This window comes from Dryobates pubescens, chromosome 33 (genome assembly GCF_014839835.1).
Source record: "Dryobates pubescens isolate bDryPub1 chromosome 33, bDryPub1.pri, whole genome shotgun sequence".
NCBI lineage: Eukaryota > Metazoa > Chordata > Aves > Piciformes > Picidae > Dryobates > Dryobates pubescens.
Window position 1 is genome coordinate 9099993 of NC_071644.1, and position 133249 is coordinate 9233241.

At 63.4% G+C, this 133249-nt stretch overlaps 6 protein-coding genes across 9 annotated transcripts; 2 read left to right on the forward strand and 4 right to left on the reverse strand.

Annotated features, from left to right (window-relative positions):
• Positions 1–1834: 1834 nt before the first annotated feature.
• Positions 1835–18672, forward strand: TP73 (tumor protein p73). Of its 4 annotated transcripts, none has more exons than XM_054175731.1 (11): positions 1835–2068; positions 11640–11826; positions 11928–12043; positions 12473–12582; positions 13549–13691; positions 14123–14211; positions 14493–14620; positions 15245–15399; positions 15534–15666; positions 17192–17285; positions 18340–18672. In XM_054175731.1, the coding sequence occupies exons 1-11, from the start codon at positions 1850–1852 to the stop codon at positions 18670–18672; spliced, it is 1707 nt and encodes a 568-aa protein (XP_054031706.1). In that variant the 5' UTR covers positions 1835–1849. The 4 variants fall into 4 exon arrangements, with proteins under 4 accessions (XP_054031706.1, XP_054031707.1, XP_054031708.1 ...); XM_054175732.1 differs by having other exon boundaries at positions 15248–15399; XM_054175733.1 differs by lacking the exons at positions 15245–15399; positions 15534–15666.
• Positions 18673–22339: 3667 nt separating this feature from the next.
• Positions 22340–27424, reverse strand: LOC128898824 (rhizopine catabolism protein MocA-like). The gene is made up of 9 exons (XM_054175699.1): positions 27141–27424; positions 26380–26931; positions 25903–25973; positions 25064–25172; positions 24737–24867; positions 24365–24472; positions 23345–23463; positions 22583–22739; positions 22340–22488 (listed from the first exon to the last, which is right to left on the reverse strand). Exons 1-9 carry the CDS (start codon positions 27422–27424, stop codon positions 22340–22342), a joined length of 1680 nt encoding a protein of 559 aa, XP_054031674.1.
• Positions 27425–30445: 3021 nt separating this feature from the next.
• Positions 30446–35549, reverse strand: LRRC47 (leucine rich repeat containing 47). Its single transcript, XM_054175801.1, has 7 exons — positions 34902–35549; positions 34318–34764; positions 33763–33879; positions 33017–33132; positions 32716–32818; positions 32280–32369; positions 30446–31617 (listed from the first exon to the last, which is right to left on the reverse strand). The coding sequence occupies exons 1-7, from the start codon at positions 35547–35549 to the stop codon at positions 31390–31392; spliced, it is 1749 nt and encodes a 582-aa protein (XP_054031776.1). The 3' UTR covers positions 30446–31389.
• A 1866-nt stretch (positions 35550–37415) lies between these two features.
• Positions 37416–50890, reverse strand: CEP104 (centrosomal protein 104). The gene is made up of 21 exons (XM_054175927.1): positions 50233–50890; positions 49459–49632; positions 48764–48902; positions 48116–48181; positions 46447–46523; positions 46179–46347; positions 45494–45652; positions 45213–45409; positions 44211–44442; positions 43532–43699; positions 42894–43067; positions 42642–42818; positions 41765–41971; positions 41414–41530; positions 40668–40704; positions 40512–40590; positions 40110–40218; positions 39472–39610; positions 39071–39138; positions 38872–38962; positions 37416–37960 (listed from the first exon to the last, which is right to left on the reverse strand). The coding sequence occupies exons 1-21, from the start codon at positions 50496–50498 to the stop codon at positions 37833–37835; spliced, it is 2973 nt and encodes a 990-aa protein (XP_054031902.1). The 5' UTR covers positions 50499–50890; the 3' UTR covers positions 37416–37832.
• Positions 50891–51772: 882 nt separating this feature from the next.
• Positions 51773–55197, forward strand: DFFB (DNA fragmentation factor subunit beta). The gene is made up of 7 exons (XM_054175824.1): positions 51773–51904; positions 52064–52190; positions 52306–52494; positions 53048–53127; positions 53281–53448; positions 53636–53736; positions 54775–55197. The coding sequence occupies exons 1-7, from the start codon at positions 51791–51793 to the stop codon at positions 54989–54991; spliced, it is 996 nt and encodes a 331-aa protein (XP_054031799.1). The 5' UTR covers positions 51773–51790; the 3' UTR covers positions 54992–55197.
• Positions 55198–56986: 1789 nt separating this feature from the next.
• Positions 56987–59282, reverse strand: C33H1orf174 (chromosome 33 C1orf174 homolog). Its single transcript, XM_054175700.1, has 3 exons — positions 58725–59282; positions 58151–58630; positions 56987–57256 (listed from the first exon to the last, which is right to left on the reverse strand). The coding sequence occupies exons 1-3, from the start codon at positions 59280–59282 to the stop codon at positions 57140–57142; spliced, it is 1155 nt and encodes a 384-aa protein (XP_054031675.1). The 3' UTR covers positions 56987–57139.
• Positions 59283–133249: the final 73967 nt, after the last annotated feature.

Here is a 133249-nt window from a genome sequence, read left to right on the forward strand (position 1 = left end):
TGGCTTCCCAGGGCTGACTGTGCCACTGGCACCCTGCAGCCCCCCCCCAGCAGTTCCCCAGCTGGCCAAAGGGCTTCCCATGCACCCATCTGGCTGCAGCTTTCTCCTGCAGGTGAAGCCTGGGACCGTGGAAGGCCTGGCCAGGGGTGGGTTGCCTTTACCTGGGCTATTTATAGAGCAGTGAGAAGAAATAGAGGGGTTTGTGCACGTATTTTAGGGAGAAAAGGGCTGTCTGTGTGAAAGCAAGCCAGGTCTTGTCCAGCATTCCTCCAGTTAGTCACAGGCTCCAACGACCTTGTGAGAGATGCAGACAAGAGGAGAACTTCCCTGGAGAAGGCTGATTGCCTCTAAAGCACTGGAGATCGTTTGGGTGAGGTTGGGATCCCAAGTCAAAACACGTCTCTGATTCCTGAGCCGTGAGCCTTGCAGCCCTCCCGAGCAGCAGGCAGATGGCTGAGCCTGCTCCTGTCCCACAGCCACCTTCCAGCACCCCCTGGGGTCCCAGCTGGGGCTGGTGGCCGGAGGGAAGGACCCCGCTGAGGCGTGGGGGAGGCTGGGGCTGGGCAGGGGGGTGGCCCCATCCTGCACCGAGCAGGGTGCTGAGTGACCACCACACGGGCACTGTGTGGCCACCAGGGCCAAGCCACCGGCAGCATCCACCTCTGGGACTGGCAGGGTTGCTGCTGGCTTGCAAAGGGCAAGAGAACAACCCTTGGGCAGCTCGGGGATGGCAGATCCTGGGGCGAACCCCAAGCCTCTCCCTCGGAGGAAGAGCCAGGGCTGGGGAGAGCCAGGGCTGGGAAGAGCCAGGGCTGGGGAGAGCCAGGGCTGGGGAGAGCCAGGGGTGGGCTCCCGGGGGGGTTAGTGTTGGTTTCTTTCTCGACTGTGGGAAAAGAATGGAGGGGGCTGGTCTGGTTTTGAGATGAAAGATTAAGCCTGAGGCTGCTGAGAAGGTCACTTTGCCCAGGCTGTGCCTGCAGGTGGAAGAGCTGCCAGCTCCCACTGGAAGTGCCCAGCAGGAATGGCTCAGAATGAGCAAAAGTGGTGTGAAAAGTCAGGCTTTGGTCCTGGGTTGGACTCCATGTCTGGGACCAGAGCCAGCACCGTGCCCAGAGGTCCCTTTGCCCTGTGACCACCCTGCAGCCTGCTGCACCCCAGCCTCACGCTTTGGAGGTTTGAGGTTTCCCCCAAATTAGCTCTGCCCCGGCTCAGGCTGCTGACAGCTACCAGCCAGGCTGGGAAGAGAATTCCACAAACCACCATTCAGAGCTGGCTCCCCCTGGGGAAACACTTCCAGGAGCGGGGGGGAGTGACTGGAGATGGCTGGAGGAAGGCTCGGACGTTCAGTCAGGCGGTGACAGAGGGCTGTGGTCGCCTCACGCTGGCGCTTTGTGCCAGGGCAGCTTCCCCAAGCCCTCCTCCCGTGGAAGGGCAGAGCCCTGGGCTCAGCAATGGGGCTGTCGCTCCCTGCCCCGCAGTAGGACATGTCCCACACCTGAGCACAGCCTGGGAAATCCCTGCCGGTCCCAGGGGAAGAGCTGTGCGAGCTGGAAGCGCAGGGACGGCAGCGGGGCGCCGGCTGCGGAGCGCAGCGCAGGGACCGCTCCCAGCGCGGGGAGCCGACCCCGGGGCGCAAGCGGTGACCTGCTCCGCACCCCGAGAGCCCCAGACCCGCTCTGCCGGCTGCCGTTCCCGCATGCTGGCCCTTTAAGGAGGCTGTAACAGGACACCTGGAGCCCCGCAGAAGCGTGGCTGAGGTTCCCATGTCTCTAAACGGGCTGGTGTTTTCTTTTTTCCCTCCTCCCCTTTTCCCTTCCTCCAGTCCCAGTTCAATTTGCTGAACAGCAGCATGGATCAGAGCATCGGCAGCAGAGCAGCCTCCACCAGCCCCTACAGCTCCGAGCACACCTCCAATGTCCCCACGCATTCGCCCTACTCTCAGCCCAGCTCTACCTTCGACGCCATGTCCCCGGCCCCTGTCATCCCCTCCAACACCGACTACCCCGGGCCCCACCACTTCGAGGTGACCTTCCAGCAATCCAGCACCGCCAAGTCGGCCACCTGGACAGTAAGTTGCACCTTCTTCTCGCCTTCCCTCCGGGGATGCTTGCTGCTGCTGCTGCCCGGGCTCGGCTGGCTGCCTGCAGCACCTCGACGGTGCTGTGCTGTGGGATGCAGAGGCACCGCATGGGGACCCGCTGGGGACTTTCCCAGGTGGTCCTGGAGAGCAAAACCTGCAGGGGGAGGGGGAAAGGAGGAAAACTCAGTGCTTGCTTTTCAGGGGGTTGCTGCTAGAGCAGGGTGGTTGGGATGTAACTTCTCTCACAACGATTCCTAAGCTGGGGATAAACATCCCCAGAAATCAGGAGGCTGCAGAAAGGTCCTGGGGAGGTGCCTGGCGCCGTGGTGCTGCCCAGCAGCTTCCCAGCCACCGCTGGCAGTGGCTGAGAGACCTCGGCTGGGGCTCTTCTCGTCGTCACCATAAGTCCTTGCCGGTCACTTAGGATCCTACCTCAGCTCCGGATCCTACCTCGGCTCCATCAGCAGGGTGACCGAACCTGTAGAACTCACAGCGGAGTGACAGAGGAGGTTGCAGGGCTCGGGGGGGTGGCTGCACGGCACCACGCCGGCCGCAGCAGCCTGGAGATGCGGCTCCGGTCCCCAGCGGTCTGCCCCTGCGCCTGCAGCCCGGCACAGGAGTCCTCTGCAGCTCAGGGAGCCAGCAGCGGGGCAGGGCGTGCGAGGGCTGCCTTGGCTTTGGTGACAAAAGGTCCGCGGCTCGCAGCCTGGCTCCCGGAGCGCGGCACCGTCTCTGCTTGCGGTGCTCTCGGAGCATTCTGCGGCGGCTCCTCCTGGAGCACCCAGCCGGAGCCAGGCAGGTCGGGGGAACATCAGCAGAGCAGAGGGGCTGGGACAAGAGAGGCGACAGCAGGGCCTCGGTTCACAGCCCGGCTCCTGCCTGAGCGTGGCACTGTCTCTGCTGTGCTTGGTGCTGGAGCATTTTTGCTGCGGGTTCCCCCTGGAGCACCTGGGAGCTGCTCAGCAGCAGGCTGGAGCCAGGCAGGTTTCCTCCTGGGGGAAACATTAGCAGAGCAGAAAGGTTGGGACCAGACAAGCGACACGAGGAGGGAGCAAGGAGATTTCCTCCAGGACTGGAGTTTGACAGCAGCATGGAGCAGGCAGAGGGGTGACAATGACTTGGATGTTTGGAAGGTGATGGTTTCTGCCCAGAGAGTGACAGAGAGCATCGAAGGATGCTTTGGTGCAGGCAGAGCCTGGGCTGTGGCCAGTGGGTGCAGCTCCACTTGCTGTGGACCATGGCCCAGCAGAACGGTGGTGGGAGCAGGCAGGATGGGACAGGCTGTGGCCAGGTCTCCCTCCTGGGCACATGGACTGGGCAGAGCAGCAGCCAAACCCCTGGCTGGGGCAGTGGAGCAGCTCCTGTGTCCTATCATCAGAGCTTCACTGAGGAGCAGAGCTGCTGCAGGGCTTGGACCAGCCCAGACTGTCCCAGCACCACCTCACGGTCCTGTAGCTGCTGTGTCCCACCAGGAGCTGTGCTGACCGGGACAGGGTTGCCTATGCCTTGGTGTTAAGGTTGAGCAGGCAGTGCTGTGGGAGCCCTCCTAGGCCTGGAGGAGCAGCTGGACACAAGAGTTGCCCAGGGCCATGCCAGCACCTGTGGGGGATGCTCCAGCCAGGACTGGGAGCTGAGGCTGCAAAGGAGGCTCCTGGGAAATGGTCCAGAGTGGAGACTGCTGGAACCAGCCTGGACACCTGGCAGGGCTGTGTGTGGAGCTCTGAGCCATGCTGCTGGGGGGATTGTGCATCCTCACCAGCCCTGGTTCCACTGTGCTGGAGCTGAGCCTTGTGGAGAGCAGGGAAGGGTCAGCAGCATCTTCCAGCTTGGGGAGTGTGGAGGATGTGTCAGTCCAAGCACCAAGCTCTGCAGAGCACTGAGCTGGGGGCAGCCAGCCTGGCTGTGGCACTGCCACCTGAGGAGCAGTCCTGCTGCAGCGGCAGCCAGCCTGGCTCCATCTCCTCCTGGCTGGTGGCTGTCACAGCCATGCAGCTGCTTGCTTTGTGCTGGGAGATGGAGCTGCTGCCTCCCTCCTGCTCTGCATTGCCACTGTCACAGCTGAGGGTCTGCCCTGGTTCAGTGGGGACAGGATTCAGCAACCCCCAGCTGGGGGTCAGTCAGTGGACATTGATCCCCACACAGCCTGGGAATGTGGATGTGGGAATGTGGATGAAGCAGCCAACAAGGCAGGCCAGGAAAGCCTGGAGCTGTTCAAGAGGGGATTGGATGTGGCACTTGGTGCCATGGTTTAGTTGTCAGGAGGTTTTGGGTGATAGGTTGGACTTGGTGATCCCTGAGGTCTCTTCCAACCTTATTGACTCTGTGAAGCTCTATGAAGTGCAGGTGCTTGGGAAGGAAAGCTAAAGGTGAGCTCAGCAGGGCTGGGGACAGTGACAGCTGACAGCTCAGAGGTGGTCCAGCCAAGGGCACCTGAGTTAACCACCTGGGTGTGCTGAAGGACACCGCAAGGTTTGATTCAGCACTTGGAAAGAAGCAGCAGCAGAAGGCATCTGCTGCTTCCCCTGCAGCTGGGAAGCCTCACAGCTCCTCAGTGCTTTAGGGTTAACCACAGCAAATGGATGAGGCCAGGACCATGGCAGGCACTGACCAGGGACCTGGTGGAGCCAGGCAGCACTTGGGGCAGCCAGGAGCCCTCAGCCCTTGGGTAAGGCTCTGCTGGACCAGCAGCTCCAGAGGCATCCTGCAGTCTGGGGCTGGATCACGGAGAGCTGGCCAAGGAGGAGCTGACAGCTGGCACTCAGGCAATGCCAAACCAAACAGTTCGGTGCCAGTTGTCCTGTCAAACCACCTGGCATCGCTCCCTGAGCAGGCACAAGCCTTGCCTGGTGGAAGAGTGCAGCCCTGTGGACTGCTGGAACTGCAGGGCTGCTCCCCTGGGAGGATCACCACAGTGTCATCCTTTCTCCCACGGCGTTGTCCCTGCTCCTGTGCTTAGCAAAGGAGGCTCCCACGGAGCCCCTGGCTGCTGGCTGCAGGGAGGGCTGCCTTGCTCTGCAGGGAGTCCATCCCCTGGCCAGGGCAGCAGGGGATCCCCAGGCTCACTGCTCTCCTGTCCACACCTCAAAGCCTCTGTGGCAAAACAGCAAAGGCCTGGGAGGGAGATCCAGAGAAGATGAAAGATGTGAGCAGATGCCTTCTAGGGTGATAGCAGAGGGAAGTTCTGCATGAGAGGTCTCCAGCAGCAGGGGGAGGGTGGCTTGCTTGTACAGGAGATGGTTTCTGATAGCAGTCAGCTCTTTAATCTCACAGAAACAGCCTAATGAGCTCCAGTGCTTGGAAGCTGAAGCCAGGCAAATTCAGACTGGAACCAAGGTGGAAGTTTTTGAAGGGTGAGGATAATTAACCCATAGGAACAATTTCCCAAGGAATGTGGTGGATTCTCCAACTCCTGAAGGATTCAAATGAGGAGGCTGCATATCCCTGGAGAGATGAAGCTGTGCTGCAAGCAGGCAGGGCTGGCTCCACGCAGGGGGAGCAGGCAGAGGTCTTGGTGCCACCAGAGCATCATCACCCCAAAAAGGAGGAATTTCTGCCCCCAGGAAAGGGGTGAATGGAGAAGGGGTGAAGAGCTGGGACAAGGGCTGGGGGCTCATCTTACCAGAACCCAGGCTGTCCCTGCAGAGGGGTGGGTGACATCCCTGGCACCTGGGGACACAGCTTGATGGCCATGGTGCTGTTGGGTTGTGGTTGGACTCGGTGACCTTAGAGGCCTTTTCCAGCCCAAACAATTCTGTGAGTCCATGATTCCAACTCCAGGCTGGGCTCTGAGCACCTTGCCACAAGCTCAGAACCAAAGTGCCCACACTGGGCTGCAGGAAGCCCCTCAGGCTGCCACCACAGGCTCACTGCATGCTGGCTTGGAAGGGACCCCAGGGATCCTCTGGTCCAACCTCTGCATTTTGCATGGGCATCTGGAAGAGGCTGTGGCTGCCTCCTCCCTGGAGGTGTTCCAGGCCAGGCTGGATGAGGCCATTGAGCAGCCCGGGATGGTGGGAGGTGTCCCTGCCCACGGCAGGGGGATGGCACTGGACACTTGAGGGTCCCTTCCAAGCCGTTCCACGGATCCATGAATCTCGGCAGCAGAGAGCCAGGCGCTGCAAATAAGAGCTTTATCCCAGTAGGTTGGAAGCCCCCTCTCTGGTAGGCTGCTCGGCCAGGGCTGGAGGAGGCCCAGGAGCTGTGATGCTGCAAGACAGGGCACGCCAGCAGCCTGCCTGCGCGCCGGGAGCCGCCGGCGCTCCGTGCTCCGCGGCGCTGCCCCAGCACGCCGGAGCCGCGGGCTGCTGGCGCTGCTCTCACCGCAGCCCCTGGCCGCGCCGGCCAGCTGGTAACGGGGGGATAATGAGGATTGTTCTCAGGTCGGGTCTGCCGCAGATCACTGCCTCTTCCCTCCCCCCCCTCCCCAAATGCAGGTGCCGGAGCCAGCGGAAGCGTTAATGTGGTCTTTGGCGTCCCGGGGCCCGGCGGCAGGCGGGGTGGGGGCTGCAGCCCCCGGCGAGGGGCAGCTGCCTGAGCTCACACGGAGCTCCTGAGCTGGGGGGAGACGGAAAACCTCTGAGCTAAGCAGGGGAGGGCGGGGGGGCTAACCCTGCTGAGGGTCATGCCTGCTGCTCCAGGGAGCAAAGAGCCTGAGATGGGAAGGATGGAGAGGTTCAAAGCCAGGTGAGATGCTCCTGCTCTGGCAGACACCATCCAGCAGTGACCCACAGCAAACTGGGCTCAGCCGGTGGCACACTGCCACACTGACCCGGTCCCAGTTGCTCCAGAGACCTCGGAGCATGGGGAGCTGGAATGGTTTGTCTGATGCTGAGTGAGGAGGGTGGAAATAACTGTGGCCGAGGTGGGCTCTGCCTCGCCGGTCACTGTCTGAGGCTGGCTAGGGCAGAGGTGGCTGCAAAGAGGAGGGGAAAACCTTCAGGAGCATCTCTGAAAGAGGAGCCCCTTCTACAAACCCCCCCTGGCACCTCCCCATGCTTCAGGGAGGTAGCTGCCCCCCAGCAGCGGCCTGGGGACGAGCAGGGGACGTGCACAGCCCTGCCTCTGAGCCACAGACACCTTTGTGTTCACCCCAGGAGCTGGGCAGAGCTGGGTACCGTGGTGTGCCAGGAGCAGGAAAGCAACCTCAGCAGAGCCTGCCGCAGAGCCCACTGGAGGCTTTCCTCCAGCTCTGGCAGGGTGTGGAGCAGGCTCCAGGAGCTCCAGACACAATGGAATTAAGGGGGGAAAAGGGAAGGAATTCGGTGTGTGATGTTCCAACACGATCCCACTATCAGCTGCGCTATCTCCAGGGTGCATGGAATGCACGGGTCAGGGAACGACTTCCCGGGAGCTGCTGCTCCCGCGGGCAGGCAGAGCTGTCCCAGCGGGACTGCCGGGGGAGGCGCACAGCCCAGCGGTGGGAGGCTGCTCCGGCCAGCTCCCTGCCTCGGCATCTGGGACACAAAGGGCAAGGGGGGACCGAGGCAGCTCCTGGAGGGGCTCGGGCAACAACCAGGCTGCAGGGGGAAGTGCTGCCCACGCTCTGGCGCAGCAGCCAGCCCAGGAGGTGGCTTCAGCACCCTCGGGTTAGCCAGCAGCATTCCCCCACCTCGGCTGCCCCAGGCACATCCTCTGGGAGTGGGACTGGAGGCTTTTACAGACTGCACCCTGGAGCAGGAGCAGTGTGGCTGAGAGCCCCGCTGGGAGCCCAGCAGCAGGGTGCTGACTGTGCCCTTGGCAAACCCCTGCCCATGCCCACCCCAGGCAGGGGCTGTAGGAAAGCAGGAGGCGGTGAGAGGTGGTCTCCAAATCCAGGCCCTGCTGCTCTGGTTTCTGCATTCCATCCCCAGCAGTGATGCCCAAGACCCAGCTCAGCCTCTTCCTCCTTTCCCTCCCAGCTTCATAGCCAGGCAAGAGTGAAGGGAGGGAGCTCCCCCCTGGCTTGGTCAGGGGCCCTGAGCATCCACACAGGAGGAGTCAGGGTGCCCGGAGCACAGGAGCCCTGGCATGTGCCAGCGTGGTCTGGCCCAGCCTGGCTACGAGCAGCTGCACTCCTGGCTGGCAGCTGTTCAGGGCTAGGGGAAGGAAGGGAGAGGACTCCTCTGGGGGGGAACCAAGGGGGTTTAATTAGCAGTAATGGCACAGTGATGAAGGCAGAGGAATGCAGGCTGCAGCACACTCACCTCTGTGCTGTGTCTGCTGCAGGAGCAGCCCTGGCCCCGAGACATCACCAACGGCCCAGAGCTCATGGAGCCTGCAGCTGCTGCTGGCTGGGATGGGCACTGGGACTGTGCCAAGCACCCTGGGAAGCCTGGGCACAGCTGGCCACCCCCCCAAGGCACCCCCAGCGTGCAGGGGCTGCAGGCACAGCGGGGAGGGCTGTGGCACATCACAACCATCCAGGGTAGGCAAAGGCACCTTGGGAACCTTCCCACCCTGGGCACAGCTGGCCAGCAGCCCAAGGCATCACCACCACGGTGCAGGGGCTGCAGGCACAGGGGGGGAAGGCTTTGGGGCACCACAAACCACCCCCAGGGCAGCACCTCCGCTGCCCAGCTCAGCACCTCCGCTGCCCCAGAGGCTGCTTTCGGCTGGGGCTTGGGCAAACCCAAGCCTGGCTCGGGAGGAAAGGAGCGGCCGAGCGGCTGGGGGAGGGACTGCCAGCCCAGCGAGGAGCTGCAGGGGCTGCTGATTAAAAGAAAAGAGGGAGATTATTAAAAAGAAATTAGAGAGCGAGGCTGCAGCCCTGCTCCGCGCCGGGGAGCGCCGCGCTGCCAGGAGCTGTCCCAACAGATTGGGCCGAGGCGGTTAACGGTATTTGCGGTCGGCAAGATGCTGCACGTCTGAGGCAGATGACAGACACATTATTATCACCTCTCCGCTCAGATCTTGCCCAAACCTGCCCCAGGATGCAGCTCTGCAGCTGCTTGCCGGGGAGCAGAAGGGAATTAGCAGCCGGAGGCAGCGCTTTTCCTTCTCTGCCTCTGCCTCGCCAGCCCTGGTGGCTGTGTGGGGATCCACTGACTGCAGTCCCGGACACGTCTGGAGGAGAGCTAATGAGGAGAGTGGAATGCAGGAGAGGAGGAGGCTGGATGGGAGGATGGGAGGGGGAGGGGGGGGAGAAAGGATTTGTGGAAAAAGTAATTGTTGAGCAAATGATTTCCTCCGAGAGGGAGAGGAGGCCTGGGCCGCGGCGCTGCCCGAGCAGGCAAGCCCGGACGCCGCGGTGTCAACAGCTGAAGATAAATAAGGCTTTATCAGCTCCCAATCTGTTGGGACACATCCTCCTAGCGGTTCTGCTGCCCAGCCAGGGCCGGGGGGGAGCTGGACGCTGCTGCAGGGCCTTCCACAGCCGACATCCAGGCGACTCCTTGCGCCAGGGAAACCCTCTCACCCTCCCGGCGGAGGCTCCGGGCGCTGCGGTGACCTCTGCCACAGCAGGTCCCGGGGGAAGCTGAGGCAGCCCCAGGGCTGCTTCCCAGCTGGGGCTCTGTGGATCACCAGCAGTCGTTGTGGGGCATCAGCTCAGGTGGATCTTGTGCAGAACATCTCCTCGGGTACAGCAGCAATGGCACAGCTCAGCCTGGCACTAGAGGGGCACTGCGCTGTGCCCGGCGCAGAGCCTCCACTGCCTGCACAACCTCCCTGGGCAACCCGCTCCAGTGAGGGCAGGGAGGCACTGGCACAGGTTGCCCAGGGAGGCTGTGGCTGCCTCCTCCCTGGAGTGTTCAAGGCCAGGCTGGATGAGCAAGCTGTGCTGGTGGGAGGTGTCCCTGCCCATGGCAGGGGTTGGCACTGGATGATCTTGAAGGTCCCTTCCAGCCCAACCCATTCCAGGATTCAGTGGGGAAAAAAGTGACTTCTGCTGGCTGAAACCGCAGCTGAGGCTGCTGAGGCTGCTGAGGCTGCTGCTGCTGCTGCTGCTGCTGCTGCTGCTGCTGCTGCTGGCATCCCAAGCACCCAACTCTACTTCACCCCACAGCCAGCACCAGGCTGTGGGACAGCAGCGCCTGGCCCCAGCAGACTGCAGAGGTGGCCCCAGGACGGCTGAGGGCAGCGTGGGCACAAGGGGCACAGCCCTGCCCCTGCTGGGCCAGAGCTGGCAGCAGGGAGGGCGCTCCCGGGGCTGCTCCGCTGCTGTGGCAGCCCTTTGAAGGCAGGGCTGGAGCTGCCGGGACACGCCGGGGCTCTGGGGCAGGCATGCCGGCGTGCAGCAGCCGCTGCGCCCCCCGGGCAAGGGCTCTGCTGCTCGGCAGAGATTTCTCCATGTCCTAACGGGGGGGAAGCAGAGCAGAGCTCACCCCGGAGCCTGCCACCGAGCACCCCGGCCCTGCCACTGCTCCCCTCCTCCCCAGGCATGTCGAGGGCTGCCCGGGAATGTCGACATGAAAGGCTCCTCTGACAGGAGTCGTCAGGGCTTTAGCACCTGGCAAGGAAGAGCCCCCTGCCCCCCTCCAAATAACCCTTCTCTTGCCAGGCTGTCTTCCAAACCAGGGCCGTGGCCACACCAGAGCCTCCTCTGCCGGGCAGGCAGCAGCTGGGTGCCAGGCAGAGCCCCTGCCTCCCGCTGGAGATGCAGGATGGCACCCGGGGAGCTGCCCTGGCCAGAGCCAAGGTGTGGCCAGGGGGGGACCCCGGGGAGGTGTTCCTGAGTGCCCTCCTCTCTCAGGGCAAGGCCAAGTACCTCCAGATCAGATCTTGCTGCCAGCTTCAGCTCCACGCCACACCTCCTGCCCACAGCCTCTGCTGCCCGGAGTGGGGGGAGCCTGGCTGGCCTCTGCCCACCCGTGCTGGGCTGGCTCAGGACAAGCCTGCAGCCCCTGGGGCGCAGCCGCTGGCGCTCGGTTGGCATCGGGCAGGGTGCTGTGGGGAGGATAAGATCTTGGGAGCAGGAACATGCCCTGCCATGCAGGGACTGGCTGCTCTGCACGGCAGGGGTGGGCTCCTGGGGAGCAAACACATTCCTTGGGAGGTGGATAACAGCATGGCACCGCTGGGCTGGCAGGGAGCTGCTCTGCCCACACCTGGGAGCTGGGACACGCTGGAACGGGAAGGCGAGGGCCAGGCTCAGCCACCCACACCTCTCCTGGAGGTGGGCAGCCTCCTCCTGCCCCGTGCCCGCTGCCAGCATGGCCACTTCTGCTCAGCCTGGCCCTGGCAGGGCTGCCCAGCTGGCGTGGCAGCATGGCATGCCGCTGCTTGCATTCTCAGCGTCTCCCAGGAGCTTCCCTCCGGGCTGGGGGCTGTCCACCCATGGTCCTTGCAGGAGGAGTGGCCAGGAGCACCCTGTGGTGCCCACACCAGCAGTGGCCAGGGGCCAGGAACCACTTTCTGTTCACAGGCACACCCAGCGGGTGCCTCCTGGCACGGGCCAAGGGTCGGCCGCGACGGCTCGCGGGTGCGCGGAGCAGGTCGGGTTGGAAGGGACCTCAAAGCTCAGCCAGTTCCAAGCCCCCTGCCGCGGGCAGGGACCCCTCCCACCAGCCCAGCCCGGCCTTGGGCACCTCCAGGGAGGGGGCACCGCCGGCCCGCTCCAGCATCTCCCTCCCTTCCCCCCCAGTACTCCCCGCTGCTGAAGAAGCTCTACTGCCAGATCGCCAAGACCTGCCCCATCCAGGTCAAGGTGTCGGGCCCGCCCCCGCCGGGCACGCTGGTCCGGGCCATGCCGGTCTACAAGAAGGCCGAGCACGTCACCGAGGTGGTCAAGCGCTGCCCCAACCACGAGCTGGGACGAGACTTCAACGACGGTGAGCGCCCGCCCCTGGCACCGCCCCTGGCACCGCCCCGGCACCGCCCCGGCTGCCCCCCGGGCTGCCCCCCGCGCTCACGCCGGGCTCTTGCCTTGCAGGCCAGGCTGCCCCTGCCAGCCACCTCATCAGGGTGGAGGGCAACAACCTCTCCCAGTACGTGGACGACCCCGTGACGGGCAGGCAGAGCGTGATGGTGCCCTACGAGCCCCCGCAGGTACCCGGCGGCTCCTGGGGGCGGGCACGGCCGGGCCCTGCGCCCGGCTGGGCTCCTGGGGGGTCCTGCGCCCGGCTGGGCTCCTGAGGGGGTCCTGCTGGGAGCATCCTGCCCCGCTGGGCACACTGAAGGCCACCCCCTGCTCGTCCCCGCAGCGCTGGCAGCCGCTGGAGCATCTGCAGGGCCTGGCCCCGGGGAGCAGCCCAGAGCATTCCCTTCCCGGGGAGCAGGGTGCAGAGGGAGAACCCCCCCAGGCCTGCCCCAGGGCACCCCAGACCCCCCTAGGTCTCACAGAGTGCCCTCTTCCCAGCGGGAACCATCCCTGCTGCTGCCCAGCTTGTCCTGCCAGGGTGCCAGCCCCATGCCAGGGAGTGCCAGCCCGTGCCCTCCCCCCGGCCCCGCTCAGTGCCTGCTCTCCCTCCCGGGCAGGTGGGGACCGAGTTCACCACCATCCTCTACAACTTCATGTGCAACAGCAGCTGCGTGGGAGGCATGAACAGGAGACCCATCCTCATCATCATCACCCTGGAGACCAGAGAGTGAGTGCCTGTGGGGGCAGGGACTGGCAGCCTCCTGCTGCTGGGTCCCTCGGGAAGGCAGGGTCCCTGCAGGGAGCACTGCCAGGGGAAGGGGAGGTGGCAGCCCCTGCTCCCTGAGCTCCACTCACACGGAGGATGGAGGGCACCTGGCTGGGCCAGGAGGTGCTGGGCTGGAGCAGGGGGTGCTGGGCTGGAGCAGGAGGTGCAGGGCTGGAGCAGGAGGTGCAGGGCTGGAGCAGGGGGTGCTGGGCTGGTTCCTGGGCCAGAGCAGGAGGTGCAGGGCTGGAGCAGGAGGTGCTGGGCTGGAGCAGGGGGTGCAGGGCTGGAGCAGGAGGTGCAGGGCTGGTTCCTGGGCTGGAGCAGGAGGTGCTGGGCTGGTTCCTGGGCCGGAGCAGGAGGTGCTGGGCTGGAGCAGGAGGTGCTGGGCTGGTTCCTGGGCCGGAGCAGGAGGTGCTGGGCCGGAGCAGGGGGTGCTGGGCCGGAGCAGGGGGTGCTGGGCCGGAGCAGGGGGTGCTGGGCTGGTTCCTGGGCCAGAGCAGGAGGTGCTGGGCTGGAGCAGGGGGTGCTGGGCTGGTTTCTGGGCCGGAGCAGGGGGTGCAGGGCTGGTTCCTGGGCCGCAGCAGGGGGTGCAGGGCCAGAGCAGGAGGTGCTGGGCTGGAGCAGGAGGTGCTGGGCTGGAGCAGGAGGTGCTGGGCTGGAGCAGGAGGTGCAGGGCTGGTTCCTGGGCTGGAGCAGGAGGTGCTGGGCTGGTTCCTGGGCTGGAGCAGGGGGTGCAGGGCCAGAGCAGGAGGTGCTGGGCTGGAGCAGGGGGTGCTGGGCTGGAGCAGGAGGTGCTGGGCCGGTTCCTGGGCCGCAGCAGCAGGTGCAGGGCCAGAGCAGGAGGTGCTGGGCCGCAGCAGCAGGTGCTGGGCCGCGCCGTGCTGGCAGCACACCGAGGGGCTCAGCCCGTCTCTCCCCCGCCGGCAGCGGGCAGGTGCTGGGCAGGAGGTCGTTCGAGGGCCGGATCTGCGCCTGCCCGGGCCGGGACCGCAAGGCTGATGAGGATCACTTCCGGGAGCAGCAGGCGCTGAGCGAGAGCGCAGCCAAGAGCGGAGCTGCCAGCAAGAGGGGTGAGCGGCCCTGGGCACCCCCAGCCCCTGCACCCCACCGCTGCCCACGGCCCTGGGGCTCCTTCCCCCGGACCCCTGCACCCAGCCCCCGCCCCGTGCCCAGGCACCACGCTGGGACCCTGCCCAGGCACAGCTGAAGCCTCCTGAGCAGCCTTCCCCTGCAGGGCACAGAGCTGCTGGGCAGGGCACAGAGCTGCTGGGCAGGGCACAGAGCTGCTGGGCAGGGCACAGAGCTGCTGGGCAGGGCCCTCACCCCCTCGCCCCCAGCTGATTTGTTCTCTGCCACCAGCCGAGGGCCAGCAGCCAGGGCAGGCCCCTGGGGAGCAGCCTGCAGCCTGCACAGCTGCAGGTCAAATGGAGCCGAGGTGCCCCTGGCTGTGCCCTGCCCACCCCAGGGCACCATGCCAAGGCTCACCCTCTGTCCTTTGCAGCCTTCAAGCAGAGCCCCCAGGGCATGCCAGCGCTGGGCACGGGGGTGAAGAAGCGGCGGCAGGGCGAGGAGGAGCTCTACTACGTGCCAGTGAGTGTGGCCGAGCTGCTGGCACCGGCCCTGGCACACCGGCGGCACTGTGCCCTCTGCGAGAAGCACCTCGGGGATGGGATGTTTGGGCATCACCTCCTCCTGGCACGGGGGCTGAGCAGAGACCTGGAGAACAGAGCATAAGCAGCTCGGAGGCTGCAGGGGGTCCTGCAGTCGCTGGCCGCAGCGATGCTGCCCCTTGTGCGGCTGGGTGGGGAGGAGGGCGGGCAGCAGGGTGGCACAGGCACGAAGGGAGGCCCTGGGCTCGTTCCCTCCCCCAGGTGCGAGGCCGGGAGAACTTCGAGATCCTGATGAAGATAAAGGAGAGCCTGGAGCTGGTGGAGCTGGTCCCGCAGCAGCTGGTGGACTCCTACCGGCAGCAGCAGCAGCAGCAGCTCCTGCAGAGACAGTGAGTGCCGGCGGCAGGCACGGCCCTGGCTGCAGGGACCCCGGGCAGCGCCAGGCTGGGGCTGCTCAGCTGGCTCACGGCAGGGCACAGCCTCTGCAGTCACTGTGGCTGCACAGGGGCTCTGCTGCAGCATGCCCTGCGCTGGTGCAGGGCCCAGCTCAAATGGGTTTGGCTGGATGAGACCACCCAGGGCACCACCACCCCACGGCCCTCAGCACCACATCTCCACAGCTTTGAAACCCCCTCCAGGGATGGGGACTCCAACACTGCCCTGAGCAGCCCTGGACAACCTTCAGGGGGCAGAAATTGTTCCTCATTGCCAACCTAAACCTCCCCTGTGCAGCTTGAGGCCATTTCCTCTCCTCCTGTCTTCGGTTCCTCTGCAGAAGAGCCAAACCCCGAGCCGGCTCCGGCCTCCTCGCAGGGAGCTCTGGAGAGCCAGGAGGTCTCCCCACAGCCTCCTTTTGCCCAGGCTGAACCCCAGATCCCTCAGCTGCTCCTCACAGCCCTTGTGCTCTGGACCCTTCACCAGCAGGAAACCTGCTGGGCCAGGGGGGGCACCGGGATGGGGCAGGGAAGCTGCCCCCTGGCCGCTGCAGCCTGCCCCCCTGCCCCCTGCTGCAGGAGCCAGCTGCAGACCCCTTCCTCCTACGGCCCTGTGCTGTCACCCATGGGCAAGGCTCACGCTGGAGGGATCAACAAGCTGCCCTCAGTCAACCAGCTGGTGGGACAGGCAGCACAGCACAGCTCCAGCTCCACCCCCGGCCTGGGGCCCATGGGTAAGGTCCTGCCCCCGCCGGGCACTGCGGGCGGGCAGCAGCCCAGGCTCGGGGCCCCTCCTGCCCAGCAGCCCAGGGGTGGGCAGGGGGCACAGCTGGGTGGTGCCCAATGGGTCCCTCTGTCGCACTCCTAGGAGCTGGGATGCTGAACAGCCACCCCCTGCAGCCCAACGGGGAGATGAATGGGGGCCACTCGTCCCAGGCCATGGTCTCGGGGTCACACTGCACCCCCCCTCCACCCTACAACCCTGACCCCAGCCTCCTCAGGTAGGGAAGGTGTCCATGCTCTGTCTGTCTGTCTGTCTGCTGCTCTGACCTCTCTGGCTGCTGTCCCTCACTCTAACCTGCAGAGCTGCCTGGCCACTGGTCCCAGCTGAGAGGTCACTCAGAGCCCCCTGCCCGGGACCCCCAGCTGCCCTGCTCTGCCTCTGCCAGCTGAATCCATCCAGCAAACACTGAGCACATCCCAGCCAGAGCCTGCCCCTGCATGCCCCCCCAGCACGTGGCTTTGTGACCTCCCCCCTTCCCCTTCACCCCCTTCTGGAAGGGGCTCCAGGTGGCTCCTTTCCACCAGGGGTGGATTCACAGCTCCATGGCCACTGCCCAGGCTTTCACGAGCCCCCAGAGAGGTCAGGGAGGGGCTGGAGGGTGCAGCAGGAGAGGTGCATGGCTGCAGCACCTGGGACAGCCCAGCCTCACCACCCAGGCCACAACAGGTCCCCAGCCCCCTGCCCAGCAGCTCAAGCTCCCTCTGAGCGAGTCCCCAGGCTGAGACCGCTGCTGATGAGGAGGCAGAAGGACCTGGTCTGAGTGCTGCACCCCGACAGCAGTGGCCACCAAGGCTCACCCTTGGGACGGCTCCAGCCACAGGCCAAGCACCCCAGAGCTCCCTCCTGCCCCCAGCCCCTCAGTGCTGCCGTGGCCAGGAGCTCACCACAGCCCCCAGGCTCCTCAGTGACCTGAACGTGGCTGGAACCGGTGTGAGCACAGCTCTGCCTGGTGAGAGTTAGCTCTGCCCGCCCGGGGGTCGGCTCTGCACTCTCGGGGTCCGGCTCTGCCCGCCGGGGGTCGGCTCTGCCCGCCCGGGGTCGGCTCTGCCCGCCCGGGGGCCGGCTCTGCACTCTCGGGGGTCGGCTCTGCCCGCCCGGGGGCCGGCTCTGCCCGCCCGGGGGTCGGCTCTGCCCGCCGGGGGTCCGGCTCTGCCCGCCCGGGGGCCGGCTCTGCCCGCCCGGGGGCCGGCTCTGCCCGCCGGGGGTCGGCTCTGCCCGCCCGGGGGCCGGCTCTGCCCGCCCGGGGTCCGGCTCTGCCCGCCGGGGGTCGGCTCTGCCCGCCCGGGGGCCGGCTCTGCCCGCCGGGGGTCGGCTCTGCCCGCCGGGGGTCGGCTCTGCCCGCCCGGGGGTCGGCTCTGCCCGCCCGGGGGCCGGCTCTGCCCGCCCGGGGGCCGGCTCTGCCCGCCCGGGGGTCGGCTCTGCACTTTCGGGGTCCGGCTCTGCCCGCCGGGGGTCGGCTCTGCCCGCCCGGGGTCGGCTCTGCCCGCCCGGGGTCGGCTCTGCACTTTCGGGGTCCGGCTCTGCCCGCCGGGGGTCGGCTCTGCCCGCCCGGGGGTCGGCTCTGCACTTTCGGGGTCCGGCTCTGCCCGCCGGGGGTCGGCTCTGCCCGCCCGGGGTCGGCTCTGCACTTTCGGGGTCCGGCTCTGCCCGCCCGGGGTCAGGCTCTGCCCGCCGGGGGTCGGCTCTGCCCGCCCGGGGGTCGGCTCTGCCTGCTCACCATCTCATCCCAATTCTTTCTGCAGCTTTTTGACAGGGCTGGGCTGTCCCAACTGCATCGACTATTTCACCTCCCAGGGCTTGCAGAACATTTACCACCTGCAGAACCTGTCCATAGAGGTAAATGCTTTGGGAAGAGCTCTTCCTGCCCCCTGCCTGCAGCAGCTCTTGTCCCGAGCAGCAAAGGCCAAGGGGAGGGAGCTCTGCACCGCCCCAGCCGCGGCACAGACGTCCCAGGCTTCAGCCTTCCCCTCCTGCAGCCCTCTGGTCCTGCAGACGCAGCAGCAGCTCAGTCACTGGTGGCCCTGAGCCCCTCAGCTCAGTTACCTGGGCCACAGCAAGCCCTGCAGGGCCAGAGCTGGCGTGGGGCTGGGACACAGCTCCTGTCCTTGTCCCCAGCAGTGTCTGGTGGCTCTCAGGGACCTGGCAGGGTCACCATGCTCGGGGGGGGGGGGCAGCTGCTGGAGCCAGGAGGATTTTCCCTTGGTAGCTGGGGCCAGTTGCAGGACCTGAGCCTGGCTTTGGACCCTCTGCTGAGATAACCCCGTGCCCACCTGGCAGCTGGCAGTGTTTGGTGTGGCCCCAGGTGGCTGAGCTGTGTCCCCCCCTGTCATTACTAACCACATCCTCGCTGTCCCCCCCCCGGTTAATGCTCCCCCAGTCTCTGTTTGCCAGCAGCCAGGATCTCCAGCAGCTCTCCCCCATCACAGTGCTCCTCCTGGTGCAGACCCCCCCCCAGTCCTGAGGTTATTGACCTCACCTGGCTTCAACCCCCAGCCCAAAGCATCCCCACAGCCAGCACCAGGGATCTTCCACGCTCCAAGAAGCCACCCACGGCCCTGGGGGCCCAGGGGAGGTCCAGGTTGGAAAGGACCCTCAAAGGGCATCTTGTCCAAGCCCCCTCACTCAGCAGGGACAGCTCCAGCTGGATCAGGCTGCCCAGGGCCACATGCAGTCTGATCTTGAATGCCTGCAGGGATGGAGCCTCAAGCACCTCCCTGGGCAGCCTGTGCCAGTGCCTCCCCACCCTCACTGTGCACAACCTGCTCCTGGTGCCCAACCTACATCTCCCCTGCTCCAGTTCCAAACCGTTGCCCCTTGCCCTATCCCCCCTCCCCCAGCCTCCCCGCAGCCTCCCCTCCACCTACCGACCCTCTCCGCGTCGTTCCGGCAGGACCTCGGCGCCCTGAAGATCCCGGAGCAGTACCGGATGGTGATCTGGAGAGGCTTGCAGGAGCTGAAGCAGGGCCACGAGTACGGCGCTCAGCCGCTGCTGCGCCCGGGCGGCGGCGCGGCGGGGGGCGGCGGGGGGCTGGGCGCCCCCGGGGAGCTGCAGCGGCAGAGGGTGATGGAGGCTGTGCACTTCCGAGTGCGCCACACCATCACCATCCCCAACCCCGCCCGCGCCGCGCACGACGACTGGGCGGACTTCGGCTTCGACCTGCCCGACTGCAAGTCCCGCAAGCAGTCCATCAAGGAGGAGTTCCCGGAGGGGGAGATCAACTGAGCGGCGCCCGGCTGGCCGCGGCCCGAAGCCAGGGCGGGAGCAGAGCCTCCCGCGGGGAGCTCCGCACGGCTCCCCGCCCCGCCGGGGGACTTCGCTGTCCGGAGGGGACTTCGCTGTCCGGAGGGGACTTCGCTGTCCGGAGGGGACTTCGCTGTCCGGAGGGGACTTCGCTGTCCGGAGGGGACTTCGCTGTCCGGAGGGGACTGCGTGCCACGGCTGACGCCCGGCCCCGGGCCCCGCGGGAGCTGCCTGCCCACCCCCACACCACCTCCCCCGAGAGGAGACTGCGGCGGCCGGGGGGCGGCCGAGGGGGTGAGGGCAGGGTGGGTTTGCTGCCCACCCGCCTCAGGGGAGGCTCCGCCTGGTGCTTCGCGCTGGAGGGTCCCCGCAGCCCACGGAGGTGCTGTGAAGAGCGCCTGGTGAGACCAACCCTGGCTGATGCTGCCCCGCTCCGTGCCCTCCAAAGCCCCGGGGCTGAGGCACTGCCAGGAGGACTCGGCCCGGACCTGTTCCCTTTACCTGCCAGGGACTGAGGCAAAGCCACGCCAGGGGGCTCCGGGGGACTGCCACAGAGCCCGGCCCCCTGCAGAGCAGAAGCTGTCCGTCAGTCCTGCCGTCTGTGTGTCCAGCTCCCCTGCACGGGGGGCAGAGGATTTCTTTTCCCATGAGCTGTCGGCGCCGCTGCTGGGGCAGAGGAGCTCACTGCGTGTCCCAGCCTCTGGCCGTGCCGAAGATCCTGGCTCCAGCCTCAGCTGGCCGAAATTCCACCTTTCCCCTCCGCCGGGGGCAGAGCTCCTGGGGGGCAGAGTCTGGACCCTGCCTCCCTGCTCCGGCAGGGGATGCAGTGAGCAGGAAGCTGGGAGGTGCGAACCGGCTCCGACTCTGGAGCAAGAGGGACTCGGTGCCCAGCGAGGGCTCTGCCCTGCTGCTGCTGCTCCCTGGGCCCCGCTGTGAGCAGCCCAGCAGAAAGCAGGCACAGAAGCAGGGCTGCTGCCTCTGCCCCTCCCTGCACTGCCTGGGCTGAGGCCCACAGCCATCCTCAGAAGCAGAGGGGGTGGGAGGGCAGGGAGCTGTGGATCTGTGCCCTCACCCTTGGGCTGCTGGAGGCTCTGGGCAGCCCGAGGACATCCCTGCAGGAACGCTGCTGCCCAGCCCCTTCCCACTGCTGCACCCCCTCCCTGCCTCCTCTCCGTGCTGGAGGTCTCCAGGAGGGACATCTCCAACACATCACATCAAGGCCAGGCTGGAGGAGCCAGGAGACCCTTCACAAAGCCCTGGGCCCTCCACAGGCTGAGCTGCAGCCTCACCTCACGGGCCAGGGCTGGCCCCAGGGCTGCACCTTCCCCTCCTCCCAGGCCAGGCTGTCCCCACTCAGAGGGGGCTGAGCTCTGCCTGCCCCAGCAGCAGCCACAGCCCTCCCTCCACCACCTTTGTCTTGGCATCCAGCAGCAGCTCTGAGCCTTCAGCTCCTCTCCCTCCCTCCAGAGCTGGGCTCTGCTCTGCTCTCCCACCCAAGGTGAGCTGCTGGTGGCCCTCTGCAGCCAGCAGGACCCTCCTGAGGCCAGGCTGAAAGGGGAAGCTGGTCCCAGGCTCATGGCTCCCTCAAGCACTTTGGTGCTTCCCAGGTTCTGAGACAAGCCCTGGTGGTGTTCCCAGGGCCTGTCCTGGCAGGACTGAGCTGCAGCCAGGCTGCCAGCTGGGGGGCTGCAGGGCTGGCTCTGAGGCCTTCCCACAGCTCTGCTTTCTGCTGCTTTTTGTGGCAACACAATAAAAGCACAGCTGGGAACTGCAGCTCCAGGCAGCCCAAGCCCTGCTTCTGTCTCAGGGCAAGGGTCCTCCAGGGCAGCCTCTCCCTGCTGCCTTCCCTGGCCAGAGCTCTGCTGAAGGGCACAGGGGTCAGATCCCCACCCCACAGAGGTCAAAGCTGCAGCCCACAGGGGTCAGATCCCCACCCCACAGAGGTCAAAGCTGCAGCCCACAGGGGTCAGATCCCAACCCCACAGGGGTCCCACCGCCACCCCCAGCCAAAGCAAACAGGACCCTGCTCACTGTTAATGAACTGCCTACAGAGAGACAAAGGTCACCTCCTGCAGAGGTGAGAGTCTTTGTTTTTCAATAAATGAGTCAAAACCTGAATGAACCTGAGAGCAACCTTCCTGGAGCCTGAACACAGCCCCTGAACAGCAGAGAGCACAACTGCCCTGGCTGCAAGGGCCAGTGCTGGCTCTCCTGGAGTCATACAAATGCCACAGGCAGGAACTGGGCTCCAGGGTGCTGTGGAAGTGCTGCTTGGCAGCTGCCACCCAGGGCTTGGAGGTGCTTTGGGTACAATACAAAAACAAAGCTTTCAAAAGGTCCTGAAACCCAGCAGGAGGATCAGAGCAGAACCAACCCACTGCTCAAGGAGCTGCAGGCAAGGACAGGAAGGGGCAAAGGCCCTGGGGGAGGAGTGCAAGGCACCAGAGCTTCATTCCAGATCTGCTGGGCTGTAAAAATCACCTTTAAAATCCCCTTCCAGATCCCTTCCTGCACTCAGCACAGGCTGCCCAGGGAGGCTGTGGCTGCCTCCTCCCTGGAGGTGCTCAAGGCCAGGCTGGATGAGGCCCTGAGCAGCCTGGGCTGGTGGGAGGGGTCCCTGCCCATGGCCACTCCATGATTCCATGATCTGTGCTCCTCAGCTCAGTTCCTGCACCCTGTGAGCAGCACTGAAGGGAGGAGAGCTGCTGCAGGGGGTGATGCAGCCACACTCTGTCCAGGTACCCAATCACCCCCCAGCAGTCACCAGCCCCTCCTCAACCCCACCTGGAAGCCCTCTGGCAGCACAGAGCTCCTTCCTGAGCTGCCCAAGTGTGCTGCAGCTCCAGGCACAGCCCCAGCTCACAGCCTCCCTGTGGAGCCTCTCCAGCACCAGGGTGGGTGGCCCTCTCCTCCCTTGCTTTGAGCATGGCCTTCTCCCACCCTGAAGAAAGTCAGACCCTGATTTCTGTTCAGAAAGACTCAAACCCCTCAGTAAAAACAGCAAACAACAGAGAGGAGGCCAGAGGCAGCCTCAGGACTGAGGCCTCTCTGCCTGCCCTGAGGGGAAGCTGGCAGGGACCAGGCTGCTCCCACATCTTCCTGGAGCATCAACTCACTGAAGTGCCAGCAAAGGCCTCCACTTGCACTGCTGCTGGTGCCCTGCACCATCCCCCCACAGCCTGAGCAGCAGCAGCCTCTGCCAGGCAAGCAGAGCTGCCAGGCAAGCAGAGCTGCCCAGGCCTCCCTGGGGGGCTCCGGCTCAGCACTGAGTGCTTCTGGTCCCGAGCTGCCTCCCGGCTCCGGGCACCCCAGCAGCAGGGCAGGACTGCAGCGGCGCCGTTGCGGGGTCACAGTGGAGACGCGGCCGGGCGGGCAGGGCTCAGCCTGCCCCTGCCCTCGGGGGGCTGCCACGGCTCAGCCTGCCCCTGCCCTCGGGGGGCTGCCCCGGCTCAGCCTGCCCCTGCCCTCGGGGGGCTGCCACGGCTCAGCCTGCCCCTGCCCTGGGGGGGCTGCCACGGCTCAGCCTGCCCCTGCCCTCGGGGGGCTGTCACACAGCCTGCCCCTGCCCTCGGGGGGCTGCCACGGCTCAGCCGGCCCCTGCCCTCGGGGGGCTGCCACGGCTCAGCCTGCCCCTGCCCTCGGGGGGCTGTCACACAGCCTCGGTCTTGACGGCAGAGGGGGCTCCGGCTCCGGCGCGCAGGTCCACGGCGGCTCCGCTCCTCCAGGACTGCTCAGCAGCTGCAGCCACCTGCAGGGTGCAGAGGAGCTGCTCTTTGGTGACCACGGGGGGCTCCTTGCCTGCGGGGACAGCAGAGCAGCACCGGCTGAAGCCCACCCTGGCCCCCGGGAGCACGCCCAGCGCAGCCCTGGGCAGCGGGGGGCCCGGCCCCACCTGTCAGGGTCCGCAGGAAGTGTCGGAAGAGCTCCCTGTGAGCATCCCTGAAGCGCTCAGCCTGGCCCTGGGCGCAGATGGGGACGGAGGTTCCTCGCTCCCTGATCCCCAGGGGGTTCCAGTTATCCACCTGCAGGGCTCCCTGAGCCCCATGGACCTGCAGGGCACAGGGGAGACGACAGCAGCCTCAGGCCCCCTCGCTCTGCGCCTCAGCACCGAGCCAGCAGCAGCCCTGCCCTGTGCAGCCCAGGGGAAGCCTCACGAGGAGCCAGCCTCAGCCTCCCCTCTCCCAGCTCACAGCCATTGCCCCTGCTCCTGTCACTCCCAGCCCTTGTCAGAAGTCCTTCCCCAGCCTTCCTGTAGCCCCCTGCAGGTACTGGGAGGCCTTAGGCCGGCCTTGGGCATCGCCAATTGGCCTGAGTTTAGGCTTTTCTTCCCCTTTATTCATGGCATGGCTTGGGCTGGAAGGGACCTTAAAGACCTTCCAGTTCACCCACCTTAACTCCTGCCCTAGCCCTGCCAAGAGGGCAGATGAACCATGCAGAGGTGCTGCAGCCCTGGGAGAGCTGCCCCTGGCCCTGGCAGCCACAGGGGGTGGAGAGAGGCAAACTCTGGGTGACAAAGGCAGGAGGAGGCTCTGGATGAACACAGCACAAAGCTGCTGCTGCTGAGCACAGGGCACAGGCTGCTGTGTGCAGGGGCAGGGCTAGGGCTGTGCTGGCTGGTGGGGGGCCCAGGCTGGGCTGGGGGGCAGGGACTGACCTCCAGCCTCTGCTCACAGCTCCTGGTGCAGTGCTGGCTGACGTCCACCGTGGCGATGGCTCCGCTGGGGAACTGCATGCTGACCACCGCCGTGTCTGCATCCTTCACCTGGGCCACCTCTGGGTGACAGGAGGGCAGCCACTGACTGCAGGGACAGCAGCCAGCAAGCTCTGCAGCCCCACACAGCTCTGTGCTGCTGCAGCTCCACATCCCTGCCTGCACAGCGCTCCCTGCCAGGCACCGCTGCCCCTCTGCCTCCACGGCGGCTCTGGCAGAGCAAGAGCCACAGCCCCGGGGCCTCAGCTCCACCTCCCCAGCCCCTGGCTCTCCCCTCAGGCTTCCCCCACTCCTCCCAGGCACCTTCACCTCTGCAGCCTGCTACAGCCAGCAGCAGGCACCTGCCAGCAGGTAGCCACAACAGGCAGGTGGCAGCAAAGCCTCCCTGGGGCACCGTGGCTGTGGCATCGCAGTGCTTCACCAGCGATGGGAACCTTGCACTCTGCACCCTGCAGCAGCAGCTGCAATTACCTTCATTACCCTAACTACAACTCTGCATTCCCATTTGGAAAAGGGCAGCCCCCAGCCCCCTGGCTGGGTGAAGTCAGCCTGAGTGTGCCCAGCAGCCTGGCACAGCCCAGAGGGAATCCCCAGCTGTGCTGAGGCCAGCAGGGAAGCACCAGGGAGATCAGAGCAGGCAGAGCAGCGACCAGGGCAGCTCTGCTGCTTCTGCAAGCACAGAGCCTTGCTCCTCATTTCTGGCACCCAGGACTGCACACAGCAAATCCTCAGAGAGCAGAGCTCAGCCAAGCCTCTGCAGCAACCTTCTCATCAGCATGGGGCTGAGAGAGTTCAGAACTCCTTGCCTGCAGCTTCTGCCTCCTGCTCTCAGCTCAGTTTCAGCTCCAGCTGCTCCGCGACAGGAGGCTGCCACGGCTCCTGTGCTCCCACACTCATCTCCCTCCCACTTTGAGTGCTGAAGCCCAGAGCTGCACAACCAACCACCCAGAGGGGCAGCCTCACCTTCACAGAGGGCATGCCCCAGCGAGAACACCCTGTCTGGTGCCCCCTCTCCCAGCAGCAGACTGGTGATGTCGATGTCGTGCACGGCGGCGTTGTAGAAGATCCCACCTGGGAGAAGCAGAAGCAGGCATTAAGGTGCCCACACCCCCAGCCCAGGCAGGCTGCTGGCCTGCACTCAGCTGCCACAACAACCTCCTTCCAAGCAGCTGACAGGAAAAGCAAAGAGCAAAAAGCAACCCAAACACAGCTGGGGGAGGAAAATGCTCCTGCACAGAGACCCTCCCCCCGCCTCCGAGGGCCTCTGCGAGGCAGAGCGTGGAGCGAGGCAGCTGCAGCCCTCCGGGAGGCTTTCAGGGGGCAGCTGCTCAGTACCTGAGGCCTTCAGGCAGCTGAGGGAGGCCGCTGGGTAGATGCTGCTGGAGGAGCAGACACGGTGGATCCTGCCCAGGGCCTGGCCCTCCCGCACCTTCCTGTGCAGGAACTGCAGCGCCGGGTCGAAGCGCCTGCGGGGGGAGGAGGAGGAGGAGGGAGGAAGTCAGGCTGGGATTCAGCTGAGTGCTGGCCCAAACCTCAGCTGAGCTAACTCCCAGCTCAACCTTCCCAAGCAGCAGTGAAACTAAGGCCCCTGGAGGAGAGCAGCAGCAGGGAGGCCCCAGCTGCCCTCCTCCCCCGGGCAGGTCAGGGGGGAGCTGCTCTTACTTGTAGAAGCCACACACCAGGGGTCTGCCACACCTCTCGGCCTCAGCAAAGCAAGCCTCTGCCCTCTGCCTGTCCACGCTGGGCAGCCTCTCACAGAGCACTCCTTTGCCTGTGCACAAGAGAGCAGGGAGAGGCCTGAGGGCAGGCCCTGGGCCCACTCACTCCTGGCCCCCTCCCAGCCAGCTCAGCTGGGGCTCCTCCTCTGCTGAGGGACCCCGAGAGGGGGGACTGCCCTGTGGGCCCTGCTGGAGGACAAGCCACGCTGGCACCAGCACAGTGCCCTGCTGGTAGGCCACAAGCAGCAGTGCCACCAGTTCCTCACTACCCACAGCCTGGAAGACACCTGCCAGAGGAGGCCACAAGGACGAGCCCAGGGCTGCAGCAGCTCTGCTGTGAGCACAGGCTGAGGGAACTGGGGGAGTTCAGCCTGGAGAAGGCTCCAGGGGGACCTTAGAGCTGATCTACAATAGCTGAAGGGATGCTGCAGGAAGGCTGCAGAGAGACTTTTGCTGAGGGTGTCTGGGGACAGGACAAGGAGGAATGGTTTGGAGCTGAGGCAGAGCAGGACTGGAGCTGAGGAAGAAGTTCTTCAGCAGGAGGGAGCTGAGACTCTGGCACAGGGAGGCTGTGGTTGCCTCCTCCCTGGGGGTGTTCAGGGCCAGGCTGGGTGAGGCCTTGAGTAGCTGAGTCTAGCTGAGAGGTGTCCCTGGCCATGGTGGGGAGGTTGGAGGTGAGCTGAGGTCCCTTCCAACCTGAGCCACTCTGGGGTTCTATGACCCAGGCACTCATCAGGCTCACAGGGTCTGCCTCAGCTGCTGCTGTGCTGCTGCTCCTCTCACCTGCTCGCAAGGCATCGATGACAATCTCAGAGGCTTCTGCAGGGAGTGAGCAAATGATGGCTCCAGAGACTCTGCAGGAGGCAAAAGGCAGAGTCCTCAGTGGAGGCAGAGTCCCTGCTGCAGTAACAAGGCTCAAGAGCTCCTTCCAGCTGCAGGGAGTCAAGTGCAGAGTCTCCTGGGCTGCTGAAGCACCCAAGGGGAGCTGACCACGTGAGGCTCAGCCTCTAACAGCCCCTCGGTCTCACTCTGCTCCTCTCCATGGAACCAAGCAGGGTCTGGGGCTGCCACAGCACAGCAGAGGGGGAAGCCTCCTTCTCCAGAGGCTTTCAAGACCCACCTGGATGTGTCCCTGTGTGACCCTGCTACGGCAGGGGGGATGGACTCAGGGCTACCTCCAGAGGTCCCTTCCAACCCCTACCGCCCTGTGGCTCCTCGATGAGCCCAGCCCCAGGCCCAGGGGCCGGCAGTGCTCAGTACCTCTGGTCGTTGAGGGCCACATCGGCGTCCTGCAGCCGCAGCAGCCTGGTGCCAGCCAGGAACTGCCTGTCGAAGGCACTCTGCACCTCCTCCAGCTGCTCCTCCACGATGTACAGCAGGCAGCAGCCGCTCTCCTCCAGCAGGCTTTGCAAGGAGGCCTTCTGCAGGAGCCCCACGCCGAAGAGGGCCAGGCCGAGGCCGCCGCAGTGCCGCAGGGCCGGCGCCGGGCAGGGGGAGGCCTCGGGGGCGGCCCCCCGGAGGGCAGCCTGCTGCGAGGGAACGGGGACCGTCCTCATGTGGAAGGTGGAGAGCGCCGGGGGGCGGCTGGCCGAGGTGGAGGGCGCGGGGTCCTGCCGGGGGACGGCCGCGGGGGAGCCGGCGGCGCCGAGAGGCTGGGGCGGAACCGGCGGCTTGCGGCAGGAGGGCGGCGAAGGGTCCGGGCCGTAGGCGCCGCTGCTGCTGCCGGCGGCGAGGGGGAAGGAGGGCTGGGGGAACAGCGAGGGGGACTCGAGCTGCAGCGGCAGGCTGGCATCGACCTCCGGACCTGCGGAGCTGAGCGCCAGAGGAGAGGGTTTGGGGTCAGACGCAGACCCCCGCCGCCAGCCCGGCCCGGCACCGGCAGCAGCCGGCACCAGGCTCCGGACATGCAGGGCTCGGGGCGCGACTGCGAAGGGGTTGGGGAGAGACCCCCGCGGGGCCAGGCAGCTCCAGGGGCGGCAGCCGCAGGGCCGAGGGCGCGGCGGGGCCCCGGGGGCACTCACAGCAGCAGCGGGGCGCGCAGGCCGTGCTGCCGCAGCAGGCGGCGGTTGCGGTAGTGGCGGCCGGAGGAGAGGTGCTCGAGGATGCGGTCGCGGCGGACGCGCATGGGCAGCTGGCAGGAGGTGCAGTACAGAGTCTCCACCACCGCCGCCTCGCCGGCCGCGCCGCGCTCCAGCAGGTGCCGCTTCACCGCCAGCTCCGAGAACTCGGCCGCGTAGTCGTGCAGCGTCTTCTTCTTCCGCCCCATGGCGGCGGCCCCGCGGCGCCCCGCCCCGCGGCGCGCCATGCCCCGCGCCCCGCCCCGCGGCGCGCCATGCCCCGCGCCGCGCCCCGCCCCGCCGCCGGAACCGGAAGCGCTGCACAGCGCCGCCGTTGCCTGGCGACCGCCCGCGCCGCGGCCGGAGACCGCTCCCGCAGCGCCGGGGAGCGCTGGCTCCCTGCTCCCGCTCCGCTCCTGCCTCTATCCCAGCTCGCTCCCGCTCCACTCCCAGCTCCCGCTCCACTCCCAGCTCCCGCTCCGCTCCTGCCTCTATCCCAGCTCGCTCCCGCTCCACTCCCAGCTCCCGCTCCGCTCCCTGCTCCCGCTCCGCTCCCTGCTCCCGCTCCGCTCCTGCCTCTATCCCAGCTCGCTCCCGCTCCCCTCCCAGCTCCCGCTCCACTCCCAGCTCCCGCTCCGCTCCTGCCTCTATCCCAGCTCGCTCCTGCTCCGCTCCCGCTCCGCTCCTGCCTCCATCCCACCTCGCTCCCAGCTCCAGCTCCCGCTCCGCTCCTGTCTCCATCCCGCCTCGCTCCCCACCCGCGTCCTGACCGCGCTCCCGTCCTCGGTGCGGTCCCAATCCTCTTCCCGTCCCCGTTCCCCGTCCCCGCCCCGCGCTTGTCTCCGTTTCAGCTCCGGGCTTGCACCGGGACAGGCAGCCCCCAGCCCTGTCCCCTCTGCGGCGCGGGATGGAGGCAGGGGGCGCGGGGGGCGCAGGGGGCGCAGCCGCCCAGGGCCCCTCGCAGGAGCTGCCGGCGGCGGAGCTCGCCCAGAGCCAAGCCAGCGGCCGGGAGCTGCGGGAGCGGCTGCGGAGAGCTGAGCAGGAGTACAGCATGGCCACAGGTACCCGCGGCAGGCTCCCGGGGAATGCCAGCCTGGGATTCTGCTCCCTTTACCTACTCGAATCCCAGCTTAGCCTCTCCTGGGGGCAACAGCTGCTGCTGAATGCCCCTCGGCCTAGAAGCCTGCTCAGAAGGGCAGAGAAAGCCCTGAGCACCGTCCTGGGGGGCATCCAGCAGGGCTTCAGCACCCTGCACGCCCTGCTGGTGGTACAGACCCTCCTGCCCCCCCCAGCAGCACCACAAGCAGCACTCTCCAGCCAGGGGCACTGGGGCTGGAGCATTACCTTCACCCCCAGCCTGTGCTCAGGCGGCTGCAGCAGCAGCTCTGCTCGTGGTTACCTCCAAAGAGGAGCCAGGAAGCTCCTGGGGCTTGCTGAGAGCAGAACTCAACCCTTCCAGGAGCCCTCTCCTCCTTGCACAGGCAGCTGGAGCTGCGAGAATCCCAGCTCCGCAGAGCCACGGCCGAGAGCGAGATGCTGCAGAAGCAGCTCAGAGAGAGGGAGAAGCAGCTCCAAGCCATGTCCAGCAAGGTACCACCCCCAGCCCACGGCACTGCAGGCTCTGTGAGCACCACAAACCCTTCCCCACCTGTGAACTGCGCAGCTGGGAGTGTGAAACCTTCCCTCTCCAGTTCTGCAGCCTGAGGGAAGAGAGGAAGCACCAAGGGATGCTGGTGGCCATGGAGCAGGAGAACTGCAGCCTTCGGCAGGTGAGCTCTGGGCTGAGCTGCTTGGCTTTGGGCTGTGCTTGGCTTGGGGAGTTTGCCACCTGACAACCCCCACTCGATGCAGTAAGTGCAGAGAAAATGCCAAGGAACAGCAGCTGGCAGCGGGGGAAGGCTGCCTGCAGCCTGCAGGCTGTGCCCAGGCACTGGGAAGGGGCAGCCAGCAGCTCACTTCCTGCTCACAGCCACACAGAACTCTCTCTGCTCAGCTTGTTACAGAGCAAGAATCCCAACTGGCTGAGCAGAACAAGCTGCTCAGCGAGCTCCAGGGCACAGTCAGCCAGCTGCAGGCAGAGGTTCTGGCCAGCCAGCACCACCTCCAGAACCAGCAACAGGCCCAAGAGGTGCTGCAGGCCCAGGCCGAGAGGCTGCAGCACAGGGAGCTGCAGACCAGAGTGGCACTGGAGCAGGTCACCAGCAGGGTGAGTGAAGGCTCCCTCAGCTCGGGCTCCCTCCACCCCCAGGGGACACTTAGCAGAGAACACAGAAGCTTAGGGACAGTCTTGGGCAGAAGCACAGCAGGAGGTGCCCCAGGGCACTGCAGCCCTCTGCTCCTGGGGCCTGCCTCCCTTTGCAGCCACGGGGCCAGAGCAGCTCAGCAATTCCCTTCCCAGCTCTTCAGAGGGCAGCTCTCATGTCCCTTGCAAAGCAGGGAGGCCTCAGCAGAAGCCTTGAGAAACTCGAGTGCAGCACAGGCACAGCACCACATTTCCAACACCTCAAAGCCCTCTCCTGCAAGCTCCATGCCGGCACAGAGCCCTGAAGGGCCTCAGCCCACCCAGAAACACAGCAGAGTCCTTGCAGTCACCCAAACCCAGCTTTGCTCTCCTGCCACAAGTTTGACAGGTTCAGAAGCAAAATCCTGCAGGCCACCTTCAGCACAGCAGGCAGCAAAGCTCCCCAGGCAGAGCTCAGCGACCAGGAGCTGCTGGAGGCAATGCAGGTAACAGAGCCCCCCCAGCCCCTGGCTCTGGCAGCCAGCAAGGGGCTGCTGAGGGAACAGCCTGCAGTGCTGCTCCCCACCTCTCCACAGAAGCTCATTAGTGAGTGGGGGGAGCTCCAGCAGCTGGTGACACAGAACGGTGCCAAGGTGCCCTCGCGCCACAGCAGCGACCTCTCCCTGTCCTCACCCAACGCCAGGGGCAGGAGGAAGAGTTCTGTCAAGTAGCAGCTCCCCAGGCCTGCAGAGCAGCCCTGGTGGCTCCACCAGCAGGCTCCTGCGCCCTGGCTCCGAGCTGGGGCCTTGCCAGCCAATTAAACTCCTCTTACTGCAGGTCTGTGGAGTCTCTCTGGCTCATTCCTCACTCACTGCAAGCCACTGATGTGTAGAACTCCACAGGGAAGCCTGAGGCACTACCGAGGGCTGCTTCCAGTGCCTGCACACTCTTCGGTTCCCTTTGCTCTGCAGCGTGCCAGGGCTGCTCTGGCAGGGTGGTAGAGCTACAGAAGTCACCAATGCCCAGGCAAGTGACCTGTGGCCTCCAGAGCTGCTTTATTTTCCATGCACTGTCCAGGCCCCAACAGGAGGATGGATGTGACACAGCACCTGCAAGTTCAGCTTGAGCTTTACAGCACTTTTCACTGCCAAAAATCCATCTCCAGGTCACCTCAGCTCCTGGAGAGCTTTGTGCTCACCCAGGCAGTGCCCAGGGCAATCACCTCAGCTCCTGGAGAGCTTTGTGCTCACCCAGGCAGTGCCCAGGGCAATCACCTCAGCTCCTGGAGAGCTTTGTGCTCACCCAGGCAGTGCCCAGGGCAATCACCTCAGCTCCTGGAGAGCTTTGTGCTCACCCAGGCAGTGCCCAGGGCAATCACCTCAGCTCCTGGAGAGGTTTCTGTTCAGCCAGGCATGGATGCAAAAGTCACCCACAGCCTGCAAAGATCAGGGCCCCTCACACCACCTGTGTGTCAGGGGAGGTGTTCCCAGCACTCATCACCTGGGGATGTGACATGAAGCTCCAGGAGGGTCACTCTGAGCAAGAGCACTTGGGCTCTGAGCAGACAGAGCTCTGGTGGTGCTGGGGTAAGGCAGGAGCAGCCCTCAGGAGGGAGCTGAACTTGAGAAGCAACGATGCATGCTGTGCTCCACCAGGCACACAAGAAGGTCACTGCAGCCAGCACTTCCAGCAGGATGGAGAATGGCTCTGGACCACAGCAGGAGGCACAGAGCCCTGCAGCCAGCTTCACTCCCACACAGGAGCTGTGTTTGTGTCTGAGCACAGAGAGCAGCGCTGCACAACTCCCCCTCCAGTCCTGCCAGCACCTCAGGTCCCACAGCTGCTGCAGGGCCCAGGAGGAGAGGGTGGTGAAGGAGCTTGGCCTGCAGCATGGCCCCTGCTGGGCTCCCCCCTTCTGCTGCCAGGGCCCCCAGAGCAGAGGGGCAGAGGTGGAGAGGCAGAGGGCCGAGCAGAGGGCTGCTCCGGGCGCCGCTAGCGCAGCACAGTCAGCAGGGAGGAGGCCGAGGCCAGGTCAGACTTGGAAGGATAAAGCACCTTCAGGTTTCCATCCCTGTCCACCACTCGGACCTGCTCCACCACCAGGGGGAGGCTCTCTGCCTGGCTGCTCGAACTCCCTGGCCCCTGCAGAGCCTCAGAGTCGTCGTCCGAGCCCGAGTCCTCCTTGCTCTCCAGGGTAGATCTGTTCAGCTCTGCGATTTTCTGTCAGAGCAGAGAAACCAAACTGAGTCCCCAGGCTGCCCCCCAGGCTGCCCCCCAGGTGTGGCTCTGGAGCACCACCTGCATGGAAACGTTCCTCAGGGGGCTGGATCTTTCAGGAAGCCAAAAGGGCTCCTGCTGCACCCCCAGCTGTGCTCCCCAGCAGAGCCTCTTGGGCTGGGTTTATGTTAAACCCAGAGACTTTAGGCTCTGTCAAAGGACTGACCCTAAGCAACAAGAACCTGCTCCATGTCAAACTGGGCTGTGACCTGCCCAGGCCCCTGGGCCTTCACTGGGGCTCCAAAGGTCACATCAGCAGGGCAATTAGAAATACATTCCCCTTCCAAGACCTTTAACCCAGGCTGTGCCCTGCTTGCCCCTCAGTAAGAAAGGTTTAATTAGAGAGCATCTTGAACGGCCCCAAGGTCTCCCCAGAGCCTTCTCCAGGCTGCACAGCCCCAGCTCCCTCAGCCTAGCCTCACAACTGAAGTTCTCCAGCCCTGGGAGCATCTTTATGGCCTCCTCTGGACTCTCTCCAGCAGCTCTGTGTCCTCCTTCTGCTGGGGACAGCAGAGCTGGAGGCAGTGGCACAGCATAAATCTGCCCCTGCCCTTCCCATGAGCTGTGAGCAGCCCAAGCACAGGCAGGATGCTGCTCCCACTCACCAGGATGAGGAGGTCCATCACATCCTTGCAGATCTGCAAGCTGGTGTCACTTGTCACTTCCAGGAACAGGTCCCTGGTTTCCTTCCTGATCTGTAAGAGTTTCCCAGGGGAAGCAAATGAGGAATCAGAGCCCACCCAGCACCCCTCACAGCCTGCATCCAGAGCCACCAGGGGCAGAGCACTGAGAGCCACAAAGCAGGGCCTTGCCCTTCCCCAGAGCTCTGCAGCCTTTGCCACAGCCTGGCAGGGCCTGGCAGATCTACAGAGGCAAGAAGCCAGCTCCAGGACCCATCTCTGTCTGACAGTGCAGCAGAGCAGAGCCAGGCTTGGAAGGCTTCTGTGTGGAACACAAGCACAGGTCCCACAGCACTGTGCACAGCAGCTGCAGGCCTCTCCCTGCAGAGCTCTGCCTAATGCTGAGCACCCAGGCCCTGACCTTGGTTTTCTCACTGTTGGTTATTGGTGGGAAGGAGATGACAGCACCCTCAGCATCCAGCAGGCAGGGGTAGTTGTCTTTGCCATCCAGCAGCTGCAGATACCTGCCAGGAGCAACAGAGAAGCAGCAAGTGAGCAACTGAGAGGGCACCAAAGCCATCAGCGTGCTCCTGCCCTACCCAGCACAGCCTCCAAGCACAGCCAGGCACACTGCCTGCAGCTGAGTGACCCAGAGCCCAGGCACACTGCCTGCAGCTGAGTGACCCAGAGCCCAGGCAGCAGAGCAGAGCTGAGGCAGAGACCTGTGCAGCCCAGAGACGTTCTGACGCTTCCTCTGCTTCCTCTGCTCCTCCGCTTCCAGCTGCAGCTGCCGGAGAAGATCCTTTGCCTTGACCTCCTTTCGCCCCAGGGGGGTTATCTGCACACAGCAGGGGACAGACACAGGGCTGCAGGAGGGACCACACCTGGACACCCCTGCTCCAAGGGGGGACACCCTTCCTGCTGCACTGCTAGGACCACACCGAGCTTAAACCTTGTGTGAGCTGCAGCCACCTGAGCACCAGGCTCAGCCTCCAGCCCAGCGGCGCACAGGGGTCCTCATCCAGGCCCTTCCCTCTCACTGCTGAGCAGCACAGCACCTGCTGCATGGCCTGGCAGAGAGGCACTGCTGCAGCCACAGCAGGCAGCTCTGGGAGGCTCCTTGAAGCAGCTTTTGTTACAGCAGGGCAGGGAGGAAGTCAGGAAGGCTTCCAGGTTAAAGTTCCTGGAGTGAGCTTTCAGGAACTACAGGGCAGGGAAAAGTTCCTTTCGTTCTACACAGTGCCAGAGGACAAAAGAGCCAAGGCCTCCTGGAGCCCTCCCTTCAGCTCCCCAGGAAAGGAAGAGCCAAGGCCTCCTGGAGCCCTCCCTTCAGCTCCCCAGGAAAGGAAGAGCCAAGGCCTCCTGGAGCCCTCCCTTCAGCTCCCCAGGAAAGGAAGAGCCAAGGCCTCCTGGAGCCCTCCCTTCAGCTCCCCAGGAAAGGAAGAGCCAAGGCCTCCTGGAGCCCTACCTTCAGCTGGTCAGGAGGCTGAACATCGTAGGTCAGAGGGGCTTTGACCAGCTGCAGGTCATGGGTGGCAATGGTGGCTGCTGTCCTCTTCCCACAGATGTCTTCATGCAGCTTGGTCTGAAACACAAAGACTCCCTCAGCATCTGCCAAGGCCACCCTGAGCCACTCCTCCCAGGGCTCAGGTTCTGCTCCTGCCTACTGCCTGCAGCACTTTGAGCAGCCCTCCCCTGCACAGGGCTTTCCTCTCAGTTACCACCCAAAGGAGGGGGAGCACAGCTGATGGCATTTCTCAGCCGGGGCACAAAGAGTCTGACAGCAGGAAGCTGCTCAGGAAGCAGCTGGCACCCACCAGAGAGCCGAGCAGTGCGCCAGGGGGGAGCCTGTGCTGGGAGGTCTGGTGGGTGACAGCTCTGGCACAGCTCAGGGCACCTGGAGCCAAGCCAGGGCACTTCTACCACATCCTCAGCAGGTTGCACAGCGCTCAGGAGCTGCTGGGGCAGCACAGCTGTGTGTGCTCAGTGTCCCCCGGGGGTCCCAGCCCAGCTGAGGAGTTACCTGCAGGGACAGGAACCTCCTCAGCGCGTTGCCAGGCCGGAGGCTGACTCCCCGCAGCACGCAGCACACGATGAAGGCTCGGACGTCCCTGACCGCCGGGCTGGCTGTGACCACCAGGGGTGCTGGGTTCTCGGAGACGTGCAGCACCTTCACCAGCAGCTTGCTCGCCTCCTCCACCTCATCCTGCTCCCCATCTCCGCCGTCCTTCTTCTGCTGCTTCTCCCTCTTCTTCTTCCTGGCCTCCTCTCTGGAGCTGTCTCCCTTCCCCTTCCCCTTTCCCCCTGCCCGCAGGTACTCCAGGATGGCCTTGGTCTGGCAGCCGTTGACCATCTTCTCCAGCCGCTTGTCCCTCAGCTGGTTGCCCCTGAAGTTGGCCTCCTTCAGCCGGGGGCAGTCGGCCAGGGCGGCAGGCAGCTCCCGCAGCTGGTTGTTGGCCACATCCAGGCTCTGGAGGAGACGGAGAGGGGGTGGTCAGCGGTGCTGGGGGGGACCAGGGCCGGCAGGGGGGACCCGGGGTGGTGGCAGGGGGGACCCGGGGTGCCGTCCGGGGCTGGGGACAGGGAGGCTGCGGGGCCAGCTCCTACCTTGAGGGCCGGCAGGGCGGCGATATCTGCGCCCAGCTCCTGCACCTCGTTGTCGGCCGCCTCCAGCCGGCTGAGCAGCGGGAAGGGGCCGGCGGCCGCGGGGGGCAGCAGGCCGCCGGGCAGCGCTCGCAGCCGGTTCCCGTTGAGCAGCAGCGCCTGCAGCTGCGGCGCGGCGCCGGCCAGCCCCGGGCCCAGCTGCCGCAGGCGGTTGCCGCTGAGGTTGAGGCTGCGGAGCTGCGGGAAGGCCGCGGGCGCCGCCGGGGCCGCCGCCGGGGCCGGCTCCGCCGCTCCGCCGAGCGCGGCGGGCAGCGCCTCCAGGCCGTTCCCGGACAGGTCGAGGATGCGGAGCGCCGGCAGCCGCCCGCCCAGCCCCGCGGCCAGCCCGGCGGGGCCCAGCGCGTTGCGGCTCAGCACCAGCGTGTGCAGGGCGGGCAGCGCCGCCGCCAGCCCCGGGCCCAGCTCCCGCAGCGCCGGGCAGCCGCTCAGCTCCAGCGACTGCAGCAGCGGCAGCGCCAGCAGCGCCGCCGGCAGCCGCCCGCCGCCCGCCGCCACCCGCTCGGCCACCGCCGGCCCCGGCAGCGCCAGCTCCCTGCGCCGCTCCCGCGCCGCCGCCTCCAGCTCCGGCCAGGCTGCCGCCGCCGCCGCCATGGCTCCGCGGAAGCACCGCCCCGGGCAGGGCAGGGAGCGCCCGGCTGCGCCTGCCCGCGCCGCCCCAGCCAGCCCCGCGCCCGTCCGCACCGCCCCGGCCAGCCCCGCGCCCGCCCCGGCCAGCCCCGCGCCCGCCCGCACCGCCCCGGCCAGCCCCGCGCCCGCCCCGGCCAGCCCCGCGCCCGCCCGCACCGCCCTAGCCAGCCCCGCGCCGCGCAGCGCCTGCCCCGCGCCCGTCCGCACCGCCCCGGCCAGCCCCGCGCCCGCCCGCACCGCCCCGGCCAGCCCCGCACCGCGCAGCGCCTGCCCCGCGCCCGCCCGCACCGCCCCGGCCAGCCCCGCACCGCCCCGGCCAGCCCCGCACCGCGCAGCGCCTGCCCCGCGCCCGCCCGCACCGCCCCGGCCAGCCCCGCACCGCCCCGGCCAGCCGACACCAAGGTGCTGCCCCTGCAGCGAGGGGCTCCTGCCGACACCCCCATGCCGGCCAAGCAAGCCCAAGGCCGCCCAGCCTGGGTGGTCGAGGCGGCGCGGAGGGCACCGAGCCCTCCCTGGGCTGTGAACCCAAGCCAGCAGCTCAGGCGCGCTTGAGCTGCTGCTCAGTCAGAGCAGCGACAACTTCGGGACCACAGAGGGGCCAAGAGTGTGACCTGAAGTACCCCTGGGGGACTGTGGTGCCCAAACACAGCCCCCAGGGTGGGGGGTGCTGGAACCCACCCCTGAACCTCCCCCAGAAGGCTTCAGCACAGGAGGGGTTGGAAGGGACCTCACAGACCATCCAGTTCCAATCCCACCCCCATTAGACTCAAGGGCTGGAACACTCCAGGGAGGAGGCTCCACAGCTTCTCTGACCTGGCCCTTAGCTTAGGCAGAGATCCCAGCCCTGGGCACTGCCTTTGGGCACCAGCCCCCCCGAACCATGGGAGCACAGCATGGCTCCAGGTGGGAGGCACCTTCAGGGTCAGCTGGTTCCACCCCCCTGCCCCTTTCTGCCACCTGAGGATGCAGAGGGCCCTTCCACACCTGCCAGACAAGTTTCTTGTCATCAACATAACTCAGGTGGAGCACAGGAGAGACTTCTGCTCCTGAACATGGTCAAAGCCCTGGGAGCTCAGCACCTTCTCCGCTCATCCCAGACTTGGAACCACGAAACCTCTACCACTTGCTGTCCTGGGGCAGCAGAACTGCCCCTGGCCCCTGCAGCTGAGCTGAATCCCACAGGCTGAGCCTCTGGCTGCTCTCCAGCTGGCTCTGCAGGTTGGATGGATGAAGACAACTCAGCTGAACACGGAGAAAGAGGTCACAGAGAGCCCAGGAGGCAGGGCCCAGAGCCTGCTCCTCTGCTGGGGAGGCCTCACCACCACAGCCTGAAGCTCTGCACTCCAACTGCCCTCCCTCAGCAGCTGTGCCCCACAAGGTTGTGCCCCAGGTGCCCTGGGACAGGAGCAGAGCTCACTGTGGGCTTCAGCCCAGGCTTTCTTTTGCCCCAGCAGAAATCAGGGAGCAGCCCAGGGCAGCTCCAGCACTCCCAGTCCTGCTGCAGGCACAGAGCCTTCTGCAGCCACCAAACTTCTCCCTCTCCTCCCTTCTCAGTTGCTGCCAGCCCCAAAGCTTCTTGAGCAGGCTCTGGGTCCTGCAGCTGTGGTGGACACAGCCGTGGGACCAACCAGTTCCACCCTGGAAAGCCACTGCCTGAGCAGCCCAAGCAGGGGTGCTGAGGGTGCTGCTTGATGCACACAGCTCCAGCCCTGCTGCCCTGCTCCTGGAAGCTGCTCAGGGGTGAGAGGCTGGCAGCTGGGTGACCAGGAGCAGTGCAGAGCTGGGGCAGAGGGAGCAGACAGAGCACACTGCAGCAGCACAGCACCCAGCACAGCCTACATTTATTAGCTCAGGTTGTGCAGGGCCCCAGCAAGAGCTTGGCCTTTACTTCCTTTCTGGGGGAGCAGAGCTTGGGTGGTTGCAGGAGCTGCAGCCACTCACACCATCACTGCAGCCCACAGGGGACTCTGGGGGTGCAGCTCAGCCCTCCTCTCAAGAGGGCTCACAAGGCCCTTGGTGCCAGTTTGGGTCACTGCTCCAGGCTGAGCTCCCTCTGGCAAGGGCCAGCCCTGCAGCTTCTTCCTGTGGTGCCAACTCCTGGGGCCTGGGAGCTCTCTGGGGCCTGTTCCAGAGCTCATTTCTAACAGCACAGAGGGCAGCAGCCTGGGCAGTGCTGCCCCACACAGCCAAGCAGAAAGGCTTCTAGGGGGTGCCCAAAGCAGTTCCCAGACTAAAGTACCTCTCCTGTCACTGCTTTGAGTAGGTTTTGGCAGTGCTTTTATTTGGGCTCCCTCTTGGGGCTGGGATCTTGCTTGCCAGAGATGGAGGCTGAGCTTTTGGCCCTGCAGCTCCAGGCTTCCTTCCAGCTGCTCTGCCTGTGAGGAGAAAATGCAGCTCATCAGCACAGGCCCTCATCTGCCTCCCCTCCTGATCCTGGAGACACAAAGCCTGAACAATGGATCCCAGAGCCTGAGGGCAGCCTGCAGGAAGGCTGCAGAGAGATTCCCATGAGGGTGTCTGAGCCAGGCCAAGGGGGAAGGGTTGGAGGCTGAGGCAGAGCAGGGTCAGGCTGGAGCTGAGGAAGAAGTTCTTCAGCAGGAGGGAGCTGAGCCTCTGGCACAGGGAGGCTGTGGCTGCCTCCTGCCTGGGGCTGTTCAGGGCCAGGCAGCAGCCAAGTCCAGCTGAGAGCTGTCCCTGCCCATGGAGGGCAGGTTGGAGGAGATGAGCTCTGAGGTCCCTTCCAACCTGAGCCTTTCCCTGGTTTCAGTCTGCATCCAGGTCCCATTCTGCCTGTGCCTCACAGCTGCAGAGGGCTGCTCCCAACCCCAGCACCTGACACCAGCATCACTTTCTCTCTGCAGAGTCATAAGTTCTGCCAGCCAGGCTGCTGGCTCTGCACTGCAAGGGAAAGCAGCACACAGCACTAACAATTCACTCCAGCTCCTAATTAGCAGCAGAGTAGCATCCCCTGACTGGGCACCAAAAGCTGAATCAGGCTCTGTGTTGTGTGTGTCAGCAGCAGGGAGCTTTCCAGAAGGTTAACTGCTGCTTGCTCTGCCCCTGGTCAGGCAGGGCACACAAAAAAGCCCTGAACTGGTTAAAGTAGCAGCTGTGCCTGTGGAGCATCTGCTCCCTGCCTGTGCTGGGGGCTGCAAGAGCAGCAAGACTGTCAGCCAGGGGACACCAGTGCAGGGAGCAGGCTGGGTAAGGGCTGAAGAGGCAGCTTGAGGATGACAGAGGTCTCTTAGGCAGCACCACCCTTAGGATGACAAAAGAGTTCTCTCACCAGGCTGCAGCAGCAGAGTTTTGTTCATTGGGGCCACCCTGCGCCTGTTCATCCTGCAGCCATCCCTGCCCAGCAGGTGAGACTTCCAGGCCTGGAGGCAGGGGGGAAAGCCCTCAGAGAGCCCAGCAGCAGCCCAGGGCAGCTGTTGTTTGGGAGAGGACACAAAGGCAGCCTGGGGGCAGCCTGGGGGCAGCCTTACCTCCTCTCCTGGGGCAAAGTTGTCGTGGCACAGTGGGCAGTGGTTGGCCACAGTCTCTGGTTTGGCAGCTGAAGCGATGAGAGGAGGAAGGTGAGAGGGGAAAAGGCAAGGTGACAAGAGAGGAGGAAACCCAGGCCCTGGCCAGGCCAGCTCTGCCCTCTCCTCATCAGCTGCTCCCCCAGCAGCCTCACCCTCACCCACCTACAGCAAACAAGACCCAAAGGAGCAAGGAGCTTGATCCCCCAGAGGCTTTCTGCTGCCTCCCTCCTCCTGCCCACAGGGAAGGGAAGCTCAGGGCCAGGGCTCCCTGGGGAGCCACACCAGATTCCTGACCCCCACCCATCAGAGGTGTGCTGCCTTCCACAGACAGAGCCCTGCAGGCCCTGCTGGCAGCCACTCACAGGTGCAGGCCTTGCTCCTGAGGTGCCTGGGGAGGTGCTCCCTGGGCAGGGCCTCGCTGCAGCGCGGGCAGCGCACGAAGCTCTCCCTCCGCTCGCAGTCAGCCAGCAGGTGCTCTGTCAGGCCTGCTATCTCCACCACCTGCAACACAGGCACCTCACAGGCCCTGGCCCAGGCTGAGGAGAGGGCTGCAAAGCCTGCTGAGGGCATCTGCTCCCGCAGGAGCAAGGGAAAAGGGCATTCAGTGCAGTCTCTGACCCAGGGCTGCTCTTGCCAGGGTCCCTGCCCGAGCCCACACAGCTCAGACTCATGGAGTGGGCTGGGCTGGAAGGGACCTCCAAGCTCAGCCAGCTCCAGCCCCCTGCCCTGGGCAGGGACCCCTCCCAGCAGCCCAGGCTGCTCAAGGCCTCATCCAGCCTGGCCCTGAACACCTGCAGGCAGGGGACATCCACAGCCTCCCTGGGCAGTTCCAGTGCCTCCCCACCCTCACCATGAGGAACTTCTTCCTCCTCTCCAGGCTCAATCTGCCCTCCTCAAGCTGAGGAAGTTGTGTTTGGAGTTCCTCTGCCTCAGTGCTCAGTATCTTACAGCAGCCTGAGCCCAGGGGAGCAGCAGTTCATGCTCCAGGTCTGTGCCTGACCTGCTTGCAGTGCTCACATCTGATCAGCATGGGGCAGTGCTTCCAGTAGTGCAGGTCCAGCCCCTCCTCCGTGAAGGACTCATCCCTCTCACCACAGAAGATGCACAAGCTGAGGGGGAAAAGCCACAACCAAGAGAGGGAAAGGAGTGAGGAAGCTATGTGCTGTTGGAAAGTATCCTGAGGGGGAGCTGCACCTTGCTGCTGCTCCTTCTCTGCCCTGCCTGCTGCTGCCCTCAGGGTAAATCCACCCAGCTGCCTGCTGCCAACCCCAGCTCTGTGAGACTGGATGTGCCTCTGCCTTGTCCCAGGGCTGCAGGTGTTAGCTTGGCTCTGCTGGGAGGTGTCCTGATGTTGTTAGCTTGCTGAGGGCCTCAGGTGATGAGGAAGTGCTCAGCCACTCACTTGTCCAAGTAGCTGGCAGCAGAGGAGTGCTCCTCTGGCACCTCTGCTGCAGGCTGGGGGCTGCTGCCGGCCTGCTGCCCTGTGGAAAGAGCAACCACTGAAGGCCAGCACCCTGAGAGCTCTCTGCATTGCTCAGTGCTGCTGGGAGCTACCTACCTTGGTCCTCTGGCTTCTGCACATCAAATTCTGGCTCCTGTGGGGAAAAAGCAAGAGGAGAGGGAGGTCAGAGGTTTGCTCAATGAGTGTGATGCTGGTCAGGGAGAGAGGAGACTCTGATTCCTCTCTGCAGCTCCAAGCTTCCAGGCAGAGCCAAAGCACTGCCTGGCTGCTGCTGCTCCTACAGCAAAGCTCAGGCAGCAATCTCCTGGGCAGGCTTCTTGAGACTCCTTCCAAGGGTCAGGGACCACACTGAACAGCACAGCCTGCTCCTGGGGGGCCCTGCACACCCCTCTGCTCTGCCTGCAGCACAGCCTGCTCCTGGGGGGCCCTGCCCACCCCTCTGCTCTGCCTGCAGCACAGCCTGCTCCTGGGGGGCCCTGCCCACCCCTCTGCTCTGCCTGCAGCACAGCCTGCTCCTGGGGGGCCCTGCCCACCCCTCTGCTCTGCCTGCAGCACAGCCTGCTCCTGGGGGGCCCTGCCCACCCCTCTGCTCTGCCTGCAGCACAGCCTGCTCCTGGGGGGCCCTGCACACCCCTCTGCTCTGCCTGCAGAGCTCACCAAAGGGGCAAAGCTGCTGCCAAAGAGGATGCAGGTTTCACACTGAGCTGGGAGAGGAAAGCACCCCAGGCTGCAGGGAGGGTGAGTGAGCAGGCAGGAGGTGTGGCATGGGGTCTGCATGGCTCTGGTGAGCCCCCAGTGCTCCTCCTGATCTAAGCCAAAGGGTGAAAAGCTCCCAATCAAACCTTTCCAGCTTGAACTTCTGCTTGGATCTCCTTCAGAGCTGCCAGCTGACCTTGCAGAGCTTTGATTTCTTCCTTCTTCTGCCTCTCTGCCTCTTCTGTTGCTGCCTTTCTCCGTGCCTGTCAACCCCCACCCCAGTCACACAGAGAGGAGGCACTGCAGGGCTCAGCAGCATGGGCACAGGGCAGCACCCTGCTGGCTGGGGGAGCTGGGGCAGTGCCCCCTCCCTCCCCTCAGCCCTCTGTGCTGCTCCAAGGGCACCTCAGCCCCCTGCTCCGTGCCAGCCTGCAGCAGGGCTCCCTGGGAGGCAGGGCCTGCAGCAGCTGCCTGTGCCCTGCCCTCCCCCTGCCTACCCTGAGCTCAGCTTCAGAGCCTCTGCCATCCATCCTGGAGAAGCCCTCCCAGAGGCTTCTGTAGAGCAGGCTCCTGGGGGTGCTGGCCTGGGCTGGGGGCAGGAGCTCCACCACAGCAGCTCTGTGCCTACTGTACAGAGCAGAGATGATCCTCAGCGCTGCCTCCCGCACCTCCTGGGCCCTGTGCTCCACAGCTCCTGTGGCAAACTGAACACAGCAGTGAGAGCCTCCCCCAGCCCCCGCAGGGGCTGCTGAGCCAAGGCTTCCCTGCAGGGGCAGGAGCCAGCCACAGGCTGCATGGGGCTGGGGGAGCCTCAGGGGGCATGCTGGCCCAGCCCCCTGCTGGCACAGCCAGAGCAGGCTGCCCTGGGGCACAGCCAGCCCGAGCCTGAATGCCTGCAGGGATGGAGCCCCAGCCCTGGGCAGCCTGTGCCAGTGTCTCCCCACCCTGCCTGGGCAGAGCTTCCTCCTGGTGTCCAGCCTAAACTCCCCCTGCTCCAGTTCCAACCCCTGCCTCTCCCCCTGCCACTCCCAGCCCCTGCCCAGAGTCCCTCCCAGCTCTCCTGGAGCCCTTCAGCTACCGGGAGCTGCTCTGAGGTCTCCCTGGAGCCTTCTCCTCTCCAGGCTGCACAACCCCAGCCCTCCCAGCCTGCCCCCAAGGCAGAGCTGCTCCAGCCTCTGCTCACCTCTTCCCCATCTCCACACAGACACCTTCTGCCCCAGGGACTCCCTGCCCCCCATTTCCATCTCCCTTCCCCAGAGGGTTGTGTCGCCACCTCCCAGAGGCTCCCAGCTCCCCCAGCACCCCCAGGCCGGCTGAGCCCCAAGTGAAAGAGCAACAGGAAGAGCTTCCCCAGCTGCCCCCTCAGGCTCCTACCTTCATGACATTGGTGACAGTGAAGCCTGAGCCCTCGGTGCCCAGCTCCCCCAGCAGGCTCTCCACCAGCTGCAGCCGGCTCGCCGCCAGCTGCGGAGCGCAGTTCGGCCTCAGGGGCTGCAGCAGCTGGGCCGGGACGACCTGCAGGGCCCTCACCTCGGCACACAGGGCCAGCTCCTGCAGGGCAGGGGCAGTCAGGGGGCTGCAGGGGGCAGCTGGGGCAGGGGCTCTGCCTGCCTGAGCGGCACCTACCCGGATGAAGGCGGCGGCCAGCAGGCGCCGGCGGGCAGAGGAGTCTCCGGTGCTGGCGAGCAGGGCGGGCAGCGCGCCCTCCACACACTGAGCGGCCTCTGCCTTCCCCAGCCTGTGCCTGGGGATGTACTGCGTGAGGAGCATCTTCAGCAGCTTCAGGGCAGCCTGGAACACCTGAGTGACCCAGCAAAGCCTGCCTAAAGCCAGCAGCAGGGCCCTGCTGGCAGCCAGGGGCGGCAAAGCTCCCTCCGGCTCTGCCCCAGGCCCCAGCGTGGCTGGAAGGGACCCCTGGGGTCATCCACCCGAGCCCCCTGGCTGGGGCAGGGGCACAGACAGCAGCCTGCCCAGAGCCCCGGGGCCCAGGTGGGGCTGGGGTCTCTGCAGCGCTGCCCGGCGCCAGGCCAGGGGCCACAGGTGCAGGCTGGGGCAGAGCAGCTCCCGGGAGAACACAAGGGAAAAGCTCTTCCCTGGGAGGGTGCTGAGCCCTGCAGCAGGCTGCCCAGAGAGGCTGTGGGGTCTCCTCCTCTGGAGAGCCCCCAACCCCCCCCCGGATGTGCTGCTGTGCGCCCTGCCCTGGCTGCTCCTGCAGGGGGCTTGGGCCGGCCGCCCCCCAGCCCCTGCCTGCCGAGGGCACTCACTGAGGACACGATGTCCTTGCTGGCTCTCCTGGCCAGCAGGGTGGCAGCCCTCAGCATGCTCCTGAGCTCCTCCCTGGGGGTGCCCTGTGGCACCTGCAGCAGCCTGCTGTAGACGGCCAGCAGAGCGTCCTCTCGGCGGCTCCAGCTCCGGGAGTAGGCTCCTGCCACCTGAGCACAGGAAGCTGCCCTCAGGGTGCTGCCTGCAGCATCTCTGCAGCCCCCTGCACAGGCACAGCCTCAGAGCAGCAGCTGAGCCCCAGCAGGCAGCCCCCAGGCGCTGCTGAACGCCCAGATGGCAGCCCAGGGCCGCGGGGAGCCACTCCAGGCACAGAGCTGCTTCCCCTCCCTCCCAGGCTCAAGTCAGGGCTCCTCTGGCAGGGGCTGCACCCTGAGGCACTCCACCAGACCCTGGCTGCTTAGTGTCTCACCAAGTCATCACCTCCAGAAGCTACAGCATCACAGAGATGGAAGCCAGCCCCCAGAGCCCCAGGGGGAAACCCTCTGCTGGCTCTGAGCTGGCAGAGCCTCTGCCAGCCCCCAGCCCCCAGGGGGGAACCCTCTGCTGGCTCTGAGCTGGCAGAGCCTTTGCCAGCCCCCAGCCCCCAGGGGGGAACCCTCTGCTGGCTCTGAGCTGGCAGAGCCTTTGCCAGCCCCCAGCCCCCTGTGCTGCTGCCCTTACCAAAGCCTCTCCAAACACCTCCACAGCCAGGCTGGCCTCCCTCAGAGCCTTCTCACTGAGTGGTTCTGGCTCCCCTGTGATGCCTCTCGCTGGGGGGGCACTGGGAGCCTCCTCAGCCCTCTCTGGCCCGAGGTGGGCCTGGGGCTGCTTGCAGATGGCTGGCAGGGGTCTCTCATCATAGGGCAGAAGTTCAGCCTGGCAGGGCAGAGAACATTTGCTGTCCAGGGAGGGCCTAGGTGGGAAGCTGCTCCCTCCCTGGCTGGCTGCAGCCCTTCCTGCCCCCTCAGAGCAGTTTCTCCTCCCAGTGAAGTGCAGCTGGGGGAGCTCCCACAGGAGCCCTGTGGGGAGGTGGAAGCAGTGCCTGTGAGAGCCCTCAGGGCTTGCCCAGGATGCAGTCACAGCCAGAGCGAGCTTCTGCACACAGCCCCAGAGGAGATCCCTGCTGCTGGCAAGCCAGCAGGGCACAAAGCTTGAGCTGATCAACTATTTAAAGCCAAATCCTGCTCAGAGAGAGCCCCAACACAAAGCCTGCCCCAGAAGCTGGAGCAGCACACCCAAAGCCCAAGCTGAGCAGAGCCCTGATCCCCTTCCTCTCCTCACAGCACCCCAAAGCTCTCCCCCTGCCAGCACAGCCCAGCTGACCCTCCCTGCAGTGGACTCCCCCAGCCTTGGAGCAGCTCTGTTGAGCCAGCCCTGGAGCAGGGGGATGCAGCTCCCACTCAGGCTGTGGCCCCAGGAGCCATTTCCTGCCTGCTTGTGTCCAGCCCCCTGCCTGCAGCCAGGGACAGTCCTCTCCTGCCTCCAGATGCTTCAGGAGCAAGGAAGAGCAATGCCAGTGCCAGGAGGGGCTCTGCTCAGCACCAGACCCTACCTGAGCTCTGAGGACAGCCCCCAGGGGCTGTGCTGCTGTGCAGGCCAAGCCCAGGAGCCTCTGCCCTGCACTCACCTCTGCCCTGCACTCACCTCTGCCCTGCACTCACCTCTGCCCTGGAGGCCGTGGGCTGGGGCTCAGGAGCAGCAGGGGACTGATGGGGAGGCAGGGGCTGAGCAGCAGCAGGGGCTGCTGGCCTCTCCTCCAGCACAGGCTCTGCTGCCCAGGGCTCCTCTCTGTGCTCAGCAGGGGGGGAAGGAGCAGCTGAGGGGCGCTGGGGGCTGCCAGGGCACATCCCAGGCTCCAGGGGCAGCTCAGGTTTGTGATCCTGAGGAAGGGAAGGGTTGGGAGAGCAAGGCTGGGGACCGCCCCGGGCAGCCCCGAGGCCGCGCTGGGAGGGGGCAGCACCCACCAGCAGCTCTGCATGCAGCAGGGGGTGCAGCTGCAGCTGCTGGTACACCTGCAGGCGGTAGGCCTCCATCTGCTGCTTCTTGCTCTGGGCCAGCTCGTAGTCCTCCCGCTCGGCGGCGCGGCGCTTCTCCACCTCGTAGCGGCCCAGCCGCTCCCCGACCTGAGCAGGGTGCAGCTGCAGCCCCCCCGCGGACCCCCCCCCCCAACCCCGGGGCTGCAGAGGCCCTTCAGGACCCTGCCCAGCTCCCCTGTGGCCATCAGAGCACTGCCCCAAGGGCCACAGCTGCTTGGCACCAGCTGCCCGGGCAGCCTCCTCCAGGGCTGACCACCCAGCACAGGAACTCTTCCCAACACCCAGCCTAAACCTCCCCCAGGAGCCTGCACCACACAGAGGGACAGCTGGCTCCCCCCCTCCCCTTCCCTTCCCTTCCCCTCCCCCTTCCCTTCCCCCCCTTCCCTTCCCCTCCCCCTTCCCTTCCCCTTTCCCCTCCCCTCCCCCTCCCCTCCCCTCCCCCTCTGCTCCACTCCAGGCACCCCCAGGGCCCAGAGCAGAGCTCCTGCTCCCTGCCTCCTCGCAGCCTGCCGAGCGACTGCCTGGAAAGCAGGCTGGGCGCCACCCGCCCTGCACAGGGAGCGTCCTGGGGGGCCCCAGGGCAGCTGGGGAGGCGCAGGAGCTGGGGCAGTACCTTCTGGAGGTCAGCCATGGCCTGCTTGAGCTGCTGGGCGCGGTCGTAGCGCTCGCGGCGCACGGCCTGGCGCTTGCGCTGCTCCAGCCGGCGGATGAGCCGCGCCACCTCGGGGTCCTGGTACATGTCAAAGGCCAGGTCGTCCAGGGGGGAGATGGAGTCACACTTCCTGAGGGTGCCAGAGGAACAGCAGCGGCTTGCAGCCCGCCGGCCAGGCTGCCTGCGGGGCGCTGCCGGCGCAGGGGGCCCGGGGCGGCCCCCTCCTCACCCCGGGTAGGAGCCAGCCAGGGCAGGATCCTCCGCGCTGACGCCCAGGTAGTGGTCTACCAGCTGCTCCCTGGAAGGCTGTGCCACAGGAGAAACAGCTTCTGAGTGTGCAGGCACAGCTGGCGTGGGGCTGGGGGCCTCAAAGGGCCTCTCCTGCCAGCCTGCTGCAGGCGGGGCAGAGCTGCAGCCGGGGCAGAGCTGCAGCCGGGGCGGAGCTGCAGGCGGGGCGGAGCTGCAGCCGGGGCGGAGCTGCAGCCGGGGCAGAGCTGCAGGCGGGGCGGAGCTGCAGGCGGGGCGGAGCTGCAGGCGGGGCGGAGCTGCAGGCGGGGCGGAGCTGCAGCCGGGGCGGAGCTGCAGGCGGGGCGGAGCTGCAGCCGGGGCGGAGCTGCAGGCGGGGCGGAGCTGCAGGCGGGGCGGAGCTGCAGGCGGGGCGGAGCTGCAGCCGGGGCGGAGCTGCAGGCGGGGCGGAGCTGCAGGCGGGGCGGAGCTGCAGCAGGGGCGGAGCTGCAGCAGGGGCGGAGCTGCAGCAGGGGCAGAGCTGCAGGCGGGGCAGAGCTGCAGGCGGGGCAGAGCTGCAGGCGGGGCGGAGCTGCAGGCGGGGCGGAGCTGCAGGCGGGGCGGAGCTGCAGGCGGGGCGGAGCTGCAGGCGGGGCGGAGCTGCAGCCGGGGCGGAGCTGCAGGCGGGGCAGAGCTGCAGGCGGGGCAGAGCTGCAGCCGGGGCGGAGCTGCAGGCGGGGCGGAGCTGCAGGCGGGGCGGAGCTGCAGGCGGGGCAGAGCTGCAGCTGGGGCAGAGCTGCAGGCGGGGCAGAGCTGCAGGCGGGGCAGAGCTGCAGCAGGGGCAGAGCTGCAGCCGGGGCAGAGCTGCAGGCGGGGCGGAGCTGCAGCCGGGGCAGAGCTGCAGGCGGGGCAGAGCTGCAGGCGGGGCAGAGCTGCAGCTGGGGCAGAGCTGCAGCCGGGGCAGAGCTGCAGGCGGGGCAGAGCTGCAGCCGGGGCAGAGCATGGGCAGGGACACCTCTCAACCTTGGCTGCTCAGGGCCTCACCCAGCCTGGCCTTGCACAGCCCCAGGCAGGAGGCAGCCACAGCCTCCCTGTGCCAGAGGCTCAGCAGCCTCACACTGAAGAACTTCTTCCTCAGCTCCACTCTAACCCTGCTCTGCCTCAGCTCCAAACCATTCCCCCTTGGCCTGGCTCCAGCCACCCTCAGCAAAAGTCTCTCTGCAGCCTTCCTGCAGGGTCCCTTCAGGTCCTGGCAGGCAGCTCTGAGGTGCCCCTGGAGCCTTCTCCAGGCTGAACTCCCCCAGCTCCCTCAGCCTCTGCTCCCAGCAGAGCTGCTGCAGCCCTGGGCTCATCCTTGTGGCCTCCTCTGGCCTCACTCCAGCAGCTCTGTGTCCTCCTGGTGCTGACTGCTGACAACCAACACAAGCCACACAGGCTGTGACAGCTCTGGTCTGGAGCACACAGCAGCCCTGCAGAGGCTGCAGATGGCACCACTCCAGCTGCTGATGTTTGATTTTGGGCAGGCAGACATTAGCTCAGTGTTTGAGAGCTCTCTTGCTTCAAGAGAGCATGAAATAAAACCATTCAAAAGAGAAAGTCAGCCCAGGGCAGCTCTGCCCCAGCAGAGGGGAGGAGGAAGCAGCAGCACAGAGCCAGGGCTGCTGTGCACTCACAGGGTGACTGCTGCCATGGCTGCAGTCTGCTGGCTCACCAATGATGTTCACAGCTACAAGAGCAACCTGGGAGAGATGGAGAGGAAATGGGAGTGCAGGAGGTCAGTGCCTTGCCCACAGCTCAGGGGAACTGAGACAAAGCAAACTGCACCACGACTCACAGGCTCTGTGCTCCCCAGGGAGGGGGGGAGCACAGCACCAAGTGCTAAGTGGACACCAGGCTGCATTAAAAGCAGATCAGCAGATGCAGAGAGCTCCCTGGGGAGTCATTTCTGCCCTGGGGTGCAGGTGAGAGGAGGCTCTGCAGCACTGAGGCTGACTCTGGCTCTCTCTGCAGCAGCCTGGCTGCTCAACACCTCCACAGCAGCTCCTAAAGGCTGCCAGTGGCTTCGTAGGGAGCACCAAGCTGCTCCCAGGGGAAGCCCTTTGCCTGCAGTGCAACATCAGTGAGAGGCTCTGGGGGCCCCTGCAGGCCCTTGGTCATTTTAAGCCCCTCAGAAGCCTTTATTTGCATCTTCTCCTCAAAAGGAAGCAAAACCAAGCCCAGGAGCTCGCAGCCAACACTCTCAGCTTCCCCAGCAGGACCCTGTGCCTGTCCTGTGCTGCTGAAATGCCTTGCAGCCCCCCAGGCAAGGCCTCCTGACTCACCTGACCATAGAGGTTGTGCTTGTTGGCGTAATTCTTGTGGAAGATCAGCTTCAGGTACTGGCCAACTGCATCCACATAGACTGACTTCAGCTCCCGTGCCTCAAAGTCAGTCTTCTCATTGTCTGAGAGGGGCACATAGCTGGGGGCACGTGCAGGGGGTCAGGAGAGGGACAAAGCCAGCCCTGCCTTTGCTCCTCAGCCTGGGACTCTGCCAGGGTGCAAATCTCCCTCAGGACTGAACCCCCCTCCCTGGGCAGCCTGCTGCAGTGTCCCAGCAGCCTCCTGGGGCAGAGCTTGTTCCTCACATCCAACCTCAGCCTGCTCTGCTCTCGCTTCAAACCCTTGCCCCTGCTGCTGTCCCTGCAGGCCTTTGGGAGCAGTCCCTCTGCAGCCCTCCTGTAGCCCCCGGGGAGGCTGCTCCCAGGTCTGCCCAGAGCCTTCCCTTCCCCAGGCTGAACACCCCCAGCTCCCTCAGCCTGTCCTCCCAGCAGCCCCCTGACCACGTTCCCAGCCCTTCTCTGCCCCATGTCCTTGCTGTGCTGAGGGCTCCAGAGCTGGATGCAGTGCTCCAGGAGCACCTTCAGCTCTGCTCCAGCCGCGGGCAGGCTCAGGACCTCTGCTGCTGGCAGCACAGCACGGAGCAGAACCAAGGCCTTCCTGGTTCAGGCAGTGACACCATGCAGAGCTGGACTTACCCCAGCCTCTGAAACCTCTCTGCCTGGTAGGGAGCAAAGCACTCAGGCAAGCTCTCACTGATGTAGAACTCGACTTTGCTGGAGATCATGTACTGGTGAGCCAGCAGCTGCAGCTTGCGGATCCGGCACCGCTCCGCCAGCTGCAGGACGATCTCCTGGGGGTACTGGCACAGCCTGCAAGCACACACAGGCCCTCAGCCAGCCCTGCAGAGGGGACTTCACCCCCAGCTTCAGCTGCCCTGAGTTGCTGGAGTTTAACTCAGCATGACAGAAGGAGACCAAAGAGCAGAAACACTTTGACTGCAGAAGCTGAAGTGCCCCACAGTGAGCCAGAGAGCAGAATCCCAGCACTGAACCAAGGCAGCTGCAAGCTCCAAGGCTGCAAAGAAGACAAAGAGCTCCTTCTGCCCATCCTTGTCCCCTCTAGGTGATGGCTGCAGGAACCCAGCTCCTTCTGCCCATCCTTGTCCCCTCCAGGTGATGGCTGCAGGAACCCAGCTCCTTCTGCCCATCCTTGTCCCCTCCAGGTGATGGCTGCAGGAACCCAGCTCCTTCTGCCCATCCTTGTCCCCTCCAGGTGATGGCTGCAGGAAACCAGCTCCTTTCTTCCCCTTTCCCCCCGCTTCAGGTGATAACCAAGGTGCTTTTTCCCCCAGGATGAGGACTCCATGGGATTAAAGCAGCTCTGTTTACACCCAGTTGGGTCTGGGGTGCTGCAGGCTCCTCGTGGCACATCTCCCACTCCCTTCCAGCCCCCCAGAGGCAGGGCAGTACCTGGGTGACCTCCATCCGTTGACCGTCGGCGCGTGAACCATCAGCTCCTTGGCACTGAAGCCATCCTCATGTCCTGAGGAGCTAACAACTATGAAGCCAATCTTGTGTGGCATCCTGCAGCAAGCAGCTAGGCAGAGCAACAGCCTTCCAAGCTCGAGCTGATCCCTGGGAGGACAAGAAAAGAGGATTGAAGGAAGCCTTGTGGCACACTGTGTCCCCAGGCGGTGAAGACCAACCACAGAACTGGGTTGGAAGGGAGCTGCCATTCCCTGTGGCCTCAAAGATCATCCAGGTCCAACCCTCCTGCCACGGGCAGGGGCAGCTCCTGCCAGCCCAGGCTGCTCAAGGCCCCATCCAGCCTGGCTGAATTCCCCTTCATTAACACTGGCACCACGGAACACAACAGACTCCCAGGCAGAGCCTTTTGTCAGTCCTGAGAAGCACAGTCACAGAACTGCCAGGGCTGGAAGGGACCCCAAGGATCCTCCAGCCCCAACCCCCGGCCACGGGCAGGGACTCCTCACACTACATCAGGCTGTCCAGAGCCACATCCTCGGCGAGGTGAGGGTTTAGCTTGCCCAGAACGCCGTTACACCTGCTCAGCCAAGGCAAGGCTTCAAGAGAAGACTTCTGACAGCCCCCAGGAGCGAGCGGAGCGTCCCCCCAGGAGTCAGCACCCGAGCGGCGAGCAGCCGGGGCCGGCCGAGCAGTACAGCCCGGGGCCGGCCGAGCCGAGAGCAGCCCGGGGCCGGCCGAGCCGAGAGCAGCCCGGGGCCGGCCGAGCCGTACAGCCCGGGGCCGGCCGAGCCGTACAGCCCGGGGCCGGCCGAGCCGAGAGCAGCCCGGGGCCGGCCGAGCAGTACAGCCCGGGGCCGGCCGAGCCGGGAGCAGCCCGGGGCCGGCCGAGCCGTACAGCCCGGGGCCGGCCGAGCCGAGAGCAGCCCGGGGCCGGCCGAGCCGAGAGCAGCCCGGGGCCGGCCGAGCCGAGAGCAGCCCGGGGCCGGCCGAGCCGAGAGCAGCCCGGGGCCGGCCGAGCCGAGAGCAGCCCGGGGCCGGCCGAGCAGTACAGCCCGGGGCCGGCCGAGCCGTACAGCCCGGGGCCGGCCGAGCCGTACAGCCCGGGGCCGGCCGAGCCTCTCCGCGCAGCGACACTCACCCAGGCTGGCACAGGGCAGGGAGGCCACGGCGGACAGCAGCAGCACCGAGGCTGCCGCGGTGCTGTCCCGGGGGGAGCTCTGCTCCCTCCCGCCCGGTCCCGGCCCCGCTGGCAGCGGCTGCAGGCCGAGGCCGAGGCCGCAGCGGCCGGGGGGCAGCAGGAGCCGCGGGCAGGGGCAGAGCCGCCCGAGGCGGGGGGCTGGCGGCGTGCGGGGAGGCTGAAGCGGCCGGGGGGAGAGGAGGGAGGGAGCGGAGGGCAGGAGGGGAAGGGGCAGCGGCCGCGCCGGGAGCCCCGCTGGCTGCGCGCGGCCCCGCCGCCGGTCTCCTGGCAACGCCGCGCATGCCCGCGCCGCCCCCCGCGCATGCGCGCTCCCGCCGCGGGACGGCGGCGCCCGGCGGGGCCATGGCGGAGCCGCTGCGGCCGTTCCGCTTGCGCGGCTGCGGCAGTCCGCAGAAGTACGGCGTGGCGGCCGGCAGCCTGCGCGGGCTGCTGCGGAAGGGATGCCGCCTGCTGCAGGTGCGCGCCGGCGGCGGGCAGCGGGGCTGGGGACCGGGAACGGAGAGCAGGACCCGCGCCGGCACTAGCGAGCGGGACCGGGACGGGAGAGCAGGACCCGGACCTGAGAGCGGGGCGGGCGCCGCGGGCTCGGGCGCCTCTCACTCGCCGCGGGGGCAGCTTCCCTTGCCAGGCAGCCGCCTCTGCCTCTACGAGGACGGCACGGAGCTGACCGAGAGCTACTTCCGCACCCTGCCGCCGCAGACGGAGCTGGTGCTGCTGGGACCCGGAGAGAGCTGGCGGGGCTGTGAGTGTGCCGGGCACGGGGGGACCGGGGAGGTAGAGCCGCCGGCGGCGGCCGGGCCCCGCGCGGCTTCCCCGCCCGAGCTCAACCGGCGCCTCCCGGTCCGCGCACGCCGCAGGTGCCAGCGACATCGAGCGGCTCCTGGCCGCCTTCTGCAGCCGCGGCGAGGCGGTGGTGGCGGCGGCGCGGAGGCTGCTGGCGGACGAGAGGGCACCCCGCAGGCAGAAGCTGCTGGCGGACCTCATCCACAACCTGAGCGAGAACATCCTGGCCGAGGGCAGGGAGGAGGACAAGAGCTGGTTTGAAGGTGCGCCCGCGGGGAGCTGCCCGCAGGGACACTGCCCTCCCTCTGCGATGTGCCAGACAATGCTCTACACCCCCAGTCCTCCCCATAAACCCCCCAGTATTCCCTATAGCATCCCCAGGATCCCCTCTTGCTCTGCCCAAGATCCCTTCCCATTAACACAGATCTGCACTGACACTCTAGGGGCGATTTCCTGCTGGGACGCTGATCCTTTGCCCCTCTCAGCCAGCAAACTCTTCCTTGTGCTTTCCTCCCCCCTCCTTTGCAAGCTCCCCCTCCCCTCCCCAAGTGGTTGCAGCTCTCCCTCCCAACTCTGTTTCCTTCCCCATTTCTCAGTGTTCTCCCTGTGCCAGTGGCCCAGAAGCACTGCCCCCCGCCCCCAGCAGCTGCTGCTCTCCCGGCAGATGCTCTGCAGAGCTCCGGTTTGGAGTGCTGAGAGCAAAGTCCTCTCAGGGCAGGATAGGAAAGCTGGGCCAGAGGAGCAGGCTGAGCACAGAGCCTGTGAGGAGCAGGCAGGGGGGCAGGAGCAGAGCCCTGGCAGTGCCCCTTGCCCTAGGTGTGGAGTCTCGCTTCAGGAGCAAGTCCAGCTACCTGCGCTACAGCTGCCAGAGCAGGATCCGCAGCTACCTGAAGGAGGTGAGGCTCTGCTCGGCAGCTGCCTCTCCAGCCTCCACTCGGAGCCTTCTGTGCCCAGGGCTGCCAGACACTTCTGTGCTGCCTGTAGCAGAGAGCTCCGGGCTGCTGCAGGCACCCAGCAGTGACCTGGGCGGCCTCCTCCTCCCCTTGCAGGTGAGCAGCTTCCTGTGCCACGTCCCCCCCGCGGGAAGGGAGGCCTACCGGAGGGTGACCGAGCTGATGGCAGAGAGGCTGAAGGCTGTCAAATACCACGGGGGCTACTTCGACAGGAGCGAGGAGGAGGCTCGGCTCTGCACCGCCGAGGGGTGGTTCTCCTGCCAGGTGAGCTCAGGCTCTGCTCCCTGGCGTCAGGGGCGGGCAGCAGAGCTTGGGAGCGGGCAGAGCGCGGTGCCAGGCCGGCAGGGCAGCCTCACAGCCAGCCTGTGTGAGCTCCTGGGCCGGCTGCTGGCAGCAGAGGGCTGGCAGGGGGTGGGGAGCAGCAGCCCCTCACCGGCAGCCTGCCCCGCAGGGCCCCTTCGACCGTCCTGCCTGCCCCAGCCGGCACTCCATCAACCCCTACAGCAACAGGGAGAGCAGGATCCTCTTCAGCACCTGGAACCTCGACCACATGTAGGTACAAGCTGCCCAGCTGGCCCACGCCATGCCCCTCAGCCTGGGCAGGGGAGGGGCAGCCACTGAGCTCTGCCCCGGGCGCTGCTCTGCTGCGTCTGCCAACACAGGAACCCAGCAGCAGCTCAGCCCTCATCAGCTGCTCTGCTGCTCAGGGAATCATCAGAGAGTGGCTCTGGTTGGAAGGGACCTCAGAGCTCCTCTCCTCCAACCTCCCTGCCATGCCCAGGGACACCTCTCAGCTGGACTCAGCTGCTCCAGGCCTCATCCAGCCTGACCCTGAACACCCCCAGGGAGGAGGCAGCCACAGCCTCCCTGGGCAGCCTGTGCCAGAGTCTCACCACCCTCACACTGAACAACTTCTTCCTCAGCTCCACTCTAACCTTGCTCTGCCTCAGCTTCAAACCATTCCCCCTTGGCCTGGCTCCAGCCCCCCTCAGCAAAAGTCTCTCTGCAGCCTTCCTGCAGGATCCCTTCAGGTCCTGGCAGCAGCTCTGAGGTCCCCCTGGAGTCTTCTCCAGGCTGCACAGCCCCAGCCCCCTCAGCCTGTGCTCACAGCAGAGCTGCTGCAGCCCTGGGAGCATCTCTGTGGCCTCCTCTGACTCACTCCAGCAGCTCTGTGTCCTCCTCCAGAAGTGGACTCAGTATTTGAGGTGGGGTCTCAGCAGAGCAGAGTCAAGGGGCAGAATCCCCTCTCCTGCCCTGCTGCCCACCCTGGGGACACCAGAAGTGGACTCAGTATTTGAGGTGGGGTCTCAGCAGAGCAGAGTCAAGGGGCAGAATCCCCTCTCCTGCCCTGCTGCCCACCCTGTGTGTGGGAGCAGCTCCTGCCAGGGAGAAGAGGGTGGTGAGGAGAACCCTCAGAGCCCAGTGCCAGGCCCTGTGCCCTCGTGGAGCAGACTGCTGGTGTCAGAGCCCTGAAGCAGCAGCGTGGTGCAGGGGCCAGGCTGGGGCAGGGGCCAGGCTGGGGCAGGCAGGTGGGGGTGGTGCAGCAGGCACAGGCTGTGCTGGCAGAGCTCTCTCCTCTCTCTGCTGCAGCATAGAGAAGAAACGTGCTGTTGTCCCCCAGCTGGCAGAGGCTGTCACAACACGAGGTGGAAGAGAAGTGAACTGGGAATACTTCTATCAGCTGCTGTTTACAGTGGAGAACCTGAAGCTTGTACACATTGCTTGCCACAAGAAAACCAACCACAACCTCAGCTGTGACAAGAGCAGGGTCTACAGAGCCGAGCAGCCCAAGGCCAAGCAGTGCTAGAGCTGCTGCTGGCCAGCTCACATCGCACTGTCCTCTCCCAACAGCTCCAGCAGGCTGAGGAGGCCCTGGCCAAGGCCTGGCCAGGCTGCAGCCCCCCAGCAGATCCATTCAGGTGGTGCTAACTCTGCTCCCCTGCTGCAGCTGTCCCTCAGCCACGCTGTGCTGCCAGAGCACAGGAAGGAGGCCAGAGGCTGGCACTGACTGCTCCCTGGGGGCTCCTCCGGACCCAGGCCTCACCATGCACAGAAGTGGAACTCAGACAGCCCAGAGCTCAGCTGAGGACACTTGCAGGGTGCTGTTTCCCTGCACACTAAGCCAAAGAAGGAATCCCTGAGGGTCATTCTTTCCTCTGTGCCTTCTGCAGGTAGCCAGCCAGGGATCCCAAGGCTGCTGGCTCTCCTCTGCCCGAGCCCTGCACCCCCAGGAGGGAGAGCACAGCCAGGGCTTTGCCCTCCCCACCTTTGCTCTCAGCTCTCTCCCTGCACTGCCTCCTTCCAGACAGCCTCTTCAGCTGGTTTGCTTGGAGCAAACAAGCACTGGTGCTACATAAATCATGTGGGGATGCTGCTGCAGCAGCCTCTGCCTCTGCACAACACTTCCCTACCTCAGCTAACAAAAGAGATCATTTGTACTTGATCCATTTTTAATGGCAGCTGACAGCAACTGAACTGTCAGGGACCAGCAGTGTGAAGGGTGAGGAATAAAAGGGTTGCCACCACCTCAGTGTGTGTCTGCAGGCAGAGGGGCAGCAGTGCTTGGTCCCATGCCTGGGGAGGGCAGATTGAGACTGGAGATGGGCAGCTCTGTGCCTGGCTGCAGCTCTCTGTGTGGGGCTGCAGCCAGCCCAGGGGCAGCTCTCTGTCTGGGGCTGCAGCCAGCCCAGGGGCAGCTCTCTCTCTCTCTGTCTGGGGCTGCAGCCAGCCCAGGGGCAGCTCTCTCTCTGTCTGGGGCAGCTTTCTGTCTGGGGCTGCAGCCAGCCCAGGGGCAGCTCTCTGTCTGGGGCAGCTCTCTGTCTGGGGCTGCAGCCAGCCCAGGGGCAGCTCTCTCTCTCTGTCTGGGGCTGCAGCCAGCCCAGGGGCAGCTCTCTCTCTCTCTGTCTGGGGCTGCAGCCAGCCCAGGGGCAGCTCTCTGTGTGGGGCTGCAGCCAGCCCAGGGGCAGCTCTCTGATTATGGAACCAAGATGGAAGCACCCAGGAGGCTGCTGGCACTGGGGGAGGCCTCACAGCTAAGGTTCTGCTGACAGCATCACCACACTTGCCACCAACTGCAAATCAGCACTGTGCACAGCCCCGAGAGCAAGCTGTGTGCAAGCAGAGCTGCTGGGAAGCGCTGGGGGCAGAGCTGGGAGAGCTGCTCCACGCTGGAGCTGTGCTGAGCACCATGAATGTGCCATTAAAAAAGGAGACTTTGGGCTTCTTTCCCCTGTGCCACAGGGCTGGGAGTGCCAAGGAGCCAGGAGAGCTCAGTGACACAAACAGTGCCTCAGCTGGAGTGGAACTGGGGCTGCATTTCCCTGTCATGCATGCACAAGGTGTTTGCCTTACAACTTTGGGAGGCTCTGGCTGCAGGCATTAATATTTCTCTAACCCATCTGCTGCTAGCATCTTCTATTTGCAGAGCTGCCCAGGAGAACTATTTATAGCCCCCAAGAGCTGGATGCTGCCTGCATCACCATCACACTCCCAGAGACAGGCTCAGCACAGACACCAGGGTGAGCCCAGAGCTGCTGGAGGCAGCTGAGGTTGCTCCCTGGTTTCCAAGCACCCATCAGGGCTGGGAGCAGTGGGGCTGCAGGGGTCAGGTCGGGGTGGGACATGGGGGTGAGAGGTGTGGGCTGCATGCTGCACCCCAGCAGGGAGGATAACTCTGCAGCAGTGCCTGCCATGGAAAGGAGAGCTGACTCCTGGGGCAGGCTCTAACACTTTGGGGATGCTGGGCAGGAGCTACAGTGAGGGTGGGGAGGCTCTGGCACAGGTTGCCCAGGGAGGCTGTGCCCTCCCTGGAACTGTTCCAGGCCAGCAAAAACCCAGACCCTGGCAGCTCTCCTCCCTCTGAGAGCAGGCAAACACAGACACCTCCTGTTGGTGCCTCTGGCAGCCAGCCCTCTGCTTGCACAGGGAAAAGGTTTGGTCTGTTTACAGTTTGTTGTTAGACAACATCCTCTTCCTCCTCCTCCTCCTCCTCCTCTTCCTTTGCAATGATATGGAGCTTTCTGAGTTCCCTCCTGCTCATCATTGTGCTTGGGGGAGCAGCTGCTGGCAGATCCTTCAAGAAAAAGATAAACTCATGAAGGAAAGTCCTTGGCAGACCTCCTACCCCTCCAACAGCTCACAGCCTTCCACACCTGACAGGGAGGCAGCAGCACAGCTCCTCACTCCTGACACAAGCCCACAGCCCCAGCAGAGGAGCCCTGAGGGGAGCCTGCCTGGCCCGTGGCCAAAGCAAGGGCTGGCACTCACAGGACCACAGAATGGATGGGGCTGGAGGGGACCTCCAGAGAGCATCCAGGGCAGGGCCCACAGGAACACAGCCACAGATGTCTCCAGAGAGGGAAACTCCACCACCTCTCGGGCAGCCTGCTCCCTCTGCATGCCTGAGAAGGTTCAGAGGGTGATGTGCTCCACAAGCAAATCCTCACTGCTCCAACTACACACCAGCTGTGAGCCCTGCCCAGCACCAATCTTCATGAGGCACCCTGCAGATACTGCAGGTCAGCTCTGAGGTCCCCCTGGAGTCTCCTCCAGGCTGCACAGCCCCAGCTCCCCCAGCCTGTGCTCACAGCAGAGCTGCTCCAGCCCTTGGAGCATCTCTGTGGCCTCCTCTGGACTCTCTCCAGCAGCTCTGTGTCCTTCTGCTGGGGACAGCAGAGCTGGAGGCAGGATTGGAGGTGAGGGCTGAGCAGAGCAGAGCCCAGGGGCAGAATCCCCTCTGCTGCCCTGCTGCCCACCCTGCCCTGGCTGCAGCCCAGCACCCAGCTGAAATTAACTTGCCTTCATTAACTTAATCTGAGACAAGCCATTCTATCTGGGGCACGGAGGCATGGCTCTGGATGTCTGCCAACACTGCTCAGGTCTGAGGCTAGGCTGCTGCTGGGTGCTGCTGGCTGCAAGACTGAGGTGGGCCCGAGCTGCCTGCAGTGGCCACCTGGCATCTCCTCACCTGCAGGAGCTGCACATCCCCGAAGAAGCGAGCCACAGGCATGGGCTGGTTGCTGTCCTCGTTCAGCAGGGCACTGCTCTCCAGCTCCAGCAGGCTCCTGGGCACATCTGCGTCCCCCAGGCTGGACTCCTCCGAGAGCAGGCTCTGGCAGCTCCTCTCCTCCTCGCTGCAGAGCTGCAGGGGGTCCTCCCTGCCCGGCTCTGCCGGCGGCTCCGGGGGAGCAGCCTCCTCCTCCTCCTGCTCTGTGTCTTCACTCCGCTCTGCAGTGCCCTCACCTTCCCCCTGCTGAAGTAAGCTGCACTCTCCTGGGTCTTCTGAACGCTGGTCCCCATCAGATGGTTGAGGAGCTTCCCCCAGCCCAGCAGGGCTTTCGGCTCCACCTCTCAGCTCTTCTGCTTCGAGCTCTGGATTAGCTGGAGCAGGTTTTTCACTTTTTAGCCTCTTTGAGGGCCGTCTGCCAGCTGCTCTGCGGGAGGAACACTGCGGGGGAAATACATACCTATATTAAAAAATATTCCTAAAGCTTACTAAAGAAGAACAAAACCTCCACAGCTCTCCAGCTGCAAGGCTGGACGTGGAACCACAGGGCTCCAGCAAACGAGCAGCGGCCGGAGCCAAAGGCTGAGAACAGCAAGCGCCAGGGGGTGGGCCAAGAAAGCGAGGAGGCAGAGAGCCCCCGGCAGCCCAGCAGCAGCCCCAAGGCTGCGCTCGGAGCACAGCCTGGCGCCCGGCTCGGCCCCGGGCAGCTCCCCGCGGGGATGCCGCGGCCCGGGAGCGGCTCCGCCGCGCAGCGCTGGCGGCTGGCTCCGGCCCCGCAGCGCACGTCCTGCCCGCGGTGCTCAGCTCCCAGCCGCTCACAACCGCCGCTCCCGCCCGGCCCCGCCGCCCGGCCCGGCCCTCCTACCGCTCCCTGCGTCCCGGGGCCGCCCCGCCGCTGGCGCCGGGCCGCCGCCTCTGCCCGCGCAGGCTCGGCGGGGGCGGTTTGCGGGCGCTCTCCCTCCGGCAGTCCCTTCGCGGAGCGCCCGGGAGCCTGCTGCCGCTCCGGGAAGGCCTGGCCGCGGGTGTCGGTGCGGCCCCAGCCCGGCGCCCCGGCGCCGGTGCGCGGCCGCCGCGCAGCTCCGCCCGCCGCCATCTTGGGCAGGGCGCGCGGCCCGTGGCGCCATCTTGTGGAGCCTCCCGCCCCAGGCGCGGCCGCGCCCCGCCCTCACCTGGCCCCGCCCTCACCTGGCCCCGCCCTCACCTGCGCCCCCCGCAGCCCGGGCACCCCCCCGCAGCCCGGGCACCCCCCCGCAGCCCGGGCACCCCCCGCAGCCCGGCACCCCCCCGCAGCCCGGCACCCCCCGCAGCCCGGGCACCCCCCGGAGCCTGCCCCCCCCGCAGCCCGGCACCCCCCCCGCAGCCCGGCCCCCCCCGGAGCCGGCACCCCCCCGCAGCCCGGGCACCCCCCCGCAGCCCGGGCACCCCCCGGAGCCTGCCCCCCCCGCAGCCCGGCACCCCCCGGGGCCGAAACCCCGGGCGAAGGCGGTGGGGCGAAGCTCGTTCGCTTTGCTGGCCTGCCGCCGTCGGGGCAGCCGGCCGGGACCCATCGCACACAGGCAGAGCTGGGTTGGGCTGAGCCTTAGCAGAACGGCAGCAGAGGAGTTTGCCTCAGCAGCCAAAGCAACCCTGCCCGACCTCTGTGCGGGTTATAAACCCCGCAGCTCCTCTGCTCGCCGCTGTGGCTGCCTGGCTCCTCCTGGACGTGGGAGTTCTTATGCAGCTCTGCCGCTCAGCTCATTTCCACGCTCCTCGGGGGACGAATCCTGTCAGTAACTCAAATCCCTCTTTAACTTCAAGGGCTCTGACGCTAGCAGATGAATTTCAGCGTGGCAAGAAGCAGCCCAGCGCCTAGAATTATGAAGTGTGTAATTATCTCCGCTTATGTGGCAGGGGGAGGCGGAGGAGCTCCACTGCCCGTCCGGAGGAGTCGCCGGCGCGGCCGCGATGGAGCCCCGGGGGCTGCATCCATCACGCTAAACCTCAGCTCCTTCCTCCTGCTCTCCATTCGGTGCTCTGAGGGCGCTGTGGGGATTTGCAGGGTTCTGTCCGGCTGAGGGCACCGCAGCTCCTTGCTTTGCAGCAGCCTTCCACAGCCTCGCTCGCCGCGGAGCCGTCCCGCGAGGCTCGGCGCTCCCGGGCTATCACCGGCGCCCCTCAGCCCCGACGGAGCTGCTCGAATGCTTGCCCCGTTCCTCCCCTGAAAAAAAAACATAGCCAGCGATTTAAACTGCGGCAATGAGTGGCAAGAATAGTTAAGCCGGGCTGGTTTTTCCCCCCTCTCAGAAGCAGAAAGGCTCCCAGTTAAAGTGCAGAGTCCTGATGCTTTCTCCCGCGGCTCCTCTCGCTGCTCAGGGGTCCTCCTGTGCTTTGTTCTCTGGCTGAGATAATTCATATTCTCCTCCAAAAGCCTCTCGACTTGCTCCACACTCTCCCAGTGTTGTTGCTCGCAGCCACGGAATACAGATGATTGTTTTTATGAGGCTGTGAAAACTTCCACTGCCTCGTAAACAGAGCTGGGGCTGGCTGAGGGGCAGCGTTCCTGCAGGAGTCAGGCTTGGTGCGGCTTTAATTTCCCCAAGGTGACTGAAAACAGGGAGGAAAAGGCCGTTTTGAGGTGCTGACACACAGGGCACTCTCTGCTCCTCAGCCCTGGTGCTGCTTTGTGACGCTGATGCGCTGGAGCCGCGGGGCAGGGGTGCTGCGGTCACCCAGCACAGAGCCTGCAGCAGCACCTGGAGATACACAGCCAGGGCACCCAGCGCTGTGTGAGGTGGTCCTGGGTGCTTTTCAAAGCACCTGGCCCAGATGAAACCAGGGCTGCTTTGCAGAGCTCTTCACAGAATGGCTCTGGCTGGAAGGGACTTCAAAGCTCAGCTGCTCCATCTCGGCTTTGTGTGCCCCTGGGTGTCCCAGGCTGGCTCTGGAGCGACTTGAAAGGCTGTGCAGGGACTGCTTGCAGCCAGGCAGCCCTGGGAGAGAATCAGAGCAGCACAAACCACTGACACCAGAGCCACATTTCCACATAAAAGAGGACTTCTTCCCAGCACTATTAAAGAGTGGTTTTTGTTAGGATCTGTTGTCTAAGTGGGCAAGGGGAGGGGGGACTCAGAGCTGCCTGCGTCTGCTGGGAGCTGGCAGGGCTGGAGCAGCAGCTGCTGAGCTGCTGGGGCAGGAAGGGAGGCCGAGGCTGTGAAGCTCCAGGTGTAAATGAGCTCCTCGCAGCACTTGTCTGTGTGCCTGTCACTTGCACCGCTGTCCCTGTCTGTTGCAATCCTCCCAGCTCCTCTGCCTAAACGTGAGTGACATGCCAGGGACAGCAGCCAAGAGGAATGCTGCCTGTGAAGGTCCTGGCTGCCGGGAGCGAGGGCTGGCAAAGGGAGGAGCCAGCCAGCAGCAGCTCCTCCTGCTATGGGCAAGTTGGTTTTGGTTCAGGTGGCCAAATTCCTCTCCACAGAATCACACAATGGGAGGGGTGGGAAGGGGCCTCCAGAGATCACTGGGTCCAGAGCAGGGTCACAGAGGAACACATCCAGAGAAGGAGATTCCAGCACCTCCCTGGGCAGCCTGCTCCAGGGCTCTGCCACCCTCACCGCAGCAGCACCTGGAGAGAAAGCAGGAGGAGGACCAGCAGGTGAAGGGGCTACAAGAAGGCTGCAGGGGGACTGTTCCCAAAGGCCTGCAGGGACAGCACCAGGGGCAAAGGTTTGAAATGAGAGCAGAGCAGATTGAGATTGGATGTGAGGAACAAGTTCTGCAGCAGGAGGCAGCAGGTTGCCCAGGGAGGTGGTTGAGGCTCCATGCCTGGAGATCTTCCAGGTGAGGCTGGACACGGCTGTGGGCAACCTGCTCCAGTGGAGGGTGTCCCTGCTGCCTGCAGGGGGTTGGACTGGATGCCCTTTGGAGGTCCCTTCCAACCCATTCCCTGTTTCTGTGCCTAGCAACTGGCAGAGGGAGCCTCACTCCCTGCCTGCACCACGCCGCAGCATCCTTCCTCCCCACGGCCTCCTCTGCCTCCCCAGCCGCCGAGTGGCAGCAGCAGGAGTGAGTCTTTGAGGCAGGATTTGCACAGACAGGGCTGGGGAGCTGCTGCTGTGCCCTGCCAAACGCTGTTGTCATGCCAACACAGGTAGTGCCAGCGAGCTGCCAGCGCTCAGCCCCCAGGGGCAGCGCTGCTGGGCGAGTTCCTGAGGAGCCTCAGCCAGAACCCAAGCAGCCAAGGGGGCTGCAGGCCTCTGCTGAAGGCTGCTGTCAGACTGAGCAAGCCCTTCATGGCCACGGCTGAGCAGTGCTCCCAGCAGGGGCTGGAGAGCCCTGGCAGAGGAATTAAAGGGAATTTCTGATACAGAAGGAAACTTTCTGCCTGCCCATCTGAGAAATCTCTTTGAGTCTTCTTTTGGATTTCCTTCTGGTATCTTATCAAGAGCTGAATGTGGGAAGGCTCTATCTGAAGAAATTAATTACCAGAGCTGAGCAGAGGCCATGGGCTGTGCAAGACAGAGCAGCAGAGAGGAATTCATTAATGGGGAAGCTAAAGGAACATCTGAGAGAGAAAGAACACAGAGAGCTCAGCTCCACTTGGGCTGCTCTGATCCTTGCTGCCTGGGGAGCTGCACTGCCCTGACCTGTGCCTGCTGCAGCTGGAGATGCCAGAGCCCTGCCCAGGAGCTGCTGCTGGCCATCAGATCTCCCTCACCACTGGTGCAAGTTCCCAGTGTTCAGAGCAAGCCAAGGATCTGCATGGCAGCTCCCTCCCAGAGCGCTCTGCACACAGCCTTAGGCTTTGCCCCAGGTGCCCTCCACTGCTGTGGGCACTGCTGGTGTTTAAAGGGCTGCCCCAAGCCCAAGTCCCTGCCAGCAGGAAGCATCCCAGGGGGACCACAGCAGCACACCTGGTGCCAAGGGCTGTGGCAGCTCAGCCCCAGCCTCCAGAGCTCTTCAGCAGCTGCTTTAGCTGCAGCCACGCAGCCTGGCACCTTCCTCCCACCACTCCCCTGTGCTGCAGGCAGGAGGCTTTCATCTGCATCAAACTCCACTGCCCCTCTGGCTTTGCTCCCCCTCCAGCTCCTCGCAGCAGTGATGCTGGGCACAGCTCTGGGCACGGCTCTGGGCACGGCTCTGGGCACAGCTCTGGGCACAGCTCTGGGCACGGCTCTGGCACAGCTCTGGGCACAGCTCTGGGCACGGCTCTGGGCACAGCTCTGGGCATGGCTCTGGGCACGGCTCTGGGCACAGCTCTGGGCACGGCTCTGGGCACGGCTCTGGCACAGCTCTGGGCACGGCTCTGGCACAGCTCTGGGCACAGCTCTGGGCACGGCTCTGGGCACAGCTCTGGGCACAGCTCTGGGCACGGCTCTGGGCACAGCTCTGGGCACGGCTCTGGGCACGGCTCTGGCACAGCTCTGGGCACGGCTCTGGCACAGCTCTGGGCACAGCTCTGGGCACGGCTCTGGGCACAGCTCTGGGCACAGCTCTGGGCACGGCTCTGGGCACGGCTCTGGCACAGCTCTGGGCATGGCTCTGGGCACGGCTCTGACACAGCTCTGGGCACGGCTCTGGCATGGCTCTGGCACATCTCTGGGCATGGCTCTGGGCACGGCTCTGACACAGCTCTGGGCACGGCTCTGGCATGGCTCTGGCACATCTCTGGGCATGGCTCTGGGCACGGCTCTGGCACAGCTCTGGGCACGGCTCTGGCACAGCTCTGGGCATGGCTCTGGGCACGGCTCTGACACAGCTCTGGGCACGGCTCTGGCATGGCTCTGGGCACAGCTCACTGTACCCAGCTGCCAGACACTGGGGGTCAGTGTTAGACCAGCGATGTGGTGCCCACAGCCACGCGTGGGGCTCGGGGAGCCTGTGTGGTGTGTGGCCACAGTGATGACAGGACAGGCTCAGCCCCTGCCAAGCTGTTGTGCCCTCCTGGCAGTGGCCCAGTTTGCCCTCTTTGGGGCTTGATTTCCTTGCAGGGAGCTGGAGCAGGTGTGGAGCAGCTCTGAGTCTGCAGTTCCCAGCTGGCATGGATCTTGGCAACAAAAAGCTTCTCTCCTTTTCCTGCAGCCCAGCCCTGCCCTTGCCCTCCCTGGTGGCTCCTCTGCCTGTCCTGGCACTGCCAGGCTGCCCAGGTGGCATGAGGAGGGCACGGTGCATTCAGCAAGGCTGAGCTCCATCCAGATTGTGAGCCCAGGGCACTCTCAGCTCTGGTGAGATTCAAAACTAAACAAAAATAGATCCCTGCTGCCCTCACCCTGTCCTGAGAGCAGCAAACCACAGAGGCACAATCCCAGAACAGGTTGGGTTGGAAGGGACCTTAAAGGTCATCCAGTTCCAGCCCCCTGCCATGGCAGGGACCCCTCCCACCAGCCCAGGCTGCTCAGGGCCTCATCCAGCCTGGCCCTGAACACCTCCAGGGAGGGGGCAGCCACAACCTCCCTGGGTACCTCCTCCCTTGGGCTGTTCAAGGCCTTGAGCAGCTGAGTCCAGCTGAGAGGTGTCCCTGCCCCTGGTGGGGAGGCTGGAGGAGAGGATCTCTGAGGTCCCTTCCAACCTGAGGCACTCTATGGAGGCATCCACAACCCCCTTGGGTAAGCTGCCCTGGGCCAGGCAGCACCTTCTTAGCAGAGCACAAACCTCTCAGCACTTCCCTGGGGGACAGCTTTCCCCTGCTCCCCTACAGCCGTGGGAGCCACGGCAGCAGCCTCAGCACAGTGCAGCAGCTCTCTGCAAAGGAAAAAAGGATAATTACTGCTGGAACCTCCAGGGCAGGAGCAGGAGCAGGCCACCGAGGTCAGCCTCCTGTCAAGTCCCACCAAGCCCTGCCAGCCAAGCTGCAAGCTCCAGCCAAGGGGAGCAGAGCCTGGGGCCGTCGGGTTCGCTGCTTTGCACCATCCATTACCAGAGGCTCCCCGCACGGAGCTGCGACCACACCTCGGAGAGAGACCTTCCACCCCTGGGGCTCCTCCGGCAGCCTCTCTCTCGGAAGAGCAGGGAAAAACAATCAGAGGAGGCATGTTCTGTTCACGCAACAGCAAGCAATATTGTTCCGCGGGCAGGATGCGTGCGAGGACAGCTGCGGGGCCGCCCCGGAGCGCTGCCTGCCTGCGCCCGGGCTGCGGCTGGGGACGCGGCGCAACAGGAGCCGCGCAGCGATCGGCCCTGCGAGGCGGCAGGGAGGCAGCCGCAGCCTCGTTACAACCTGCTTAAGCGTCTCCCACACGCCAGCCTGCCTCCGCCGCTGCTCGCTGCTGGATCTCCTGGGTACTGACTCTGCTGAAGCAGGAGCAGCTCCGCTCCGCAGCGGCCCCGGCGCTGAAGTCATCCCGGCAGGGTCCGGGGCCCTGCCTCGCCCCCGACTCTGCTTCGTGCTGGGAAGAGCCTGGTGGGGCTGCCCGGCCCCCCTCCTGGTGTGCTACAGCTGCACCTCAGAGCCTGGTTGATCATCATGGCATAGGTGATCCTGCTCTGCGGGGGGCTTGGGCTGGATCATCCTCTGAGGTCCCTTCCAGCCCCTGACATTCTGCGATGCTGTGATTCTGTCGTCTAGGGGCACAAAGGCTTCACCTGAGAGCTCCTTCACAAGCAGAGAGTTTCTAGGGCTCGTCTGTGTGCTGCCAGGGCTCAGAGCTCCAACAGGCAGAGCGAGATAAACATTAGGAGGGATGCTGAGAGCTGAGAAGCGTCCCAGCAGCACAAACACTGCCCTAAAGCTGGAGACTTCACTGCTGCAGCAATCTGTCCCTCTCCTCACCTCCTTCTGCACCCAGGGCAGGTGTGTGGCAGTGCAGGCTGCTCTCTGGACTTGGGCATAGGTTGTCTGAGCACTGTGCCATGTGCCAAGGAGCTGAGGTGGCACCAGGCATCCTGTGCCTGCTTTGGGGATGCCCTGGCCCAGGGCAGAGATGCAGCAGGCAGAGGCAGAGCTGCTGTGATTCCAGCCCTGGCAGGCTCTAGTTAAAGTTTGTGCCTTAGTTTCTTCGTTCCATGCCTGCTGGCTCTTCCTCACTAAATAACCCTGGCTGGTGATCGCTTTCAACTAAAAATACCTCTGCCTCAGATGTCCAAGCAGTGGCCAGAAGCTGTGGCTGGCACACCGGGGATGTTGTTTTGCCGCTTTGATTGGACGGAGGCTACGCGAATAGAAAGCCAGCGGTGAACAGAAGAGCAAACCCTTGGCCCTCGCCGGCGCTTCCAGCGGAGCGCGGAGCCGGCGGCGCTCGGCTCTCCGGGGGCTCTCACATTGTTTGGACAAAGGCTTCCCCACGGGCAGGAACAAAGAAGCAGAGTTCGCAGCACGAACCAGTGTCCTGCAGCCGGCCGGATCAAAAGGCAGCCCCCAAACGGCGCGGAGCAGGCGAGGGAGGAGGTCTGAGGAGGCTGAGGCTGCCCGGGAGCTGCCTTCAGAGCGCAGCTTCTGAGGGAAGTTAAACAGCCCTCGGCTCTGTCATCTGCAGACAGCCGGAGCGGCAGACAAAGGCTGTCTGCAGACAATGGGATGTTTAAGGAGCTGCTACGACGAGCGTGGGGCTGGTTCTGTCATCCTGCTTCGCGGCAGAAGAAAGGAGCCGAGCTGCCAGGCGGCGCTGGCACAGGCAGCTGGCACCGCACCAGCAGCGCTGCCCTCGCAGCCTCCCTGTCCCTGCCCCCACCGGGGCTCCTGCGCCACGCACCCCTGCCCTGCTGCTCGGCTCGGTGCTCAGGAGGGTTTCAGGTGTTAGGGTTAAAACCAGCAACCTTAGAGCTGGGCTGAACTGCCTGCCCTGGCTGGCCTGGAGCGGCCCAGGCGGCAGCACCCTTTGCCCAGGCGGCAGCACCCTTTGCCCAGACAGTGCTGTGCCATGGACTGCCTCTAGCCTCTCCTGGGCACCAGCAGGCTCCTCTCCAGCAGTGTCAAAGCCAGCAGAGCTGCCCTGACCCCGAGTGGCTCCAGCATCCGTGCAGGCTGGTGCTCTCCATAGTGGTGTGGAGGAGATGCAGGGCCCCTGCTGCTCAGCAGGCAGCGTCAGCTGCTCCTTCCCTCAGAGCTCCCCAGAAGCAACCTTCTCTGGCCAGGAAGCCCAAAGGCACATCAGCAGCCCCTGCTGTTCTGCAGGGAGCTGATGGTTTGTACCAGGGCCTGACCCCTGCACTGCCAGGCTCCCTGCACTCAGCGTGCAGCCTCCCCAGCCCCTGGCCCCTGCTCTGCATTCCCAGCTGCGCCTCCCTGCCCGCTCCCTGCGTCCTGACACGCTCCTGTGCAGCCAGACATGAGGATCCCTCGCTTCAGTCCCTCTGCTCAGGGAAGGAAACCCCCTTCAGAAGTGCCTGGGTTGCATCTCAGGGAGCTAGGCATGTCCAGGTGTGCTCTCCCCTCACCACTGCAGCAAGGAGTTTATTACATCCCAGTAACATGGCAACCGCTGCCTCGAGATGCCTGAGCCCCTGGAAGGGAGCCAGCCACCAGCTCCCCAGCAAACATCGCTCTCACCACTGCACTGAGCAGGGATTCTCCTCCTCAGAGCTGGGCAGGAGGAGGAGAGAGGCCACCAGAGTCAAGCTGAAGCAATCCTTTCTTCTCTGGGTTAATCCCCTCCCCTCGCCGTGCAGAGCCCAGATGCATTTCTTTCTGGAGGGCTTGTGGGAGAGTGTTTGTAATCCAGGGGCTGTAATTGAACTCGGTAATAATAATTATACTTCTCTTCATTAAGATGTCTTAAAGCTCATTACAAACTATTTTTGTGCCAGCATCTTTGCCAAATCCCTGCAGGGTTAGAGAGAACTTTTCCTGCCACTACAGCAGCAACTGCCTGGAGTGCTGCTGCTCTTGCAGGGCAGCAGCAGTGGCCAAGACAGAGTCACAGAATGCATCAGGTTGGAAGGGACCCTCGCAGGGCATCTTGTCCAACCCCCCTGAAGCAAGCAGAGACATCCCCAGCGGGATCAGGTTGCTCAGGACCCCACCAAGTTTGACCTTGAATGTCTCCAGGGATGGAGCCTCAAGGCAGCCTGCTCCAGTGTCTCACCAGCCTCACTGTGCAGAGCTTCCTCCTCCAACCGTTGTCTCTCCTCCTATCCCCCCAGGCCCTTCTGAACAGCCCCTCCCCAGCCTGTCTGTAGGTCCCCTTCAGACACTGGAAGGCTGCTCTGAGGCCTCTCAGGCTCTCCAACTCAGAGCAGTTTCAAGTGCAAAAAAGCAGGAGCAGGACACCTGAGAGCAGCCACTGCAGGCCCCTTTGAGGCAACTCTTCCCCCTCCCCATGCATTTGCTCTCCAGATCTGCAGCTATTTGCCCAAATTCAGTCAATTTTCTCCACCAGGCTTCCCTGCTTCTCTGTGGGACCCACAGGCTGTGCAATCCCAGGAGGGCTGCAGGCACAGGGGACATCCCAACCAGCTTTGCTCTCTGGATCTGTCACTCCTGGCCACAGCAGCAAGGCAAGCTCCCAGCTGGATCCTCAGCTCCAGGTGGAGTTTGCAGGGACAGAAGAGAAGCAGATGAGAGCTTGCTTAACATGATGGAGCCTGGAGGGCTGAGGGGCCTGGGAAACCCTTTCCAGGCCCTGCTCTGGAGCAGAGCAAAGCAGAAGACCTGCCCATAGGCATCCTGGCTGCACGGAGCTCTCCATCACCAGGACCTGTGGCTGCACAACCCCTGAGCTTTAAAGAGAGCCTCAAATCACACAGACAACACCAGGAAGCCCCAGCAGCAGTGAGCCTGGCTAAAGACAGCAGTGCACAAAGCACCAACTTGGAAATCATTTGTGGCTGTCTCCAGCCTGCCTCTGCTGCGAGCACAAATCTGTCTGCAGCAGACAGCTGGACTCAGACAGGCACAGCAGCACCGAGCTGCTGCCTGTCACTGCTTCCTGAAGGGGCTTTGGAGGAGCCTCTGCTCCTGCTGGAGATTCCTCTCCTGCAGATGAATCCCTGCCAAGTGCTCACCTGAGGGACACTGGCCCTCCATCGCCTCCCTGTCCCAGCCCTGGTGGGAAGGAAGATCAAAGCCCCCCCTAAACGGCTGTGCTCACCACTCTCATCTCCCCACAGCCTGCTTCCAAGCCATTTACTTAGAAGATTTTTGCCTCTCCGTTTCCCATCTCCTTCCAAAACATCACAGGGCCCTAAACTGACTGGAATGTAAACGATGCAAACGCAGGCAGAAGGTAATTAGTCTCAGGAGGCTGCAACTGGGGCTTGAGCACTGCAATCATTTCAGATGGGTACAATTTCACTTGGCTGGGAAGGGCAGAAATCCCTGCAGAGCACGGGGGGCTGCTGCTGCTGCTGCAAGCTGCTGCCCTGCTCCTGCAAGAGCTGCCTTGGATGCCAACTGCTCCAAGGCTGTGCTGCCCAGGAGCAGGGCAGGAGGATGGGCACAGCTCAGCAGCTCCCAGCGACGCAGCCTGTTCCCATCGCCATCTGCTCAGCCCCACACAAACACCGAGCCCCTGCACAGCCCCAACCGCTGCTCTCCTGCACCCCCCCGGGTTCTGTGCCCCCACAGACCCACCCCCCAGCCCCAACTCCTCTTCCTGCTCTCGGCCACATCTCCCCTTGGAGCCCCCAGAGTTCCCCACCCTGGCCCAGCAGCTGCAGCTGCACTCCACTGGCTGGGCTCCTGTGCTCCAAACCACCCGAATGGCACTCCAGAAATGCAAATAAAAGTGAGATTACGATATTTTATGTAAATAAGCAATGTGGCAATCCCAGCCTGGCTCGGCCTGCCAGGCAAACCCGCTGGAGGGAGATTAGCCCTGAACGATGGGAGCGAGCTCGCAGGGAGCATTCATTGTGCAGCTCTGGGCTCCGGTGGAGCCTGGGATGAATTATTCAGCTCGGAGCAGGGACCGAGGGCCAAGAGCTGCTCCTGCTTTGCAGCTAAGCTATTAAGGCAGCACGAGAGGTAATTAGGGGTCGGGAAGGAGCGGTGCCCTCCCCGGCGACCCCGTGCCCCAGCTGCACCTGGTGGTTCCTGCGCCAGGCTGCTTTGGGGCACGCAGGGTGCAGGCTCCGTGGGCACCGAGAGCCAGCTGGAGCTGGCTGGAGGAAGGCACAGCTCAGGCAAGAGCAGGGCAGGCTCGGAGCGAGAGGGTCACCAGGGGCCACCTCGCTGCGAGCTCGGCTGCGAGACCCCTCTGGGGCACAGGTCCCCAGCAGCAGCCAGCAGAGGCGTGCCCGCGATGAGCACGGGCACCGGAGGATGGCGGCAGGGCCGCGGTGCCACGGCTGGGCACACAGGCACCTCCCTGTACCCGTGCGCAAAGCCCTGGCGGGTGGCAGTTGCCATGGCAACCTCTCTTTAAACACTGCTGTTAAGCAGTTGTATGAAGCCCTCCGCGAGCGCCCCGAGCCCCGGCGAGCACCCCCTCGGGAGCGCCACGGCAGGAGCTGTGCCAACGCCACCGCCGGGCTGGCTGCTGCCCGGGCTCAGCCCACGCCCTGCCTGCCCGCGGCCCGGCGCCGTGAGGAGGGGGCCCGGCGCCGTGAGGAGGGGGCCCGGCAGCTCGCTGCTGTTCTCACGTTAAGGATCTGGTTACCAATTTGCGGCTGGAAATGACTTCTCTCCATCTCGGCTGCCTGCAGCACCCCCAGTCCCGAGGTGGAGCTGCAATTAGTCTTCCACACGCCCCCTCCCTCCTCCCACCTCCCTCCTCCTGTCTCCAGTTTCCAGCAGGCAAAACAAGCTGAAGGATCACGGATGGGAGTCTGGGGGCTGCTGGCTCTCCCCGGGCTGCATGGAGAAGGTTGCAGGGCCTCCATTTTTGAGCCGTGTGTAGCCCACCCAGCCTCCCTTCCAGCAGGCAGCAGGATTCTCCTTCACCCTTCGCACCAGCAGTGCCCACCCAGCCTTCCTCTTCCTCGCCCCTGTGCTGCACCACCCTCCTGTGCCCTCACTCAGGGCACCACTGCCAGGCTGGAGGGCTGGGGGTGCGGAAGGGCAGCTGTGGCACCAGGATCTTGTGCTCCAGGCTGCTCCTGGCCTGTCTCAGCTGCAGGATGGGAGAAAGTGGATCAGGGGAATGCTAATGGGAGGTTTGTGTGAGGAGCAGGCAGGGAGAGGTGAAGCCACCTATCACAATAGTGAGGAAGGAAATTAGCAGAGCAATAATTACCAGAGCATGAGACTCCAGGCAGAACAATTACCACAAGTGCCATATCACTAGCAGCTCTGGGGCTCTGCAGACACCTCCCACCCCTCCCTTTGCTTTCACACAGCTCTGGGTGGCTCCAGCTCCAGCAGTCTCCTGCCCACTGCCGTCCCGGTGGGGCTGGAGCTGGCACTGCCAGCCAAGGGCTGGGAGAGCACTTCCTGACCCTGCTGCTGCTGCTGAGGGATTTCATGGACTCACAGAATGGGTTGGGCTGGAAGGGTCCTTCAAGATCAGCCAGTTCCAAGCCCCTGCCTTGGGCAGGGACACCTCCACCAGCCCAGGCTGCTCAAGGCTTCATCCAGCCTGGCCTTGAACACCTCCAGGGAGAAGGCAGCCACCAGGGAGCACCAGGGTGGCACAGGCAGGAGATGTCAGCTTGGTGACTGCCTGGCTCTGCTGATGGAGCTTGGACAAGGCACTGGCACAGCCACCCCGGGAGCAGAGCCTGGTGCCTCCGTGGGGATGCAGCCTGGGTGTGAGTGCTGGCAGTGAAGCCACACTCTGCAGAGGTCTGAGGAATGCATCTGGGGCTGCAGGGGACAGATCTGTGCCATCTCCTTGTGTAATGAGAGATGATGGAGCTCCAGATCCTGGCATCTTTAGTGGGGTTTTATTTCTTAGCCTGCAGCAGTGTGTCTTTGGGAGGGCTCAGTGTTGCCTTAGATGATCAGATGGCTCTGAGGACCTGCAGACAGGCAGAGCTGGCAGCCTCTGCTCGCCAGGCTGGTGCTGGGAGCCTGGCACTGTGCTGGGAGGCTGCTGGGACACCCTGCTGAGGGCTGCCTGCACTCCTGGGCAGGCACAGAAGGGGCCAGCTTTGGGCTGGAGCTGCCCCTCACCTCCTGGGCACACAGGGGAGCAGAAAGCAAGGTCAGGAGCTGCCTCTCCTCATCACAGCAATGTTCCAGGCCCCTCAGCATCTTCACAGCCCTCCCCTCCTTCCCTAGAGGCTCTCAAGACCTGTCTGGATGTGGCCTGCCCTGGGTGGTCCTGCCTAGGACTCAATGCCATTCCATGAGAGCCAAGTCCCCTCCCTCCCACCCTGGTCACCAGGGTCTCAAGCTGCAGCTCCCAGCACGCCTGCAGGAATGCAAACACTGAGGGAAAGTGTCAACAGCCAGAGGTTTTTCCAGTCCATTATCTTACCCTTGCCAGCTCTCAGAGTGTTCTTGCACCAAGTCATTAAGTCCCCTCCATGCCATTTGTGCAGTGGGACTGTTAATGCCTTCCCCTCCCTGCTGCCATCCCAGCATCCACAGCAGAGCAACCTCTGTCCCAGGCTGCTTGCACTCCATGCAGTGCTCCTGCTGCAGCCTCCCTCCCCCTCAAAGCAGCACAGATGATTCTGACCAGACCAATCAAACATATCCATTAATAATCTAATCACTGGCTCTAACCAGGCCATTGTGCCCCTCTGGGAGCTCCTTCTGGAGCAGAGGGGTTGAGAATTCCCTGCCCAGGGTCAGCAGAGGCCAGCAACAGTTGGCAGCCCGGTGGCTGGATCAGGTCAGAGCTGCCCTGCCCTGCGTGGGGAGGACTCCTGTGCAGCTGGAGGAGCAGCAGCTGGCTGGGTGCTCGCTGGCATTTCCATCTCCTGACCTTCCCCAGCCGAGTTTTCAGCAAATAACTAAAGGCCGATTCCAGTCCGAGGCTGTTTGGCTCTGCTGGTGCTGAATCCGAGCTGCAGAGGCACACAGCGAGCCTGGGGGAGGCAGCAGCTCCCCTCCCCTCCATGCTGCAGCCCTGGCCTGGGGCACGCTGCTGCCTGTGTCCCTGCTGAGGCTGCCACATGGTGATGGGGACGGTGCCTGTGCCAGGCTGCCAGCAGGGCAGAGCCCTTCCGTGGGTGCTGAGCGCCAAAGCACCCTGCCGGGTGGCTCTGCCAGCTCCAGCCCCGGCTCCCTCTGCTCTCCTTGCATGGTTTCCACGTCCCTCAGCCCGGGGCTCAGTTGGAGGAGGCAGCTGAGCCTGCTTTGCTCTTTTGCTGCTTCTCCCGTGGTGGTGAAGGCTGCTGGCAGCGTTTGCCAGCAGAGCAGAGCCTGAGGAGCAGAGCCTGAGGAGCAGAGCCTGAGGAGCAGCCTGCTGGGGCTGTCAGCAGCCCCCCCTGGAAGCGTTGGCATTAGTGGGGTGACACAGAGACAGCCACCACAGAGCTGCAGGCACAGAGCTGGGATGTGCCCCTGGGCATGCAGTGAGTGCTGGGCATGCTCCTGGGCCAAAAGCAGCTTGGAGGAGCCATGGGTGGCAGTGGAAGAAGCTGGAGGGGCTGTGCAGAGCTAAATCAGACTGGGGGAGCCAGATGATGTCCCTGGCACCACTCAGTGCCAGGTGCAGTGGCACCAAGCCACCAGTGCCAGGCTTGGACATGCCAGCTGCAGCTCTGTGGCTGCAGAACAAGCTCCCACCTGGGAGTGCTGTGGTGGTGCTGAGCTGTGCCTGGCCAGCAGCAGCCAGTCCCTGGCTCTGTTTGCTGCCCTGCAGCTCCAGGGGGGTCAGGCTCCCTCCAGCTGCCCAGGAGCACTGCTGCTGTGGGCAGGAGCTTCACCTCTCACCTCCTGACACCTCCTGCACTTGGGGCTTCTGAACCCTGGGGCTCAAAAGGGTAACCCCAGGCAGCACTTGGGGCTGGTGCACAGGAGAGTGGGAGAGCTGGGGAGAGGCTCTCAGGGGGAAGGGGCATGGAGGACAGCCAGGGGTGGTTACACTGCTCCCCCCCAGCCCTGTGCCTGCTGTGTGCCTGGGAGAATCAGCATTACACAGCCTGTACCACCTCCTCCTCCTCCCCCTCCTCCTTTCACCTCCTCTCCTTTCTCCTCCTCTTCTCCTTTCTCCTCCTCTTCTCCTTCTCCTTCTCCTTCTCCTTCCTCCTCCTCCTCACAGATTCAGCTCTCATGGAAGCAGCTTTTGGCAGGCAGCAGCAGTGTGGGCAGCCTGCCAGAGGGCATGGCCCCCAGCACACCTCCTGGCTTTCCTCATGGATTTCCCTGCCTGAAATCACAGAACCACAGAATGGTTTGGGTTGGAAGAGAGCTTTCAGCACTGCCAGGGCCCCTCCAACCCATGGCCCTCAGCACCACAGCTCCATGGCTTTGAAACCCCTTCAGGGATGAAGATTCCACCACTGCCCTGGGCAGCCTGGGCCAGGCCTGGGCACCCCTCAGGGGGCAGAAATTCTTCCTTGTGTCCAACCTGAACCTCCTCCGGGGCAGCTTGAGGCCATTTCCTCTCCTCCTATTGCTTGTCCCAGCTCTTTTCTGTCTTTTCCCTGCAGCGCTGTCACCTGCACACTTTCCATCAGGAGCTGGTTCCTAATCTGCTCTCAGAGGAGGATCAAACGAGCCCTTGTGTCTTTGTTGGCTGCTTCCTGTGCTTGCTTTTAAGTCCTTACCCTGGTTTTGAAGTGTGATGAAAAGGGAAGCAAGGATCCTGAGCGCGGGGTGCAGAGCTGGGGGAAGCTGTTGAGGGTTGGAAGGACAAGACCCTGGAGAGCCCAGGTCCCTGGGGCACCCTCAGCCCTGCCCCGTGGGGACCCTGCAGCCTGCTCTCACCCTCACTGCTGCAGGGCACATCAGTGCCCCTGGGCACCCCCAGCCCTGCCCCGTGGGGACCCTGCAGCCTGCTCTCACCCTCACTGCTGCAGGGCACATCAGTGCCCCTGGCCTGGGCTTTCTGCTCTTCTGTTTATCTCTTGTGAGCAAGACCCTGGCAGCAGAGCTCCTCTGCTGGGCACCCCGGGCAGCAGCCTCAGGAATTCACAGCACCGTGACCCGGCTTCTCTCTCTTCCCAGTTTGTTCCAGTTCAGCCCCAGCACCCTGGCTGCAGATGAGTCCTCTGAGCATCACCTGGGCATTGTGCTGCCTCTAGAGCTCCTCCCAGGCTGTCGGCTGCTGCGCCCAGCACCCTGCCGAGCCCAGGAGCAGGCTGGCAGGAGGGACAGGGTCGTGCCCCGGGGTGCATCCTCCAGCTCCAGGGCAGCCATCCCCAAACCGGGCAGAGCCAGGGCGCCCGGAGCCGTGCGCGGCTCCATCCCATCCGCCCGCAGCCCCGCTGCAGCGAGGGCTTTGTGCCGGGAGCAGCCCCGCTCCGAGCCTTTATCTCCCGCCCCATTGTTCGGGAGCTCAAACAGCGGAGCCCAAACGCGCCACAATTTGCAGGGCTGTTATGTACGGCGCCGTCAGCCCGAACAATGGGCAAGAATTTGCTGCTTTTCTCTGGTGGCATCTCGGGGATGAGCTCAGAGGAGGAATTGTCTCACCCAAGACAATGTCCTTGATGCATAATCGCGGAGCCACCTCGGAACAATCGGGGACTGATTTTGCTGTTGGCTCCGGCTCAGCGTTCTCGGCACCGGGGTCCAATTTGTGTAAATCCCAGCTCCGAAGTGACTCAGCTGTTGGCACAAAGCGGGCAGAGCTTTCCCTACCTGGCTTTGTACCTGCTGGAGGCAGAGGCCGGGAAGCGGCCGCGGCGATGTTCCCTTGCTGGGAAGATTTGCTGCGGTAAATTGCGGCGGAGGTTAAAGCCATCCTGGAGTCCTCCAGCCCGGCTTTCACCTGGCTGCCCGGGCGCCGAGCCGCCTGCCCAGACCCCTGCCAAGCGTAAAGGTCCAGGCAGAGGCTGCTAATTTACTGCGGGGGCCGGCGGGGGGTTAAGTGCAATGATCTGAGGCAGCATTTCTGTCACCTCGGGAGAAGGGCGATAAAAGCCAACGAGATGTGCATTGTTCCCTGGCAGTGATCAAAGCCAGATCATCAGGAAGGGTCACGGACCACCTGACTTTATGGAGCACAAAAGACCAAGGCCAAGTACCCTGGTGTGTGACTGAGAGTCTGCTTAGCAAAAGTCAGGGTGAAAAGGTGCAAAACACCGGGGCAGGCTGCCCAGGGATGTGCTGGAGGCCCCAGCCCTGCAGAGAGGCAAGATCGGACCTGCTGTGGCCCTGGGCAGCCTGCTGTAGTTGGAGGTGTCCCAGCCAGACAGCAGGAGGTGCAGGAGGTTGAACAAGATGCCCTTGGAGGGTCCCTTCCAGCCTGATGCCATGTGGGGACCTGTGAATCCAAAGCCCATGGTGAGATGCTGGAGAGCACAGGCAGAGGTCCTCACACCTGCCAGGTGATCTCTGAGGTCCTTTCCAACCCAGACCATCCTGGGACTCTGTGGTGCATCCCACAGGCACCAGGCTGGAGTCACTGCTTGCCAGAGCAGAGCTGTGGAGCACCACAGAATCACAGGGCTTGGAAGGGAGCTCATCCAGCCCAACCCCCTGCCAGAGCAGGGGCACCCAGGGCAGGGCACCCAGGAACACATCCAGGTGGCTCCTGGAAGCCTCCAGAGAAGGAGAGTCCACAGCCTCTCTGGGCAGCCTGCTCCAGGGCTCCAGCACCTTCACAGCAAAGTTTTCCTTGGTGCTGCAGCTCCCTCCTGCCCTGGTGACCCCAACCCCCAGCAGGGTGAGGCCGTTGGCATAAAAGCTGAAACAGCAGAGAGGACTTCTTGGTGCTGGAGAGCGCTGGGCCAGGGAGAAGGAGCATCACCTAGGCTAGGGGCAGCAGCAGGCTGGCAGAACCATGCCCATGCCAAGGTTGAGCTGGGAGGTTGCCACTTGTGGACAGGCTGCCTGGAGCCCACACAGCACAAGGAGCTGGCAGGGGTGGGCAAAGAGCAGAGCTGGGGCACACTTCCGAGCCGCCCCCTGGCAGCATGGTGACCTCCCCACCCACGGCACTTGGGCAGGCTCTGGGTGGCAGAGAGCACCCATCCCTGAGCCCCCCCCCTTAACCTGGAGAGCCTGGGGGGAGGACACGGACTTCAGGCATGTAGCTGGGGAGCTGATTGCTGCTGGTACCCAGGAGCCAGCTCCCGGCCCTCGGGTTTGCTCTTACATAATTCAGACCAATCAACAGCGCTGCCTAATGCAACAAGCTCTTAGCTTTGCTGAGCCCCAAGGCACTGCATCCATTCTCTTGTTCTGCTGCGGTGGAAATGAGCAGGGTGCCGGTGACAGGAGCGAGGAGGAGCTTCAGAGGCAGGGGGAGAAGCCAAAGAGGAAGAAAGATAAGTTGAAAGGAGCAGGAAGACAGAGCGAGGAGAGGCTGCGGCGCGGCAAAGTGGTTGGTAATGGCAGGGCTGTAATTTATTGTGACACTAATCATGTATTATTCATTCAGAACAAAAATAAACCTTATTAACCAGGAAAAACAGATCTCCCATCTCCAGCCCACGGCGTGAGGAGCGGGCGGCGGTGCCGGCGCCGCTGACAGCTGCCAGCCTGGCTCCCTGCCGCGCTCCGCTCCCTGCCCGCCGGCCAGCGCCGGCCCCCCGCCGGCAGCCTCTGCCGCTGGGCGCCCGGAGGGGAGGTGGCTGTGGCTGTCAGGGAGGGCAGAGAGTGCCTGCACCGTGCCCAGCCCCTGCCCCTTGCCCGTCGGGCGTTCGGCAGCCTATAAACAGCCAGCGCCGACGGGCGCCGCAGCAGCGGCTCGCAGAAGCCCAGGGGACAGCCCCACGGTCCCTGGGAAGCTGTGGCTCGGCAGGAGGAGATGGCACAGCCAGCCTGAGAACTCAGCCAGCCTGAGAAGCCGGCCAGGAGGGCACCACGATGCCACCACAGCGCTAGTTTGGGTCCTCAGAGCAGCCCCGGGGGGCGAGGGAGGGGATCGGTGAGGCTGGACCCAAAGCACCTCTGGGAGCTTGGCCCTTGCCGGGCAGGGCACTGGGGTCTGGGCACCTGCTGTGCTTCTCCAGGCCAGCAGGAAGGGAGCCCTGCTCACGAGGCGTTTGCTTTTCATGGCTAATTGGAAGCCCCGGAGCAAAACTTGCTTCAAAGGCCGGGAACATAAAGGCTGGAACCACAAACCCCCACGGTGAGCTGTGGAGAGGGCAGCCCCCATCCAGCCCCAGGCTCAGGCCTTGAAGCCTGAGCAGGGACATGAAAAGAGAGTAGATTTGAGAGCCATGGAGAGCCTCCTAAAGCATTAATGATGCTTTAAGCTCCCCCCCTTAAGCCTGCCAGGAGAGGGGCAGGGCTGCCGTGAGGCTGGGAGCTGAGCAGCTGCCTGCTTGGTGTGGCCGGGGGCTGGAGCCAGTCCTGCTGTGGCCGGGGGCAAGGCAGCTTCTCAGAGCTGATTCTTACAGCATGCCCCAGCCCAGCCCCAGCTCCTCTCCTGATGCTGTGAGGTTTTGTTTTCTCCCCCCTCCATCTCCCCAGGCCTCAGCTCCTCCTGACCAGCTACTCCTTTGTTACAACACTGAGCAAGCGCCAGAGGGGCTCCCTGAGAGCCCGAGGGGCAGGAGCAGCACCCAGGGCAGGCTGGAGCCGGCAGAACGCCACAGGCCAAGGTGCTTTGGGAGGCAATGAGCCCAGCAGTGAGGTTTGGAGGCTGGAGCTGGCTCACAGCTTTAATTATGCAGCCAGAGCTGCAGGGACAGGAATTAGAACAATAATTATCAATTTGTTCTTTGTGTCCAAGGGCAAAGGCAGCCTCGGGAGGGCCCAGGCGTTGCAGGCTGCTTTTTTTCCCCCTGCTCTTTGTACTCCTGAGCAGCAAAACCTGCTGGAGGCTCTGCAAGGAGCGGTTCCACCTCCCAGGCTGCTGGAGATGCCTCCTCGGGAAGCAGGGGAGAGCTGTTCTGGGCAGGGTGCTCCTGAGCCCTGCCTGTGTGACACAGGGGGAGGGCTGCAGGGCTGCATGCAGACCCCAGACCCCCACCTCAGCCTGCAGCCCTTGGTGCCTTGCAGCCCTCTGCTCCTGGCAGGGGTTAATTGCCAGGACATCTTCTCCAGCTGCTCTTTGGATGCAGCAGTTTCCACTTGACCTGGCAGAACAACTCCTTGATGGATGCTCAACCTCTTCCATAAAGGGAGCTCAGCCTCCGGCTCGGGGCCAGAGTGGAGCAGTAACAAGGATTAGAAAACGCAGTTTGGCCTCTGCAGGAGCTGAGCAACCCCCAGGCAGGGCTGGGTGTGCAGCCAGGAGCTTCCATGCCTGCTGCAGGACTGAAGCCAGCTCCACTTTGAGCCTGCAGCATCTGAACTGCTCCACAGAAAATCAGGAAGCTCTCAGCTGGGGGCACAGCCACTGCCCAGAGCCAAAGGAGATGTGGGGACCCGAACCTCAGCTCCAGGGATGAGCAGGCAGCCTCCAGCTCTGCTGGTAGCCAAGCTCAGGAGCTCCTGAGCCTTGTCCTGCTCCTGGAGGTGGTTCCTGCTCAGCAGGGTGCTCCACTGCCCTGGTCTTGCTGGGACAGACCCAGAGACCAGCCCTGGCCTGCAGACCAGCAGCTGTTTGGAGTCAGCCAGGAGCTTAAATAGGGAGGAGCAAACCCCAGAGCAGCTGCCCTGAGTTGGCTGCAGGTGTGTCCCATCCCATAATCATCACCCCCACTATAAAGGGCTGGGAGAGGGCCAGAGGCTCCTTCCAGCTGCTGTTGTTCTGGCACTCTGGGTTTCCCAGTGCTCGTCTGCTGGTGCTGAGGATGCTTCACAGAGCAGCAGGTACCTGGGGACAGCAGTGTGGGGACATCAGTGACCCTTGAGGGGACCCCTGCGAGGGGCCAGCAGGGTCTGGGGTGGGTTTTGTGCTCAGAGAGGTAAAGAACAGCCCCAAGGGAGCATGAGGGCAAAGCTGCCCAGGCTCAATGTGTGAGGGAAGATCAGCTGGGGATGGTCACCACCTGCTGCCTCCTCCCCAGCAGCCCTCTGGGGCTATTCTGGGGGAGCAGGCACTGGGGGCACCGCAGGGAGCTGCCAGGCTGCAGCTGAGCAGGGAGCTGCAGTTTGGTCGTGGCTGCTCTGAGAGCAGAGCTGAGGCTCGTGGGTGACAGCAGCCACCCTGGCAGCGGTTTGCCCAGCAGCAGCTCCCCCCTGGAGCTCTGGCAGCTCCTTCCCTCCTCCCTGCTGTAATGCCCAGGCTCAAGTGTGAGGGCAGCCACGGCTGTGGCCAGGGTCAGCCCTCTGGTGTGCCAGGCTGGCACCTGGGGATGCTGGCACAGGAAGGGGGAGCTCAGGGCTCCGTGGGGCCGAGGCTGGGGGTGGGAGCAGCAGCAGTGCAGCCAGCCCCCAGGAAATCCGAGCTGCTTATTGACTGCTGCGTTGCTCTGGCAGCCGAAATCGCTGCTGGGTTTGTCTGGGCTGTGCTGGGCTGCAGCCTGCAGCAGCAGCAGAGCTCTCTGCCAGCCTCAGGCAGTTGAACAGCCAAAGTGTTTGATTAAAAACTGTCATAGCCCCAGCGTGCTGGAGCAGCTCCTGTCCAGCCTGGCTGAGAGCTCCTGGCACTCAGGTTTCTTTCTGCATGGCAAAACGTTTGTGTCCTGCCCTGCCCCTCAGCAGAGCCTCTCCTGCTGCCTCCTCTCCAGCCCCGGCTGTGCTTGGGTGTCCTGGGGGCAGGCAGCTTCCAGCCCTGGGGGGTTGGTGGAGCAGGAGGAAGCTCTGGCAGCGGTGGGCAGCCCAGGGAGTGGCTGTGTGGGCTCCAGGCACGGGGCAGAGAGGGCTCTGGTGTGGTGCCCCCCAAAGCCTGGCAGTGGGGAAGCTCCAGGCAGCTCTGGGGGTGTTAGTTCCACACCCTGGGCGGCTCGGCTCCTGCGCACAGCTTGGCTGCTGGAGGGGACCAGCGGCCTCTCTGCCATCCCATCGAGCTCTCCACCCCTGCCCCTCTCTCAGGAGCACTCTGTAGCTGCCTCCAGAAGCTCTCAGCCCTGGCAGACCTCATCAATCCTCCTCACCAAGCTGCCCAAGGCTGCTCCTCAGCCCCTGCGGTGGCCGCGACTCCGCCGCGGGCCCGGAGCTGGCGCCGCTTTGGAGCAGATGGAAGTCTTCACCTCGGGTTTGTGCCTCAGCCTCCTGCTCCTGGGCACACAAAGCTGCCTGTGCTGCAGGAGCAGCTTTGGCCTGGCAGCCAGAGCCAGGAGCTGGGGCTGTGTCTGAGGCAGAGACATAGGCAGGAGGGGCAGGAGGGAGAGAGCTTGGGGCTTCACCTTGGGCTCCTTGTCTGAGGAAGGACATTTCTAGCAGCCAGCCTTGCTCAGCACCAGTCCCTCAGCCAGGAAAAGCACCAGCAGAGCTCTGCTCCTCTCATCTCCTGGAGAAACTGGCATTTAATTCCACATCCCTCCTAATCCTCTTACTCCTGCAGACTCTGCAAGGGTGGATTTGGAGCTGCTTCTCAGCAGCTGATGGTGCTGGGCAGAGCCGTGGGCTGCAGGCTCTGCTCAGCACTTAATAGAGATTTTTGTCACCTTGGAGGAGCTGAGGGGGGAGGGAAAGTGCCCCCAGAAACGCAGCTCTGTGGGGCTGGAGCCCTGGCTGCCTCTGGGGAGCGTGTGGGGACCTGGCTGGGGATGAGGCTGGGGGCTGGGGGGGTCCCTGGGCAGGCTGCTCAGGGGAAGGGAATTGCCAGTTCTCTCCAGAGACACTTTATTAGCCAGGAACAGTTTGTTCTCCTCCTCCTCTGACTGTCTGCCTCTTTGGAGAGGAGAAGCTTGCTGGAATGTGCTGGATGAGAGAGAGATGCTGTAAAGCAGCTAATGTGCCTTTTTGGGGGAATAAGTCAGAGACTGGGGTCATAAATCCACATTTTGCTACAAGGAGCAGAGGGGGAAAGGAGCTGCAGGCCTGGGGGGGTCATGACTCAGCCATCGCTCCTCAGCTGCCCTCCTGCTGCTGGGGGGTTGGACCCTGCGTGGGGCCAGCAGCTGGGCTTAGCTCCTTGCCTTGTCCAGGCTAGGCTGGGCTTTGCAAAGCTGAAGAACAGATTGGAGAAGCCAGAGGGCCACTGGTGAGAGCTGGAGCTGTGTCCCAGCCCAGGGAGGGAGCAGCACTCCCGGCTGGTTTGGTCTGCTGGCCAAGGGAGGGCTGCCACAAGTGGGGAGTTTGCACCCCACAGGCTGCTGCCTGTGCTCCAGCTGGGGACAGCCTCCTCTCCTTCCAGGCTGGGCTCTGCCCTGCAGGCCTGGCTGCATGGTGGAGAATGTTTGCTCCTCCTCAGGAGGTGCTGCTGTGTGCTGAGGACCTGCAAACAGACTTTGTCCAGAGAGGACTTCTGCTTCTCCCAGGGCCTCCGGGGTGGCCAGAGAGCAGCTGGGGGCTGAGGAGGGCAGAGTGGAGATGAGCTGCCCAGGGAGGCTGTGGCTGTGCCCTCCCTGGAGATGTTCAGGGCCAGGCTGGATGAGGCCCTGAGCAGCCTGGGCTGGGGGGAGGTGTCCCTGCCCAGGGCAGGGGGCTGGAGCTGGATGAGCTTTGAGGTCCCTCCCAACCCATTCCCTGCATCTGGGTCATGCTCAGGGACAGCAAAAGAGGAGCACAGGGCTGGTGGCCAGGCCAACACACAATGGTCCTTGAGCAGAGCTTCCTGGCCCCCAGGCAGCCTGCAGCTCCCAGCCCTCGCTGCTCACAGGGCACAGCACTGTGAGGTCTCCATTTCTGGGCTAAGAAGATCACACTGAGGGCAAAGCCAACCTCAGCTCCAGGCTCTGCCTTCCCCAAGGCAAACAGCAGGGCAGCTGCTCCTGTTTGCTCTCTCTGCTGCTCACAAATGGAATCATTATCCCTGCAGTGATTTCCTTAAGGTTATGAACAAACACAGAGGAGAGCAGTGTGGAAAATGTGTCCACCTTGGAGACCTCAGCACAGCTGAAGCTGCTTCAGCAGCTCCCCTGTCCTGCCAGCAGCCTTGCCAGCCCCTTGGCACCCAGAGCCCTCTCCTAGCTGGGCTTTGAGGAGGAGTTTGTGTGAAGCCTGAGGAGGTTTGAGGCCACAGGATGGAGGCTGTGCCTGGCCCCTGCTTGCTTGGTGCTTCCTCTGGAGGGCTGAGGATGCTCCTGTCCCCAGGGTACCCCTGAGCAGCAGCCCAGCCAGCATCCCCCCTCCTACTGGAGCTGTGATAGACCCAGCCTGGGAGCTACTGCTCTGGGCAGAGGCCTTCAGGTCCCTGAGCCCAGGCCCTCAGTGCTGGGCTGGTGCTGAGTTTGCTGTCACTGGAACAAAGGTGATGTGAGGGTTCATCAGTGCAGGGTGCTGGGGGTGATTGGAGCTGCTGCACCCTGAGCTCTGCCAGGGCATCCCTGGCCTCCTGGAGAGGGGCTCCAGCCCTCCCTTGTGTTGCTGAGCTGCAGGATCTCCCCAGCAGGAGCCCTGCCTGGGGGCTGTGGACAGCTCTGGATGGGCTCTGCAGCCTGTGCTCTGCACACAGTGCAGCAGCCCTGGGTGGGCTCAGCTGCATCCCCCTGCACCTTGGCTGTGGGGTACCAAAGGCTACACAGGAGCCTGGCTGCTTCCTCCTGGGCCCCCCCAGAGCTCAGAGCTGTTAGAAACATCTGAATTCCACCCAGAGCTAAGGCAGGGGAGAGAGATCAGAGCCTGGAGGTGGCAGCAGCCTTGATGACTTTATTAAAGCTTTAATATTCTCTTCACCTCCAGCTAATCTGGCAGGCAGGGAGGGAGAGAGAGGAGAAACTCAGGCTGAGGAGAGGAGCAGCACCATGCTGGAGCAGCACTGAGCCCAGGGCTCATGGCTCTGCTGTGCTGGGTTGAGGGTCAGTTAATCCTTAGCAATGGAGGAGGGAGGCCTGAAAGCCACAGAGAGCCTCCTCCCCTGCCAGGGGCAGCCTGGGGCTGGGCACTGCAGTGGCACTGGGAGCTGACAGAATCAGAGGCTCACAGAATGGTTTGGGGTGGAAGAGACCTCCAAGGGCTTCCAGTGCAGCCAGCAGCCCAACCCTTGGCCACCAGACCCTGCCCCAGCTGCCATGGCCACACACTGCTGGAACCCCTCCAGCCATGGGGACTCCACCACCCCCCTGGGCAGCCTCTGCCATGCCCTGACCGCTCCTGCAGCAAAGAAATTCTTCCTCACCTCCAACCTGAGCCTCCCCTGGCACAGTTCCAGGCCACCTCCCCTTGCCCCCTCACCTGCTGTGGAGCCCTGGGGGGGCTTGGCAGGGAGATGCTCGCTGGAGGAGGAGCTGCCCAGCCAGGCTGAGGCACTTGGTGACTGCTCCTTGGGGGAAGCAGGGAGCTGCCAGCCCAGGCAGCAGCAGGCAGGAAATGCAGGGCTGCCTCTGCCTCTCCTCTTGGTGTTTGCAGCTTTATTGATGCCTGTGCTGTAAACCACCGATTATCTTAACTGGGAAATGCACCAAGTGGCCTCAAAGATTCCCCTAGAACTGGGGCAGAAAAGCCTGGAGCAGCCTGGAGCCTGCTCTGCACTGGAGCAGGTTTGTTCCCCCCAGCTGGGAAAGCCCTGGGGGTCCTGGGGCCAGCACAGCCTCTGTGTGCAGGAGCTGGAGTGCAGCCTGTGTCCCACTGGGGAAGGGCTCTCACCCCCTTCCGGGGGCAGCGGTGCCCTGAGCCTGGGGGCAAGATGCCAGCTTGCTGAGGACCCCTCTGGGTGCCAGCTGGGCAGCTCTGCAGCCTGCTGGGGCTTCAGGAGGGGACCTGAGGAGGGTAAAGCCAGGGGCAGGCCAGGAGTGGTGCTGCCAGCCTGGGGGCAGCTCCAGCAAGCCCAGCACAGAGCCTGATCCTCAGCCCCTGGGAGACCTTCCTTGTGCTCCCCTGTGGCAGCCTGGCCACAGAGCACCGAGGAGGATGTGCCACTGGTCCCAGCTGCTGCTGAGAGCCTGGCCCAGCACGCTCAGCTCCGAGGGGTGGTGCAGGATGCATCCCACCCTTGGGCCCTGCTTGTTGCTCAGCCCTCTGCAGCCAGCTTGGGAGGCTTGGTGGCTCTGTGCCCCCCAGGTTGGACCCTCCTGGCTGGGAGCAGCACAGAGCAAGGCCCAGGGCAGGGCTGCTGCTCCCAGCTGGGCAGCAGAAAGGGCTCAGGGCTGCTTTGTGTGGCAGTTCCAGGGCTGGCCAAGGTGGGAGGTGTCCTGTGCAGATTGCTTCTGCCCCTTCCAGCCTCCCTCAGCCTCCCCAAGGCTGCTGAAAAGCTTTGCTGACGGCTCCTTGAACCAGCCCAAGGCAGCCAGCAGCCCAGCACCAGTGGAGGGCATTGCTGAGGGCATCTCTGCAGGGAGAGCAGGAGGTGGAGGCTTTTCCTTTCCTCCCCCTGCAGGGCAGGGGCGATTCAGAGCCTCTCCTGGTGCCAGGCAGCTTTCAAACCACTTATTGAATAATGCAGAGCAAGAGTTAAAAATTGATGCTAAACTTTATTTGCTGTGGCCCCCTGAGAGGCTGCTGAGGCTGCTCCAGCTCCCTGCCTGCACCGTTTAGCACAGCCACAGGACCTGCAGCCTGTTAGTGCTTATCAAAGCTCTCCATAAATCTCCTTCCTTTCATCTCCTTCCCCATCCCTGACATTTCACTGCCATAAAATACTCCTTGGAGGAGCCCTTTGGAAGGGGCTGGCTCTGCAGTGCCTGGCCCCTGGCTGCCCTGCCTGGGGGCTGCCCTGCCTGGGTGCCCCTTCTGCAGCCCAGCCCAAGAGGTCATCCTGCCCTGCCCTGCCCTGCCCTGCCCTGGGGGTTTATTCCCAGCAGGTGACTTCAAAGTCAGACTCCCAGGCTGCTGTGGCTCGGAAGGGACTCCCCGAGGTCAGTCCTCTGCAGGCAGCAGGGACACCTCCAGCTGGAGCAGGCTGCCCAGGCAAGGGAGGCTGTGGGGAACCTGGAGACCTGCACAGAGGGAGGGATGGAAGGGCTGCCTGGATGCAGCCAGGGCTCACTGCTCAGGAGGAGGAAGAGGGAGATAGAGTTCAAAGCAGTGAGAGGAGCAGAGCAGAGGCCTGGCTGCTCCCTACGCTGCTCATCTGTGCCTGGCTCAGGGAGGAGAAGCTCCTGGCTGAGTGGTGCTGAGAGAGAGCCTCCTGCTGAGGCACAGAGGAATACCCCAGGGGCTGATGGAGCAGAGCAGGCTCCAGTCTGCTGTGGGAGTGCTTCCTGAGGGTCTGACACCTCTGGGTGCTCTGGGATGGGCCCAGCTGCCCCTGCTCCTGGCACCTTGGCAGCTCTGGAGCGGGGCTGACTGCTCTCCATGCTGCTGGGAGCTGCTGCTGCAGGGCTGCTGCTGCAGGGCTGCTGCTGCAGGGCTGCTGCTGGGAGCTGCTGCTGCAGGGCTGCTGCTGCAGGGCTGCTCCTGCAGGGCTGCTGCTGCAGGGCTGCTCCTGCAGCTGCCTCCCCACGTTCCCATGAGCTGCCCACAGCCTCTCCTGCCCTGCTGCTTGTTGTTCTGCCTGCATTTATCTCCAGCCCTGATTGGGTTTGTCCCAATTAAATGCCACTTACACTCTGGTGTAGTTATCCAGTCCAATACTCTTAATTAGTTTGGAAAGTATTAGAAGTCAATTTTAATTATTTCCAGTGGGTTCCAGGGCAATCTCAATCAGGATCTGGCTGCTGCTCCCCCTCCAAGCTGTGGCTCTTCCTTCACCTCCCCAAGTGCTCTCTTCTTCCCCACTTTTCCCCTTGCCAATGGGCAGAGCCCAGCTGGAGCTGTGGGGATCCAGCAGAGCCCAGCTGGAGCTGTGGGGATCCAGCAGAGCCCAGCTGGAGCTGTGGGGATCCAGCAGAGCCCAGCTGGAGCTGTGGGGATCCAGCAGAGCCCAGCTGGAGCTGTGGACCTAGAGTTGGCTTCATTCATGGTCTGGGGCCAGCTGGGGTCCCTGTGCCATGCCAAGTCCCTGCCACCCACACACACAGCTTGGGACACTCTTCATGATGATGATGATGATGATGTGTCAGCAGGGCTGGAGAAGCAGTGAGGGGAAATGGCAGCTGCTGGCAGCTGCTCTCCTGGGTGCCCTGGTCAGCATTATCCTGACCTTACCCCAGCAGAGCCTGGCTGTGCCTCGTGGCTGTGCACACCCAGGGGTGCTTGGGGAGCAGCAGAGGGACTCCTGCCACCTGGGATGCTGCTGAGCAGCTGCCTGCTGCTTGCACTTCCTCACCAGGGGCTGGGGATGCTCCTGGCTGCATCTGGGAGGGAAGCTGAGCAGCAGCAGAATCCCCTCTGCAGGGTAAGAAAATAGCAACAGCAGCAACAACAACAGCAGAGAAAGGGAAGATAAAGCAACTGTGGTGTGAGTGCAGCTGGAGCCTCCTTTCTGCTCATCATGAGCCACCTCTTATCTGCCTTTATCTGCCAGCCCCTGGAGTTACTGCAGCTGAGCAGTGGGTGAGGGATGCAAGGCAATGGGATGAGAGAGGCAGGGCTGCAGTGCTTGGTGGCAGGGTGACAGATGCTGCAATTAGGCAGACAGAGCTTTTTCTCCCCAAAAGAGAGGAAGAGGAGGTCTGTGTAAGCTGAGGCTGCTGGTGGGGCCTGGCAGGGCTGTGGCAATCTTCCCTTGCAGCAGAAAGTCAAACCACAGCTCCCCTGGGGGTGGGAGCCCAAAGGATTGCAGCAGCTGGCACAGGGCAGCTGTGAGCTGTCCCAGGGGGAGGTGTCCCTGCCCAGGGCAGGGGGCTGGAACTGGATGATCTTCAAGGTCCCTTCCGGCCCAATCCCTCCTAGGATTCCCTGGCACGTCCTGGCCAGGCTCCCATGGTGCTGGTGGGGCAGGCACAGAGCGGGAGGGCTGGAAGGGACCTCCAGAGATTGAGTCCAGCCCCCTGTCCTCCCCCACGGTGTCTGTGCATGCCTTGGGTGGGCTTATGGCCCCTTGGTCACCTCACCACCAGGGTGGTGACCTTCCTGGGGCTGGTGGCTCTGTGCCAGGGCTCTCTGGGGTCGATTTCCTGCCCTGGGATGCTCCCAGCTGCATCTTCAAGCCCTTGGTGCCCAGGAGCCGAGCTGCTCCTAGAGACTCTGGGAAAGCAGCTCTGTGTCTCAGGGATATCTTCCATTCCTCTTTCAGCTCCATAACTCCCCAGCTGTCAGCAGGAATTCCCAGGCTCCAGGCAGGCTCTGCTCTGCTTTCCTTCCCGCAGACACCAGCAGCACTCCGAACCTGTTTTATGAGGCATATTTACTGCGTGCCGGGGCTCCCTTCCCCAGCCCTCCTGCACAAACAGACATTTGTCTTGGTGAGCTTCGTTTGCAGCGCCGGTCCTGCCCATCAATACACCTCGCAGCTCCTCAGCCTCCCCCTGCTGGCTGCAGCCTGGAGCGGGGCCGGGCTGGGTCCCGGGGCGCGGCGCGGAGCCTGATTTATCCTCTCCGATCATCAGTTCAATTTGCCCCAAGGAGCCACTCCGAGGCACGGTGTAAGTGGGGCTATAAACATATTTCATCCTCCTCCTCTGCTGCAGTGGAAGAGGTAACGCACGGAGGGGATGGCTCCATTAGAGCAGCTGCTGCCTGCTCTCTCCTGTATCTATCTCGGGAGCCCTGGGCAAAAGCCGCTCCGCGCCGGGGGGAGACAGAGCTGCTCCTGAGCTAATCGCAGATCACCTGCAGGGGCAGAGCAGCTGTGAGCAGAGGCCTCCCTGGAGCCAAGGTGGGACTGCAGCAGAGCTGGCAGAGGGTGCTGGGGAATCCCAGGGAGGGCAGAGCTCGGGGTGCAGCCTCCCCACGGCGCAGCCTGGAGCCAGCTCGGGGGCAAAGCCGAGGAGCTTCTCCTTGCACTGCTGCCCCAACAGCAGCTGCTGCCCCAGCACAGCGTGAGCAGAGCCCCTGAGCGTGCCCAGGGGTGCTCAGGTCCTGCTCCCTTCAGCATGCACCTTGCTGGCAGCACAGGGCAGCAGTCAGCACCACCAGGGCCCAGTGCAGCAAACCGCAGCCAGGTTGGGTTGGAAGGGACCTCAAAGCTCACCCAGTGCCAACCCCCTGCCAGGGGCAGGGACACCTCCCCCCAGCCCAGGCTGCTCAGGGCCTCATCCGGCCTGGCCCTGAACATCTCCAGGGAGGGCACATCCACAGCCTCCCTGGGCAGCCTGTGCCAGAGCCTCCCCAGCCTCACTGCTAAGAGTTTCCTCCTCCTCTCCAGTCTCCATCTCCCAGCTCGAAGCCTTTTGTCCTGTCACTCCCAAATGCTGGCCAGCAGGCAGCCCCTGCCGTGCCCCCCGCAGCACACGGCCCCGGCAGGGCTGCTCGGTGCGGCCGGGGCTGGGAGGCGCCGGAGAGCGGCCGGCGGAGCGCTGCGGGCTGGGCAGGGGCTGGGCAGGGGCTGGGCAGGGGCTGGGCTGGGCAGGGGCTGGCTGGGCAGGGGCTGGCTGGGCTGGGCTGGCCTGGGCAGGGGCTGGCCTGGGCAGGGGCTGGGCAGGGGCTGGGCAGGGGCTGGGCTGGGCAGGGGCTGGGCTGGCCTGGGGCTGGGCAGGGGCTGGGCAGGGGCTGGGCAGGGGCTGGCTGGGCTGGGCAGGGGCTGGCTGGGCTGGGCTGGGCAGGGGCTGGCTGGGCAGGGGCTGGCTGGGCTGGGTAGGGGCTGGCTGCCGGCTCCGGCTGCCGGCTCCCGCAGTTCATCCACGCTGCTGAGTGTCAGCTCCAAGCACGTCCCCCAGGAGTGGAGTTCCTTAAAGCCCCACATTAAGGCAATCATCTTGTCAGCTCTGCTGGCAGCTGCCCCCCGACGCTGCCTTTGTCGGGAGCTGCATTCCTGTCACGGCAGGAGCCTGGATGGGCTCTCGGGAGAGCGCTGCTCTGCCGGGGACTGGCAGCTCTGGTGTCTTGTCCAGAGAGAAATCGATGATGGGACGAGGCAGGGATCAGCAGCTGAGGCTGATGGCTCTTTCCAGCTGCAGCAGCAAGCTTCATCCTGACTAAAGGCAGGGAGGAGGAACCGGGCTCGGGGGCTGCTCTGCTGGATCTGCTTTGGCCCAGCCCAGCTTCTCCCTGCCAGCACTGCCCAGGCCTCAGCTTCCCCAGGAGCCCTTCTTCACTGGGAGGGTTCTCAGAGGTTGGAGCAGGCTGCCCAGGGCAGTGCTGGGGTCACCACCCCTGGGGTGTAGCTGTGCTGTGTTCCTGCTGCTTAGGGTCGTGGTCTGGTGGTGACCTCGCGGCGCTGGGTCCAAGGCTGAGCTTTGGTCTCTTCCAACCCAAGAACCTCTGTGACTCAGGGAAAGCTGTGCTTGGGGTGAGTGTCCTCAGGCTCAGAAAGGCTTTCTGGCAGCCAGCAGCAAGAAGGGCAATAGAAGGAACAGGTTCAGAGGTTCTCCTCCACTGCCACAGCCAAGTATCAGCTCCTGACGTGAGAGCCGGAGGGGAGCAGGGGCAGGGCTGCAGTGGATCTTTGTCATTGGCCTTTTTCCTCAGAGCACAAAATCAATGCTCCCATCTGCATGTGCCCAGGCAGCTCCTTTAACAATGCAAACCTGGCCTCTGCCAGTGCAGACAGGCAGGGAGTGGGCAGCTGCCTGGCAGGGACCTGCTGGTGCCCAGGCTGAGGAGGTGCCCGAGCTGGGACGAGCCCCAGGGCAGCCTGGAGCAGTGCAAGGACCAGGGACAGTGGTTGGGAACTGGAGCAGGCTGAGGTTGGCCATCAGGAGGAGGTTCTGCACTGTGAGGGTGGTGAGGCACTGGCACAGGCTGCCTTGAGGCTCCATCCCTGGAGACAGCCAAGATCAGACTTGTGGCCCAGAACAACCTGCCCTGGCTGGAGGTGTCCCTGCCCACTGCACAGGCACTGCACAGGCACTGCACAGGCACTGCACAGGCACTGCACAGATGCCCTTTGGGGATCCCTTCCAGCCTGGTGCACTCCAGGATCCTTGGTTTGCATCCCAGGATGTCTCTGGGCAGGGTGCTGCAGTCTGTCCCTCTGCAGCCCCTGCTCCAGCTGGGCACAGCAGCACCCCTGGGGCACAGGAGCTGGTGGCAGGGGCTGGGGTGCCCGTGGCAAAGCGCTTTGGTCACCTGCCAGCAGCTCCTCGCAGCAGCCCTGGCTGCCTGTGGTGTCTGTGGGCAGCAGCCCGAGGAGAACCTTGCAGCCCAGCCTCCAGGGGTGGCCACCAAGACCCATCAGGCCCTTGGGGGGATCTCCAGTCAGGCAGCCTCTCTCTGCCCAGCAGCCAGCCAGGCTGAGGCAGGCAGTGGGAGCCACAGCTGCAGCCCCAGGGAGCCCCAGGCCAGAGCCTTCTGCAGGGAGTAAATAATTGATGGCAGAGAAATTCTGCCCAGGCAAAGCCCTTCCAATTAGCTGCAGCAGAGGAGGTGCTGGGAGAGGTTAATGGCTCTGAAGGCTTTAAGCAGAGGCTGTCTGCCTGGGCACAGCAGCAGCTGCCTTGCACTTACCCCCCCGGGGGGAGGTTTGGGGAGCTGGGGGGGAGGCAGAGGGGGGAGCAGCCCACACTGCTCCAAAGGGGGGTCGTGGGGCAGCGAGGGGCAGCCGGGGGGGCAGGGCAGGGGGGGCCCAGCTGGCAGGGAGCAGGGCACACCAGCCTGGACTGGACCTGAGGGCAGCTTGGAGCCAGCTGGGGTTGGCCTCTCCCGCGGAACAAGAGGCAGGACCAGAGGAGTTGGCCTCCTGGGGCAGGCTCAGCTTGGCCATGAGGAACAATTTCTGCCCCCTGAGGCTTGCCCAGGCCTGGCCCAGGCTGCCCAGGGCAGGGGTGCAGTCCCCATGCCTGGAGGGGGTTCCAAAGTGTGGAGATGTGGTGCTGAGGGAGGTGGTTTGGAGGTGCCCTGGCAGTGCCCTGGCAGTGCCCTGGCAGTGCCCTGGCAGTGCTGCATTCATGGCTGGACTCCATGACCTGAAAGGTCTCTTCCAACTGAACCACTCATGGCATGGGCACCCCCCTGTGCCCAGCTGTGCCATGGCATGGGCACCCAGCTGTGCCCAGCTGTGCCATGGCATGGGCACCCCCCTGCCCAGCTGTGCCATGGCATGGGCACTCCCCTGCGCCCAGCTGTGCCATGGCATGGGCACTCCCCTGCGCCCAGCTGTGCCATGGCATGGGCACCCCCCTGTGCCCAGCTGTGCCATGGCATGGGCACCCCCCTGCGCCCAGCTGTGCCATGGCATGGGCACCCCCCTGCGCCCAGCTGTGCCATGGCATGGGCACCCCCCTGCGCCCAGCTGTGCCATGGCATGGGCACCCCCCTGCGCCCAGCTGTGCCATGGCATGGGCACGCCCCTGCCCAGCTGTGCCCAGCTGTGCTATCAGAGCGCCTCTGCTGCTCCTCCCGTGCTTGCTCAGCGCTGGGCTGTGCTTTCTCCTGGGCTTTGATCCTGGGCTCTCAGCCGCGGGCCCTGTGTGGCTCCCTCGGGCTCCGCCAGCTTCCCTCTCTCCGCTTTCATCCCAGCAGCAATTTGTTCCTCTTTGTTCTGCTCCCTTTCAGATTTGTGTTTTCCTCCCCACTAAAGATTCTCTTCAGGGCCTCCTGCAGAGACTCTGAAGCTCTCCCTCCGTCCTCAACCTTCCTGGGGAAACAAATCCCCTCCCCCCGGGATGGTCATGGGGAGGGACACACTCACCCCCTCCCTCCTGGCCCCACTCTCAGGGGGGAGGAGCACCCATGGGTGTGCAGGGAGCACCTCTGGGTGTGCAATGGACACCTCTGGGTGTGTGATGAACACCTCTGGGTGTGCAGGGAGCTGGTGCAGGGAGCACCTCTGGGGGTGCAGGGAGCTGATGCCAGGGAGCACCTCTGGGGGTGTGATGAACACCTCTGGGGGTGCAGGGAGCTGGTGCCAGGGAGCACCTCTGGGGGTGCAATGGACACCTCTGGGTGTGTGATGAACACCTCTGGATGTGCAGGGAGCTGGTGCAGGGAGCACCTCTGGGGGTGCAATGGACACCTCTGGGTGTGCAGGGAGCTGGTGCAGGGAGCACCTCTGGGGGTGCAATGGACACCTCTGGGGGTGCAGGGAGCTGGAGCCTTGGGTCCCAGGCAGGGCCAGGAGGAGATGACCACGGGGCTGCAATGAGGGAGCTGACTTCCAAGGAGCCATCTGGGTCCTGGAGAAGTGGAGCTGGAAGGGACAGGAGGGGGTGGTGGGGAACACCTGGAATGCTGTGGGTGCTGCTTTGGGTGGGCTGTGGGAGCTCTCCTGGCTCTGGGGGCAGTGTCCAAGCTCCTGCTGCAGCAGCTCAGCTCAAGGCTTCCTGGGGGCTGAGGGAGGTGGCTTGGGGGGGAGCTGGCAGCGCTGGGTCCCTGGCTGGACTCCGAGTCTGCCAAACCAAACCCTTCTGTGGCTCTGCTGCTCACCACGAGGGCTTCAGCCGCCCCCAGGGCAGGGAAGGGTCTGCGGGAAGGGTCCTGTGGGAAGAGGCTTTGTCGGGGGGGGCAGCAGCAGAGATTTCCTGGCACCCTGAGCTCAGCCCTGCCTGGCTGTGACAGGTAAAGAGAAAGCACTTCCAGAACCGAAGCCACAGCTGCAGGTTTGGAGGCAGTTGGAGGTTCTTAGCCTGGGGGAGGGAGGAGAGACAATAGATCCTGCTCCGTGAGAGAGCAGGCACGGGGTGAGGGAAGGGGCTGGGAATGTAAAGCTAATTAAAAGTATCTGAGGGTTTCCTAAACCCACTTCTAAAGCAGACAAATGGAAGTAACCCAGGGGGGGATGATGAGCTCTGGATTTGTGTTAGAGGTTTGCAGGGGAATAAATTCAGCAAATCACCAGGAAAGGCTACAGGCAGGCAGGAGCTGCAGCAGCTCAGCTCCCCGTGCTGGGAGCCCTCCCAGCTCCTGGCAGGGATCCATTCCAGCAGGCAATTCCACTCAGCTCAGCTCACCTTCAAACCTTCCCACTGAGCTCTGCCTGCCATTCATCCTGCTCCCTGCTCACCTGCCTCTCCTCTCCATTACTGCTCCTCAGCACAGCCACAGCCAGAGCCAGCCAGAGTTGCAGCCAGAGCCAGAGTCACAGCCAGAGTCACAGCCATCCTCAGCCACAGTCACAGCCAGAGTCACAGCCATCCTCAGCCACAGTCAGAGCCAGAGCCACAGCCATCCTCAGCCAGAGTCACAGCCAGAGTCACAGCCAGCCACAGCCATCCTCAGCCACAGTCAGAGCCAGAGCCACAGCCAGAGTCACAGCCAGCCAGAGCCACAGCCAGCCACAGCCATCCTCAGCCAGAGTCACAGCCAGAGTCACAGCCATCCTCAGCCAGAGTCACAGCCAGAGTCACAGCCATCCTCAGCCACAGCCAGAGCCACAGCCATCCTCAGCCAGAGTCACAGCCAGAGCCACAGCCAGCCACAGCCATCTCACCCCCCTGGCCCTGCCCCTGCTCCACTCAACAAGGATGAAGCTTTTAGTTGCTGGGGGGGGCAGGGGGTTTGCTTTCTGGAGCTGCCAGCCCACAGAACTTGAGGCTCCTGGGGCAGCCTGAAGCTGTGCCAGAGAGCTGCAGCCCCTTGGTGTCTGGCAGGGATTCCCCTCCAGGAGGGCAGAGCTCAGTCTGGGTCCCAGCCAGACACAGGGGTGAGGGGAGAGGCTTTGGGCTCTGGGGGCTGAGCCAGGACTCAGAGAACACCAGGGGCTGGAAGGGGCCTTGAAAGACCATGGAGCCCAACACCCCCTGGCAGCTGCTCCCTGAAGTGGGGAACAGACTGGAGGAGAAATGCAAGGTGGGGAGAAAATGCAGAGAGAGCAAGGACAGCATCCTGGGGATGTCCCTGGCTGGGGCAGGCAGGGGGGCAGCAGCCTGGGGACATCCCTGGCTGGGGCAGGCAGGGGGACAGCATCCTGGGGATGTCCCTGGCTGGGGCAGGCAGGGGGACAGCAGCCTGGGGATGTCCCTGGCTGGGGCAGGCAGGGGGACAGCAGCCTGGGGATGTCCCTGGCTGGGGCAGGCAGGGGGGCAGCAGCCTGGGGAAGGGAGAGGCAGGGGTGGGGGAAAGCCAGCAGCCCATGGGGTGCAGAGGGGGGCAGCTGCTGGCCATAACAGCAATGCTAAAGGGGGAAGGAAACAACAGGAGGGCAAAACCCAACTGCATCTCCCCAGCCCCCGGGGTCCGGTGAGCAGCTGGGCCAGGGCAAAACGCAGAGCTGGAGCTTCCTGAGTGAGTGAGGAGAGCTCAGGCAGGTGAGAAGAAAGCAAAGGGAAGGAGAGAGAGAGGAAGGAGAAGACCAAGTAGGAGAGATGAGTGAAGGGAGGGAGCTGCAGGTGCTGAGGTGTTTTGCTGTGCTAATAAAGAGATGAAAGCCAAGGGAGGCAGAGCAGAGCCTGGCACAAGTCTGACTTCTGTTGGAGGCAGTAAGAGGATAAAAGGTTTTTAACATTTATGAAGGAGCAGAATGAAGCAGGGAAAGGCTCAGAACATCCAGCTCCTGCATGAGGAAATTAAAGGACATGAAATATTTATCCATGTGTGCTGGGTGGCTGTCAGCCACGGGCTGGGCCCCGGCACAGCTTCGCTCTGGCTCCTAGCAGCATCCCCTCCCTGCCTCCCTCCCCTCCCAGAGCCGGCCAGGAGCAAGCTGGGGGGTGGGAGCTGAGCACCCAGCTGCTTTGCCACATCCCAGTAGCCTCCCACTCCTCACTCCCCCTGGCAGGAGGGAGAGCAGGGCCAGGCCGGGCACCAGGACCACGGACTGGCACCTGCCTGGCGCCGAGGAGCTGCCAGCTTGGAAGAGGCACCTCGGGGAGCCACAGAGAGAGGGCTGGAACAGAGCTGGCACCAGCTGCCTCTGTCCCAGCCCCAGAGGACCAGTGCTGGAGGAGGCTCTTGGCTCCTCATGCCCTGCACACCTCACCTGCTGTCCTTGCTGACACAGGCAGCAGATTGGCTGCCTCCGGGAGGCTTAGTGCTGACTGCCCTGGAATGAGAGAGGCTTCCCAGCCACAGATGTGGGCCCTGGCAGCTCCAAGTGGCAGCAGAGCACAGCACGTTCCTGAGCTCTTGCAGAGGCTCCTTGCAGTGGCACTGTGGGCAGGGTGCCACCAGCACCTGGCACTGTGCTCCTGAGCCTGGGGGCTGGAAGCCATTCTGAGGAGCCCCCACAGGATCAGAGAGCGGCAGGGGGGGAAGGGAGCTCTGAAGATCAGCTCCCACCCCCTGCCAGAGCAGGATCACCCAGGGCAGCCCACCCAGGGCAGCCCACACTCTGCCCTGCTGCTCAGGCAGGAGTGGAGCTGTGTGCTGGGCATGCAGGGCACTGCCTTGTTCTGTGCTCAGAGCTCTGTGCTCTGCAGCCTGCCAGGGAGAGAGGTGGGCAGAGGAGGCACCCACAGGGCAGCCGGCCCCTGGCACTGCCAGCAGCTCTCCACACCCGGGGGGTGGCACAGGGATGCTTTGCTCAGCTCGTGTGGGTGGCAGTGGTGCCCCAGGCAGTGCAGATGTCAGCCCCTGGCCCGGTGTGAGAGGGAGCCCTGAGTGCAGCTGCTGCCAGACGAGTTCCTGCTCCAGCAGCCGGACTGTCCCAGCCCTGAGCTGACTCTTGCTCAGCAAATCCTCCTCTTGGGTCTGCAAGCTGCCCAGGCTCCTGCCCTGCCCTGGGCACGCTGCTGAGCTGGGGTCCCACGCTGGGCAGCTGGAGCTTCCCGGGGGTGCTGCCCAGGAGAGCCCCAGGGGTGCAGGAGGATCAGCCTGGGCGCAGAGCTGCACAGGCAGAGCAGGGCTCTGTCTCCCTCTGGTGCCTGGCCTGCTGGGCTGCCGTGGGTGGACAGAGCCTGAGGACCTCTGGGTGCAGGAGAAGAAGGTGCCCAAGGCTGGGGATGCCCCTCCATGGGTGCAGGGAAGCTGGTTTGCCCTCCCAGCCCTGGCTGGGGTGCTGCCTGGCTTGGCAGAACCCCAAGAGCTGCTGGCACCTTCCCTGCATCCCTTGGGGTTCATGGAGAAGCTGCTGAGGGCCCAAGGGGTTTTCCAGCTCCCAACCTTCCAGGGGTGATGTCACAGCAGGGCTGTGGGTGGGAGGCACAGGAGAGCCTTCCTTGTCCTCATGCATCCTCTGCAACCTCCTGTGAGCCATGGGGACACTGAGACTGATTCCATGATGAGGCTCAGAGCTCTCCTGGCTTTATCAGGAGCAATAAATCCTTGGAGCATTTCTCAGCCTGGGTGTCACAGCTCCCAGGGAGGTGTTTGGCTAATGTGAGCTAAAATCAATTAATTGACTCCAGTTGGGATCTGCCAGCTTGGAGCAGCTGAAGGCCTGCTGGTGACAGATTTAGCAGGGGAGAGCTGACCCAGCCTGGAGGAAATGAGGAGCTGATCACCAGCAGCAGCACTTTGCTGCACACCCAGATGGTGCAGCTTCCATCACTGAGGTGGGATCAGCATCCTCTCAGAGAGAGGAGCAATGGAAGCAGCAGTTTCTCAGGATCACTGCAGAGGAATCACTTTAACAGCTCCTGAGGACACTTTGGGGCAGGCACAGCAGCTCCCAGCTGGCCAGGGGCTGTCTGCATCCTCCCCCTGGCTGATGGGAAGCCTGCAGGGAACGGGGAGCAGCTCCCCACCAGCCCTGGGATCGAAGCAAAGCCACCCATGGGGCTCCCAAGTACCAGGAGGATGTCTTTGGACAGCCTCCAGGTTTAATTGCTGGGGCAAAAGGAGCTGCTTGGGAAGGTCCTCTGCAGCATCTCCTGCAGGCTCCCCCTGGCAGCAGGGAGCTGGGCTGGCAGGAGGTGCTGCAGGGGGCTCCCCCAGCTGGGGGGCAGCGGGAAGGGGATGCTCTGCCTGCGGCTGCTGAGGTGCTGGCTGTCCCCGGGGGAGCATCCTGCTCTCCTCTGGTGCACAGCTCACCTGTGCTGGGCCCCAGGGCTCTCTGCATTTCCCCTGTGGCCCTCGCTGTGCAGGCTCTTGCAGAGCCTTGCACTTGACTCAGTCACTGCTTAATTTAATCCTCTAATTTAATCAATACTTCACGGGCCAGGTCTTTGTTTAAAGCAACAACAAACAAACAGAGGCTGCCTGCTGCTGATTGCTCCGGGCAGGTATTCGGTGACTGCAATCAGCAGGGAGGGAGCTGCCCTCCCTCCCTCCCTCCCCCGGGGGAGCAGAGCCACAGGCTCCGGAGCCGAGGCGCTGCTGGCACCGGCAGCGTCCCAGGGGTGACTCCTCCTGCAGGAGCGAGGGGAGGAGGCACCGGGAGGGCTCCACCGCCACGACGAGAGTCAGAGGGGGGCTGTGCTGTGGTCTCATGAGGCAAGCAAGGATGGAGCAAGGATGGAGCAAGGCAGGAGGCTGGAGAGTGTGGAGACACTAAGGGGTTTGCAGGGACCTCGTGGGGGGAAGCTGGGCTCTGCTTCAGAGAGTCATGGAATGGGTTGGGTTGGAAGGGGATTAAAGCCCCTCCAGCTCCAAGCCCCTGCCCTGGGCAGGGACACCTCCCTCCCGCCCAGGCTGCTCAGGGCCTCATCCAGCCTGGCCCTGAGCACCTCCAGGGAAGGGAACAGCCACAGCCTCCCTGGGCAGCCTGTGCCAGGGTCTCACCACCCTTCCTGCTGGCACAGCACGAAGCTGACCCTGCTGGAGCTCCAGCTGTGGCAGGGCACTGGCACACAGCTCCCAGCCTGCTGGTGGCACCACCGGAGCCTGTGCTGGGTGCTGGCTCCCAGCTCCACTCTGCTGCTCTCTGAGCACCAATCCTGCAGTGGTTGTTCCATCCTTAATCAAATCTGTAGAGCCTCAGGCCATTCATGGGGAGCAAACCCTCTGTGTTCCATCTGTGGAGAGGAGTTTGCTGTCAAGGGGCACAGATGCTGGTAATGAAGTTCTCCTTCCTTGCTGCTGAGTGTGAGGCTCTCACCAGCACTCCACCAGGCACTGATGCATGCAGAAGGGTTTTTCCCTTGTCTGAGCTCTGGGCAAGCTGGGGAATGGGAGTGGATCTCAGGCTCTGAGTGGAAGCAGAAGGGTTTAGTGCTGCATTAGTGAGGCTCCAGGTGGGGAAGCCTGCCCAGAAGAGCTGTGGTGTGGATGGTCTCTGCTTGGAGGAGGAAGGTGCAGGGAGGAGCCTGGCAGAGGCAAAGGTGAAGGAGCAGTGTTGGCAGCTCCACAGAAGTTGCTGCTTTGTCACCCCAAGGCCCCAGCTCCAGGGGTGCTGGGGGGGTCCCCATGCAGCCAGGCCTGGGAGGTGCTGTGGGCAAAGTCCTGGTGTGGTGCAGGGCTGAGGTCAGGAGCTGTGTGCAGAGCATGAGGAGCAAGAGCTCTGCTCCTGGCAGCTGCTTGCTGGCGTCCTCCAGTCCCAGGCTGCACAGCTGCTGGTGCTCCATGCAGGTCACAGAGCTGGGGAGGCTGGAAGAGACCCTGGAGCTCATCAAGTCCAACACCCACCCAGGGCTTCCCCCCTGCCCCCCACTGCTGCTGGGCCACCCCCACGGAGCCTCATCCCTCAGGGCCCCTTGCAGCCACCTCCAGGGATGCTCCTTTCCTTTGGGCAAATTCTCCTCTTTAGCCCACAGGTTTTGGCCCTTTGGCTGCTCCTGGGGAAGAGCAACCACAGCAGAACCAGGGAGGAAATGAAACCCCCAGAGCAGCTCCAGTGAGCACCAGGAGGGTGATGAAGAGCCCCAGGAACATCTCTCCCTTCTTGTTTCCCCAAGAAAGGTCAATTGACTCCCTGCCACCTCGGGGCCTGCAACAGAATCAATGATGCTTCATCTCTAATTTGATTTTTCCATTCCAGGAGGGGGCTGAGCATCAGTGTCACTGCAATTTCACACAGCACCGCTGGAGGAGAGGGAGGCTCTCAAACAGGAGGATTAGCTGAGGGATCAGTGGCAAAACATTGCCCCCAGCCACGATCCGGAGGAACATTAATGTCACGGCAGGGATGGGGCAAGGAGACGTCTCCTGCTCCAGATGGCTGCTGCTGGGAGCTGGGGTGCAGCCTGTGGAGCTCCTCAGCAGCCTGGCTGCAGCTCCTGGAGCCTGGGGGCAGCGAGGTGGGCAGGGCAGGCGGCTGGAGGCGTGATGGATGCTGCCCATTTGCAGCAGGTCGATCAGGGGCTGGGTGTGGAGCAGGGCTGGTGCTGTGTTTAATTCACTGGATGGAATGAAGCAGGTAAATCACAGCCAGGGATGGCAGCTGCTGGTAATAGGCACATTTGCAGAGCTGTCTCACAACGAGCTCTGCAATTACTGACTCCTGCCATCGCTCCTGGGGCTGCTGGAGCAGCTCCCAGCACCACCACCAGCCCAGCTGGCCACCGGCTCAGGGCTCTGCCGGGGTGATGCCCAGAGCCTGGCACCGTGCAGCAAGCCCTTGCTGTCCCTGCAGGGCAATGCTCTGCTTCTCCAAGGCCCTGCAGGGATGGGGCTGGGGCAGCTCTTGTGGGCTGTGGTTGTCAGCACAGGAGCTCAGCCAGGCTGCCCAAGAGCAGGCAAGCCAGCACTTAGTGTGCCCATGGCACTTGCCCTGAGTGGGCACAGCCATCCTTGCCAACCCAAACCAGCCTGTGATTCTGTGCCAGGGAGGGCCACCCAGCAGGCACTGGGCACAGCCCCCTGGCAGCACTGCAGAGCAAAGCTGTCCTGGCCCAGGAGGTGTGGAAGGCGCTGCTGGGCAGCCCAGAACCGAAGGGACTCAGTGATGCTGTTTGGATTTGGTTTACAAACCTTAAATCACTGCCCAGCTCTGGCTGCTGCTTTAAATTGTGCCTTGGCTCCTCTGGAGCTCCTCCTGCACCAGTTCCTGCCTCTGCCTCATCTGCATTCTGCTGACAGGGGACAAAATTGCTGCTTGCTTCTTCCTGGAGAGTTGGAGCTGGGGCAATTTATGGCCTCTTCTCTGATGCACTCAGGATGGTTCCCAAACTTCCCCAGCCATAAGCAGGCATTTGTCAAGAGGCACCCAGGAGGCACCCAGGTGCTGCAGGCACCCCTGCTGCACACAGTGCTGCTGAAGGACTTGCCCTGGGCTCCTGGGTGGGCTGGGAGCCACAGCTGAGGGCTCTCCAGCATCACACCCCCCAGGAAGGACAGAAGGGTTGGGGCTGGAAGGGACCTCTGGAGATCACCAAGTCCAAGCCCCTCTGCCAGAGCAGCATCACCTAAAGCAGATCTCCCAGGAACACATCCAGGTGAGCCTTGCAAGTCTCCAGAGATGGAGACCTCTCTGGGCAGCCTGCTCCAGGGCTCTGCCACCCTCACAGCAGAGTTCCTCCTCATGCTTAGATGGAGCTCACTGTGCTTGTGCTCATTGCCTCTTGTCCTGCCACTGGGCACCACTGGCAAGAGTCTGGCCCTGTCCTGCTGACACCCACCCCTTAGATATCTGTAGGCATTCACCAGCCCCCCCCCCAGCCTCCTCTTCTCTGGGCTGAACAGCCCCAGATCCCCCTCAGCCTCTCCTCCAAGCTACACAGCCAGAGCTCTCTTAGCCTTTCCTCTTGAAGTCCTCAGAGAGGGCCTGGAAATCACAGACTGGGCTGGAAGGGACCCCAAAGCTCAGCCAGCTCCAAGCCCCTGCCCTGGGCAGGGACACCTCCCACCAGCACAGGTTGCCCAAGGCCTCATCCAGCCTGGCCTGGAAGGGCTCCACACAGCCAGGGAATCCCAGAGCAGAGCAACTGTTTGGGCTGGGAGGGACCTTCAGAAGTGCTCTCCTGCAGCCCCTCTGAAGTGCAGCTCTGCCCGGGGGGAGGAGGCTGTGCCCCGGGGCCAGGAGCCTCCTCCGGAGCTGTCTGAGAGCTGCTGCCTGAACCCAGACCTCCCCTTTGCCTCTTTTCTGGCCATGGCAGTTCCCCCGTGGTGCTCTCCCCCTTTTCCCACCCCAAAGGAGCCCAAAGCCCCCGGGGAGAGCTGGGCACCAGCACCTCCCCTGCGTGCCCTGGCCGGAGCCCCTCTGGCGCTGCCGCCCAAAGCCAGGCTGGGGCTGGCAGGTGCCGGTGCCGTGCTGGTGGTGCTGGGAGGCTGCTGTTTGGCTCTCCCCAGCAGAGGAGGGGCTATTTTTGGCTCTGCTCAGTGCAGTTACCTAGCAATTTGCAGGAGGGTTGGTGTGACTGGGTGGTGACTGGAGCTGGGGAGCTGCTCTGCAGCCAGCGACTCCTTTGTTGCCTTCGCTTCGACTGCTCACCGACAGCCCCAGCAGCAGCTTGGAGCCTCTCAGCTTTGTTCCCTGCTGGGAAGGTCTCAGCCCCGTGGGTTGGTTGGGAAGTGTTTCCCCTGATCGCTGCCTGTGAGCCCCAGGCTGTGCCTGGGCTGGATGTGGAGAGTTCCTCTGCCCTGTGGTGGGGAAACCGCAACAGGTCCCCACAGGAATGCTCTGCAGGACAACCTCAGGCATCTCTCCCGGGGGAGCTGGGCAGAGGGGAGCCTCAGCAAGCTCCACAAGGGCAAGTGCAGGGTCCTGGAGCCCTGGAGCAGGCTGCCCAGAGAGGTTGTGGAGTCTCCTTCCTCGGAGAGCTTCCCAAGCCAGCTGGACATGCCCCTGGGCAAGCTGCTGTGGCTGCCCTGCTGGAGCAGGGGCTTGGGCTGGATGATCTCCAGAGGCCTCTTCCCTCCCCTAGAGTTCTGGGGTTCCGTGGCAGCACTTGGAAGCCTCCTCTGGTAGTGTTCTGTCAGGTTTCTCCGGCCGGGATCGTGGCAGACTCCTTCCTCTCCCTCCTTCCCAGCCCCTGCGCGCAGAGCCGGCCGGGCAGCGCTGCTCCGGGGGAGCCCTCCGTGCTGTTTACATTCGGCTCATTATCTGGGAGGTAATTGATGCTTTCTTCGCTCCCCCGGGGTGTTTGCAGCCCTTCTGTTCCCTCCAGAACCCAGCCACTCTCGTGAAGGGTTGTTATTATCCTGCTAATAAGCAACATTGCTGAAATGCAAACAGAGTCCCTGCCTCCCACCCCCCGGGGTCAGGCTGCGGGGGGAGGAGGAGGGAAATCCCCAGGGAGTCCCCCGAGCGGCGCAGAGCAGGGGGAAAGGGCATCCAGGTGGCACAGAGCCATGGTGCTGTGGTGAACCTTGGTGCCTGGCAATTAGGGACCAATTACAGACACTCCACTTCCATCAGTCCCCACCTTAGGAAATGAGAGCTGGAGAGAGAGAGAGGAAAATCCTCTCCAGAGCCCTTCCTCTTCAAGGCATCTCCTGTACCCATCCCTGCCACTGCACCCATCCCTGCCACAGTACCCACCCCTGCCACAGCAGAGCCTCCTGGGCACCAGGTCTGCAGCCCAGCTTCATGCCCATCCTGGTGGATGCCCAGGCCAAGTGCTGGAGGATGCAGTGATGCTTCTCCTTGCCTCTCTCTGCCTCTGCTGCTGGGGCCTTGAGCTGCAGCACAGACCTGTGCTCAGCACCTCCCAGGTGCAGTTGTGAGTCCTGGCAAGTGTTCAGTGCAGGCAACAGCTTGGAGCTTGCCTAGGGCTTGAGGAAGGTGCCACCTTGCTGGGTGCCAGCGCTGGCAGCACTGAGGGTCTGGCCTCGCACTGGGTGAGGTTTTATTCTCTGCTTGGCTGGAGGCTTCTCATGGCTTGGTGCTCACCAGGCACTGTCACAAGGCTGAGCCCATCCCGGGGTGGCAGCAGCGTGTGGGGGCATCCCTGTGCCCTGGCAGCAGCCTGGCAGCACTGCTGCAGCCTGGACTGGTGCAGCTGAAGGACTCTCACTGGCAGCCTGGCTGTGCCTGCTCGGCAGCAGGCAGCTGGAGCCTGTGGGGATGTCCCTGGGCAGGGCTGCTGCCTTCCAGGGAGAGGTGGTCAGCAAACCTAACTCCCCAGCACCTCCATGCCCTTAGGGCCTTCTGCCTGACCATTTCGTGCTGCAGAGGAGCCGGGAGGAGAGCTCTGTGTCCTTTGGAGCCCCGGGGGGGTGCCCTTAGCAGCGTTCCCCCCGCGGGCCGAGCCCCGGCGGCGCCGGTCCGGCTCCTCACGCCCAGGCTCTCGGCGCAGCTCAGCCCAGCACCGAGCCCGGGACAGCTGCTCGGGGCCGCTCTGCCGAGCTCTCACACGGCCCTCTTGCCACCAAAGCAGCCCCAGCCCCACGGCCCGGCAGAGCTGCCGGGAGCCTGCAATTATCATCACAGGACTATTGTGCTGCTGGTGATTAGAAAGCCTGCGGGAGAAGCTTTCCAGGCTGCTTCTCCTGCTTGCCAAGGGGAGGTGGAGTGGAGCTGGGCCTGAAGCTCTCCCACAGCCTGCTCCAGCGGCTCCTGGCACATGCTGATGCTGGCTCTGCCCAAACCCCACTTGGTTGCAGGCAGAGCCCATCCTGTGGTGGAGTTCAGCAGCAGGAGGAGCTGGGTGGAGGATGAAGGGAGCTGACCCAGCGCTGCCCATCTGGTGCAGAGCTCCTGGCTGTGCTGGGCTGTGGTACAGAGTTGGGAAGGTGCTGTGGGAGGCAGGCTGGGCCAGGGCTGGGCTCCCCAGCCAGGATTCCTGCTCTGGGAGGCGACCAAGCACCTGCTGGGAGGTTTCAGCCTGCGCTGTCTCTGCTGGCATCACCTCCTCCAGGGCTGACAAGCAGAGAGGGGGCCTGGGGCTGCAGCGAGCAGAGTGTGGCCCCTCTGAGCCCTCTGCAGCCTGATCCATTGCTCACAGAGTTCCTTAAGCCTTTGTTGTCAGGGCTGGGGCAGTCAATGCATGAACCTGGCCGAGAGGGTGGAGTGCCAGCAGCACCCAGCTCTGCCCTTCAGTGCCCCTTGGGTGGCAGCTGAAAGCGTGATGGGAAGGGAGGAAGGGTGGAGGGGGGTGGCATGGCTGGTGCTGAGCAGCGTGGTGGGGTGCCAGGGGTGCCAGCCTGCTCCTCAGCTGGGCTCTGATGGGAAGCATCAGCGTGGTGCTGCTCAGAGCATCGCTGCCGTGCTCCTGCCGCTCCCTGCGCCGGCGCTGGGGGGGACCGGAGCTGGGCACAATTCCTCCGCTGTGGGTATGCAAATTGCAGCCATAATGGCACATTGTCTTGTGTGAGCCCAGGAACAGATGGCCCAAAGACAGGCTCAAGATCTGAATGAGTCCTGGGCCCCCGTGCCGGCGCGGGGAGCATATGGTCCTCATCGACTGGGGCTTAGCCTTAATAGCCGAGCGAACTGCTGCAGCTGAGCGAGGGGAGAGAGCGGCAACAGCACCCCCGGGACGCTGCTCTAGTGCCCAGGCCCTCCTGAAAAGCTGGAGTGAGGCCTCCTTGTGCTGCTGCCTTCCAGCAACAGCTGAAGTTTTGCTGGTGGTGATCCACCAGGATGTGCACAGCTCTCGGCTCCGCAGCAGGAGCACAGCTCCCTGGGGCAGTGCCTGGTCCTGGGGTGGCAGCTGTGGCAGGGGGGTGGAGGGCAGCCTCCATGCACAGCAGATGGTTCCACTGGCTGTTGAACTCAGGTCACCCCAAAGCCTGGCTGCAGGGAGCCCGTCCTGGGTGGCACTGGTGGGATTTGTGTCTCACGTGGGCCTGCTGGAGCTGGGCTCTGGCAGATGCCTGGGCACTGAGAGCCACAAGTGCCAGGGGCAAAGGCTGCAGGGCTCTGGGGGAGCCTGCTGCCATCTCCTGCTGCGAGGTGGAGAAGCTGGGGCTGCAGGCAGGGCTGCAGGCAGGGCTGCAGGCAGCAGCAGTCTCACCTGCAGCAGCGCTGCCCTTTGCCCAGGGCATCCACCTGGGCTCCCCCAGCGAGGCTCTGCTGTGCCAGCAGCGCTCTGCTCAGAGCCTGCTCCAGCCCTGCTCCTCCTGCTGCAGCTCCCCAGCCTGCTCCAGCAGCACAGGCAGGCTCTGTAATTCCAGTTGGCATTTTGTTTTATTGCAAGGCTTTAGGAGCTGCTTTGATAGATGGCTTCTCTTCCCCTGTTTGTCACGTCCATGCTGCATGTGTCATCGGAGGCTGCTTTCCAACTTGGAGCCGTCCACAGGCACCCAGTTTGGGAACTGGGGCACTGTGTGCTCAGCTCCTGCAGCTCTGTGAGTCCATGAGGTCCTGGGCTTCTGCTCTGCTGTGTTTCAACCTGGAGATGTTCCTGAGGGCAGCTCCTTGGTGCTGCTTGGATTTCTCCGAGGACCAAAGAGGAGAACAATCCCTGAGGAGCAGGCTGAGCAGCAGTGATTAATTCTGTCAGTTAACCAACATACAAGCACTGAACAGCCTCTGCTGCTGTAACCACATCCCCCTGACAGCAGCAGGGCTGAACCCTTCCCAGCAGCAGAGCTGTCACTGCCAGCCCAGGATCCAGCAGCTGGGGGAAAAGAGACTTTTTTTTCCTCTTGTTTTCCTGCTCTGAAGTGATGTCTTTGGTAGGCAGCTGGGGGCTGGGGCTGGCACTTGCCTACAGCAAGCTCTGTCACGGAGCTAAGTGATCCCCCAGGCTTTGTAACTCTGGAAGCAGGCAGAAGGGATCACAGAGTGGCAGGGGTCAGGAGGGAGATCACTGAGTCCAACCCCCTGCCAGAGCAGGGTCACCCAGGGCAGGGCACACACAGCACATCCAGGTGGGGTTGGAATCTCTCCAGGGATGGAGACTCCACCACCCCTCTGGGCAGCCTGCTCCAGGGCTCTGCCACCCTTCAGTTACAGAAGTTCCTCCTCAGGTTCAGAGGAACTTCTGCTGTTCCAGTTTGTGTCCTTCCCCTTGTCCTGTCCCTGGGCACCACTGAACAAAGCCTGGCCCCAGCCTCCTGCCACTCACCCCTGAGGTATTGATCAGCACTGATGAGATCCCCCTCAGGCTGCTCTCCTCCAGCCCCAATCCCCTCAGCCTCTGCTCACCTCAGAGCCGTTCCAGGCCCCTCAGCATCTCTGCAGCCCTTTGCTGTGCCCTCTCCAGCAAGTCCCTGGCCTCCTTGAAGCAGATCTCAGCTCCTGTGCCACTGCCTTATGGCCTCATGGTTCTGTGGCCTCACCAGGAGTGGAGGAGCTGTGCTGGGGCTGCAGGTTTTGCAGTCCTCCCCCCTCAGCAGAGCCAGCAGCAGCCCTCCCAGCTGCTCTGTCAGTGCAAACAGCTCAGCAGCTCTGCTGGGCTCTGCCCAGGGCAGTGTTACGCGAGGCAGGAGCCCAGCACTCAGCACCTCCCTGGGAAGGAGCAGCTCCGGAGCCCGGGGCACCGCGGGCAGGATGTGTTCCCTCCTCCCTGCCGCATCCCCACGGCCCACTTTGCAGCCAGCCCTCCTGCCCATCTCCGTGCCCCCCTGGCACCTCTGCCAGCACAGGTCCCCCCTGCTCCCAGCCAGCTTGGCAGCGCTGCCAGCATCCTGGGTTTCCATGGCAACCAGAGGATGCTGTGTGCTGGAGCTGGGTACTGCTGCACACCGCAGCACCACCAGCTTCTGCTGCTCCCTCCGGGGAGTGGGTGGCACACAGTGGGTGGCAGGAGCTGCCTGGCAGCTGGAGGAGCCCAGGGGAAGGCAGGTTCAGGGTGCAGTGCCTGGCCAGAGCCAGCTGTGGGACAGCTGTGTGGTAGCAGAAGGAGCAGAGTCCCTGTGCTGGCAGGGGGCAGCTGAAGCCTGCAGAGCAGCACAGCCTCTGCCTGTGTTCCTAGCAAGGCACAAGACAAATGAGCCTGACTCCTGCAGCCATTTGTCTCCCTGCTCTGCTCTGGACCCCACAACCTTTCCCAAGGAAATGAAGTCTGGGGCCTGGCACTATTTGCTCTGCCAGGCTCCTGTGCTCTGAGGCACAGCAGCCTGTGGTGGGCTCCCACAGCCCGAGGTGAGACCCAGCTCAGCAGTCTGATGCAGCTCCCATGGTGCCTGGGGCTGCCCAGGGAGGAAGCACAACCTGCCCCCCCCTCATGGCAGGCTCAGGTTTGTGTTCCTTTGGACTGTGGAAAGCACCAAGAGCAGTCCCAGGCTGTTCCCATCTGGATCTGTGGGGGCTGCTGTGCCATGGTTGTCCATGCCAGCCCTCCCCATGGCATCCCTGCTGCTGCTGGGCTGCGGTGAGCGACCCCCCCCCGCCCGGCCTGGGGCTGAGGAGCAGCCGTGGCAACTGCAAGAGAAGCTTCTGAGTTATTCCTCTAATCAAAAGTGATGCTGCTGCTGTGAGCATCCAGCTGGAGCAGGTGGGGAGGTGGGCACAGGGCAGGCTGCGTCGCCTCCTGTCAGCATCACAGCCTCTGCCGGCAGGACGGCGCTGCCCAGGAGGACTTCCCTCTCCTTGCTCCTCTTGTTGGAGCCTGGATGCTCACAGCAGGAGCTCCACAGCCTCTCCTCCTCCCCTCCCAGCTACAGCCAGGCACGGGCACAGGCTTCCCACTCAGGTGATGGATGCACCTTGCTCCTTGTCAGCAGCCCCACAGCCAATAAAAGGGAATCAGAAGCGAGGCGCCACGGAAACGGCCTCCCCAAAGAGCTGTGAAGTGCTAAACGCTGCTCTCCTGACCAGCAGATGAGGGTTTTGTCTTTAAACAAATCCCCCTAGTTAGCAAAGAAGGATTCTGGAATGCTGGAGCAGTGCTCTGAAGGAGTGGAGGCGGTGGGATGGATCCTGTGCTCGGCAGCAGCCAGAGGCTGGTGGGGAGGAGCAGGAGGCTCCTGCTGTCCATCTGCTGCTGGAAGCTGCTTTCAGGGCTCCCAGAGCCTTGCACAAAGCAGCCAAGCACCCAGAGCTTGCACCCAGCTGTCTGGGGGCTGCCTTTGGCCCTGCACACACAGGCTGGCACGGCAGCAGGAGCCTGGCAGCAGCTTTGCTGCAGTTTCAAACCACTTCATCAAGATTCTGTGGAGGTGGAGAGCCTGCGCTGCACCCCTGGGACCTTCCCACCCCGGCTGCCGGGAATCTCGGGGAGAGGAACCTCCAGCAGCGAGGAGGGGACCCAGAGCCTGGAGATGGAGATGACTTGGGAGCAGCTCGCTGGAGCTGGCTGCTGGGGGTGCCCAGCACGGCGTGGGGAGCTTGGTCTCCCTGGCAATGGTTGCCATGCGATCGCTGCGGTGCCAGCGCGGCCGCACTCGGCACGCTCTGCTCCCCGAGGGGATGTGCCCGTGCTGGAGGCCCCAGGGAGCCACAGGCACCAGGAGCTGGGTGCTGGGGGGTGGATGGAAAGAGGGGAGAAAGAGAGAGGCAGGAGCTGCCCCTTGGCTCTGCGGTGCAGAGGGGTGTGGGCATCACAGCAGGAACCAACAGCGCGGTGCCCACATCCTGCCCTTCCCGGGTCCTGCCCCGGAGCAGAATCCTGCCCCGCGGTGGAACTGGACCATCAGTCACAGCCCTGCAGCAGAGGCAGCTCCCCAAACCTGCAAGACATTTCTGACCTTTCCCTGCTGCTGCCCAACCCCCCAGGTCGCTGTCCAGCTGCCCTTTGTCACTCAGCCCTTCAGTGTCACTCCCAGTGGAGGGCTGCAGAGATGCTGAGGGGCCTGGAACGGCTCTGAGGTGAGCAGAGGCTGAGGGGATTGGGGCTGGAGGAGAGCAGCCTGAGGGGGATCTCATCAGTGCTGATCAATACCTCAGGGGTGGGTGGCAGGAGGCTGGGGCCAGGCTTTGTTCAGTGGTGCCCAGGGACAGGACAAGGGGAAGGACACAAACTGGAACAGCAGAAGTTCCTCTGAACCTGAGGAGGAACTTCTGTAACTGAAGGGTGGCAGAGCCCTGGAGCAGGCTGCCCAGAGGGGTGGTGGAGTCTCCATCCCTGGAGAGATTCCAACCCCACCTGGATGTGCTGTGTGTGCCCTGCCCTGGGTGACCCTGCTCTGGCAGGGGGTTGGACTCAGTGATCTCCCTCCTGACCCCTGCCACTCTGTGATCCCTTCTGCCTGCTTCCAGAGTTACAAAGCCTGGGGGATCACTTAGCTCCGTGACAGAGCTTGCTGTAGGCAAGTGCCAGCCCCAGCCCCCAGCTGCCTACCAAAGACATCACTTCAGAGGTACAAAAAGTCTCTTCCCCCCAGCTGCTGGACTCTGCTTCTGCAGGGGCAGAGGCCCCAGGGAGTGCAGGCTTCCTGTCTTGGGAAACCTTTTGGGAGGCTCAGTGTTGAGGATGTGCTGGGACACAGGCAGCAGCTGCTCGGAGCAGGCAGCTGTGAGCACTGGGCAGGAAGCAGGTCCCCAGGCAGGTCCCCAGGCAGGGCTGGAGGCTGCCTCTGCCCTCAGCAGCGCTGCCAGGGCCGTCCCAAGGGGAACCTCCTGGGGTGGCAGCGGTGCCTGGCGCTGGGTCGTGGTCCCTGCTGCTGCGGCTGAGCAGCAGCTCTGCACTGCTCATCACTCAGCAGCAGGCATAATTGGATTGGGGACGTGCTGCATTGTGAATTGAGTTGACTGATGGGGAAGTGTCACTTTTATTAACAATCTTCCTTCAGATGATAATTTTATATCTGCAAGGATGGGTTCCAAGAGCACTTGAAGGCAGCAGCTCTAAACGGCGCAGTCATTCCAATAAAGGCTGACTTCTCTCTTTCATATACTTGTTTTTAAATATTTTATCTGCTGGTGGGGAACTCTCTCCAATTAGGAGCCCAAACCAGGGGAAGAAAAGGCTCATCCTCCAGCAGCGAGTCTGGATCCAGCCCCTGGGCGCGCGGAGCCGCCGCGCGGCGCCGGGCGAGGGAGGCCCCGCGCGGCCCTGGGCGCTGCCCTGGCTCCGGGCTGACGGATCTGAGCTCCAGCCCAGGGCGCTGCAGGCTCCAGGAAGGCTTTGTTGCGTTCCCCTCTTTCTCTCCCCGTGCTCTGGGCTGTGAAGCTTCATTTCCCCCCTCTCTGAACAGCTTCGTGGTTTGTTTCCAGCGGTACCCTCGTGGGGGAAAGGGAGCAGCTGAACTCTCCAGGCGAGGAGAGCTGGGCAATGTGCTCTGCTTCCCCAACCCTGGCTGCAGGAGGAGCTTGCTGTGGTCCAGGGCTGGCACACAGCTGAGGGTCCCGGCAGTGTGGGAGAGCTGGAGCTGTGCAGCCACAGCCTGGTGTGTGTGGTGCTGAGCAGCCATGGCACGGGCTGGGAGCAGCAAGCAGCCCTGCAAGAGCCAGCTGCGGGAGGTAGGCAATGGCTGAGCTAAGCAGCACCAAGCCTGGATCAGGCAGCAGGCCCTGGCATCTCTTCATCCTCTGCCAGCACCTGTAGCTCTCTCCTTGCTGGGGTTGGCACCACCACCCTGCCAGGGAGCGGCTTTGGGCACCCAGCACATGCCCACGGCCTCCTCTCCAGCCTCCTCCTCCCCTTGCCCCAGCTCCAGCTGGGTGGTGGTGGCCAAGGAGCAGCAGGGCTGCAGGAGCTCAGTGCCCAGCCAGAGGGCACAGTCCCTGGGCACACCACCTGTGCCAGGGCAGGCTGTTTCCCCACCCTGCTTTCTCCATCACATCAGTGCCTCCTGATCCCTGCTCTTGGGCTTCCAGGGCAGATCTGAGCACTGGAAACTGCTTCATTTCCTTCTGTGTCTGCAGCAGAGAGAAGTGAAGCAAGAGCAGGAGTGAGAGGGACAAGCCTGAGCAGTCAGAAACATCCCAGCTGCTGCCTCGGGAGGGAATTCACTCCTGCCTTTGCTCCACCTCCTTCACAGCAGGGAGAGGTTTGGGGTTTTTTTCCCCTCGTGCTGAAGTCAAACAACTTTTGGGGTTATTTGATGTTAGTTGGGGGGTTCCTGCCCTCCAGCTGTGCCAGGGGAGGTTCAGCTTGGATCTTAGAAGTTTCTTCACAGAAAGGGCTCTCAGGGCTGCCACAGGCTGCCCAGGCAGGTGGTGGAGTTCCCATCCCTGGAGGTGTGCAAAGGACACAAGGAGGTGGTGCTGAGGGCCGTGGCTCAGTGCTGGTGTTGTGAGCTCTGGGAGAGAGTTGGACTTGATCTCCAAGGTCCCTTCCAGCCTCCACAGCTCTGTGTTGTGTGTTCAGTGCCGGGGGGGTGGCTCAGAGGCCTCCTCTCAGGACCTGGCTCACTGCTTCCTTTCCCTCTGCTCCTCAAGCCCATTCTAATTAAAGTGCCTTAACAGCTCTTTGCTGTGAGCCTTTCGTCGGCAGCGGAGGGGGGGAGCCCTGCCTGGCCCCTCAGCCAGCGCTGCCTGCACCCCAGCAGTGCCCCCTGACCCCTCATCGATCGGCAGCCACTTCAGCACGTCCCTATTGATCACTTAAGCACTCGGTGCTTTGTTTATCCCCCGGCAGAAGGAGCTTTGCACCAGCCCACAGCAGTCGGCTTGGACTGGGAGCTAAGGAAGAAAAATGAGCCGAGGAAAGCTGAGCTGTGCCTGGCTTCCTCTGCAGGGGGGCTGCGGTGGGGAGGGTCACTGCCTAATGAAAAACATCAGCTGCAAAGCTTCAGATCGGGGAAAAAAGCTCTGTGGCCAAAGTCGCAGTGAGAAGGATTGTCCTGGGTGAGGGAGAAGGTCTGAGCTGGCCAGGGGAGCAGAACAGGAGGCACAGAGGGGCTCAGAGCAGGAGGCACAGAGGGGCTCAGAGCAGGAGGCACAGAGGGGCTCAGAATAGGAGGCACAGAGGGGCTCAGAACAGGAGGCACAGAGGGGCTCAGAGCAGGAGGCACAGAGGGGCTCAGAACAGGAGGCACAGAGGGGAGCAGAGCAGGAGGCACAGAGGGGCTCAGAATAGGAGGCACAGAGGGGAGCAGAACAGGAGGCACAGAGGGGCTCAGAGCAGGAGGCACAGAGGGGCTCAGAGCAGGAGGCACAGAGGGGAGCAGAGCAGGAGGCACAGAGGGGCTCAGAACAGGAGGCACAGAGGGGCTCAGAACAGGAGGCACAGAGGGGCTCAGAGCAGGAGGCACAGAGGGGCTCAGAGCAGGAGGCACAGAGGCACAGAGGGGCTCAGAGCAGGAGGCACAGAGGGGCTCAGAGCAGGAGGCACAGAGGGGCTCTGTCCTTCTCATAGATCCATAGAATGGGTTGGATTGGAAGGGACCTCAAAGCTCATCCAGTTCCAAGCCCCTGCCATGGGCAGGGACACCTCCCCCCAGCCCAGGCTGCTCAGGGCCTCATCCAGCCTGGCCCTGAACACCTCCAGGGAGGGGACAGCCACAGCCTCCCTGGGCAGCCTGTGCCAGTCTCTCCCTGCCCTCACTCTCAAGAATTCCTTCCTCATCTCCAGTCTCAATCTGCCCTCCTCAAGCTTCAATCCATTCCCTCTCATCCCTCAAGACCTCATCAGAAGTCTCTTTTCTCTTGTCCCCAGCTCCTCTGCCTCTGCTCCTGGGTGGCACCGGCTGCCATTTGCCCGTTGTTGGGTGCTCTTGCTGGGCATGGTGCGTGCTGGAGCCGTGGGAGGTGGTGAGAGCTGATCTGCAGAGCTGCCTGTGCCCTGTGCTCAGAGGAGCAGAGAGCAGCCCCCTTGCTTCAGCTGCTGTTGTTCTAAAGTGGGTCATGGGAGAACAACAGGCAGCCAGCAAAATCCTCCCTGGCGGCGCTTTCCCAGCTCTTGGTTTCCCTTCCCCCTGCTCCTCCTCCCTCAGCGAGGCAGCTCACATCCAGGGATGGATCTGTGGCCAAGCCCTGGTCGAGGTGGGCACAGGTAGGGTGGCCAGTGAGCCCAGTGCCACCCAGTGAGCTCAGTGCCACCCCAGTGAGCTCAGTGCCAGCCCAGTGAGCCCAGTGCCACCCAGTGAGCCCAGTGCCACCCCAGTGAGCTCAGTGCCACCCCAATGAGCCCAGTGCCACCCCTGTGAGCCCAGTACCACCCAGTGAGCCCAGTGCCAGCCCAGTGAGCTCAGTGCCACCCCTGTGAGCCCAGTGCCAGCCCAGTGAGCCCAGTGCCACCCCAGTGAGCCCAGTGCCAGCCCAGTGAGCCCAGTGCCACCCCAGTGAGCTCAGTGCCACCCCAGTGAGCCCAGTGCCACCCCAGTGAGCTCAGTGCCAGCCCAGTGAGCCCAGTGCCAGCCCAGTGAGCCCAGTGCCACCCCAGTGAGCTCAGTGCCACCCCTGTGAGCCCAGTGCCAGCCCAGTGAGCTCAGTGCCACCCCTGTGAGCCCATTCACCAGCACAGAGCCCTGCCCCAGCATCAGAGTCCCTGCAGCAGCTGGGACCTGTGGCCCTTTGGTTTCTGTGCTCCTTGAGCAATGAATAGTGAGAGCCAGCTGCTGAGTTGGCCAACACCAAGGTGGAGCCCAGCACCAAGGTGGAGCCCAGCACCAAGGTGGAACTCAGCACCAAGGTGGAGCCCAAGCCACCTGCACCAAGCCTGGGGAGCATGGGGCTGCTGCTGGTGCTGGGACACAGCCCCCAGGCCGGTGGGGACCCTCCATCAGAGGCAGGAAGCTGCTCCACCTGAGGATGCCGTCAGGGCCCCTGGGTTTGGTGCTGCAGGATCTTCTGGCAGAGGACAGAGCTGCTGGATGTGGCCCTGAGCTCTGCCACCTGGATCTCTGGGATGGATCCCTCTGCCTTGCCCCTGCCCCTGGATTTCCAGGTGCTCTGGTGAGGCTCTGAGCCTTCTGCTGGAGCTGGCTGGTGCTGGGGTGGTTTGAAGGCAGCCCCTGGGCGGGGGCCTGGGAATGGATCCTGGCAGAGGTGATTCCAGGGGCTGGGAAGCTGGGCTGCAGCCTCTCTGCTTCTTACTTAACCAGTACAGGCTTTTTCCACCCCCCCAGCTGAGCAGCCTTCAGAGGAACTTTCTCTGCCATTCATTGCCAGGGCTCTGAGGGAAAAAGGCAAAGCTGAAGATGAAGCTTTGGCCACCAGAGAGAAGGCTTGGTGGAAGCTGAGGCCCTTGGAAGCATGAGGGCAGCACTTTGGCTTGGGAGCTGCTGGTGGGAGCTGGTTAGGGGAGGGAGAGAGTGCAGGCAGGGAGCTGTGTGCCGTGGGCATGGGGAGGGCCAGGCTGCTGCAGCACAGAGGAGCCTGGGCTGGGCTTGCTCTGCTCCATGTCACTGCTGCAGCTCTTGGGCTTCACCTGTGTGGCCTTCTGGAAGAGAAACCATCAGGCCTGGGCACAGGGCTGCAGAGCTGATGTGTGCCTTGCCCACCATGCCTGGTGCCCTGAGGGCCAGGAGCAGCTGCTGCCCAGACCTGCATTCCACCTCTCACTCCATCCCACTGCATCTCCATCCCACTGCATCTCCACCCCACTGCATCTCCATCCTACTTTATCTCCATCCCACTGCTTCTCCATCCCACTGTATCTCCATCCTACTTTATCTCCACCCCACTGCATCTCCACAGGCATCAGCCCCCTCAGTGCCTGAATCAGTCCTGGAGCTGCAGGTGGGCAGCTGAGGTCGGTGGCTCCCTGCAGAGCTCATGGCCGTATCCAGCAGTGCTGTTTTCTGCCCGAGGATCCTGCAGCACCGAACACAGATGCCCTGAGGGCACAGAGCAAACCAACAAGGGGGTACTGGGACCCTCCAGTGGGCTGCTGGCTCTGCTGGGGAGGATCAGCCAGGGATAGCCTCCCAGGGAACATCAAACCGCTGCCGGCTTGGAACCACATCTGCCGGCGAACGTTTCCGTGCCACATCTGCTGCTTTGAATTAGGACCTGAATATTCATCTCCAAAATGTATAATTTATACTTACAGCAGACAATTCATAATTTAAGTGTTATTGCTCTAAATTAAGTCTAACATTTAAGCTGGCTGCAGACCAGGCAACTAAAACCAAGGCACCACGACGGAGGAGCCCTCGCTCGTGCCGCCGGGCAGCCGGCGCTAGGATGCTCTGGCCAGGGCAGAGCTGGCCCCGGCTCCGTGTGGTGCCCCAGCCACCACCTCACCCTCCTCCAGCAGCACTCACTGGAGACAGAAACCCAAACAAAAAGGCCAGAAATTAGGAAGGGGGAAAAAAAGGGAAAATTCAACATGAAAATTTAATTAAATCAGCCTTTGATGGCTCTCTGTGGAGGGGACTTAGCTGGGCAGAGTATTTGTTGGAGAGCAATAATAGCTGCTAATTAGGAAGGGACTGGATGGGAAAGGAGGGGGTTATGGGTTCATTTGATTTGATTTGAAACCAGCCCCCCCTGCCCCTGCACAAACCCAGGAGGCTCCACACACTCTGCTGCCTAAATGTCATCCCAGCCACAGCCTGCTGCCAGGGAGCCAGCTGGAGCCCCTGGGTTCAGCTCAGCACAGGCACAGAGTGCCAGTGCCTGGGAGGGATCAGGTTGGGTTTGCATGGCCACAGGGGATGCTGGCTGCAGCTGTGGGCTCCCAGGGAAGGCAAGGCCGGAGGAGAGACTCCTTCCCCTTGCCGTAGGACTCTGCTCTCAGAGGTCTTTGCCAGCCAGAACAGTTCTGTGGTTCTGTGCCTCCTGACCTCTCCATGGGTGCTGCTACACTGGGGTGGCTGTGGTGGTGTTGGCAGCCCCAGTGTCCAACTCCATCTCCATTCCCACCACCCAGCCCTATCCACCATCTCCAACCCCAGACCCAACACCCAGATCCATTCCCAATGTCCATCCCCAATGTCCAGCTCCATCCCCAACACCCAGATCCATTCCCAACGTCCATCCCCAATGTCCAGCTCCATCCCCAACACCCAGATCCATTCCCAATGTCCATCCCCAATGTCCAGCTCCATCCCCAACACCCAGATCCATTCCCAAAGGCCATCCCCAATGTCCAGCTCCATCCCCAACACCCAAATCCATTCCCAATGTCCATCCCCAATGTCCAGCTCCATCCCCAACACCCAGATCCATTCCCAATGTCCATCCCCAATGTCCAGCTCCATCCCCAACACCCAAATCCATTCCCAATGTCCATCCCCAATGTCCAGCTCCATCCCCAACACCCAAATCCATTCCCAATGTCCATCCCCAATGTCCAGCTCCATCCCCAACACCCAGATCCATTCCCAATGTCCATCCCCAATGTCCAGCTCCATCCCCAACACCCAAATCCATTCCCAATGTCCATCCCCAATGTCCAGCTCCATCCCCAACACCCAAATCCATTCCCAATGTCCATCCCCAACACCCAGCTCCATCCCAACACCCAGCTCCATCCCCAACACCCAGCTCCATCCCCAACACCCAGCTCCATCCCAACACCCAGCTCCATCCCCAACACCCAGCTCCATCCCAACACCCAGCTCCATCCCAACACCCAGCTCCATCCCCAAGGTCCAGCTCCATCCCCACCCCAGCTGTCCATTGCCATCCCCACTGTCCCCAGGAAGCAGCCCACCCAGCCAGGACAGGGAGCTGGGAATGCCCAGGAGGCACAAGTGTGGAGCTGGGAGAGGGTCAGGGCCCCTGGGCCACTCTGCTCCTCCCCTGCCCGGCTCTGCCTCCCCCCTGCAAATCCCCTGCCGGCTGCCTGGGCTTTGTGAATGAGCCCCTGGAAGATTTGCATAGATCCTAATAAATGTGAGTCATAAGCAGGCAGCATTTCAAATGCTCACTGAAGGGGAGCACCAAATATCCCCATTAGAGCTTTTATCCCCTGCTATTTCCTATCACAATAAAATGTCAAAAGGAAAAGAGAAGCAGATTTCTGATATTATTACTTTGAACTTTTCTTGGCTGCACTCCCCTGAAGCATGACATTTACTGAGGAGAGGGGGGAAAGAGGAGCCTGCAATATCTCCTTCATCATCTTTATTTCTGTGCCGTGGCATGGAGCAGCTGGACCCCGGCCCCTGGGGGCTGGGCTGGCACCGCAGCCCTGGGGCCCTGCTGGCGTCCCCAGCACCTCTGGAGGGCTCTGCAGGGCCCCAGGCACAGGGAGGCAGCAGGCAGGCTCTATGCTCTTAGCAACATTCATCATTGTCATCACCAGCCACTCATTAAGGTTGGAAAAGACCTCCAAGACCACCAAGCCCGACCTTCAAGCCAGCCCCTCTGTGGCCACCAGGCCGCGGCAGCCCCAGCACCCTCGGCACGGACGCGAGAGCAGGAGGCAGCCGGCGGCAGGGGATCGCCCTGCAGGCGCCGAGAGCACAGCCGCCAGGTCTGGTCTCACAACGATCGGGTCTCAAAAGGCAGTAAGCAGGACTCACAACGCAACAGTCCCGACGTGTGCTGCTTCCCAAGGAGCTGTCCCTCTGGTCCCGGTGCACTCCCGGAAGAAGCAGCTCGAAGGAGCAGCCCCCAGCCCCCACCCCGATGGCTCCATCCTGGCTGTGCCCCCGGGGCCAGGCTCTGCCCCGGGCTTTACACCTGGGTGTGAAGGGGCCCCCGGGGGCTTGTAAAATGATTGCAGGTGGTTGGAAGTGCAGAGGGAGAGGAAGAGCACTCAGAGATCCCTTAGAGGAGTTAGAAGAATGAAATGTTTCATCCATCAGAAGCTTTTACAGGTCCATTTGGAAACCCATTTGAACTCTTTTAATTTCATTTATGGAGCTCATAAAGGCAAACAGCACCAGGGAGAGCCTCTCCCACCACCATGGAGCAGCCATGGCCTGAGCCACCCTGGGAGCTCTGCTGGGGGGCAGCAGTGTGGCCAGGGACATCCCACTGACCCTCGGGTGCCAGGGACTCTGAGCAGCAGCTCCCATCTCTGGTGGCCCACGATGGGCAACTGAGAATGGAACAGCAAAGGTGGGAAGTCCATGGACCAGGGGTGAGGAGCTGCTCATGGACTCTGCTGAAGATGAAGCCTTGACCCCTGCAGGGGGCTTTGCTGGTCCCAGCCAGCAGCTCTGCTCCTGGGAGGTTCAAAGTGTCTCCTCCTGGAGCTCCTCACAGAGCACATCACAGGTGGAAAGGTGTGGATGGGTCCTGGCATTGAGGACCTTACAGGAGGTACCTGGAGAAGGTTCTCAGAGCAGTGCTTTTCCTCTGGGCAGCTTTCAGTGGATAAAAGAAGACCCCAAAAGCCAGGCTATGAGCTCTGGGGAATGTCCTGCATCAGGGTCTGGCTCTCAGTGGGGCCTGGCAGGTGCACTCCAGGGTGGCTCCCTCAAAGGCAGAGGCAGGAGCAGAGGGAGTGTGCTGAGGAGGTGCTGCTCATGGGGCTCCAGCTTGGAGCAGATGATGCCAGAGGGACCCCAAATGCTCCACACCTTGGACCTAGAGCAGGCAGACCACCAGTGGAAGACCACAGCAACCCCCAGTGCTGACGGTGCCACAGCAGAGCCAGTGAGCCCTGCTCCCAGCAAGGGGGTCCCGGCCGTGGCAGGGCAGGGGGGGGGGGGGCTGCAGCGGGGGCACAGGCAGGGCCGGGAGGCAGGGCTGGGGGCAGGGCTGTTGGGTGCTGTGGGCAGGAGCTGTTGCCATGGCAGCCAACGCCTCCTGCTCTCCACAGGAAGCACCATTTGGGCTTAATAGGGGAAAAATGCAGGGAAGAAGCAAAGGAGAGCGTTTGAGAGAACTTCAACGAGACAGGAACGGCTCAGGCTCCTTCTCTGGGGGTGCAGGGGCCCAAGAGGGAGGATGAGAGCTGCTCACGACCTGCCTCCCGTGCCCAGCAGGGCTGCCAGCACCCTGCCCGTGGAGAAGAGACTCCAAGGTGCCCACCCAGCTCCTCGGCTGGAAAGCCCTTGGGGGCTTAGTCTGCTGTAAAGCCTCAGCCTGCTCCAAAGGTGCTGCTCACCCCATGGTGCCATGGGGAAGCCAGAGCTGAGGCAGCCACGGAGGGAAAGCCTGGCAAAGGGGAGCAGCCATGGAGCATCTTCCCTGGAGGGGAACTGGGGGAGTGGGGTCTGGAGAAGAGGAGCTGGGGGGAGACCTCATTGCTCTCTGCAGCTCCCTGAAAGGAGGTGCAGTGAGGTGGGGGTTGGGCTCTGCTCCCTAGTCTCAGCTGAGAGAAGGAGAGGGAATGGCCTGGAGTGTGCCAGGGGAGGCTGAGGTTGGACAAGAGGAAGAATTTTGCTGCAGGAGTGGTCAGGGATTGGCACAGGCTGCCCAGGGAGGCGGTGGAGTCCCCATCCCTGGAGGGGTTCCAGAAGGGGGTGGCCATGGGACATGGTTTGGTGGCCATGGGACATGGTTGGGTGGCCATGGGACATGGTTTGGTGGCCATGGTGGTGCTGGGCTGAGGCTTGGCCTGGATGATCTCAGAGAGCTTTCCCAACCCAGGTTCTATGACCTGCAGGCAATGAGGCAGAGCTGCCCTCACCCTGCCTGCCCTTTTGCCACGGCTCTGGGAGCATCCCTGCAGCCATGCCAGGGTGGGCAGTGCCCCCCAGGCTGCTCAGGCTTCCCCCCCCCCGAGCCCTGCCCCAGCTCCTGCTCGGCCTCCTCCAGCCAGCAGCAGCGAGTGCCGCGGCGGTGCGATAAGGAGCACAACAATTAGGAGTGTGCCAGAAAGCAGGTGTTACTAGAAGTGCTATTAGAGGCTTTCTGGCTGATTTAAGACGCAGCCCATCCTGCTGGTGAATGCCTCGGCTGTTTAAGAGCAGTAATTGCCTATTATCCAGCAGCTCCTGATGTGCCGGGCTGGTGCTGGCGTGACAGGGGAGGTGCAGCACGGACAGGGGAGGTGCAGCACGTCCTCAGAGAGCTGAAGCCAGCGCAGGGACCCTGCCTGCAATCCTAACCACCGCAGCCCAGTCATGCAAACGGCAGCCGCTGGGCAGCGGCTCAGCCCGCGGGGAAGGGGCCACAGAGAGGAGCTGGGAGCAGCCTCGGAGCCAGCTGCAGAGGGCTCTGCTGGCCTCCAGCGCAGGCACTTTTCGCCCCTCCTTCACTTTGTGCCCCAGCACAGGCAGCGTCGCTGGTTGATGGCTAAAGGAGCAGGAGGGGAAGGTGGCAGCAAGCCTGCCTCCAGCCTCCTGCTTCTCTGCCTCCCCAGGCCTCCAGCCTGATTGCTTCCACAGCCTGGTGGAGCCTCTCTGCCCTTCGAGGTTCACTCATCTCATCACTAGAGAGGCCTGAATGTGGGGATGGAAGTGGGATAAGCATCCTCCCTGGTCCTTGCTGCTTTGTGTGCCAGGCCCAGCTCAGGAGCAGGAGGGCCACGAGCTGGAGCTGTGATGGTAACACACAGAACAGAGTCACAGAGGTTGGACAAGAGCTCTAAGGTCACCAAGTCCAACCATCAGCCCAGCACCACCCATGTGCCATGAGCCATGTGCCATGAGCCCACTTGGTGCCCACCACCTTCCTGCTCGCCTGCAGCCCCCACGGTGTGCAGCCCACCCCGGTGGAGATCTCTCAGAGGTGCTGAAAGGACTTCCAGCGGCAGGAAGCTGCCCTGGCAGCGCCGGGAGGCTCCTGCTGCCCAGCTCGCAGGGCTGCCGCTCGCTGCGCGGCAGATAAATGCCTTTGGAGCTGCAGCCGCCTGGCTCCTTGGCAGCTCTGAGTTCCTAGAGCCTGCTCCTTGGCATGTTGGTCTCGGTGGCTGGTGAGGAATTGGATTGGGTTCAGCTTTATTTGTCCTCATTTGCGCCTCCCGTTCCGTCTGGCTGCGGCGGCGCCGGCTCCGCGCGGCCGCCCCAATGAAAGCCTGCGGAGAGCAAACACCGAGCGGAGCAGCCGGGGGCAGGGCGAGCGGAGAGCCAGCAGGAGGCTGAGCCAAGCCCCAGCAGCGCCTGCACGGCCCCGGGCGCCCCGCCAGAGCTTCGCCAGGAGGAGCTTTGCTGGGGGGATCGGCTCTGCTAATTTTCCAGGAGCTGTTCCTCCCCCTGCCAGGGAGGAATCAATCAGCTGCCCACCGCTGACCCCACGGGGGGCAGCCACAGCCAGGAATGGCCAGGGTGGGCTCAGGCTGAAGGTTGGGGTCTGTGATCTTAAAGGTCTCTGCCAACCAAAACGATTCTCTGATTCGTTGATGTGAGTCAAGAAGGGGAAACAACTCTGCATGACCCAACCCCAGCACAGGATGGTTGGTGGGATCCCATGGGGGGTGCTCAGCTGGGATCCCATGGGGGGGTGCTCAGCTGGGATCCCATGGGGGGTGCTCAGCTGGGATCCCATGGGGGGGTGCTCAGCTGGGATCCCATGGGGGGGTGCTCAGCTGGGATCCCATGGGGGGTGCTCAGCTGGGATCTGTCCCCATCTCGGGTTCAAAGAGTCACAGATTTACAGACAGCATCGGGTTGGAAAGGACTCTCAAAAGCTCATCTTGTGCAACCCCCTGCAGGCAGCAGGGACACCTCCAGCTAGATCAGGCTGCCCAGGGTCACGTTGAGTCTGCTCTTGAATGTCTCCAGGGATGGAGCCTCAACCAGCTCCCTGGGCAGCCTGTGCCAGTGCTTCCCCACCCAACCACCTCCCTGGGCAGCCTGTGCCAGTGCTTCCTTACCCAACCAGCTCCCTGGGCAGCCTGTGCCAGTGCTTCCTTACCCAACCAGCTCCCTGGGCAGCCTGTGCCAGTGCTTCCCCACTCAACCACCTCCCTGGGCAGCCTGTGCCAGTGCTTCCCCACTCAACCAGCTCCCTGGGCAGCCTGTGCCAGTGCTTCCCCACCCAACCACCTCCCTGGGCAGCCTGTGCCAGTGCTTCCCCACCCAACCACCTCCCTGGGCAGCCTGTGCCAGTGCTTCCCCACTCTCACCGTGAAGAACTTCCCCCTGACACCCAACCTGAACGTCCCCTGCTGCACTCTGCAGGCCTTGCCCCATCCGTGCCCTGTGCTGAGCAGCCCAGGCTGTGCCCAGCCCATGCCAGTGGCCCTGCTGGCAGTGCTCACCACCATGAGGCACCGTGAGGTGCTCCCCCGGAGCGGCAGTGTCCGTCCCGCTGCCCTGGCCACCTTCCCACTCAGGTTATTACATCCTGCCTCCCACCCAGCCCTGGCAGCCAGGGTTATTTAGAGCCTCATTGTGGGAGGGCTCAGCACCAGCAGCTCCAGCTGCTGCCTTCCATCTCCTTGTCTGGGAAAAAAACCAAGGGGACAATGAGTTCCACCTCCTTGGTGGAGCCCCTGGAGATTGGCTGATGGAGAGCTGCATGCAGGAGGTCAGGACGAGCAGCACTGAGTGAAAGAGAAAAGGGCTCTGCACCTTCTGTCGTTGTCCCTTTCTGGCCAGGGTGTCATTTTTTAACCCTCTGAGCAGCACCCACAGCCACCAGGTCCTGCCCAGCACCTTCCCCACTCCCCAGGCTGAGCCACCTCTACCCACACTGGGGCCAAGGTGATGCTCAGGCATGGGAGCTCCCTGGGAGAGCAGGAAGGGTCCTCCTCAGGCTGGAAACACTGAGTCCATCCTTTCCCTGGGTGTCGTGGTGCCCAAGCTGCTTCAGTGGAGGGTGTCTGGCAGGTGATTCCCCTCAGCCCTCCTCTTGTGGAGCCTTCACTCTGCAGCCAGCAGGAAGGGCTCTCCTCTGCGCTGCAGGAAGCCTCTGCTCTCGCGGGAGGCCCTACAGACCCCCGGAAATCAGCAAATGCCTCCAGCAGGTCCCCACCATCCGCCCGGCCCTCCAGCACCCGGGAGCGCTGAAGCTTCGCCCTCCCTGCTTCAGGCTCTGAGCATCGAGCGGAGCATCGCAGGCTCTGCCGACCCCGCGCGGTGCCGGTGCCGGGGACACCGCCGCTCCCCGCCGCGCTCCGGGTCCTGCCGACAATGTCATCTGGCTCCCGCGGCGCCCGGCGGTGACAATGCCACGGCAATCAATGGCAATGATCTCCCAGGTAGCTCGGCTGATAAACAGCTCTCAAGGCTGCTGCGAGCGTGTCTGAGCCGCTCGCTCCGAATAAATTGGGTTTGATGTACACAAGGCGAGGGGTGGGAGAGCTTCTGGATGTGTGCCTTCAGCTCCTGCTGCTTCTGAACCCCTGCTGCTGGCTGGGGGGAGGGGAGAGAGAGGATGGGCTCCACAAGGAGCTGCTGGGGCTTGTTCTGCCACTGTGGGGACCAGGGGGGACCAGCCCCAGGAGCTGAGCACCTGGCGCCACAGCCCCATGGCACCAGGGTGCCCCATGGCTCGGGGGCCAAGGGCTGATCCCCAGTGTGCTCAGCACAGAATGAGAGGGGTTGGAAGGGACCTCTGAAGACCACTGAGTCCAACCCCCCTGCCAGAGCAGGGTCACCCAGGGCAGGTCACCCAGGAACACATCCAGGTGGGTTTGGAATCTCTCCAGGGAGGGAGACTCCACAGCCTCTCTGGGCAGCCTGCCCCAGGGCTCAGCTCTGCCACATGTGCCATGAGGATGCTTCTCCCCCATGATGGGTGTGGGAGCAGCTGGGAGCAGTTTCCTCATCTATCTCCAACCAGTTGCTGCAGGCCAAGCACCTCCAGAGACAGGATGTAGCCCAGCTGGGGCTGTAATTGCTCCCCCAGCAGCACCAGGGTGGTGTCTCATGAGCCAGCTCTGCCAGTCCCCAGCTGGCAAACCTCTGAGCCTGGGTGATCCATGGGCTGGGGCTGCAGATTCCAGCGGTGAGTGAGGGGCTCTGGGGCTGAGCTGCTTCCCAGCAGGGGTGGTTGGTGCTGGGCATTGCAGTGCTGCTGGGCTCCTGGGGGTGAGTGCCTGGGGTGTGCTTGCTCTGCTTTGCAACGGCTGAGAAATTAATAGCAAGGTGCTAATTGCAGCGGGGCTGGGCAGGAGCCTCAGTACAAACTGAGCAGCAAGGGAGGGGAAGGGCTGGGTGCAAACCAGGTTTGTGCTCCAGCTGTGGGCTGGAAACCTCTGTGGGCTTCACAGTCCAAGCAGGTGTGCAGGCAGGGATGGGGCTGGGGGCTGCCCAGAGCCTCCCTGGTGCCTCGGTACCCAGGGCTGCAGCTCTTGGGTGGGTGCCCAAAGGTGGGGGCACACTGCTGCAGCCTCTGGGCTTGGACTCAATGACCTTAAAGGCCCTTCCTAACCGAATCAATTCTGCAGCTCTGTGGTTTGAGTGCTGCTCCCCTCCGTCCCCATCCCATCCTTGACCTGCTGCTTGCAGCTGTGCCTGAAGCCTTGGTGTCTGCACAGGGGAGGTGAGCAGCTGCAGCTCCCTGCCCCCGCTGTCCCCTGGGTGCCTCTCGCAGGTATCCATCACCTCCTTTGTTTGGTTGCTTTAATTGAGCTCCCTATTTATAGCTGCTTATTGGAACCAGGGCGAGCTCAGCCCTCTGCTTTCCACAGGAGCAGGTAATGAGGCCCTGCAGGTCTCTCCCTGCTCGTGGTGACAGAGCTGTGCACGCTGGGGGGGGCACCCAGCCCAGGTCCCCCCCTCCCTCTCCTGAGCACCATCACTGCCCTGCATCCACCCAAGGAGAACCTCTTAAACCTGAGGCCAGCCCTTGGGTCACAGCTTGGTCCAGCAGAAGCCAGACAAAGGCCTTGTGCCCCCAGGGTGGGCTGGGGACAGGGGCTGGGGAAAGGCTGCAGGGTGCCACTGCCCAGCCTGGCATTGTGCAGCTGCTGAGACAAGGAAGGGCTGCAGCCCCCACTGGGCACCATCACTGTCTTCTGCTGGCTGGAAACATGTCTGAGTCCTCTGACCTCCTGAGCCAGCCTGATTCCCTGTGCCAGGATGATTCCCTGCCCTGGGGCTCCTGGGTCTGTGCTGGCCTGCAGGCTCCCAGCCCCTGGCAAGTGCATGAAGCCCAATCCAGCAAGCAAATGAGGAGCTGGCAGCAGACCCTGGAGAGAGGCAGTGGTGGAGCACAGAGCACCCCTCCCACTCCAGCCCTGCTGGCTCTTGAGCTTTGGGTGACAGCTGGCAAAGAATTGTGTCCATGGGCATCCCCTCTCTGGAGGCTGGCAGAGCCCCCCCTGGCAGAGCCTCCCCTGCCAGGGGGGCTGGACTCAGTGATCTCCAGAGCTCCCTTCCACCCCACACCCTTCCATGAGTCTGTGGTCAGTGCTGTGGCAGTGTGTGGGTACCCATGGTGCCAAGGCTATGGTGCCCTACCCTGGGCACAACCTCTGAGGCTGTGTGGATGTCTGAGAGTCACTTCCCATGGGCACAGCTCAGCCAGGGTAGGAATCACCCTACCAGGTGTGCACTGCCTGCTGCTCCCCCCAGCCCCTCTGCCCTGCTCCCCCCAGCCCCTCTGCCCTGCTCCCCACAGCCCCTCTGCCCCAGCCCTGTGCCTGCAGGATATGTAAGACTCTGATCCCCCCAGGCCTGCTCCTCCCTGGCCCCTCTCCTCCCAGCCCTCTGCCAGAATCCTCTCCCTTACCAACCCCTCCTGGCTCCCAGCAGCTCTGTGCTGTGCTCCTCCATTGCCAGACCTGCTCTGATGTTCTGCTGGCAGTGACCTTGTCCCTGAGCCCCTCTCTGCTGCTCTTCCCTGGGAGCCACCCTGCCATAACCCTGCTGGAGTGGGAGGAATTTACTGCCTAAATAATTTATCTGGATTCAGTACAGAAAGTCTTTTGAGGAGATTCATCAACTAATAAAGAAAATTGATTCTGGAAGCCAAAGTCAATATGGGGTTAGAGAAATGCCACTGCTCACCACAGGCTCCCTTCCAGAAGCCTCTGTGGCCACATCTGGCTCAGGAGGCCACATCTGGCTCATGCTGCTCCCTCTCCAGTTCTGGAAGGTGCTCCAGCACAATCCTCCCCGGCTCAGCAAGCAGACCCTGCTCACACACACTGCCCTGTGGCACTGCCTTTGTCTGTCAGGTGGGACAGGCAGGAGGGCTCCTGTCACCCTCACTCTCCCCTCAGTGCAGAGGGAGCTGGGAGCGAGCAGCAGGGCACTGATGCCCTCTCCCCAGCCACCTGCCTCCCAGGGCAAGCCCCCTGCCCTACCCAGCTGCCCTGCTCAGGGGGCTAGGGACGATTTCCCCTCTGTGCAGACGAGCTCAGCAAGCCTGAGGAACTGGAAGCATCCAGAAATGGCTCAGGCTGGCCCTGGGAAAGGGAGGTGGAAGAGCTGCTGTGCAGGGGGCTGTGGAGGAAGGAGGCTGGGCAGCCTGTGGAAGATGAAAACCAGCCAAAGGAAGGAGAGAGGCAGGGAGGCTTGGCAGCAGCCCTTGGCCATCTGGCCCATTTGTACTGGGTGTGTGCTCCTCCATATGCTGCCCCTGCCTGTGTTTGTTTACCCCTGGTGCTCTCCATGTGCCAGCCCTGCTCCCAGGCCCAGCCTGGGAAACACCACAGAGCCTTGGGCAAGCTTCACCCCTCCTCTGCTGCCCCTCAAAGCCTTTCACCCAAACCACCAGGAAGCACTGGGGCTGCCTTTGTCCTGCCGTGGCTCCTGCCCTCCCCAGGCTGCCCCAGCAAGCCCTGGAGCAGGAGGGCTGCAGCAGCAGCAGCCCTGGGTGGGCTCAGCAGCCTCCTTTGCTGCCAGGCAGGTGACAGTTGCTGGGGAGGGAGGCACACTTGCTGTCAGCGTTGCCTCTGCTGGAACCCATGTAGCAATCAATAATTCAGGTGCCCTTACAGCTACCACCAGCAGATCCTTCCCTGCCTGCTTAATGGCAAAGCAAGTTCCAGGGCCTGGCTCCAGCGGGGAGCTGGGGGTGAGGGAGAGGCCAGATGCAGCCCAAGGAGCTCCCAGCGCTGCAGGGCTGCTCAGGGGATGGCAGCACCAGGGAGGTCAGGGGTCCACTGCCCTCTGAAGCTGAAGAGATCAGACCTGAAGGTGAAGCTGAGACTAAAACTGGGAATGGGGGGGGGGGGGGGGGGGGGGGGGGGAACACCTCCCAGGTCCCTGCAACCACCACAGCCGAAGGAGCATCTCCAGGTGCTGCGACTGAAGCTGGGGACTCAGAGCCATTTCCTGGTACAGGAGGAAACAATCAATGGGAGATAGCATCTGCAGCTCCCCTCTGCAGCCAAAACCATCTCAGCTGTGAGCACACTCATTAGGAGAGTGATTAATGAGGCCTGGGGTAGCAAAGCTCTGCCCAGGCTCTGCCCTCCGCTTAACCTGCGCCCTCGGGGCTGTGCCCTTGTGCCAAGGCATCCAGGCTGGGTCCTGCAGCCAGCAGATGAGGAGCTCTGCACCACGTTAGCTGCCTCAGAAGTGAGGCAACAGCTCCCCAGAGCTTTTTCTTCCCTTGCTGGAAGGAAGGAGTTTTGCCCAAGCCAAAGGGAACAGCCAGATCACTGCAGCAGCAGGAAGAGTGCCCCTGGGGTGGCAGAGGTGGAAACAGCAACCAGAAAGGGTCTCAGAAGAGCAGGGCCAGATGTGGATAGCTAAGAAAACAGGAGAGCTGTGCTTGCATTTACTGGATGACAAACACAGAGGACTCTGCCCAGGCTGAAGGTGGGACCCAGATGTCTCCCTGCTCCAAGAGATCCCCAGAGCACAGCCTGCTTCCAGGCTTGCTTCCATCTGTGCTCAGGAGGGAGCTGGTTTGGTTTCTCACCTGAGCTGCCAGCTTGGCTGGGTGGATCCAAAGCTCCTTCTGCTGCTGCACCCTGACCCCAGCATGAGAACTGACCCAAAGCCTCTTGGTTTGATCATCCAGCACTGATCCTTGCTCTGCAGCAGCCTGGGTTGGTGGTTACCAACTGCTCTGCTCCCATTGCCACCATAGAGCCTCACCCAGTGATGCCAGAAGCCTGCTTTGCCCTTGCTCCTTCTGCCTCCCCAGCTCTGCTTTGCCCTTGCTCCTTCTGCCTCCCCAGCTCTGCTTTGCCCTTGCTCCTTCTGCCTCCCCAGCTCTGCTTTGCCCTTGCTCCTTCTGCCTCCCCAGCTCTGCTTTGCCCTTGCTCCTTCTGCCTCCCCAGCTCTGCTTTGCCCTTGCTCCTTCTGCCTCCCCAGCTCTGCTTTGCCCTTGCTCCTTCTGCCTCCCCAGCTCTGCTTTGCCCTTGCTCCTTCTGCCTCCCCAGCTCTGCTTTGCCCTTGCTCCTTCTGCCTCCCCAGCTCTGCTTTGCCCTTGCTCCTTCTGCCTCCCCAGCTCTGCTTTCTCCTTCTCCCTTCCCACCTGCCATGGGAGACCCCTGGTACAATCCATCCTGGGATGCAGGAGGGGAAGGAAGAGCCCTGCTGCTTGCAGACCATCCTCACCCTCAGGCTGAGGTCTGGGTGGGACAGTGCAGGAGCAGCCAGGCTGGGGAGGCCAAGCCAGGTTCAGAGGAATGAAACAGGGGAAAGATGTTGGGAATATGGTTCAGATAGTGAGGGAATCAATTGTGCAGCTGCCAGGGAAATGATGGTCCATAAAGTTAATGAGATATTGCTGAAGAAAGGGTAAACAATTAGGACTATTAGCTGCAAAGCTAAACCAGGACCTATTGCCCTCAGAAACACTGAAACTAATTAAATTGAGAATTACAACCTGGGAGCACAAAAACAAAAGCAAATAAATTGAGAGGAAGAATTAACTGCCTTAATATGCTGCTGATAATATTATTAGCAAGAGGAAGTGAGGCTGGGAGGACACTCTGATCCTGGGCTGATTAAAGCTCTTTGTTCTCACGCCCAGAGCAGGCACCGAGGGACTTGGGACAGGCAGGAGGGGACCCAGAGGGCTCCTGGGGGTCCCGGCCCAGCGCTGTGGCCTCTCAAGGAGGTGGTTGCATCATCCCAGCACCCTCCCTGCTGCCTGTGCTGCCCCACCTCAGGCCCTCCTCCCTCTGGAGAGGCCTCCGGGGGTGTCATTAGCGCTTCAGTCACTGGTTCCATCCAGGGGGATTAGAGCCAAACGAGCTTGGTGGTTTCCCACCCAGGAACAGTCCTGGCTTAAGTGCAGAGATCCTTTGGTAGCCTCCAGGGAGCCCCCGGGGGGGGGATGAGGTGCTTGAGGGAAGCCTCAGCGGTGAAGGGGGCTCCTGGTCCTTCCCTGAGCAGCCTCTGGTGTGGGCACAGTGCTTCTGCCTGGGGTGGTGAGCTGGGGGCTCTGCCCCAGCAAGGATTGCAGCTGGCATCCCAGCGTGGGTGCAAAGCCAGGAGGAGGTCAGTGGAAGGATACCTGGGGCAGGAATCTGTGCACCATGGAGGGAAAGAAGCCAAATCCAGCAGGGCAGAGTTCTGGGTGCCCTGCCCAGCCATGGCCTGGCAGCACAGAGCCACAGCCATCTGTGCCAGTTGCCAGCCACCAGCAGCTGCCCACCCCTTGCCTGGCACTCACTCAGGAGACTGCAGGGCAGGGCTCCAGCTGTCTGAGATGGCCTTTGAGGACACCACAGAGAGGATGCTGCAGGGTGGCTTTGCAGCTCCTGGCTGGGGGGGGCTCTACCATGAGCCCTGGGCTCAGACTGGGCACTGCTCAGCACAGGGCAAGGCTGCCCCTGGTCTCAGGGGCTTCCTGCTTCTGTGCTTCCCTTGTCCTGGTCCAGTTCCCTCCCCTGCTGCATTGCCAACCCTGTGCTCATGTCTGGGTGGCTTCTCTAGGCAGTGATGTTTCTCAGGGCTGGGCTTAGAGCCCCAGCTGATGGTCCTGACCCTCACTGCTGCTCAAGAGCCAGAAACAAAGCCAAGCAGGACTGGAAGCTGAGTGACAGCTGAGGAGCTGGGGCAGGCAGGGTCTGTGAAGCTGGGTCTGAGGTTTGGTTCCAGCCAAACTCTCCTGCAGGTGAAGGCCACCAGGCATGGAAGGGTCAGACACAGGACCTGCAGCATGGTGAGAAGCAGGGCAGCTGGAGCAGCCCCTCCTGCCCTGCTGGGCTGAGAGCCCTCAGGAGCTGAGCCCCTGGCATTGTGATCTGGTGATGGAGAGCAGAGCCTCCTTTTTTTATGGTCTTTCATTATGATGCTTAATTTCTCCTGCAGAAGCAATTACATCCTCTGGGTGGAAAGCAATATCAGAGATGTATGATGGTGATTGCTGCCCCACCAGCTCCCAGCTCCCTCTGGAATAGCAATCAGGCCATGGGAGCCAGCAGCTGGGGCTGCACCAGCACAGATAAGAGGCTTTGCAGAGGGGGAGATAACCCTGACCAGCAGACAAAGGTTCACCTGCGTGGGGGCGCAGGAGGCAGCCCTGCAGGAGCTGCTCCGACGCTCAGTGACCCCTGGGAGCCAGCAGTGCTGACAGCTTGGCCCTGCCTGGGCTCCTCTGTGGGCTGCTTGCAGCACCAAGCTCTCTGATTAGTCAGGAGCCAGCAGCAGTGGGCACAGTGTGGGCTTGGGCTGTTCTTTCCTACAGGCAGGGAGGATCTGCTCAGACTCACAGAAGTGTTTGGGTTGCCAAAGGCCTCTGAGCTCACTGAGCCCAACCCACCCCCCCCAGGGCCACCAACCCCTGCCCCAGGTGCCATGGCCACAGGTTTCTGGAACACCTCCAGGGGTGGGGACTCCACCACCCCCTGGGCAGCCTGTGCCAGCCCCTGGCCAGCCCTTTCCTCATCTCCAAGCTAAGCCTCCCCTGGTGCAGCTTGAGGCCATTCCTCCTCCTAGCACTTGTTACCAGGGAGAAGAGACCAAGCCCCACCTGACTGCAGCCTCCTCTCAGGGGGTTGTGGAGAGCCTCCCCTCAGCCTCCTCCTTCTCTCTGCTTGGATCCTCATTAAATAAAACCCAGGCCCTTAACTATTCCTGGGAAGAGCTTCCCCAAGCCTTGCAGCTACGTCAGTGATGCTCTCCATGGGGGCTTGGATTTGCTCTCTGTTTCTAAGGAGCTCTCAGACTTTCAGCTCCTCCCTGCTTGCAGCACACTCCAGCTGGGTTTGTCAGCAGGAGGGTGGCAGTGGGCACAGCAGCACACCCCCAGATCGTGGTACCCAACCCTCTCTGAGGCTGCTGAGCTGCAGTTTTGCACCAAAGAGCTTCATAAAGCTCCTGCTTGAGCAGGGGGGTTGGACTAGATGGCCTCCAGAGGCTCCTTCCACCCCCTGCCAAGCCATGGCTCTGGGGAAGGAGGCTGGTCTGAGGTGGGTGCTGGTCTCTTCTCCCCAGTGCTTAGTGATGGGGCAAGAGGAGATGACCTCAAGTTGCAGCATGGGAGGTTTAGGCTGGAGATGAGGGAAAATTCTGTGCTGCAAGAGTGGTCATGGACTGGAGGAGGCTGCCCAGGGAGGTGGTGGAGTCCCCCCCCCGGGGGTGTTCAAGAAGTGGCCATGGGGGTGGTGTGTTGGGGGCTGGGCTGGGAGATCTCAGAGGTCTTTTCCAGCCTCCATTTGCTTCCTCATTCAAAGGAGGGAGGGGAGGCAAAGGCTCAAACAGTTCTTCTGCTGTGCCCCTGGCAGAGCAGATCAGTGCTGGTCCCAAAGCAGGTCAGGGCCAGGCAGGATTTGGGTTGTGGCTGCCTCAGGCACCAGCAGAGGCCTTTGTGCCCAGGGTGATGGCTAACTCCCCACCTATCACTTCCAGTTTGCCGTGATGCTCATGGAACCCCACTGAGGATGCCCTGCTGGAGTCAGTCCCAGCCCAGCTCCTCTGCTCTCCAGGCAGGAGCAGCATTAACTTGATGGAAATGCCCCCAGATTGCTGCTGCAGGATTAGTTCATCCAGCCAGGCTCCTTCCCACCCAGCCAGCAGGGAAGACAAATGGCCTGTCTGGGTGTAAAGGTTTGGGGACAGAGGACAGCATTGATTCCTGTGTGCCTGCAGAGGTGATGCTCTCCATGCTCAGCAGCAAGGGGCTGAGGACCAAGCATCTCCCACGCTGCTCAGCCCCCCTGATCCCACACAGCTCCTTTCTGCTCAGCTGGGCGCTGTGGGGAACCCAGGGAGCAGGAGGAGGGTGATGAGGAGGGAATCACCCCCCTGGCTCTCTGCTGTCACCCACCTGCCCTGCCCAGCTCTGCCCCGGGCTGCTGGGGCTGGGCCTGACCCCTCCGTGCCTGCTGCTGCTCCAGGCAGCCACCGAGGCGCCAGCAGCTCCTCGCCGAGGACTGGAGCAGATGGAGCACTTTGCTCTCCCTGGGCTGCATTACTTCCAGTCCCTGACTCCGAGGGATAAACGCTCCCAATTTCAGCCACTTAGGGAGCCCGGAGGGCAGCCAGGTCCCTGCCGTGCCTGGCTCGCACCAAGGCCACCTCCTGTGCACCTTGGCGCTCCTCACCCTGACCCCAGCCCCTCCGGCAGGGGTGGGAAAGCCTCCATCAAGCCCCCAGGAGCTGCTGGGAGGGAAGCCAACATTGTCCTCTGAGGCCAGAGCCCACCCCAAGAGCCCTGGGCAGGGCTGTGGGGCTGCCCCCAGGCTGCCTCCCCCTACGCCAGGGGGTCCCTGGGTTTCTGAGGCCTCCAGACCAGGACCATTCTCATTTACACACAAAATCAAAGCAGTTCCTTGCTCAGCTTCCCTTCCACAAATCCCAGGGAGGGGCAGCCAGGGAGGGAGCAGTGATTAATTCTGGGTGGCACTTTTAAACAGCAGCTTTATTGCAGCTCAGCCTCTTCACGCACTTTGCCCTTTCCTGATTCATTCTTTGCTCTTCTGAGGTGGAACAAGGCTGAGGCTCTGGAGAGGAGGTTTTTAACTCTTGGTTCTCCGCTGCAGCTGCACAAAGGTGCTTGGAGGGTTGGGGGCGGTCTAGGGATGCTCAGCTTGCCTGCCATGGGAGTTTGATGCCCTGCAAGACCCACTCTGGGTGCAGTGGGGCACAGGCAGGGCAGGGCAGTGCCAGCTCTGCCACACGGTGCCCTGCAGGGTCTGGTGTGGGCACAGTGGGGAGCAGGCAGGGCAGGGCAGTGCCAGCTCTGCCACACGGTGCCCTGCAGGGTCTGGTGTGGGCACAGTGGGGAACAGGCAGGGCAGGGCAGTGCCAGCTCTGCCACACGGTGCCTGTGCAGCTGCAGCTCCCAACACGACCTG

Bases quoted from the DNA above. Each gene is read 5' to 3' on its own strand.
- CEP104 (XM_054175927.1), bottom strand. From the start codon at position 50,498: ATGGCAGCTCCCTTCCAACCCAGTTCTGTGGTTGGTCTTCACCGCCTG. The intron at 48,903-49,458 runs GTAAGTCCAGCT...ACGTGCCCCCAG, and splicing joins GAGAGGTTTCAGAGGCTGGG to CTATGTGCCCCTCTCAGACA. The intron at 43,068-43,531 runs GTGAGTGCCCTC...TGGGTCACTCAG, and splicing joins GCAAGGACATCGTGTCCTCA to GTGTTCCAGGCTGCCCTGAA.
- TP73 (XM_054175731.1), top strand. From the start codon at position 1,850: ATGGATCAGAGCATCGGCAGCAGAGCAGCCTCCACCAGCCCCTACAGC. The intron at 2,069-11,639 runs GTAAGTTGCACC...CTTCCCCCCCAG, and splicing joins CCAAGTCGGCCACCTGGACA to TACTCCCCGCTGCTGAAGAA. The intron at 15,400-15,533 runs GTAAGGTCCTGC...TCGCACTCCTAG, and splicing joins CCCCGGCCTGGGGCCCATGG to GAGCTGGGATGCTGAACAGC.
- C33H1orf174 (XM_054175700.1), bottom strand. From the start codon at position 59,282: ATGGCGGCGGGCGGAGCTGCGCGGCGGCCGCGCACCGGCGCCGGGGCG. The intron at 58,631-58,724 runs GTCCAGCCTTGC...TTTCCCCCGCAG, and splicing joins CTGGAGCCCTGTGGTTCCAC to TGTTCCTCCCGCAGAGCAGC. The intron at 57,257-58,150 runs GTGAGGAGATGC...TTTTTCTTGAAG, and splicing joins GGGATGTGCAGCTCCTGCAG to GATCTGCCAGCAGCTGCTCC.
- LOC128898824 (XM_054175699.1), bottom strand. From the start codon at position 27,424: ATGGCGCGCCGCGGGGCGGGGCGCCGCGGGGCCGCCGCCATGGGGCGG. The intron at 24,473-24,736 runs GTACTGAGCAGC...TGCTTCTCCCAG, and splicing joins CAGCTGCCTGAAGGCCTCAG to GTGGGATCTTCTACAACGCC. The intron at 22,740-23,344 runs GTCAGTCCCTGC...TGTGCCCTGCAG, and splicing joins GCTGTGAGCAGAGGCTGGAG to GTCCATGGGGCTCAGGGAGC.
- DFFB (XM_054175824.1), top strand. From the start codon at position 51,791: ATGGCGGAGCCGCTGCGGCCGTTCCGCTTGCGCGGCTGCGGCAGTCCG. The intron at 52,191-52,305 runs GTGAGTGTGCCG...CGCACGCCGCAG, and splicing joins CGGAGAGAGCTGGCGGGGCT to GTGCCAGCGACATCGAGCGG. The intron at 53,449-53,635 runs GTGAGCTCAGGC...CCTGCCCCGCAG, and splicing joins AGGGGTGGTTCTCCTGCCAG to GGCCCCTTCGACCGTCCTGC.
- LRRC47 (XM_054175801.1), bottom strand. From the start codon at position 35,549: ATGGCGGCGGCGGCGGCAGCCTGGCCGGAGCTGGAGGCGGCGGCGCGG. The intron at 32,819-33,016 runs GTCTCTGCCTCA...TGCTCCTGGCAG, and splicing joins AACGTCTCTGGGCTGCACAG to GTATCTGCAGCTGCTGGATG. The intron at 31,618-32,279 runs GTGAGTGGGAGC...CTGCTCTGACAG, and splicing joins TGATGGACCTCCTCATCCTG to AAAATCGCAGAGCTGAACAG.